The sequence below is a fragment of the Panthera uncia genome, assembly GCF_023721935.1.
Source record: "Panthera uncia isolate 11264 chromosome C1 unlocalized genomic scaffold, Puncia_PCG_1.0 HiC_scaffold_3, whole genome shotgun sequence".
Classification (NCBI taxonomy): Eukaryota; Metazoa; Chordata; class Mammalia; order Carnivora; family Felidae; genus Panthera; species Panthera uncia.
In genome coordinates, this window is record NW_026057584.1 from 89118006 (window position 1) to 89262184 (window position 144179).

The 144179-nt window shown below is 36.4% G+C and overlaps 1 protein-coding gene across 1 annotated transcript; it reads left to right on the forward strand.

The window, feature by feature from the left end:
- Window positions 1–38798: 38798 nt before the first annotated feature.
- Window positions 38799–81876, forward strand: LOC125911420 (thymocyte nuclear protein 1-like). Its single transcript, XM_049615272.1, has 4 exons — window positions 38799–38888; window positions 56116–56265; window positions 81142–81548; window positions 81780–81876. The coding sequence occupies exons 1-4, from the start codon at window positions 38799–38801 to the stop codon at window positions 81874–81876; spliced, it is 744 nt and encodes a 247-aa protein (XP_049471229.1).
- The last annotated feature ends 62303 nt before the right edge of the window (window positions 81877–144179 follow it).

Here is a 144179-nt window from a genome sequence, read left to right on the forward strand (position 1 = left end):
CATCAGCAGGAAACATGCATAGTGGTCACAAATCAAAGTAGACACAGGAATTGCTGAATGATAGGTCAGCTGACTTTTTTCCCCTTTAAGGTGTTAAAAATGAAGAGGTATATAAATGGAAACACAATATTTTTAAAAGTCATATAACAATTATCTACATTAGTTCAATTTGTATATGATTCAGGACTGTTCTGCTCTAGGCAAAACCATCGAGACCATGCAGCATCTTGGCTTGGGATCCAGATCTTAGGGCTGCCTTATAAATGAAGCTCCCTTATGATCACTCCCCCCCACCCAACCCCACTATTTAGACCGTGTAATCCCTGAAATGTAGAAAATGAACCTAACATGTCAAATTTCACTATGTCATCTAGTAACATATGCTCAGTTTAATAAAGAGTTGTTAATTTTTCATTAGCCCTCTAAGGCACATTGATTATTTTACCATGTTTCTGTGAATTATAATAAAACAAACATATTTTTAATACCCTTCCCACATTAGAGAAATTTAGCCTCTAAGAGCATTGAAAGAGTCCCGAAATTGTTCTTCAAATAACCTCTAGAATAATCTCTTTAAAAATACATATCTTATTCCATTCTCGCTAATAATATCTTCCAGTCTCATTTTCTTTGTTAGGATTAAAAGAACTAATGAATGTGAAAGTTTCAGTACAATGCTGTGCACAAGGCAGGGTCCAATAAATACTGATCCCTCTCGCTTTTTCTCCCTGTCTTGAATGATGATATAGAGACTAGATCAAATGGAAATCCTGCTCATCATAATACTCAGAAATGATGCATAAAATGTAACAAATTCCTTTTAAAAACAAGGCTGAATTCTTAAGAAAGTAAGAAAAAAAGAGGAAAATCATAAGAGGGAATCAAAACCACAAAGATAAATGTGAACTTGTACTGGGATTGTAGTGGAGTGGCAGTAAAGATTTTCTGTTGGGAAAATATATATATGGTTTGGGGTTTCACGGTCACCCAGGAACAGGAGATGAGGACTTTGGTTTAGAAGAGCTAGGGAAAAAACTCCAAACCATTGCATGAAGCATTGGTCCTCTCAAAGGATGACATCCTTAGAATAAATGTGGACCAAAAATAAAAACAAATCTTCTTATGACACGAGAAGACCACCAAAAAGCTGACTCCCTTTCCCTGGCTCTCAGATGAAAAAAAAAAAAAAAAATCTCTCAAGAAAACTAAAAACTAACACAATATTAGTTAAACATTCAATAGAGAGTAAACAGCAAAATAGACACAGAGAAAGAAAGAACTAGAAGAGCTAAAGATAGATTTGGGGAAATTATCCAGGATCCAGCAGAGAGAGGTAAAGCAATAAAACACGTAAATAGATTTTAAGAGACACAGAATATAGAATATATCTTTCTAACATTTGCCTTAGGGATTGCTAAAGGAACAAATAGAATTAATGGAGAGTAAGTGAATACTTCAGGTGAAAATGAATGAAAATTTTCCAGAATAGAAGAAATAGGGAAATCCATAGATCTAGAAATCACAATGAATATCAAATAGATTAGATATAATAAATCCACCTTCAAGCAAATCCAGAAATGATTGTAGAAATCATCGAAGAAAAGGCATAGAAGCAAAGAGAAAAGGCAAACTATCTGCAAAGAAATGAAAATTAGGCTACAATAAACTTCTTTTAAAAAGCAAAAGATAGAGGCGCCTGGGTGGCTCAGTTGAGTGTCCAACTCTTGATTTCAGCTCAGGTCATGACGCAAGGTCATGGGATTGAGCCACATGTTGAGTCCCGTGCTGAGTGTGGAGCCTGCTTAAGATTCTCTGTCTGTCTGCCTGTCTCTCTCTCTCTCTCTCCCTCTCCCTGTCACTCTCCCCCATTTGCATGCTCCTGTATCTAAAATGTAAAAAAAAGGCAGAAGGTAGAAAAATGATGTATTAAATTTTCTAAGAAAAAATTAGCCAGTAACCTAGAATTCAACATCCTAATAAATAACCATTTAAGATCAATCGTAGAATAAATTATTTCAAATACACAGTAACTGAACACCCTCTCTAATAGATTTCCAATAAAATGTCTTCTAAAAGAAATAACTTCCATGAGGAAAGAAAAAAAAAAGAAACCCAGAAAGAAATAAAGATATATTGACATGAATGATAAATAAATTATTAAATATATTTAGATGCATTAAAAATGTTAGCAGTAATAAGTAAAAATAATTGAATTTAAAAAGTAATGTAAGTAAAATACTGTGAAGTAAAGATGTTAAAACTAATATGAGCAATGAAAAATTTTGCATACTTAGAGCAGAGATTAAACAATTAGCATGAATATTATAATCATCTGAATGGCAATTCCTTTGCGTGAAAAAAGTAACTGATTAAAGAAAAAGGTGTAAGCCTGACTAGTTCTCTGACAAAGAATTGAAACAGTCAGTAGTAATGTCTATAAATTAGGCCTAAATACCACACAAAGGCCAAATTCAGACTTAAGTTCTATAAAATAATTAAAAAACAAGATTATTCAGTCATATTTAAACTTTCAGAAATTAGAAATTGAAGAAATTCTTCTCTATTTCATAATCAAAGTATAATCTGATACTAACATCAAAAGAATTATGAGAAAGAGAAATTATAGGCGCATCTTTTAAACCTAAATGAAAAATCACTAAATACAATTCAAACTGTTCAAAGAAAATTCAGTGATATATATAAAATGTCATCATAGATGGATTATGTCTCTCAAAGAATGCAAGTGTTTTAACATAAAACGTTAGGTATGTTATTTTCCTCATTAAGATATTAAATGTCAAAATTAGCATCTTAGTAGATACAGACACTAATATAATTCAAAACTGATTAATGAAAGATCTTAGCCATTTAAGAAAGAAATTTCCTTGACTTACACCCTACAATAAATATTATACTTAATGGTGAAATACTAGGATTTCACTTAAAATCATTTTTTAAATTTCATTTAAAATTCTATTTTATCAAACAACTCTTAGACGGTTGAAAAAAGAAAGAAAAATATTTTCTTGTTATGTAAAGCCGTAAGATTGTCTTCATAGAAAATACAAGAGTGGCTGATGGGGTTCAGGACAGGTTACCCCAATATATGGAATATTAAATATTTTAAGCTGAAGGAGTTTGAGAAAACAGCAGAAGCCGGAAGGTCACTCTGACCTCCCCACACATGGTTCTCTTCTCAAAGAGGCCGTAAAACTCTCAGGTGAAAGATGCCCTCCCAATACTCAGAGGAAAGGACCCTCCTTATCTCTGAAGACAAAGGGACCCCAAGAAGAATCTGTACACAGAGCCTTTGCTAAGTTTCCTCCAGTTTATTACACTCACCTTATTCTCTTTGATTTACCATATTTCTACATGACTGTCCATTCTTCTTCATCAAACTTAGCATAAATATGCTCAGGTTTAACTGTTTCTTCGGGTTTTCATTTCCTTATGAAGGCTCCTGTCCCACATAAAACTTATATTAAATAAATTTGTATGTTTTTTCCTGTTCCTTTTTTAATTTGATTTTCAGACTCAGCCAGAAACCTTAAGAGGGTCAAGAAAAACTTTTTCCTCTCCTACAGGCAATCAGAATTGGTAGAAGAATCCAGCAAAGTTGTTAGACAAAAGAACAAAATGAAAGTCAATTAGTTGCCTATGTATCCATAACAAATATTAGAAGTTATACTTGGTTTAAAAAAATGTGATTAAAATGGAAGCAAAAGAATAATACTTTTAGAATTAAATTTTAAGAAGATGTGTAAAACTTTTCAGAAACAATTTAGAAAATTTTAAGGCATTAAAAAGACCTGAAATACTTGGATAAATGTCAACTGAGAGGAACATTCACTGTCTTAAATATACAGTTTTTTCTAGACCAGATAAATCTGTATATTTAATACATTTTAATCAAAATTCCAATAAGTTTTATACAGATCTATACAAGCAGAACCCAATAATTAACATGGAAAGTAAAATGAATAGGAATAACTAGGGCATGCTAATGACTAATAAGGGACCCTTGTGCAATGAGATATTTGTTTACTGTCATTCCACAGTATATAAGACCGTATAGTACTGATAAAGAAATAAACCAATAGGGTAACAGGTACTAACAAATAAATAAACAAGAAGTTTCAGAGTATGAAACTGACCTTTTTATTAAAAAAATTTTTTTAATCTTTTTAACCTTTTTTTAATCAATTTATCTTTGAGAGAGAGGGAGAGACAGAGTGCCAGCAGAGGAGAGGCAGACAGGGATACACAGAATCCAAAGCAGGTTCCAGGCTCTGAGCTCTCAACACAGAGCCTGATGCCGGGCTCGAACTCATGAACCATGAGACCATGACCTGAGCCAGAAGTTGAATGCTTAACCAACTGAGCCACCCAGGCGCCCCTGACTTTTTCATTTATGAAAACTTGGTAGAAGACAGGACTGGCCTAGGAAATCAGTAAATACAGGGATGCCTGGGTGACTCAGTCAGTTGAGCATTGAACTCTGGCTCAGGTCATGATCTCACAGTTGGTGGGTTGGAGCCCCACGTCAGGCTCTGCTGACAGCTCAGAGCCTAGAGCCTGCTTCAGATTCTGTGTCTCCCTCTCTCTGTCTCTCTGTCCCCTCCCTTGCTCATGCTCTGTGTGTGTCTGTCCCTCTCAAAAATCAACACTCGGAAAAAAATTTTTTTTTAAAAAATCAGTAGATATAAATTTGAACCATTCAACTTATGGTCCTGTTAACATTGGTTTTCCACATGGAAAAAGGTAATATCATATTCATATCTCATTTCACATAGTTAAAAATCTATCAGATAGGCTAAAGATCTATACCTAAAAATCAAAAGGTTTGGAAGAAAATATATTAAGATATATTTATGACAGAAAGTAGGGAAGAATTTCTTAAAGAAGATGCAATAAGGTCAAATCACAAGCAAAATCAACATGATTGATCAGTGTGCCTGCACGGAGTAGTTTGTTTGTTTGTTTGTTTTCTATTTAATTTTTTTAATATGAAATTTAGTGTCAAAATGGTTTTCATACAACACCCAGTGCTCATCCCAACAGGTGCCCTCCTCAGTACCCATCACCCACTTTCCCCTCCCTTCCACCCCCCATCAGCCCTCAGTTTATTCTCAGTTTTTAAGAGTCTGCATGGAGTATTTTTTGAAAAAAAAAAAAGATAAACTTTAGAAACAAGCTACATATTTAGTAAAGTTTCATTTGTGCAACATACAGATTTAATGAAATACTAATTTTTGGCCTAGAAATTAATATAAGAGAGAGAGAGAGAAAAAAGTGAGTAAAGGATATCAATAGGCATTTCTCAGAAGAGGAGCGCCAGATGACCAATAAACATATGGAAAGGGTTTCAATCTCATTAGTAAGCAGATAAATGCATTTTAAAACAAAATAAGATATAATTTGTCACATTTCAGGTTGAAAACATGCTACAGGACAAAACACCAAAAGGTTTGAAGATGAGAAGCAATTGGCAGCTCTCATAGACTACTCAAAAGAGTGTAAATTGGTAAAACTACCTTATAGAAAAAACTTTTGTAGTATCCAGGAAGTAAAAGAGACATATTTTCTATATTCTAGAAATTCCTCTTTATGTATCTACCCTAGAGAAATTCTTATGTCTAAATATTCATGTATATTACATAGTTATAAGACATATCAAACCTTTGATGCCAACCAAACTAAATATGTTAATTTTTTCTTAAAGATGAAAAGTCTCTACTGAGGTTTCTTATAGGACTATTTTTATTTTGAATTATAACAACTGACTCTCTTTAAAGAAAGAAAGTTAGAGACAAAAAAGCCAACTAGCAATATGAGAAACTCCAATATTTGGCAGAATATTCCCCTAGCAAAGTGAAAATGTATCTACTTAAAAGGAAGAATCAAATGGGTTATTTGACATATTATAATCAATTCAACCAAATATGATATTTATACATCATATATATATATATATACACACTTCAGTATATATATGCATCATATATATGTTTACATATATATGATATATATATGTATATGTATACATATATATGTATATATCATATATATCATATATATATGATATATATATATATATATATACTTCAGTAATTCTTTGTCCTCATATAGAGACAACTTATTCAATTCATTAAGTATTTGTGGGATCAAGAAATTCAAGGTCAAGGTAGTGGGTTGAACATATATAACTACTTTTACTTGGATCCCAAATCTCACTAAAACAATTATAAAGAGATTCTTTTAAAAATGCATAAATACATAATGAGGGAGAAAAGGGAAAGAGCAGTAACAAAATTTTGAAAACTGGAAAAAATGTAGAGAAGTAATAACTAACTTGGCAGTCTCAAGGAAGCATAATCTTAAACCAGCAATGGATAAAGCTGAAAATCAACCGAATTTTCATGACAAAACCTTTGAAAAGTTCAGGAATTAAGTAAAAGCTAAAATAAGGATGGTAGGCTAAAAGATGTTTGTGAAAGAAACCGATTCCTGCACCCCATTTCATTTACTTTATGAATGTCCCCTGGCAGATGGCTCTGAAGAGCATAAAAGAGAAAAAATTTGATATGGGGCAAAGAGCTAGTTGTATGTCTGGTTACAATACCAAAACGAGAGGATTAAGTGGCTCTATGTATTGTGACTGTTGAATGTTGAGGCCCCCAGTTCCCTTCCTTGACTCAGACTCCGAGAATACTACAGAATTTTATACTACATTCAGAAAATTGGAGAAATATGACCAACCCTAAAAGATCTAAAATTCGTAACACTGTGATATCCAAAAAAATGTCACATGTGATTGCCATGTGCTAAAACTCAATGTGCTAAGATCTACCTACATACTTATAGCTTGCAATCAAGGTTTTAGTTCTCCACTCTGAACATAAGCATAACATCTAATATGAATATCAGAATCCCGTACAATAGATAAAATCAGGAGAAATAGAAATTATTCAAGGAGAAGAAAATATTAACATATATTTCATATATGTGTGTGTGATTATATGTACATGCATATGTAAAACCTCCATTAATTGCTCCAGAAAAATAAAAATAGATATTCTATCCATTAAACAAGAAAGTGGTGCTAAAAAATAGTACATTCAGGAAGCAAAATGGCACCTTAGAAATAAAAAAATCTGGCAGAAATAGTATTCATTATTACATTTGAAAAATATAATTGAACTGCTGTCCTATAAAATGAGTTAAAAAATAAAGAAATGGACAAGAGGAATGATGATAGATTAAAGATGGCTGCCAGTATTTTGGGTACTCTTCTTATCAAAATGCAGTCTTAATCCCCTCCTCTTAAATCGAGGCTGGATATAGTGAGTACTTTGAGATACAGAATATAACAGAAGTTACATTGGAAGAAAAGATCATCAGAGCTCACTTACGATCTATTAACTTCCTTTACCAGTGGTGTGTCCCTAAGAGGAGAAATGAATTCAATGTACCTGGTCTAAGGACCACTGGGTACATAAATTAGTAGTATTTATGAAAAGGAGGAGGTTTTACCTATTGGAAGCCCTTAGCAGGATGTTCTCTAACTAAAGGATTATTTAGAGGGGCGCCTGAGTCGCTCAGTCAGTTACGCGTCCAACTTTGGCTCAGGTCATGATCTCAAGGTCCCTGGGTTCGAGCCCCCAAGTGGAGCCTGCTTCAGATTCTGTGTCTCCCTCTCTCTCTCTCTCTGTCTCTGCCCCTCCATTGCTCGCTCTCTCTCTCTCAAAAATAAATAAATGTTAAAAAAAATTAAAGGATTATTTAGAGTATTAAAAAAAATAAAACAAAAGCTATGAGGTATAGATTCTTGGAGAATGCCCCATAAACCATACAACTCTCTGAAGCTTCATCAGGCTAAAATTGCCTAAAACAACAATGTTAGCATTCTTGAAATCATTCAAAGGTATATAACAAATAAGAATATTTTCATAGAAACTATTAAACTTCAAGTAAGAACAGAATGAATCTGTAGTGTTCTTGCCCAAAACTGTTCCCGTGTAGAGATCAAATATTTTATTCTGCATTTGAGGGGCATTTCTGATGCAGGAATGATTTGAAGAAGCACCCTTGATGTCCCAGATCTCTCGGTATATTATATGAGGCCTCTCAATGGCCTGTATTCTTGACACAATTACCCTCAATATCGGGTAAGATCTTTGATTTACGTGGGTATCATTTGACAACTTGATCTTATGTATTAGTTTAAGATACTGTGATGTGTCTCCAGGCCCAGGCCATGAGAAACTGATGGTTTCCCCTTCTCGTCTCTTGAAATGCTATCTCTGAGCAGTCACATAAGAGGTCTAGCTCTCCTCCCTGTGAATTTGAGCTCTGTGACTGCTCTACCAATGGAAGATGGTGAAAAATGATAATGTTCTAGTTTCTGGGCCTAGGCCTCTAGAGATTAATAGCTTTCTCTCCCTGCCTACCTAGGAGCCCTGAAGCACCATACCAGACGTCTGACTTTCCTTAGATTGCCCTTTAGAGAAGTCGAGTGTAGACATGTTGGTAGAGAATCCAAACTAAGCTCAGCCCCTCATCCTTGCCCATCAAGTTGTCAAGTTACATCATGGTGTCTTGGCTCATTCACTCCATCTATCAGATGGGTCCACCAAGGGACCTCAGTCAACTCCTCAGAAATAAGAATTATTCAGCTAAGCCCTGCTTGAATTTCTAGCCCTCCAAATCAAAGATGTGATCAAATTGTTGCTGTTTTTTGCCACTTAAGTTTTGGCAAAATTTGCTATGCAGCAATGGATAACCAACTCAGGGGGAAGATACAATTAAAGGACAAATCCAAGAAGTACACAGCATTTAAAAACATAAGAGTTCCAGAAGGAACTCCTATTGTCATAGGAAAAGAGATATAAGGTAATCAATGAAAAGTTTAATACAATTTCCCCTAAACTAAAGAATACAAATTTCTAGATTGAAGATGCCCACCAAGTGCCCAGCACGATGGCTAAAATTAGACCTACACTAAGGAGGTTTGAAAAATATGATTGAGCAGTGTGAAATTATTTCAGTACACTGGGGAATAAGAAGAAGATATCTGAATTTCTAAAAAAGGACAAATATGAGAAATAAAAATAAAGTCACACACAAAGGATGAGTATTAGCATGGCCCCTGACTTCTCAACAGTGAAGAAATGCTTTAAACTTTCTGATGGAAAATTATTTTCAACCCAGATTATATGCCAGCCAAGTGGCATATCAATCAGAAGTGAGAGCAGAATAAAGTCATTTTAACATGCAAGTTCTCGCAAACATTCACTTCAATTCATCTTTTGTCAGAAAGCCTTTATTGAGAAAACATTCAAAAGCCCTCAGATATTTATGAGAAGGGGAATGAGATGTTGAGATTTGTTATTATTATAGAATTTTTCTTGAAATTAAAAAAATGTATATTTTACAGTGTCTGTGTTCAAATGCCTGTTCTGCTACTAACCAGCTGTGTGATATTATAGAACGTGAATAGAACCCAATTAACATCTCTGTATTTCCATATTCTTATTTTATTAATAGGAATAGCTATTTCGGTTATTATAAACGTAAATGACAGTGTATGCAATGTATGGTTCAGTAACTTTCACTTAATAGGCATTTAATAGGTGCCAGATGTTTTTTTCTGTCCTTTATTCTTTTATTTATATATTCATCCTATCTTATTAAGTGGAAACATACATAACATTTATCAAAGACAGTTCAGAAGCTTTCAAATTGGGAAAATAAATAGAGAACTGAAGCCAGTCTTTGAAAAATGATGGCTAAGGGTACAATCTATTTAAGAATAAAACAAAGGATTCTTGAGAGAATTTCCTGCTGCAGCATGAGTAGCAGAACAGTATTAATGATGAACTTAACAACGATAGTATCACTGTATCTGCATATAAGCTGGAACATTCTTGTCGGTCACAAGTTGTAAAGGAAGCCTGAGGCATCTCATGAGTGAGAAGATAATAAGCCAATGTTTACACAAAAAAAGCTGGAAAAAGTTTAAGATGATAACACAGTAGTAATTCTAGCAATAATTCTAACTACTGAGCCTGTAGTCCTATAATCAAAAACGCCAATCACTTGGAAGCAACTACCACCCAAAGAAAAAGCAGACAGCTCAGTTTCTCTATGACTTGACCTGAAACATCCACCCTTTTTAAAGTTACAAGAAAAATATCATTAAGGGGAAAGAATTATCAAAGGAAACGTTGAAAAGTGTGTCTTCTAGAAGGTGGCCTGAGGACCTAGCTATTGAGAAATGCATTACTAAGAAATCCCTGAAAGAGATTACAAGGTTTTTTGTTTCAAAGTCTTCCTCATTTAACAGAATCACAAAGGCTGAGAGGAATCTTAGTGGGAAAGCAACATAGTCAATCTTCCTGACTCCTGGAAAGCCAAAAGCCAACAACATCAGCCCTAGAGTTCTAATGCAAACTCTTGAGGCAATTCTTCTCTTTGCTAAAACCTTCCCTGAGAAAAGTTACTGGAAGATTTGAGAGTCCTCTTGGGACTCTCTCTTCCTCCCCAGACACTATCCCCATTTCCCTCCAGAGATGTACTACCAGGATCAAATAGACACGAGCCAAAGTTGGAAAGCAAGTTTAGAGACCATAAAAAACACTGTATTTTCTCTAGTATCGCTAGATAGTAAACACACAAAATTCGCTCTCACCTCCAGATCTTCAAGTATGTCAGTTCTGCTATAGAATCCTTTTCTTTTTCACCTTGGTCTGAAAAAATCCTTTACAGAATTCTGGGTTCTGATCAAGCCTCCAGTTCATTATGAAGTACTGAATTACTAATTGTTATGTTTTCCTGTAATTTTCCTTAAAACACTTCAGTTGAGGATTGATTGAAATACACACACAAACACATACCCTACGTGAGGAGCAGAGTTATGATTTAAATGTGTAAGCAAATTTTATCCTGACCCAAACCAAGAAGTTTTGTCTTTTTTTCGTAAAGAATGCTAGGGCATTATTTTCCATTGGAGATTGTGTGTAAGTTGAATAGAAATATTGTTTCCCACACTCCTACCCTTTTATGGGCAATATATAAAAGTATAGGAGACTCAGTAGATATACCTTTGGGAATAGTGCCCTACATTTACAATATGAACAGGTCCCACATCAGTCCACCAGGGGAAGGATATTTTCACCTGAAATAGAATAGAATTTTGGTTACTTCAAATTCTACCTGCACAATTTCCTAACAGTTTGACCTTGGTCAAGTAACTTACAGTAACTGTAGTTATGTTCCATGTAAAATATACCCAATTTATTTGAGCTTTCTGAGAAATAAATGTGATGAAGTATGCATGCAAAGTGGCTAGTATAATGATCTACAAACAGCACACTCTAAAATTACTGATTACCTTCCCTTTTATGTAGTATAGCGCTAAGTACAAAGTAAGAGCTCAGTAAATACTTGCTGACTTATTGATAGATGCAAATGAGTCTTTGTTCAATGTAGGTTAAGTACTATTTTCCTTTTGGTTAAACATTTCATTATTACCTCCAATATCCTATCACAATTTTCACGTCAAGTGAAGAGCAAATGAGAGCAAATATGTATCAGTGATTATTTAATATCCAATTAATATTTTTAGAGAAAATATTGCCATCAATTCAAGCCAAGTAATCAAATAAGGAACAGATACAAATGACTGTTATCTTTTCAAGTAGTTCACACTTTTAACAATAATGTGTTCAGGGTCATGGTCACAAACAATGATCTATATATTTTTTCTTCAAAAGAGCATTCTTTCCTTGCTTATTCTACTAATGTCAAAAATGCAACAAAACTGCAGCTATGAAAATTAAACAACAAATCTGTCTAAATTATACTAAAAACAACTAAAAGAAAAGAATAAATCATTTGCTTAGAATCAAATAGTTTAAATCAACTACTATTTATGACAAGACAAAAGAAACAAAATGTGCATAGTTGTTTATGTTTAAATTAACCTAACTTTCAAATACATACCTACAAATCAAATGTCCAAAGAACAAAAAGCATATAAACACAGATAAAGTATGGCACATTTCCATTTCCCTGTCTTGTTTAGCAGACCACAAGCCATTAGATGCTCTCCTTTTTATCCCTAAAATGCCTTCCATAGATAGCATCTGGGCTAAGGTTGGTCTTCAGACCTAAGAAAGTCTTTGGCATTGACTACTTTATTATTCCGTATCTCACTTTTCTGTGTGTCATTCAGGCCCAAATAAAGTAATCAAGCAGGGAAATTGGAGCTGAGCATTATACAGGGTATAATGAGCTTGTGTCACTATGGTGTACTATTTCATCGGTTTGTCAGTATATCACTGGAACTGAAATCTTGGGGTAACAATGTTTATGCATGCATGTAGGATGGAAATACTCATATGGCTTCTTTCTTTTTTTCATGCCTGTCTCAGCCACTTTAATACTTTTTAATATTTGTATACATTCAATCCACATCAGAAAATTTTAAAGTTAGTGGTTTGTTCTTAAAAATGAACTATGTCTTTATTGATATCAATTAGAAAATGATATTCAAATTATCAAACACAAGATATATGGATTTTGGTCTGGGAATCTTCCCTGTAGCTGAAGTTTCTTTCAATGTTTGCATTCTAGGATATAGAATGCTATGACAATCAGCGTACTATAAAAATAAAAATGGAAGTGTAAGGCACTCAGCACACAAAAAGCTCCAAAACAAACTGACCAAGACCAAATGCACTGTTGGTGTGGAAAATGGCAATTTTACTTAGTGTTAAATCGTCAAAGAATAGACTGTGTGTGTGTGTGTGCGTGTGTGTGTGTGTGTGTGTGTGTGTGTGTGTGTATGATGGTTTTTAGGCTATGTATAAGAAAGGATACTTGTGTTTGTGTACTAAAATTTAAAGGAATTCTCTGATCTTTCTCAACGTGCTTCCTCACACATTAGTAAACATATCAATGAAGAAATAAACATATTTAAAGCACAGTAGATTGGGATTTGTCTCTTTGGCAGTGGATCAGTGGATCAAAACTCCCTGGGTTCAAATTCCAGCTCCTCCCTTATTAACTCTGTGATGCAGCAAAAACATTCTTTCTCACATATAAGATGGGCATAATAGGAGCATATACCTCATGGAGGTTTGGTGAAGATTTAATGAGTCAATACATGTGAAGTGCTTATAATAGAAAGTCCAACAGAGTAAATGCTCAATAATTATTGGCTACTGATTGTGGAGTTACTGTTTTTTCCAGTAATAGACATTTTTCTTAATGTTAATTTCTACCATTTTGTTTCCAGAGGAATTGCAGAACAACTTCTTTATAGACCGTAGAATGTGATGTTCCATATGGTCTTTTTTTCAATATAATTTATTATAGAAAAAAATACATGTTATTAAATATCCAATAGGTGCCAATCAAAATGGAAGCACTACTGGGGCACCTGGATGGCTCAGTCGGTTAAGATCGGTCTTCAACCCAGGTCATGATCTCGTGGTTTGTGGGTCCCACGTCAGGCTCTGTGCTGACAGCTTGGAGACTGGAGCCTGCTTCAGATTCTGTGCCTCCCTCTCCCTCTGCCCCTCCCCCACTTGGTCTCTCTGTCTCTCTCTTTCTCAAAAATAAATAAACATCAATTTTTTTTTAAAAAAGATGGAAGCACTATGTATATATACGTTTATTAGATATATACTCATTTAATCCATTAAACTAGGAGTGTGTTATATTTCCCACTTTATAGAGAGAACCAGGTACACAAAAACTTGTGATATTTTACCCAAATTCTTATGATAAGTACATTGAAGAGTTGAGATGTGAAGCAGATCTAAGACTAGCATTTATGCTGTTAACTATGGCCTATCAATGAAACGTATTCCAATAAAAAAAATACAGTGAACAGTTGACCTGCAAAAATTATCTTTCTAAATGCTAAAGCTGCTTGCACTGTGTATAACTCATTTTGTAAATTCTCTTACATGAGATATAATCATGAAGAGTGGAGAGAGCCACACTTGATACGTATTTGTAGAATTAAATTATTTATATTAAGTAACATAGTACCTTTGAATTTTTCTCCAGGTTCCTTATTTACAATTCTTTAATTACTTTTGTGACTTCTCTTGACCTTCTCTTATTTCTCTAATTCTCTTTTAAGGTGTGAAAACCAAAAGTAGATATAGGATTGCAGTAGAGGCATGAGTAATGCAAATCCTAATAGATGTTTCCATTTGAGAAAAATGTTTTCCCCATGATTACATCGCAACTCAGTTTTTCCCGCCATTTGAGAAAAGCTTAAATTTCCCTTAACATAGGATAAAATGATTTCCCACTTTCACCATCTTACCCATTTATCCAAATTTGCATGAAGCCAGTTTCTAAAATCTGAGAGAGAGCTTAATGTCTAGGCAAGCCTTTCACAGAGTGTGTTTGAGCCCAACTAGTCCGTCAAGTTATCGCTTAGAAATGGGTTCTATGCACAAAGAAATGAAACCTGTATGCACAAAGAAAATGACCTATATGTTCATCTTGTATATTCCTAACGGATTTTAAAACATGCACTCCTTACCTATGTTTGATTCACTATTTCCCAGTTTGGTAGTCACAGAGACTTTTTTTTCCCCTCACAGCACTATAAGCATCAACTACCTTCTTTAGTAGAGGGCACAGCTAACTACCAGTCTCCATCTTCCATTCTCTGATCGTTATTCTATTGGCACCGCCAACTCTACATTGCTAAATTGGGTCACTTAACAGAGAAATGGAAGAGTCCCCGGGAAAGAGAATGATATCTAGTTATGTGACATGAAATATAATTTAATTTGTGACCATACTTATAAAAACCAACATGGGATTAGGATTTGAGATCACAGAAGATGAGCTTATGGTAAATTGTAAAAGAAGTTTCTGAGTTGTGATTGTTCAATCTCCATTTGCTTATACAGGACTGGAATCAGAGCTAGACTTCGTTAGGGTTCATTCTTTTCCCATGTGGGATATAGTGTTAAATCAGAGTAAGGATATTTTATTAATTGTGAAGCACTGAATTAAGTTCTGGAAGATCAATAAAAATTATCACAAAAAATATATGCTTTTGTGTAATCTACATAGCGATCTACCTGCACACAAATAACAAAGGCACTTTTTAGGGGCACCTGGGTGGCTCAGTCAGTTGAGAGTCCAACTTCAGCTCACAGTTTGTGAGTTTGAGCCCTGCGTCAGGCTCCGAGCTAACAGCTCGGAGCCTGGAGCCTGCTTCAGATTCTGTGTCTCCCTCTCTCTCTCTGCCCCTTCCCCGCTTGCACTCTGTCTCTGTCTCAAAAATAAATAAACATTAAAAAAAATTTTTAAAGGCATTTAAAAAAGCATCAAGTACCATAAGAAGAGTGCAAATAACATGCTGAGAGAGTTTAAGAGGAAAAGTAATGCTTTCAGTATTTTGTGGAAGAGATGCCATTTACTGGGTTATAAAAGATGGGTAGAATTTAGACATATCAAAATAAAAACTACTTGGTTTAGCTAGTAGAGAAGCATTCCAGAGAGTTAGGGGGGAAAATATAAGCAAAGTATATGGGTGTTAATGGGGACTACTGAGGAATAATGCATTAATTAATTATTCATAGAATTGATATGAAGATTAAAGTAGATCATAAGAGAAACTTCCATTTTAAGTAATATCAGACTATACAGTTTGGATCAACCACTGAACTCGAAACAAACTGGAATTTTTTTTTTAATGTATGAATTATTACATTGGCTTCCTATTTCTGGTCTCACATGAACGAGCTTAGAAGTCATCAACAACAAGAAAAAAGCTGAACACACTGAAAATCAATAACTGTTTTTAGATCTATAAGAGAATTTTGATCACAGGGCAAACTTCTGCCCCCAAAGTTGAAGAGACCAGCAAATACAGACAATCACAGTACACATGAGCAGAAGTCCCCCCAATGAGCTGAAGTCTGCTGCTGGAACCCGTGGTGGGTAAAACAAACTAACTGAGGAATTGCTGGAGGCTCGATGTGGATAAACTTGAGAGTGAAACATCTTCTTAGATTTACCTCTAGGATACCCTCTAGGTTCTCAGAGAGAAGACAGAAGAAACATCCCCTTGCTTCTGGCAGGAAGAGTAGGGGATTGGAGGTGGTGAGTGGTAGTAGTCCATTTGAAATGTGTCAGAGCATTCTGTTACCTTAACAAAAGCCTGACCTCAAGGAAAGTTATTTTGCTTAAGTTTTTGGCACTCAGTTTTACCAGAGCCTAACCATCCTTAGGTAGGTAGTTAGGAAGGTAAATACCCAACTCCAACCCTCTTTAGCTTTCCACCTGGAAGAAAGGAAAGGCTTTCTGAAAGACAGAGGCATTTTGAAAAGGCAAATTTATGTGGAGACAGTAAAAAGATGTTTTTTTTGAGATATTCAGGGAAGAGGAAGGGAGGATGAATGGGTGCAGCATAGCAGATTTTCAGGATAATGAAATTATTTCTGTAAGATTCTGTAATGGCAGATACATGTCGTTCTACATTTGCTAACACTCGCAGAATGTACAACATATAAAGTGAATCTTGGGGCACCTGGGTGGCTTCCTCCGTTAAGCGTCTGACTTCAGCTCAGGTCATGATCTTGCGGTTTGTGAGTTTGAGCCCTGTGTCAGGCTTTGTGCTGACAGCTCAGAGCCTGGAGCCTGCTTCAGATTCTGTGTCTCCTCACCTCTTGGCCCCTCCCCTGCTCATGCTCTGTCTCTCTCTGTCTCTCAATAATAAATAAATGGTAAAAAAAATTTTTTAAAGTGAATCTTGATGTACAGCATGAACTTTAGTGAAAACTAATGTATCAATATTGATCCACCAATTGCAATAAATATACCACATTAATGCATAATGTTAGTAATAGGGGAAACTATATGTAAGGTGAAGGGGGGTGTATATGAGAACTCTCTGTACTATACGTTCAGTTTTTCCGTAAATATAAGCTTTCCTAAAATAAAATAATAAAAATAAAGTTTATTAATTAAAAAAATAGATAATTTACATGGCAAAAGCTCATCAAGCTGTACCTTTAAAATAGATGCAATTTGTTACATGTAATTTACACATCAATAATGTTGATTTTTAAAATAGCCTTATAAAATGTAAAATACTTAAAACTACATTTAACCAAATAAAAGATCTGTAACATGACACTGCAAACATGAAAGCATTGATGAAAATAATTTTAAATTTTTTTTAGTCTTTATTTTTGAGAGAGAGAGAGAGACAGAGTGCGAGTAGGGGAAGAACAGAGAGAGAGGGAGATGCAGAATCCAAAGCAGGCTCCAGGGTGTCAGCACAGAACCTGGCGCGGGGCTCGAACTCACAAACCGTGAGATCATGACCTGAGCCAAAGTCTGACACTCAACTGACTGAGCCACCCAGGCGCCTCAAAAAATAATTTTTTAAAATGTACATATATGGATGGGGCACCTGGGTGGCTCAGTCGGTTAAGCAGCCAACATGGGCTCAGGTCATGATCTCACGGTTTGTGAGTTCAAGCCTCACATGGGGCGCTGTGTTGAGGGCTCAGAGCCTAGAGCCTGCTTCGGATTCTGTGTCTCCCTCTGTTGCTGCCCCTCCCCCACTCATGTTCTGTCTCTTTCTGTCTCTCAAAAACTGAAAAAACACTTTAAAAAAGTAAAGTGTAGATATATGAAGAAATATATTATGTTCATAGATTGGATGACTAAATATTGTTACATGTAAATTTAACCTTAGCTTGATCTCTAGTCTCAATGCAGTTGTAACAATGCCAGAACATTTTTTTTTTAGAAATATACAGGCCAATTCAATAGTCTGTGTAGAAGTACAATTGCAAATGTTTGTGTTAGAATATCCCAACAATATTGAGTAAACACACACACACACACACACACACACACACACACACAAATTTCAAGACTTAGTATAAAGTTACAGTAATCAGGACAGATGATACTGACATAAAGATAGACAAGAAGATCAATAGAACAGAAGAGAGAACTCAGAAATAATCTCTCAATTGTATGTTCAATTAATTCTTGATAAAGTTGGTGAAGTGTTCCAATGGGAGAATGAAAATCTATTTAGTAAATCATGTTGAAATACTAAGAGCTGTAAATAAAACTAGATAAACTTCAACCCTACAATACACAAAAATTAATTTTAGTTGGATCATAGACCTTAGCATTAAAAATAAATCTTTAAGCTCCTAAAACACAAGAAGGCAACATCAGAACAACTTGGAAGTATGCAAAGGTTTTGTAAAGAAGACAAAACTAAGAAAATCAATAAGCATCCATACATGAGAGAAAATATTGGCAAGCATATATCTGATGTAGGATGAGAACCCAGAATAGATAGATGATTAGATATATAGATGATAGATAGATAGATAGATAATAGATACAGGGATACATCTCCTACAACTCAGTAATAAAAAGACAAACCCGGGGCGCCTGGGTGGCTCAGTCGGTTAAGCATCAGACTTCGGCTCAGGTCATGATCTCGCAGTCCATGAGTTCGAGCCCCGCGTCAGGCTCTGTGCTGACAGCTCAGAGCCTGGAGCCTGTTTCGGATTCTGTGTCTCCCTCTCTCTCCGACCCTCCCCCATTCATGCTCTGTCTCTGTCTCAAAAATAAATAAATGTTAAAAAAATTTAAAAAAAAAAAAAACCCAAATTTCAAAAATGCACCAAAGAATTGAATAGCACTTCACAAAAGAAGATAATCAATGGCCAAGAAGGTCATGAAATGGTTTAAATATCATTATTCATTATAGAAACCACAACATTCACCAGAATTTCAAAAACAAACAAAATCCTAACAACACTAAATGTTGACAAGGATGTATAATAACCAGACCTCTTCTTCATTGTTTAGGGAAGTATAAAACACTTTGGAAAAACTCTGTCCAGGGGTGCCTCGGTGGCTCAGTTAAGCATCCAACTTCGGCTCAGGTCATGATCTCACAGTTTGTGAGTTTGAGCCCCATGATGGGCTCTGTGCTGACAGCTCAGAGCCTGGAGCCTGCTTCGGATTCTGTGTCTCCCTGTCTTTCTGCCCCTCACCTGCTCATGCTCTCTCTCTCAAAAATAAATAAACATTAAAAAATTTTTAAAAAACTGTTATTGTTTCTTTTATAAACCTAAACATGTACCTACCATATGAAATAGCAGTTTTACTTACAGATATTTACCTAAAAGACAGAGAAGCATATGGCTATTAAAACTTTTACAAGAATGCTTGTAACAGCTTTGTATCTGAGTAGGTGAAAACTGGAAACAGCCCAGTATTTATCAGTAAGAGAATAGAACATGCACTGCTATACATTAATGCAATTGAATATTACTCAGCAAAAAAAAGAAAAAAACATAGATTCACATAAAAATATAGATGAATCTCAAAAATATTATACTACTGAAAGAAGCTTTAGTTAAACAAGTACATACTGTATGATTTTATTGTATGAATTTGGAGAACAGGCTGAAGCAACCTATTTATATATATGTCAAAAATTATTAATCAGTACACTTAAGATCTGTATATTTCACTAGATGTAAATTTACTCAAAATATAACAAAAAAAACCCCATAAGTATATAATGAATTCTTTTTGTGTTGTTTTATTTATTTTGGAGAGAGAGCGTGCAAGCAGGGTACAGGGACAGAAGAAGAGAGAAAGAATCTTAAGTAGGCTCCATGCTTAGCTCAGAACTCAACATGTAGCTCAATCCCACAACCCTGGGTTCATAAACTGAACAAAAATCAAGGCTCGGATGCTCAACACCCTGAGCCACCTGGTTACCTCAGACATAATGAATTCTAGTTAATGATATGGCTGTCGGAGAGCTTAGGGATAAAGTGCACTGATAGCTATAACGTTGAAATGTTTAAAAAAGATGAATTCATAGATGACTAGAGGGGTACACAGATGGATAAATATGTGAGAAAGCAACCATACAAAATGTCAATGGTAGAATTTAGGAGGTGGGTGTCTGGGTGTTTAATGAACTATACTTTCAACTTTTCAGTATGCTTGAAAATTTTCATAATGAACAATGGGAAAATATATAGGGGGCCAAGAAACTAACCTGGGCAAATATGGAGACTTGACCTAGAGCAATGCAGAGCAGAATCTTTTCAATAAATGGTAATAGGCCAACTGGATTTCATAAAATGAAATGACCCACAATTCATACTGTGCACAGAAGATCAATTCTATGCGTATTGTGGATATAAATATGAAATTTAAAACAAAGCTTCTAGAAGATAGCATAGAAGAATAACTTCATGATCTCAACATAGCTAAAGATTTCAGGGTGGGTACCTAATAAGCCAGATATCCGAATCACTAACCATCAAAAAAAAAAAAAAAAGTGCAGCCACATAGATGAATCTCACAAAATATTGAGCACAAGGAGCCCAGCACAGAAGAATGCACACTGTATGTGTGAATAGGTATAGGCACATATAGACAGATATAGATACAAATATGATTTCAGGGGCACCTGGGTGGCTCAGTTGGTTAGGCATCTGACTTTGACTCAGGTCATGATCTCATGGTTTGTGAGTTTGAGCCCTGCTTCGGGCTCTGCGCTGACAGCTCAGAGCCTGGAGCCTGCTTTGGATTCTGCCTCTGTCTCTCTCTCTCTCTCTCTCTGCCCCTCTCCCACTCATGCTGTGTCTCTCTGTGTCTCTCAAAAGATAAATAAAGGCTAAGAATGAAATATGGCCCTTTGTAGCAAAGTGGATGGAACTGGAGAGTGTGATGCTAAGTGAAATAAGCCATACAGAGAAAGACAGATACCATATGTTTTCACTCTTATGTGGATCCTGAGAAACTTAACAGAAACCCATGGGGGAAGGGAAGGAAAAAAAAAAGAGGTTAGAGTGGGAGAAAGCCAAAGCATAAGAGACTCTTAAAAACGGAGAACAAACTGAAGGTTGATGGGGGGTGGGAGGGAGGGAAGGGTGGGTGATGGGTATTGAGGAGGGCACCTCATTTTGGGATGAGCACTGGGTGTTGTATGGAAACCAATTTGACAATACATTTCATATATTGAAAAATAAATAAATAAATAAATAAATAAATAAAGGCTAAAAAATAAAAATAAATATATTTGATTTCAAAAAGCTTCAAAACTCTCTTACACTGATTACGATACATGTTGAACAGGTAAGGTCATAAATAAAACCTCAGAAATGTTTCCCATAAACCATGAAATTAAGAAAGTAGGTACGTTTGTGGACAGAAGCAGTAGCATTGGGAGGGCAGAGGGTAGCTCTGGGAGTTTTGGCAGTGTTCTACATTTGACCTAAATGATGTTTGGTTATGACTCCATGAACTCTGCATATCTGTTCACTTGTCTGACTGTTACTAATTTCTCATGATAGAAAAAACAAGGGTTGAAAGAATAGTGTTGAAAAAAAAAAAGCGTAGCTGGTATGTGTAGAGTACTTAGAACACTGCCTAATTGCACAACCTCTGAGGGACATTGTTTGGGTTCAAATCTTAGTTTCTCCACTTTCGCTGTGTGGTTTGGGGCATGTTACTTTAATTTCTTTTGGCTTTAATTTCCCATTTGAACTAAGGGACTGTAATTCTGCCTACGTTCTAGTTTGAGGTTTAAATGAGCCAATGCATGTAGAAGTGATTAAGATCATCCAGGCACATGGGTGTTATTAGATGTTAACGTTGCCGTCTTCTGATCACCACCGCAGCGTTGGAAGTACAGACGAAGGAGAACAGCTAAGCAATAAATTTGACTAAACAGGAAGTTTAAAAGCGTATAAGAGCAGGCTCAGAGCTTTGTGTTTTACTCTGTGACGATGCAGCACTTAAAAAATAATAATACTATTTTGAGATATTATTATGGTAATTTTACAGATAAGAAACTGAAACTTACAGGAATTCATTACCATGCCCCTAATCACACAACAAGTAAGTGAAGAACAGAAATTGAAATGCTTCAGAAAGCTTACTCTGGCAGGAAGATATCAAATGGATTCAAAGAGGAAAAATCAGCAGACGGAAGGGCAAATTTTCAATATTCCATCTAAACAAATAAGGATTGTGGGTGGTAGGAATAGAAAATTGGAAATGGATGAGAATCAGTCAGATTTGCAAAGAGAGTAAATGTGGCTGCAAGGGAGGAATCAAAGAAGGGCCCGTGCTACCTAGGGCTGGGAGCCTGGAAAAATGGTGGTACCATAAACAGAAATAGGGATCACAGGAGGGGTAGCAGGTTTGCACTGGGAAATGAAAAATTTAATTCAGACAAAGTAAATCATGGGGTCAGTTAGTGCACTCATCATAATGAGGAGAAAAGTTTGTTGAAGATTGCAGTACACGAGGCTATGCTTAACAAAGCGCACTGGATGGACCTGCCTCCAAACTCCCACCACAGGGGGGAGAGGAAGACAGTACTGCCGGCAAGACAGTACTGCCGGCCGCAGTGCCGCTGGATGACTGAGAACAAGTGAAACCAAAGGTTTGACCTGAGCATTTGGTGAAGGATATTGAACTATCCTTCAATAGTTTCGTTTTTTGGTTTTTGGTTTTTTTTAATCCATACAAAACCAAAGGAAAGCGGAGGTTCCTGGCAAGCTGGAAAGAAATTCATAGCAAATGTTGTCAGTGATGTATCCTGTCAGAAGTCCCTGTGCCTGGGCCAGACTTTCCAGAGCCTGGATTCTGGGTAGGGTGGTATGGACCTGGATTCCAACCCGTAAGACAGAAGCTAAAAGATTTGTCCAGGAACAAAGCTGGATTCAAGCTAGGCTGTGAGGCGAGACCAGGTGCAAGGCGATGAGGAAGCTAAATCACCTAGGCAAGAACAGGCAGTCTGGAAACAGAGACAGAAGTGAAAGAAGCAGCATGTAGAGGCATCCCATGATGGTCTAGGGTTTCAGACTGTCTTTTTATAGGGAGCCGCAGGGCTTGGCTATGGCTAATAAAGTAGTTTGTTACAGGAACTGAGCCTACTCAGACACAACAGAAATGGGCAGAGAATTCCAGAGTGACAGACACACAGATGAAGGTGAGGAACAAAAAGAAAACAAAACAAAACAAAAGCAAAACAAAAAGGAAAAAGGAGTGCAGCTTACACTGTTCTCGCATAAATAGGAGCCCAAAAAGCCCCTTTGTCGATCTTTTCCCCAGCTCGCAACTTGCTGTTTTCCTTCTAACCGCTTTATAAATCCCAATGCTTTTTAATTTTTTTTAAAAGAAAGCCTATCTCAAAATTCTATCTTTTACAAATGACATACTTTCTCACAGAGCGCTTTCTCCAACATTTGAAAGCTGGCATATGGCTGTGAAGAGGGAAGTTTGGGCTGCCTCTGCCCATGTCGTGTGTATCTCATAGATGAGAGAGGACTTTTGACTCCCTGGCTGCCAATCTTCCATCTTCATCTGTACCAAATTCACAATGATGAGGAAGAAAGGAAAGCAATTTACTTCTCAATGGTACTTCATGTAGCTGCTGTAGAACATCATTTCTGCTTTATACCAAGTAAGCTGTAATGACATAGGAACACTGCAAATTGTCAGTTGGATGGTGAAAATGGTGGAGGGAAAGCTTTGCAGAATAAATCTGGGTAATAAGGGAAAAAAAAAAAAAAAAAATATATATATATATATATATGCTACAGTGGGTTTTCATCAAGGATTCCAGAAACACCCACTTATCCTCTGCAAAGAACTTGTTACAGCTCATTTTCTATCTGTGTATGTAACTCCATCCTAAGATGAGCATCTGTCAAGCCTGGAAAGCATAACATTTATAATATTGTTTTCATTCTTGACTGAACACATAAAGAGCACAAAATCTAGTTAGAAGAATGGCATATGTGCATGTGGTTTGCTCGAAGCCTTTATCACAGGCTCCCACACACCCCCTTATTTACAGGCTACTGGTGGCTTTTGCTTACCAGGTGATGTCAGAAGTGAAACGAATCACTGGCATTTCTCTTCAGGTGGCTCCACAAAAGGCATGCAAATGAAAGGTGTCACCTAGTTCTGTATAATCTTCACATTTTCATTTATAAGGGTCTCATCATCTTCTTATCAGAAGCTGTAGTTTTAGTTTTTTCTCAATCTGGACATGGGAATCCCAAAGCTTGATGAGATAAATTCCCCAGCATCCCTGCCAAAGTTCTGCTCTGTGGTGGTGGCTGAAATGTGGGTTGGACTCTGCCAGCTAGGCAATTCACCTTCTCTGGCTCTAGTTGAGAAGTTCAATGCCATGACCCATCTCTGTTCCTTAACTCCATGCCAAGACCCCACATCCATTATGATCTCTGTGTTTGGCTTTGAGATAAATGTATTCCTCTTCTAAGGCAGGTGGTTCATCCTTGTGTTATAATCCTCAAGAAAGATATATTTCAAGACAATCTGTTGATTTAGTTGGAAACAGATGGAAAGAAAAGAGAAAGAACACTGGTAGCCTTCAGGAACATTTTCTCACACCAGAAATGTTACTTGAAATCTTTGTCAGTTACAATTTTCCCTCTATGAGTGTTCTTCCACAGCACCTGACGTAACATTTGACCTATCAGAGTTAGTAATATGGAGTACTGTTGTCAAAGGGCATGGATTTGTAGTCCAAAAAAACTTGACTCTGGATGTTCGCTCCATCACTTTTTAGTTGTGCAATTTTGAACACATTGTCTCCTTTTTTATCCACCTATTTCTTCATTTGAAAAATAGTGATTAAAAATACCTACTTAGGGGCGCCTGGGTGGCTCAGTCGGTTAAGTGTCCAACTTCTTTGGCTCAGGTCATGATCTCGCAGTTTGTGAGTTCAAGCCCCGCATTCGGCTCTGTGCCGTCCTGGAGCCTGCTTCGGATTCTGTGTCTCCCCCTCTCTCTGCCCCTCCCATGCTCATGCTCTGTCTCTCTCTGTCTCTCAATAATAAATAAACGTTAATTTTTTTTTTTTAAAAACACCTACTTGGAAGGATTTTATGAGAATAAAATGTGCTAATCTATGTGATGTATGTACTTCAGTGTTGCATTAAATAATGGTCCCTTAACACATTATATTTATTGTTTGATAGTTATTTAACAATGTTTTGCTGATATACTAAATAATTATTGCCTGAGATCAGAAATGTTGGAAGTATAGTAGAAGTCAGGTGCAGGAATGATTCTGTACCCCCACCTATTCAGCATACACTTAGAAAGTGTGGTATTTTTCTCACATGGATTGCCTACAGGGGCTCCTCCAGGGTTCCATTTTATTTTCCTTTGCCATAATTCAGGGCCATGAGGAAAGGATACCAGGAGAGAAAAGCATTATTCTCCTGCAGAAAAGCAGCTCAAAATCTCTCTCATCCTATTAGGGTATGTAAACCTGTTTCCTGATAGTGATACTCATATGCTTTCCTGTAATATGCCCCATACATTGTATATGCCATTCCGATTTTATCGAGGTAATTTAAAAAGAGTTGTATGTAATCCTCAAAGCACTTTTCAGAGCAGTGCTTTGTGTAAACAGTTGGTTATTGCTTTTCTTATTTTGTCACTTCATTTTGGGTGGGCTACTTTTTCCTACAGGGCTGTTTCTCAGTCTGAGTTACACATTAAAATCACTGGAGGAGAATTTTTAAACACCATCCCCTGGCTGCACTCTAAATGGAGCATACCACAACCTCTAGAGGTCAGGTGCAGGCATAGTTATATTATAAAATCCCCTCCCCTTGAGATTCGAATATGGAGGCAGGGTAGAAAATCACTATTCTAAAGGGAATCAACATATTTTTTCCTGGGCTAACAGCTAACCTAGCTAACCAGGTTAGCTTAACTGATCGCTTGAGGTGAACAACCTAAAGCTGGTGATAGCGGCTGATTGGATCCTTTACTTAATGACAGAGTAAACATAGCCAAAGCAAGTTCAGATTAGGAGATACTGGACAACTTATAATAATAAGCAATTGACTACTTTGGCACAGGGGGAAAAGCATGGATTCTGAAGATCCGGGTTCAAGTCCAGTCTTACATGTAAAAAAAAAAAAAAGATCAGACTATAGACACTATTCTATGCTGAGTACACAGTAGTGAATAAGGCTCTTAAGGTTTTGCGCTCTTGGAAATAGCTAGACCAAAAACAATAACACTGCTCTACCCAAAAGTAAAATATTTCCGATTATGATAAATGAAGTTAAAAAGTAATAATGAGACATTGGTAAGTGGAATAAACAGTGAAAGTAGTAGGGGATGTGGAGGTAGTTAGGGTGCTCAAAGAGCAGCTATTTGAGGATGTGATGTTTGGCTGAAATCCAAATGATGATATGAACACGGACAGGCAAACATCCGGTAAGATCTCCAAGCAAAGGGAGGACTAAGTACAAAGATGCCAGGGCAGGAATAAACTAGAAGTGTTATAGGTACAGACAAAAGGCTACTATATATCTGCAAGATATGGACAATGTATGGGTGATAAAGAATTTTAGCATGCCTCATTCCAGCCCGTCCCTGCCTGATCTCATTTAAGTATCTGCCAAATGTCATCCCATCAGAGACAGAGAGAGGCTTTTCCTGACCATCCTATTTTAAACAAATATTCAACTACACACACACACACACACACACACACACACACACACACACCATCTTCACCTTTAGTTGTTCCTTTCCAACCAGTATGTCAGTTCCACATGAGCAAATGTATGATGGATCCTTTGGAGCATATGATAGGTGAATAATAAATATTTTTGAGTGAATGGATTGGTAAAAGAGGGAGATAGAAATCAGATTGTACATGGATATACAACTTATGATGAGGAATTTGGAGCATACTGAGCAAGGGAGTGCTGTGGTCTAAAGCATAACTTTAAAAGATGTCTCTGGTTTCTGTGGAGAGAAATGGTCAACAGGGAGATGGGAGTCGAAGCAGAGAGTGTTAAGGTGTTCCTGTTGCAGTCCCGATGAGAACACTGATGTTCTGGGAAGTAGCATAGCAGGTCTGAGGATAAAGTCAGGTGGACTATTTAGGTATTGGTGAAGTTCAAAACGTGTAGTAGATATGAAAGAGGAAAAGTTGTGTAAATAGATGAGTCAGTGGAGACGTTGTGGCCTGAAATATAAATGTGGGCTTTATTATCTTATACATGGCATTTAAAATTATGTGACTCATGAAATCATGCAAGGAGAGAATTTAGATAGAATACTACAGAGGGTCTAGTACCAAGGCCTGGGGGACTCCATCATTTGGAGGCAGGGGCAGAGGAGGAAGAGCCAGCCACACTGAGAAGTGGTTGTAGGAACAGGAGAAAAACTGAAAGAATTTGGTACTATTAGGACAATTAAAATATATTTCAAGAAGAAGAGAGACCACATATGTGAAAGTTTCTCTCCCCAACCTAAATGTATATGGAAAATGTTTATTTTCACTACTGTTATTATTTTGTGGAGGAGGAATACTGTCATTTAGACTACATAATAAATCGAGTCAAACCAGAGTAAAACAGATGTTATACTTGACATTTTATTATTCTTTAAAAAAGTAGCTTTTAGTCACATTTTAAGGTAAGTAGCCAATGGTTTAGAGATTTCCTTCTTTCTTTAAATGTATCTTTTAAAATCCTCATTTGCCCAAATCATCTGAAGCATCTGAGATCATGCTAGTAGGATCCAATGAGTTGAGTTTCTCCATCTCTAACATGTCATCTGAAATGAAGTGCTTCTGGGTCACAACAAAGAAAATACCATCACCCAAAGCTCCCCCACTTCTCGGGTGAGCAATTTGACATGGTTACGGACGAGCAGAGTATTGGTTGTGTGAAATGGCCCTAATGTGTTTTCCCAGGGAGGTAGAAGAGATTTTCCAGAGCAGTGGCTCTCTACATTGACTACACATTGATATTACTTAAGGAGTTTTAAAAAATACTGAAGCCTGGGTCCCACTCCTAGAGATTCTGATTTAATTGGCCTGTGGTGCAGCCTGGACACTAGGATTTTTTAAAAGTTTCCAAATTGATCCTAATGTGCAGTCAAGGCCGAGAATCACTGGAGTAGAGGCAGAGGATTACAAGCACAAAGTAGCCCAAAGAGGACATCTCCTATGGAGGCAATGCAATAAATCCTCAGGTACAGCACAGGCTATTTTTGCCTCGACTTTGTTGCCCTACGTTGTGTCATTTCTTTTTTTCAGAGCACTAAATTCGGTTCCCCCTTAAAGGCAATAGTCACTGCAAAAAGAATGATTAAAGGGATGATCAATGCATAGCGTTTATAGGAAAAAAAAAAGGAAAGAAAAATCCAAAGTTGGCTTTTAATATAACTATTCCCTTCACTGGGCAAGTAATAACAGCTCAAGGGAGAATGGACAAAACTCTACACTGATAGCTTTAACTTATTAATGTGAAAGTTATTTCCTTAAATTCCCCAGTGGTGATTTTTAAAGCACCTTTTTCATTCACTTTACCAGAGGCTGCTCGTATTTAATCTGAGGTTACAGTGCTTTCAACATTTAATTCAAAAAAGAAGTACATTTAAAAATTTTTCTCTAATTATATTCCCTTCACTAAACATGTGAAGGTATGTCCAGCACACTAATTTCCACAAGTAATGGAACATTTTTCAACTCCAATAGGGTTAAGGTTTTATAGCTAAGCTTTTCACTGGTTGAATTTTACTTAATATAATGGATCAAAAAAGCCCAATGTGTTTTCAATTTATATTTACATGCATTGTTCAACTATTTGGTTTAAAATGTGAGTAGAGGAGACATTGAAAAGTATATAAAGCTCAATATTTTGAACCACTTGAGGATGTGATAGCCTGAATTCATAAAATGTCTCAACTACAGACTGTTATAAAGGAAATGTAGTCAGGCATTCAAACTCATCTAGTCACAGGCTAAAATGAAAAGCTATAGTACTCTTAGCTAAAATTTACATTGTGTTAAGTATCTTCTCTGCATATATAATGGTTATATTAGTACTAATACATAAAATCCTTGTGTGAGGTAGGTACCTGTGTATCCGTTTCACAAATGAGAAAATAGAGGGACAGGCAGGTGAACAGTATATCCAAATTCCCACAGCTGCTAAGATTCAGAGCTAGGGTTCCTACTTAGGCTGTCTGGCTACAAAGTGCACATCTTAACCACTCTTTTATTTTGGGTTAAAAAGTACACACTGCATAGAAGCAATCACATATCAACTTACCGACTAACGTTCTCTCTCTTCAAAATGCAGTCTTCTGTACTATGAAAGATGGAAATTATCTGAGCCGCAAATATTTTGATATCATTGTGTATTTGACAGAAGTTCACAGTAATAAAATGGATGTGTCATACAAGAAAACCAGCTGCCAATTTTAGACCATATATAATGGCCATATCTTGAAGTTGTCACCACATATACTCAGGTTCTTAATTTTACACATATTAAAGCTCAATTGTGTTAGTGCATTCATAGTTGACCAAGTTATTGGAGACTGATTTATTAAATAAAGTTCCAGAATGACAATGTATTCATTGTATATTAAGAGCTATGTTTACCTTTTGAAAGATTGCAATATTCATGTCTTCTGCTTAGGGAATTTTCAGTACTCCTTGGAAGCTAAATCCAACTTATGAGATTTCTTGTTGAACATGGACTCTGTGCAGAGGAAACTGAATGCTACTTTCCAAAATAAGACTATTTTTTAAATATAACACAAATAATTTTTACTATAGAGAAATGGAATATACAAAAATATACCTCACTAAAACCCTACTACTCAAAAGGGCTACTGTAAACATTTTAAAGTATTTTTTCTAGAGTAAAGACAAATAGTTGACACATGTTTTAAAAAAGGTTATAAGTTGATTTTTAACTGATAATATAATTAAACATGCTCAGTAGAAGTACTTAGAAGTAAATTATGTAATTTACATATATAATTATATAGCTACATATAATTACAGTTACAAATTATAATCACATAGCTTTGTCTATAAAGTAATGTAAAAAAGGAACACATGCTAATTATTAAAAAATAGAAATTTCAGAGAAATATAAAGAACATAAAAATTCCTTATAACTCTGAAACTTTGATTTGGTCCACAAATATTGATGGTGCACCTGCTAGGCTCTTAGCAGTGGGCAACCAGCAGTGCAGAAGGCTCTCAAAGAGATGTCAGTAAAATGAATGTTCAATTAGCATATAACATAATGTGCTATTATGATAATCACAGGATACATGGAAGCACAACGAAGGGAACCTAACTCAGAATGCTTTCTGATTCAGCCACATCCAAGCTTAGACCCAGAGGTAAAAACAGAAATTGATAGAGGAAACCTGAACTTCTTTAAACACGTGTAAGCAGGTACATTAAAAACAATTAAAACCAATCTGGCAGTTTCTCAAAAGGATAAAGATAGAGTTATTATAGGACCTAGCAATTCCACTCCTGGGTATATTCCCAAGAGAAAAAGAAAATGTCCATACAAAAACTTTCACATGAATGTTCATCAACAGTATTATTCACAGTAGCCAAAAAGTGGAACACCCAAGTGTTTATCAAATGGTGAATGGAAAAATAAAATGTGGTCTATCCATACAAGAAAATATTGTTTGCCTGTAGAAATTAGTGAAGTACTGATACATGCAACAATATGGATGCACATTGAAAACATTAAAATAAGTCAGTTACAAAAGACCACATATTATATGACACCATTTATATATTAAAGTGTCCAGAATCTATATGGGAATCTACAGAGACAGAGAGTAGATTGATTAGTCATTGCCTAGTGCTGGTTGGGTGGGGAAATAAGGGTATTGGAAAGTTCAGCTAAAATATGTGGGGTTTCTTTCTGGGGTAATGAAATAGTCTAAAGTTGATTGCTGTGGTTGTGGAACAACTCTGTTCATATACTAAAAACAACTGAATTGTACGCTTTAAATGGGTGAGTTGTCGGGTATGTGAGTTCTATCTCAAAAAGAAAACTGAAAGAAAACACACTTAGAAGGAGGTATTATGTTAAATGTACTTCACCTAATATAGGATTTCCATTTTCTGGATTTTGACAGTCCTCCGAGAAATCCTATGAGGCATGTTGAAGGAGCTTGGATAGGTAAACTATATTTCCATGATCCACCATTTATAATTATTAATGGGCAGTTGGGACTCATACTCAGAACTTTTGATTTCACAAATTTTTCTCTTGAGTTCTTTGCGGCTGACCTGACATCATTATTTAGTACAAGGAATAATAGAGTTATGTGGTGTTTTAATATAATTTATGATGTTTAAGTTACTTTAATATTTGTTTTAGAAAATGGAACTGAGAGAACGAGATTGTGATTGTATTAATACTAGGCACATACGGCGCCTGGGTGGCTCAGTAGATTAAGTATCTGACTTCTGCTCAGGTCATGATCTCATGGTTTCATGGGTTCAAGTCCCACATCAGGTGAGCTCGAGCCCCACTTCAGGTGAACATGAGCCCTGATTTGGCTGAGCCCCACTTCTCTCTCTCTCTCTCTCTCCCCCCACCCCCCCCGCCTCCTTCTCTCTGCCCCTCATAGGATTCATTCTCTCTCCCTCTCTCAGCCCTCCCTCACTTGTGCCCTCTCTCTCTCTCAAGAAAAAAAAATACTAGGCACGTAGAGGAGAGTGAAATACCATTGGCTAAGGTATCAGGCACTGTCCTGGCAGGTGGAGATAAAGAATGGGTGATGAGGCCTATTGCCAGGGCAGGGGTTTGTTTCACCCAGAGCCACCAAATTAGGCTATGCTTGTCATGAAAAAGAAGGGTCAGGTGGCAAAGGGAAGTTGATTTAGAGAATATTCCAAGTGGTATATTTGGGGCTCGTTTCTGTTTCTGTTACATATTCTTAGTCTTTCCTGAAAGGATACTATAGGGGAGGAAAAATAATTTTGCCTATACCCTTCCAGATTCTTGGCTGAAATCTCCCTTTAACAAAAGACAGATTACAGAAAAATAAATAACTTTGATTATGTGTATATCTACAGGAGCCCCAGAAAGATAGGACTGAAGGAAGTAATCAGGGCACAAAGCTTTTAGACTTGTTACACAAAGAAACAATAAACTTATGAAGAATTGACAAAGCAAGGGGGTGTGGACCAGGGTAGTAAAATGGTGAAAAAGAAACAAGGTTTGCTAAATTCCTTGTCTCTAGCAATAAGATGTCTTCTTCCCCTTGGTACAGGCAGGATACCTTTCACATAGAAGATTTATCTCCTATTTTCAGGGGGGAAAAAAGGTCAGAATGTCTTTCTTGCACCAGCCATTTCTCAAACACCTTTAATTCAAAATAATCAATATGTCAAAGTGGCACATTTTGGGGTGACTTATACTGAACCCCTACACTATAAACTTGAATATTCCCTATTTAAAAAAAAGCTATGCTTAAACCTACTTTCCCTATTTGTTGCCTTATCATTTCTTTCCATAGCATAATCCTCACAATAATTATTCACTCCTTCAACTCCCATGTGTAAAAATATATTAAGGAAACTTCGTTTAAAATGGAGCTGGGGAGCAATGAAGGGGGAGCTGTCATGCACGTACTGCTAGTTGTAACCTGCATGACCAGCGGGAAGAAGGCAGATCAGAATTATTTTCACAAAGAAGGGCTCTTTTCACATAATAATTTATCTCCGCTTTAAATTTTTTTTTTTTATGTTTATTTCTGAGAGAGACAGAGAGAGTCAGAGCGCTAGCAAGGGAGGGGCAGAGAGAGAGGGAGACACAGACTCTGAAGCAAGCCCCAGGCCCTGAGCTGTCAGCACAGAGCCTGATGCAGGGATTGAACTCATGAACTGGGAGACTGTGGCCTGAGCCAAAGTCAGATGCTTAACTGACTGAGCCACCCAGTTGCCCCCCCCCTTTTTATTTATTTTTTATCTCCTGCTTTCAAGAAAAGGAAGGAGCATCCCTCTCTGCTGCAGCAACAACACAGTAACCATTGTTTGCAGCCATTGAGAAACTGCCACAACCTCGAACTCTTATTATTTTCCAGTAAACTTTTGTTCAAATTAGCCTTCCCCAGTTTCCTCCTAAAACCTAATAAAAGTTGACCTTCCCTTTGTTTCTTCGGATTTCACTATGGTTCGCCATAGTTTGCTTGTCCCAAATTGCAATTCCTCTGCTCTTCCCGAAGAAACTCATTTTTTTACTTACATAAAATTGCTTTTTGCTCTGCTTAAAGTTAACACATGTATCAATACCACGAAGCCTCTGGCAGTTAGCACCACTCCACTGAATCGCAAAGAGCACGGCCAACAGCTGCCTAATTGTCAAATCCATTGTTGTTGCCTCAGTCCGCCTCTTAATTGAATTCTGGCAATAAACTGCTGACCACTCCATTCATCTCCCACCACTCTCTGCTTGATTCTCAAGAAACATCTCCTTGTCTTGTTCCACAGAGCTGGCAGGCCCACTTAGTCTTTTTCTCTGTCTTTACTTCTTAAATATTTACATTTCCTAGGCCACTATCTTCAGCCTTCATCTTATACCTTGAATAGGCTTGTATGTCTCAAACTTTACTCACTGAAGCATATAGAATATTAGAATTGCTGCTGGGGTTATGGGGTGAGCAGTGTGCAAACAGTGTGGCTTCTGGAGCCTCACTCCAAACCTACTCAATGGCAATTACCTGGTAAATACCAACTCTTTTTTAAAGACTTAGATCACGTCATGGTTTGCCTTTTCTATGAAGGCTTTTCAGACAACTCTTCTCTCTCTAGGACTGCACTGTCATTATGATATAGTAGCATCTAGCCACTTATATTTCTATTTTTTTTATTTTTTTTCAATATATGAAGTTTATTGTCAAATTGGTTTCCATACAACACCCAGGGCTCATCCCAAAAGGTGCCCTCCTCAATACCCATCACCCACTCTCCCCTCCCTCCCACCCCCCATCAACTAGCCACTTATATTTTAATTAATTAAAATTTAATTTAAAATTCAGTTTCTCGTTTCAAGCACACCAACCATATTTAAAATGATTAATAGGGGCGACTGGGTGGCTCATTTGGTGAAATGTCTAATTCTTGGTTTTGACTCGGGTCATGATCTCACGGTTTGTGGGTTTGAGCCCAGCAGTGGGTTCCGTGTTGTCAGCGAGGACCCTGCTTGGGATTCTTTCTCTCTTCCCATGCCCCCCCACCCCCAGCTCACACTCTCTTTCTAAATAAATTAAATGAATAAACTTTAAAATGATTAATAGCCATGAATGGCTAGTAGCTACCATATTGAATAGCATAGATACAGAACATTTTCTCATCATTGCAGAAATTCCCATGGAACAGTGGTTCTGCAGTGTTTGAATTGACCACTTCTTTTGAGCTTTTTGTCACCAGTACATACTCCCATTATATTGTGTACAACACTTTATGCCCTTTTTACGTATGAACTCATCAAAATATGTGTATCCTGATTCTACTCTATGCCAAGTACCCTGGTAATTGTTGGAAAAGAAAGACAAATAAGGCCTGTCCAAAAATATCAAGATATTTTTGTCAAGCATAACATGATTTAAAATAAGATAAATTCCTAATGAATATACCTTAATGAAATAGAAAAGATAAATAAGTATAAACATGAATTATGTCTTTCCATTTTTAATCTAAAATTTAGTCATTAAATTCATAGCTTTAAATTCAAAATGGAAGTGGACTTTAATGATTTGAAAGTTGTCTTATTAATTTTACCATTGAGAAATATGCTTTTAGTGTATTAGTGACTAAAATACTTGCCTCTGACATTCAAAACTAGATCCACTTATGGTATTATATCTGCTTATATAATAGTGTGAGTCTAATTAAACAATGTAATAACTTGACTGAGGTGCTACTGCTGTTACGTTGGAATTCCTAAATTTTAAATATCAATCAGAAATCAAAATTTGACCAAGGGTGCCTGAGTGGCTCAGTTGGTTGAGGTTCTGACTCTTGATTTCTGCTTGTGTCATGATCCCAGGGTCATGAGATGGAACCCCATATTGGGCTCCATGCTGAGCATGGAGCATGCTTAAATCTCTCTCTCTCTCTGTCTCTCTCTCTCTCTCTGCCCCTCTCCCTCACTCATGCCCTCCCTCTCTCTCTCTAAAAAAATTAAAAAATAAATGAAGAAAGAAATAAAGAAATCAAAACTTGACCAAATTCAGTAGGTTTCACTATTCTAAAACCAAATCCATCACGTGTCTTCATCATTCTTAGTATAAAGAACCATTTTCCCCCAACAGTCCTTGAATTATTTTAAATTATAATGTAACAATTTAAAGCTCTTCATATAATTAGATTCCAAAACTTATGTGAACCCACATAAAATATATAGAAATGTATATAAAATATGAAGAAAACCTGTATTTTTTCAAAAACTAAAATTTCTAGATTATGTTATTTTTTTTAAGAATTACATTAAGAGATAATGGTTTGTATAATCCCATAAATTAATGCTCCTTGAAGTGTGGTCCGTACCCCAGTACCATCAGCATCATCTAGGAACTTGTTTGAAATGCAGATTTGTACTCCCTTACCTCCAAACTGACTGAATGGGAAGTCTGGGATGAGGTCCAACCAAATGGATTTTGGTAGGCTCCCCAAGTGGTTGGTTGAATGCATCCTGAAGTTTGAAAAGCATTGCCTGAGAAAAAGCACAACAACTAACCTGATTGAAAAGTCACAAATAAAAACATAAAAACACAAGGAGATATAAGTAGGAATACAGAATAGTATAGCCCATATGCTATATGTACCAGACTGAACTTGAAATATTAAATCAGTTTCTTCATATTAAAGATCAAATTGAGAGCACAGTTATATCAAGAAGATTGGGCACATACCTCTACAAGGTGCAGAGAGAGAGAGGAAGAGAGAAAGGGAGAGAGAGTGCAGAGCCCAGAGCCGGGCTAAAACTCACCCAAAGTGGGGCTCAAGCGCACCAGTGCAGGGCTTCCAACTCACTAACCGTGAGATCACGACCTGAGCCAAAGTCAGATGCTTAACCGACTAAGCCACCCAGGTGCCCTACGTGACATGTTCTCTAATTTAGTCTTGATCCAAAACAAATTTCATCAGTTTCAATCTATGATTTTAATACTGTTTTAATATATTATTGATATTTTTTGAGAATTTTTATGGTTAGATGCATATATAAAGTACTTGGTATTTTGAACATTAAGCAAATACATTATTTTCTTATTAATAAGAATAGTACTAATTATTTTGCTGGATATTTTTCATTTGTCTTTAAGATCTATGCTTTAAACTTCTTCATCTTGCTCTCTGTCCATGGAGGCTGACCTGTATGGCGACAAGGCTCTCTTACTTCTGGGCTATGGCCCAAGGGACTCATCAGCAAGAAAACAGAGAGACAGAGGAGAGAATGCCAGAATGTCATTCCCTTCCCTCTTATGTGAGTGCCTAGGCCTGGTGGCTTCCTTAGACTAAAGGCTACAACTATTTCAAGATGGCACTCTCTACATAACTCTTTTCTACAAAGTTCCTCTAACCTCCTCCCCACTTACGTGTGTTAAGAATGCTACTTGCCCTCGAGAATTGCACTGTATTCTGTTTTTTTTTCTTCTAAATCCTGCCTATAGTTTTGTAAATAGTCTGTTTATTAAACTCTAATCAAATTATGCAATTTGCAACCAGAGTCTGGTTGATATAGTTACTCCTGATCACAGTAGTAATGGATTTACAGATAACGGTTATGAAAGCAGAAAAATACTATCTTTCTTTACTGGAGATGATAAAGGGAGAAAAGCTGGAAATGATTTCATGAGACATTTTCTGTTGGGTGTTGTAAGTTACAGAGGAAGATTTGAGACACTCTCACGAAGTTTCATTGGAAAAGGGCTTAAAAGGTGAAAGTGGCTGATTAGAGGGAAAATACAGAATAGCATGAAATTCTATCAGGAATTGATCAAAGAAGGTTTCATTATGTGCTTATTATGTGCCACACATGCTGTAGTTGTGGAGTTGTGGACATAGAGTGATGAAGTTAGACACGATCCCTGTCCTGAAGTTTGGAAAAGTATGGAGGAAATGTTTCTGACAGAAGAAATAGCATATACAAAATCTCAGAGTTGGTGGGGTGAGAAAGAAAATGAGAGCCCATTCCAGTAATTAAAATAAATTTGATGTGCTTGAGAAGTATGATAGAGTACAAAGTTACAAAATGTGAGATATAACCCTGGCTTGCATCAATATTTACATCATCACTCACAGTAGAAAGAGTACAATATGTCTTTGATCCAGGGAGAAAGACTTTGATAAGTGTGGGAAGAAAGGGATATTAGAATCTGTTCTCAACCATGCTAACCTTCCTTTCATCTTTAAAGTTTGAAAGTTAAATTTTGTTTAATGTTTATTTATTTTGAGAGAGAGGGGGCAAGAGCACAAGCGAGGGAGGGAGAGAGGGGGCGGGGAGAGAGAGAATCCCAAACAGGCTTTGTGCTGTTAGAGCAGAGCCTGACCTGGGCTCAAACTCACGAATCATGAGATCATGACCTGAGCTGATATCGAGAGTTGGATATTTAACCAACTGAGCCACCCTGGTTCCCCTTGAAAGTTAAATTTTAAGAAGTCTACAGCTCCAGGGGCGCCTGGGTGGCTCAGTCGGTTGAGCGTCCGACTTCGGTTCAGGTCATGATCTCACAGTTCGTGGGTTCAAGCCCCGCATCAAGCTCTGTGCTGACTGCTTGCTCAGAGCCTGGAGCCTGCTTCAGATTCTGTGTCTCCTTCTCTCTCTGCCCCTCCCCCACTCACACTTTGTCTCACTCTGTTTCTCAAAAATAAATAAATATAAAAAAAATTAAAAAAAAAGAAGTCTACAGCTCCAACATATAGAAAGAGATAATGATCTAACTTAGAACACCTCTTATTTTCCCTAGGTATTAAAAATTGCTTTAGGATCCAGAATTTTCTGGATATATTCAGATAGCAGATTTGATTGCCTAAGTAACAAATTTGAATGTTTAAGTAGTATGCCACTTAATTGTGTGTTTCATTTAGAAAAGGTATGGAAATACAATTTTATGTATTTGATAATATATGAATCACAAAACAAAAATTATTTTTTAATTGAGTTCATATTTTAGACTTAGAAAATATAGAGGAAATATATATGATTGATATTTTTAGACACCCATAACTTTAACAACCATAAATTCAAAATTATTTTTTTAATGTCTTTTTAATGTTTATTTATTTTTGAGAGAGAAAGAGGCAGTGTGAGCAGGGGAGGGGCAGACAGAGAGAGGGAGACACAGAATCTGAAGTAGGCTCCAGAATCTGAGCTGTCAGAAAAGAGCCTGACATGGGGCTCAAATCCAATTCGACTTATCAAGTCGAATGTGTACTGACTGAACCACCCAGGTGCCCCCAAAATTCATCTTTTAAAAAATATTTGCAATTGGTGCACCTGGGTGTCTCAGTCAGTTAAGTGTCCGACTTCAGCTCAGGTCATGATCTCACAGCTCGTGAGTTCAAGCCCTGCATCAGGCTCTGTGCTGACAGCTCAGAGACTAGAGTCTGCTTCGGATTCTGTGTCTCCCTCCCTCTCTGCCCCTCCCCCACTCATGTTCTGTCTCTCTCTCCCTCACGAATAAACATTAAAAAATATATATTTGCAACTTAACATAGAATTAAGATTATGCCTCAAGAATGGAGAAAATGTATTCATATATTTGTGTAGAGTATGCCTATGGCAGTTGTAAAACCTTAGTGAGTTTACACACACCCAGTGAAATGTTGGCACAAGATCCAACAAAATCTGTTTTATTTGGAGCCGAGGAACCTTCCAGAGAATAATGCAACTATGATTGTAGTTGGGGTTGACACGTGTGGCCTAAGCAGTCTCTCGGGAAGACTGTCTCTGCGTCTGATGCTAGAACTTGAAGTCTGCTGGGTAGGCAGTCAGGAAAGGAAGATAACATAGTCCAGCATGTCAGGAACATGGGCTGGAATCCCACAAAGATGGGCTAAAACTCGTATCTTTTCTATTGCCTCTGTCATCAGTGACCAGGCATCTATTGGCTATCCAACAGAGGCTAGGATTCTTAGTCATGGTAGTAAGCACACACTTAGCCCAGTAGTCAGAAAAACTGAAGAAAAAAAATCCAGGGAAGACAAAGCAACTGTAGGTTCGGCTGCTCCTCCCTGTGAATGAGCAGAGAATCTCTCCAGCAGCCTTTTCTAACAGGAAGCATACAAGGAACAGACTTTGGGGAAATGAAGCTCAGCCTGGCAAGTTGACACATTACAAAGCCATCACATGATCCCAAAGTTATATGAAGAGTACCATGGATTTACTTCACTTGAAATTGATTGGGGGGGGGGGGGCACCTGTGTGGCTCAGTCTGTTAAGCATCTGACTGACTTCGGCTCATATCATGATCTCATGGTTCATGAGTTTGAGTCCTGCATCAGGTGAGATTGAGCCCCCACTCCGGGTGATCCCTGCTTCTCTCTCTCTCTCTCTCTCTGCCCCTCATGGGATTCTCTCTCTCTCTCCTGCTCTCTCCCTCTACCCCTCCTGCGATTCTCTCTCTCTTCTACTCCCTCTCCCTCTCTCTCTCTCTCTCTGCCCTCACTCACTTGTGCCATCTCTCTCTCTCAAAAAAAAATTGATTTGTGTGTGTGTGTGTATACATACACATTATGAGGTAAAAATCCTATTTTTCCCATAAGTATAATCAGTTTTTCCAAACTCCTTTATCCGAATTTTTCCCTCAAATGAGCTCCAATATTGGAGCTCATTTGAGGGAAAAATTCATATATATATATATGATTCATTCTTTGGGTTTATTTCTTCCAATTCTCTTCCTCTGTGTCAATTGCACAATGTCTAATTACTCTGGATTTTAATAATCTGGTAAGATATACAAAGAAAAAGCTATATGGTAACGAAAATGCTTAAACTAGAGAAAAAGGTAAGGAAATTAACACTGAAAAATAAATATTGAACAAAATAATCATAATGTTGAAAGTGCAAAGGCAAAGACAGAAGTATATGTATTGTGATACCATTTATATATTTACATCATAAAATTATATATTAATGATATATATGCATATGAAAATATAAATGAATACATTTAAATGATATGGAGAAACAGTGGGATGTTATAGGGGTAGGTTATACAGGGGTCTTCAAATGTATTTAGTAATATGTTCTTTACCTGACTGGGTGATATACAGAGATTATAATGTATTTTCTACCGTTTTGCATATTTGGTCATATTAAAATAAAATGTCTCTAATTTCAAAAGGTCAATCAAAATAGGTGCTTCAGAGTGGTGTCTAGCAATGTTACATACTAAGGGCTTTGCCCAGGGAGAGCCCTTGGAGAGACAAGCTGAGGAAGGCAGCGCAGGAAGGCTGTACCTCATTAATGAGTCACAGCAGCCCTGAGTGCCACAGATCTGTGTCCTCAGGGAACAGGCTAAAGTTTTGGAGTATGTATGAGACTTTCCTAGAAAATCCCCAAAATAGTTGTAATGTACATGTGGGGATTTGCAGAAGACTGGACATTCTCTATGAGGAAATAGGTTTGCAACAAAGGGCAATTCAGGTTACATATAATTTCTTTCAGATTCATTTTGAGATGCTTAATAATAGCCATGGAGAAGCATGAAACTAGAATTTTAAGTTTTGCTAATTTTTAAATATAATAAAATACTGATTGATAACAGGTTAATGAATGGGACAGTAAATATTTCTTTGGTATTGAAATTTCTAGATTATTTTAATTTTATAATATAATTAATGATACCCAAGATTTCCACTTACTTTGAAATAGTCTGTCTTAGTGAAGATATGAAAAATAAATGTAATGAGACATTGACATTAAAATAGAATGTACTTATCTAGGCTGCATACAAAATAGCAGTCATTCTGTGTAGAAAATGGAATGTAGTGTTTATTAAAAAATCCACGGACAGTATTTTAAAAGTAGAAAGATAAAGGAATTTAAGGTCCTCTCATTTGAACATCAAAGGATTTACCCCTAAGGTTTATAGGACAGAATGCAGGCAATGTCTCCATGCTTTTATCTTCAAATATCATAGTTGCTTTCAGAACCCTTTTGAAGGATTGCCAGTTTTACTAAGGTGCAACAGCCCCCCATCCAGAAGCAAAGGTTTGCACCAGGGATAAAATAACTCTTTAGTTCTCATAACAAAGCGAAACCTTTCCTACCCCAAGTTGCTTATTAAAGATAAAATGCATAGACATATTGTACTTAATAGAAGATACCAGGGAAGATTTGAGAACATTTTATTAATCTGGGACAAATTAAAGTGTATGTCATTTTTTTTCTAAAGTCAAATGAATAAGAGAATTTATTTAATATTACTTCCTATTACATTTTATTGTGCTGACTTACACAGTTTAATAATATTCTCCTTCATTTCCTCAAAAGCCGCTAATTCTATGGGAATCACATACACACACACACATGCGCGCACACACACACACACATAAATACACACTCATTCTTCAGGAGAAAAGTTTTACATGGATCTAGTTCATTTTCTCTTGGTACTAGAAATAGATTGCTATCATTTTATTATATTTTTTTATTTTTATTTTTGCTATCATTTTATTAAGTACTATTATAGAAAAGGTGAAACTCTTTTCGATTCTGCCTTATGTATTTTTTTTAATTTTTTTATTTATTTTTGAGACAGAGAGAGACAGAGCATGAACGGGGGAGGGGCAGAGAGAGAGGGAGACACAGAATCGGAAGCAGGCTCCAGGCTCTGAGCCATCAGCCCAGAGCCTGACGCGGGGCTCGAACTCACGGACCCCGAGATCGTGACCTGAGCCGAAGTCGGACGCTTAACCGACTGAGCCACCCAGGCGCCCCTGCCTTATGTATTTTTAAATGATATGTACATTTTCTCTAAATTTTGTTACTATGAGCAGTAAGTTCTCTACAAAGACTTGTGTTTTCCTGAGTTGGCAGATGAAACAAGCATCATTTCTTAAACCCTACCTGGGAAGCTGGGAGATATTAAATGAGCTTGTCAAACACTATCTAAAAATCCAATAAATCAACGGCAGTAAGGTGTGTGTGTGTGTGTGTGTGTGTGTGTGTGTGCGCGCGCGCGCGCGTGTGTGATATTAACTTGACTGGATAAAAGTATATCTCTTTGGAAGTATTTTCAAATATGTGAACTATATAAACCTGACCCTTCATCTGTTATTTTTGTTTGAAAAACCTATTCTCAAAGTAAAGAAAGGTACTTAGCTACAAAAGAAGTAGAAATCACTCTTAATAGTCTGCCTCTGAGATTAATGGACAATTAGTTTTTGGACACCATCAGGGACTGGAAAACCATCCTCCTCTAAAGAAGAAACTATACAGAGAGACTAGGAAATGCTTTGATAATTTTATGCCGTGTTCCCAGTCATGGGGAGGTAAGCTTGAGGGTGGAATTTTATCTTACATTTCTCTTTTATATCCAATTTCCTGATTGTTATTCATCTAACAAACATATATTGAGTAGGTATTATGGATTTAACACTGGTGCTGTAGAGGTGAATGTCTCATGGGAAATAGCATGTTAAAGAAAGAGCACACAGTTAGAAGCATATAAACCTAAATTTATGGAACAGCCTCTCATCCACTGGGGCATGACCATACTGAACCTCAGTTTTCTCATTTGAATAATGAACATCGTAAATAGACATCTCAAGGGTGGTATGGTTGTGCTATCAGGTATAAGGTTGTAATTTTAAAAAATAAAGAGAAAAGGAAGTTGGAAACACAATAGGGAATGTGCTCTGCTAAAAAGTTTGGGTTTTGTTCTTTAGGCAATAGCAGGTGACTGAAAGATTTGAAAAGACACTGGCATCCATATTTACTTTGAAATTCATGGCAGGTTGGCAGGTTAGGAAGTAAATCAACATGCTCCCAAAGCACCACACGATGCATCACAAAAACAAGCATATGTATATAAGTTAGATTACCCAATATTGTTTTAAAAAAATCTTTGCCTCTGCTCCACTTCATTATGGGAATGGTGATTTTCAAACTAACTTTTTCCCACACAGAACCCTCTCTTTAGATGAAATCTTAGCCAGGAGCATAAACAAATAAAACAGATAAAAGCAGAGTGATTCTGTTGAAGATGAGTAAATCAAAGGGCTTTTCACCAGCAAAGTACTGAATATTCTCTTCATCCTGTGAATTTACATAGTACTCATTGTCTACATCTCTCATATCCTGCCAAATTACACACTCCCTTGAATTTTATCTTTATGTGACTCTATAGTATTCCTTTAAAGAAATTGTGAGCTCTCTGTTACAGAGATCAGAGATCACAACTCCTAAATCATTACACCTTCTTTGAAGCACCCTACAATATCTTTCACATAGTAGGTGTTTCCTACTAGCTACAGGTTTCCGAGTTAATTGAATATGATGATAAATGTGTAGGTTTACAAATGAAAATTCAATTCATTTTTCTCTAAATTTTTAGGATGTATTCCCTTAGGCTTCTTAAATCACACAGTTAAAAAAACAACAACAAAGTGATATGTGTCAGAAACATCAAAGTAATATATATCAGAAAAGTGAAAAGTATATAAATTTATCAAATGAAGTTCTCAGGAAATGAATGCCTAAAATCATTCTTGATAATGCTTTAGATATAATGAGGGTACCTAAAAAATATGATAGTTGTTCCTTTTGGATTGTGGCTCAGATAAAATTGTTTTTGCTTACTGAACCGGCTTACCTTTTATTGGAGGTAAAGCTGACTTACTGCCAAATCCAACCAATTTGTAGTTCTCTGTAGAGAGAAGAGGCTGCTACAACCAGCTTAGCACAAATAATCAGGGCTTGAACTAAGAGGATGGCACTGAGGGTAAAAAGGAAAAGGATGAAGTAAGTTGTTTTCTTCCTTGTTCTTGGCTCCATATTGAGGTAAGTTTGTATCACATACACAGGAAAAAAAATTGACAAATGTATTCAGATGGGAATTTGCCTGCAATTGTCATGGATTTTTCTATGCACTCAATTTTATTAAATATCATTTTTAAACCTTCAGCAAGAAAACAGTATCTTATGTTTATTTGAAGTAAAATAGATCTCATTGATAATGAATAGGAGGACTACTATAAGAGTCCATTCTGAATTTTAAACAATATCCCACAGACACACACACACACACACACACACACACACACTCCTAGCCTGCCTGTACAAAAGTGGGGGAAGCAATCAAATATATGCAATCTGTACTTCCCTTATTTTACATGCTTTTTGTAAGTAGTACTTTGCAACGCTTTCCAAATAATTGGACAATTTAAGTTGGCAAACCTCTTCAAGTATCTTTTGAAAAGGTTCACTGGAAAAGTGATAGCAATTAAAATTATTGTAGCCACATTTCACACTTTGTTTATACAAGTTAGCATCTTACAGGTACTCTATTCCATTAAGAAATGCTAATTGTAATCTTGAGCCATAACTACTTCGGATGTTTTCAGTATTTATATAAGCATTCAGAAATCTCTGTAGTGGCATTGTTAAGGCATGTTTTCAAGAAAGGATTACAGCGACTTGTGCTGCCCTCTTTAACGAGCTAGAGACCATAAACATGATTTGTATATCTTGACTTTAAAATATGCTTATTTCTTGGGTGATCTTTGGTCTTTAAGATGATGTATACTATTTAAATTCTTTTCCTAATTTTGCCTAAATATTTTCTGAAATAATGTTAAGTCAGCACCTTTATGGCAGTTTAGTAAGTACTCTAGAGGTCCCTTTGCTCAGAACACTTTAGGCTAAGCTCCCTAAAATATTTACAGATATGAGTAGCTCATAATTTTTTAGAAGTTCTTATGATCACTTAGAAATTTCAAGATCAAATAAACAAAATGTTAGCACCATCTTCATTAAAATATACATACATTTGGAAACTTTCTTTTAGAATCAAATGGTTCAAACAAAGATAAAACAGATTCTTAAGGAAAACAGCAAAGCCAAACAAAATGGTTTGGGTATTGACACAAATTGGACAAATTTGTTTTGGTTTTGCAAAGGAGATTATGAGTTTGTGAATTTTTAACAGTAACTACTGAACTCATGTAAAATGTAGTAGGGATGACGAAAACAAAAGCTTAAAGGACCAACAAATATGTGAGATGCTTTATGGGCCTCAAAGCATAAAAGTATAATGTCTTGAAAGTATAAATTGGTAAGATATATCAAAATGACATGCCTATTACAATTATGAAAATTTATTATATATATGTACACAGATGTACATGTATTGCACTGAGACATTGCTTGTAGTGATTTATAAAAATGGGTGTAGCTTTTTTTTTGTGAGAGAGAGAGTGTGTGTGCAAGAGTGGGGGAGGAGCAGAGAGAGAAAGAGAGAGAGAGAGAGAGAGAGAGAGAGAGAAACCCAAGAAACCCTGCACTGATAGTGCAGAGCCTGATGCAGGGCTCTAAATCACAAACCTCGAGATCATGACCTGAGCCAAAATCAAGAGTTGGACGCTTCACCAACTGAGCCACCCAGTGCCCTGGAAGCAGCTTAAGAATATAGCAACAGGTAATTTGTTAAATAAAACATAGTATATCCATGTGATAGAACATATATGGTCATGAAAAGCACAAGACAATGACAACAATAATAGTGTTACCAACAACATTAGTCATCATTAGTTGGGCCCATGCTATATGTGTCAAGGAAGTGGCATGAATGTAGTTCTGAGGATAGCATTCTGGAATATGGTTGCTTGGGATAAAAATCATATACTGTCATTTCTGAACTCTGTTGGCCTTAGGTTACTCATCAGTGGGTTTAACTGTAATCTCTATATTATAGGTTGGAAAGCAAGTAAAAGAGAGGTTAGCTCAGTGCATACTCAGTAAGTATTAACTATTATTATAATTAGTAAAATAATCTTTCATCTTTACATCTACCATATGTGCTAGGTAGCATTATTATCCACATTTTTATATATGAAGGACAAGTTGGTTATCATGAACTCATACCACTGATAATCACCAGTTATTGGTGAATGATAAATAATTGAGGCATTCGTCCTTTTAACAATATTATCAAGAACCTACTTTATATTAGGCCTTGGAGAATATGGTGGTAATAAAACCTACAAAGTCCTTATCCCCCTGGAGCTCACATTTCAGTAAGAAAGGTAGACAATAAACAGATAAATACAAAATGTCAAGGTGAGTCGTGATAAGTGCTATCAAGAAAAATGAAGTAGGGCCAGTCGCTACAGAGTGATGGGAAAAAAAGTGTGGCAGAGAAGAACAGGGAACTGCATTAAAAGGGGGGCTTGGTGATATTTGAGAAGATATATGTATCAAAGAATGATACAAATTATGTAGATGGAGAAAGGCCAAGGAAGCCACAAGTGTAAAGCCCAAACAAAGTGGGGGTGTTCTCAGTATGTTGAGAACCCAGGCTTTAAACTAAAGCTCTGTGAGTCTGGAGTCTGATTTGTAAAGGTATCTAAGATACATCCAAGAAGTGAAAGAGCTAGTTGTGCACAATACAGATTATGCCATTTGTGTTGCAGTAAGTAATTTTATGTCAAAATCTATACCTATGTTTATATGGCAACGCATGCAAACATTTCTGGATAGGCAGTTCAAATTATGTTATTGCTGTTGAAATTCTTGACATCACCAGCTTGAACTGCTGGTATTTTGTTATTGAATGCAGCTCAGATACTTGCTCCCCTCACTGCTCCTGGGCTGCTCCAGGTGATGGCTCAGAGCTCACTTCTAGTTCTTTTCATCGTGTGACTAATCTCCCTCAGTCTGCTGTTCTCACGAATGTCTCTCATTTCAGGCATTTGACAAATGCTTTCTAATGTTCTGGACAACCTGTGCATATTTTTCTAGCATTGGAAGAAAAATTTCTCTTATCACTTTATGATCCATTTTTTATAGGGTCACTACATCAGAATTATGTTGGGGACGAAGGGCAGGCTGCCTCAAGATGAGCGTCTTTGGCATTAAGATTATTTTGAGTTAAAAAGCAATCAAAACCCAGTAGATTCAGGAAAATCTCTTTACCTCCTCGTCAAACACTTTAAAAAAATAGATATTGGGCCTGCTCCAGAAAGAGACCATCACCATGAGAACTACATTTTGGTATAAGCTAGGTATGATAGACAGGGAGGAACCTAACAAGTCTTATTTGATCAAAGTCCTCTATGTGTCATTGTTTTTGAGTGGTCTAGCAAACATTTATTTACCAAACATTTAATATTTTTCATCTGTCTTTAAATTGCATTTCTTCCCTACCCTTTTCTCCTTAGTTCAGAATGACATGTATACCTTATTTTGCCTCAAAATAACACCTTTATCTTGGGAACTTCCATGTTTGTTTGGATTCCCCGTATGTTTGCTATTAACTTTTATTCTCTCCCATTAATCTCTCTCATGTCAATTTGATTCTTAGTCTGGCTAAAAGGACCTTGAAGGAGACAGGACATTTTAGCTCCCCAACAGTTACTAGGGTCCCAAAGCTTAAGGAAAACTACTATTTTTTTGTATGTTTGTTTTGTAAGTTTTTCTTGCCCGTGATGTGCACATGCTGCCAAATTGACTGAGTCAGGAATGTATCCAAATGATGTTGCCATAATATCCTCCTCTCTAAATTCACCCCTGTTGCTGAATCCTGATGTCCATACTTGTCTCCTTTCCTAATAGTGGATCATGCCTGAAGGGCCCTGGAGTCTTGCCTACTACTTAGTTTCCACTGCCCTCCCCGCAAGTTCACCAAACTTGTTTATGTCTCTCTGAACCCCTAGAACGCATACATTTTTTTTTTCCAGCAAGCTCATAAATACTCTGAAAACCAAAGAATACATACATATTATGATGGTGATTGAGGCATATTTTTGATCTCTTTACAGTCAACACCTGTTATAAAATTATGTCCCTTTTGCATCACCAACTGTATTCCCTAACCCTGGGCATAAATTCCAGAGCATTTTATGGCATGGGTTGAGAAATAGGAATAGATTTTATTGAGGAACTTGGCAACCAAAGTTCATCAAGAATAGAAGGCACAGGTCCTCTGATCCTCTTTAGCATCACATAGACTGGCATCATGCCAGGGCTCTCTATGGCTTGGGTAGCATGTGTCTGCATTCTAAGAAAGGCACTTCATCTGCCCATTGCTCTCTTCCCTTATGTGGTAACTGGCAAGTAATCAGACTACTAGCATGAAGGGAAGATGGGGTCAAGGTACCAAGACTTCTCAGGAGTTGTCTAGTAAGGGTCAATTTGGTGCCTCCTACTGGGAGAAGGAAGCCATCAGTCTTATGAGAAACTCAATTGTGTTGCACTCAGTTTTGATGAAATAAGGTGTAAGTGAGTGGGAAGATCAAGGTTCCCCCAAATAGCTCACTGTCCAGACAACCCAGTGTGAGCTCCCAGGGTGATTTTTAGATAAATCTGCTTGTCGTGCCAGCATGTTTGAGTGTCTGTGATAGTCCAGCTGCCTTTCCTCCTATAAATAGTCCAAACGATTGAATGAAATAATAGCGGGCAGACAAGTAGGTCAGAATAATTTTGTTCTGGAGAAGAAGTTCTTAACCTTTTTAGAAACTGTGGGGTCCCATTAAGAATCTGATGAAAGATTTAGATATTATCCCTGAAATATGCATTTAGACAAATATACCAAGTCTACCACATTCACATGATAGTTTACATATAAACTCAACTATGTATAGAATGACACCATAAATTACAAAACAAATTTGTTCTTATACTTGTAGAGTCCCATGCTTTATCATGTTAAGAAACCCTTAATTTAATTTATCCCTAAAATAACTCATTGTATTCTCTCATATTGCATTAAAAATTATTACAAAAGAAGACGAAACATCTACATAAATGCTCATGTGAAATGGGATATAAGGTTAAAGTTATCCTTGGTAAAGATTAATTGCAGTTACTTGTATTGTAGGGGCTGATGTCAGGCCATCCCAAGATGGTCTACTTTGATGTGAAGATTGTTCTGAGCTGAAGGCAATCACGACCTTACAGGCTCAAGAGACACTTTTGCCCCTCCCTTAAATATATAGAAGAGTCTAATTTTGGGATCTTTCTATTAGCAAAGATAAATTTTATATGAGTGACCCATCTGTATGGCAGGACAAATATCTAATTACCAAACATTTGTTCTTCTTATTGTCCTGTGAGGTCCTTTTCCCGCCCCCTGCCCCGAGAGTCCCATATCCCTACCCCTTTCTCCTTAATTCAGGATGATATGTGTACCTCATTTTGCCTGACTGCCTTTGGAATTTTCATGTCTGTGTGGATTCTCTGTATGTACTCTATTAAATTTGATTCTCTCCTGTTAATCTGTCTCATGTCAATTTGATTCTTAGTCCAGCTAGAAGGACTTTGAGAGGATAGGAATTCTTGCTCCCTAACATATAAACAGATAGCAAGTATTCAAATTTTGTAAATCAAGAAAAAATGTAAAAGACTTTCAAATGAGCAAAGCTGATTACTGGTGGCTTGTCCAGAACACTCAGATTATTTTAGCTTTTCATGGTCTTAAATGTATTTTATAATTCTGTAAGTTGTAGAAAACTGATAGTAATGTAAATAAATATTTTTGTTAGAAATGCAAATGAATTTGGCCAGTGGAGATGTAATTGTTCATTGCCCAATGGATAGTGACCAAATTTGTATGTATTTGCACATTCACTTCAGTATTTCTATTTGTCTTTACATGTGTGTTCCTCAAATTCTTTGAACTAGTTTTTAATACATTGTTGGTTCCCTCATTAATTATTGTGCTAAATAAAACCTGTGAAATGTATTCATTTTATATTTCTATGTCATAATTTGATAGGGAAAGATAGGATAAAATAGGCAGAGAGGGAAAGATTAAGACCTGAAGATCCTGGATGGGGAAAAACAGAGCTGGGAGCATCTGACCACAGCAAACCCCCTCTGGGCATAAGGTTCCTCTTAAGAACGTAACCAACAGCACCAACTCCCCTTCAGGTTGTCCTCAGGAATTTAACAAAAGACCTAACTAAAAATAAGTAGACCATAAAGGAAAGGTATGGCCGTAGACCACCCCTCATACAATGGAAATGAGCCGGTCAAAAAGGAATGAGTAGGCATTTAGGATTACCTAGCCAATAAAGGTAGAACCTGAGAAGGAACAAGGGGGAAAAGTAGGGAGTGCTGACTAGAACCTTATAAAACAAAGACCCTTGCTTATAGTCCGGCACATTCACTTTCCAGTGCCCTCTCTCTATAAAGAGAGCTTTCATGCTATTCTTACTTTCTAATCTTATACTCTAATATTTTGCCTGCTGCCCATTTTATTTTGTGTCTACCTCTTTATCCTTTGAAGGCGAGACAACAAATCCTGGGTGTTGAGGTAAAAAAAAAAGAAAAATCTTGCAACAATAATTTTACCTTTAAAGAATTCTTCACTAATTTTCTAAGTCCTCATCAGAAATAAAGATGAAAAAAATTATATTATTTCATGAACATGTGATTTTAAATTTTCGTGTATAAAGATCCTTCAATTTTGTGGCTTCTATTTAGTGTCATGAACAAAGAAGATAGAAAAGAAGATTGACAATTTCAGGGTTTTGTTTTTTTTTTTTTCAATTTAAAATGTGAAAGATTCCCTCTCTAAAATGGTATGATTTACCAAGACTACTGTCCTGAATTTTTTTACATTTAGCCTACTAAAATCTTCTTTTCTATTATAAGTTTTGTTTATATGTAAGAGTTTAATAGCACAATTCACATTCTTCCAAATTCAATGAGACAAGATTATTCTGGGCACACTTGTCTTTGAATATCGCCAGGTGGTATTACAGATTGAAAAAAGTAAAAGTAAAAATTATATTTACGGTATTTGCTTTTGTTGAATGAAATATACATTTATCACAAGATAGTATTTATTTACATTTTCAGTGCTTTCATTACAATATCATTAATATTTGTTAGATATTGTTCAACCTGATTATCTGGCTAAAAATCAAATGAGGTAACAGTTCTATTGTCTGATTTCTGTGGAGCAACTGCATCTTCTGGGAAATGAATTATGACAAAGTACAAATTCATTTCTGTTCTTTCAAAAAAAACAAGCTTCAATTAAATGTTAACACCCCAGGTGTTTTACATCTCTTCAATGAAAACATTATCACTTCAGCTTTGGAGACAGAGGTATGTCAAAAATCCAGATGCTTCATACATTTTTTTTTTTTGGAATTCAATGAGGAAAGTTAAGAAAACTATCTGCATGTGAATTACTTTCTACAATGGCAGGCATCCCGACACTGATTAATTGCTAAGCAAAACCCATATTCACTGGAATGGTAGTTATATGCAAATATCCGAGGCCAACTAAAGAAGGGCTGCAATGACATTCTCCTTCAAGAAATTTAATTTTCAAGAAATAAATGCAGCACGCTGAGATAGTAAGGCTTAGAGAAAAATAAACCAGTATAGCTTAGAGGTAGAATTTTATTTTTCTCTATTTGAATCATTTCTCACTTCATATATCCACGAAAGTGATTTACACATTTTTTCCCAATACAAAGCATATTTATTGATCCACAGAACTTTTCTAGAATAGGCTTTGGGAAGAGTTAATATCTACTATTTTCTCTTGGATTATGGAGAGAAAGTATAAACAAGTGTACTAAAGAGACAAAAGAAAGGTTTTGGAATCTAAAATATAACGGGTCCCTGTAGTTGTAATTTCTTTTGAAAGATGTGGAACATACACCAATCTAGTGCAAATACAACACCAGCGCAAGGTCAAATGCTAGAATGTTCAAAAAAAGGGAGATTTTTTTTTTTTTTTTTTTTTTTTTGGGACAGAGAGAGACAGAGCATGAACGGGGGAGGGGCAGAGAGAGAGGGAGACACAGAATCGGAAACAGGCTCCAGGCTCCGAGCCATCAGCCCAGAGCCTGATGCGGGGCTCGAACTCACGGACCGCGAGATCGTGACCTGGCTGAAGTCGGAGGCTTAACCGACTGCGCCATCCAGGCGCCCCAAAAAAAGGGAGATTTTAAATGGAAGTCAGAATAAGCTACTCCAAAATGTTGCTACTTTGGCATAAGAATTATTTTGCATGGAAGGCAACTGAGAAATAGTACGCATAAAAAGAACCCTCTGCCTTATTCATTTCTGCCTCAAAGTAGAGCATACGTTCCCCTTGTGTCAAGATCATGCCTTTTCCATGCCGATACGACTGAAGATGACCTAGAGATGTGTCTTCATAACAAACCTTACTAAGAAACCCTTATTTCCTAGTTACCTTACCACAATTTATATCTTTGTTAAGGTGGTATACAAGTCTTCTAGTCTAACCACTTCTTTGAGCTTTTCACTTCTTTTCTGTAAATCCTCTCTCTTTATAAAAAATACTAACATCAAAAAAAAAAATTAAAAAAAAATACTAACCTCATGGGGCGCCTGGGTGGCTCAGTCGGTTAAGCGGCCGACTTCGGCTCAGGTCATGATCTCACCGTCCGTGAGTTCGAGCCCCGCGTCGGGCTCTGTGCTGACACCTCAGAGCCTGGAGCCTGTTTCGGATTCTGTGTCTCCCTCTCTCTGACCCTCCCCTGTTCATGCTCTGTCTCTCCCTGTCTCAAAAATAAATAAAACGTTAAAAAAATTTTTTTAAATACTAACATCAGATATAATTTGTTAACCTGCTTTTTTTTTTTAATTCATTCACACACACCATTGGTAAAAAACAAACAAACAAGTAAACATAACAGGGTAGAGGAAAAGCTTTTCCTGCTCTACATTTACATGCAGCTCAACATTTATTAAGCAATAATTTTCTATTATATTGTTTTATCAGCTGTAGGAGTACATAAAAGAAAAAATCTTAACATAGATGGTTCATTTTGAGAATTATGTAACTGTCAAGGCTAATTTGGCCTGACTGAAATACAGTACATGGAATATCAGGGCTAATTATGGCAAATCCATGAGATGAATCATGGAAAACCTGAGATGATAGCGTTTGGTCTTAAGCAGATTTCCAGAAGTTCTCAACTGGAGCTTAATCATTCATTTGCTCAACAAATGTTTACTTGCTTCTGTGTATTTAGTATATATTTATTAAGCACATTGTATGTGCCTCTCACTCTTTTAGGTGCTAAAAATAAAACAAAGTATCACAGACAAATTCTCCGTCCTTAGGGAGCTTACAGTAAATCAGGAGAGCTATAAACATTTATAGAAAGTTGCTAGTATTGTTTACAACAGGAGGTGTTAAGGGAATATATAAGAGCTTGACATTTATGTTAACATCCTGGAAATAGAGATGTCAAGAAAAACTTACAGTAATTTACAACATATTTATTATTTGTCTTCTTATATGTATCTAAGACTTATTAGTGTGTGATATTAATACAAAGTGATATATTCTTTTTACCAGATCCTGGAGAAAGAATTTCCCTTAACTCTGGCCCAATACCTTGAATTATGGGAAGGCCAGCTCTATCACAAACCTAACCTGCAACTCTATTCAAAGGAGTAAAGAAGGAAAAGTGTAGAATGTGATGTCTGCAGGAATGTTGTCTCCTCCATGATCATGACCTGCCAGGCCCATTCATCATTGGGATGATGTTCTGATGCACTTCAGGGCACACTATCCCAAAATATGGCAACTGGAAATATTAAATATTTTAAGCTGAAGAAGTTTTAGAAAATAGCAGAAGCAGAAAGCTCATTCTGACCTTTTCTCCTCCCCCTTATTTCCTGAAACAAGTTATAAAACCCTCATGTGAGATGTTCCCTCAGGATACCCCAAGGAAAGGACAATCCTTATGTGTGAAGACAAAGAGATATCAAGAATCTGAGCAAACAAGTCTTGCTAAGTTTCCCAGTTTACTCCACTAACCTCACACTGTCTTACCTATCATATTTCTATAGGATAGCCCACTTTTCATCTCACTGCTCATAAAAAAACTCAGGTCTGTTTCTCCGGGTTTTAATTGCCTTATGAAGTCTCTTGTGTCACATTAAGCTGTATTAAGTGAATGTATATTCTCTTCACTTGTGAATCTGTTTTTGTCAGTTTAATTTTCAGACCCAATGAGGAATCCTAAGAGGGTTGAGGAAAACTTTTTCCTTACCCACAGTCAAATTACTCCTAAAACAGCTAAGTTTGTGTATGTTGTCCAGAAAGCCCATGAACTAAAATTTTCTCCACCTGGAATAGCTCCTCCAGTATTCCAAGGAATTGAAAGGCTTTCCTGTAAAGTATTTATAATTCTCCTATTTGAAGACTTATGTTGAGTACTTTGGGTACTTTTAATTTTTTTTAACCATAGCGGTTTTTGACTTATTTCATTTTCAAAATCCAAATTCTCATGAAATATGTGCTACTCTCCCTAAAACAAATCTCACATGCTGAATAGAATCCTTAATATGAGTAAATCAGATAATGAACAAAAACATTAGCCTATTTGATTTTGGTTCTTCAAGTTTGTGCAATTAATTGAGGACTTATTTTTTTCAGAATTCTTTTTTTTTATTATGTGATAATATAAGAATGAAACAACCACAGATACTAATAAGAAAAAGTATCATTCTCAAGATAAAACTGAAACAAAGTAGAATATAAAGTAGGATATCTGGGAGTATTTCACTGAAATTGTAATTTTGGCAAGGCTTTATTAGAAATTTATGATATTTCTGGTTCTCATGGAATAGAAACATCTTTATTTTATGTAAGTCTGTTTTTCATCCTACTGGCATTCTGAATACATACATATTTTCAAGAAAACATTGTATACAAAGGTGGGAACTGTCTCTATTATGAATAACACTACAGTGAACATCTTTACATATAAATTCTGGACTGCATCTCTGATTATTTCTACATGTCTAGTGTCATACTGTCTGCACTATGGATAACATTGCTGTGAATTTTTTATACATAACTGTTTGACAGCGCCTTTCTTTATGGTAAATTACTTCAGGTAAACTTACTGGATGAAATGAATAAATAACATGAAAATTTGGGTTATGCATATTGTAGTCTGTTCTACTGTCAGCAACAGATAAGAATGGATATTGGCAATCTTGAAGGAATTTTTAACCCTTAAAATTATTTTACAATTGATTGGAAGATAAAATACTTCCTTGTATTTGCATTTCTTTTTTTTTTTTTAATCAAGCATGACTACTATTTTACATATTAATGGGGTATTTGTGTATGTTTTCATATTTTTCCACTGTGGCATTTATCTTATTTTTATTAATCTGTATTTGTTACAAAAGAGGAAACTTTTTCATATTTATTACCAATATTTAACCCAATTATTTATTTTTTAACCAGTGCTGCTTGTATTTTGCTTTTATGTTTTTATTAATTATATATAAAATTCTATTTACATGGCATTCTCCAGATTTCTTCTGCCTTGGACCAACTAGAGGTTAAAATTATTAAAAAGTAGCTTCAAAAGGGAGAGTTCAAATTTCATTACCTAAACTTGGATTTTTGATTCTTCAAGATAGGCAGCAATATTTTGCAGCAAGAAAGGCAAGATTGTCAAGAGAGAATTTTAGAGAATTTATCATCTTCTATTTGACACTGGACTTTAAGGCTCTACATAAAGGACCATGGTGTCTAGAAAAAAAGCTAAAAACAAAGCCTGCCCAGGGCCACCTATGTAATTTTCATAAGGAAAAAGCAGGTCCCTTGATCAGATATCATGACAATATCAAGACAGTGACAACCGGGTATTAAACCAAGTATGTGACCCTGTACAACTGCACAGGTCACATGCCCATGAAGCCAGCCTTGATTCTGCCTTTTCTGACCTTGTTGGATTGCAGACAGAAGGAACATTAAATATACAGAGGCAGTTGGTCACAGGTGTGCCACCATCTCTTCTCTCTGCCTCAAAGTACAGTGCTTGTTTTGTAGGTGCAGGGAAATTCCTAGTCTCAGGGGATTATCTTCCCCCACATACATTCACATTTGGAATTAGGGATAGAAATGTTCCTCACCTGGCTCCTCAACAAAATGAAGGAAGGTCACATGAAGGGAAACTCAGCTCACAGCTCAGTCAGGCAGAGTAGCCTTTAGGAAAACTCCTAGCTTTTCTTTTGGTGTTAACAGGACCTCTTCATACCTCCACGGGGAGCAAAGAAATTAGCTGAGTTGAGAGTCAGCATGGTGGCCAAGGCATCAGCTATATCTGCATACTCCTGTGCAAAGGAGAGAGTGAAGGAAGAGAAAGCCAGGCAAAGCTGCCCTGTCTCCCAGCAGGTCAGTAGTGGGAGGAATCTAGCAGCTGTATTTTACAGGTGCTTGTGGAGTGACCGTCAGGAAAAATGACATAAAATGCTGACTACAATAATTTCTGACACAAATACTTCCCATAACCTCTTATCTAACAAAGAAGTGATAATGGAAAAATAAATAGATCAACATCCTAGCAAAAACTTTAAGATACATCTTCTGAATAATACAGTAGTTGCAACTCTTTTGGCCAAAAACCCTCTTTGCTATTAGTCATGTCAGCTGACAACTCCCCAAACAGACCACCAAATTAAAATGTTGATCAAAGAAAGCTCAGTTGATTAACTTATTAGAGTAAGGGAGAGCATCACCTTAAGAGACATTCAGTTTCTTAAAAGGGGAAGATGGAAAATAGTTATTTCTAGGGTTTAAGGCTTCGGTGGTTGAAGTTAGGTGTTTAGAGCTTGAATCTGATTTGGACTGGGTACAGTTTTTGATATCATGGTTTAGGTTCTGTGGACAAATGAAGGTAAGGATCTTAGATAAGTGTTCCTGAGTTACTAATATTGGGATGAGTGATCTCTTTGCCTATTTGAACCATCTATTGTCCTCAGAAGGCTGCCTACCTAAATAAAACTGTTGTTCTAGAAAAAGTCTGAGCGCATTCCTTTTAGATAATTGCATTTTGGGGAAGATCTTGAAGCAAACAATGAAGTTATTTACTGTTTTATATCTTTATCTTTCTGGGAAAGAATTTTCCAGAATAAATAATACTGGAATGTTGATGGAGACAGCCTTCATATTTAGTCCTGAGAGTTAGGTTTTGGGATTGCAGGTTATCTCAGTACTCACTAGACTCACAAAAGTAACGTCAAAAGAGTTAGATTTGCCTCTTATGATCCAGTAAGAGCAATAGACAGTTTAAAAGCGATTGTCAACTGTGATTAACATGGCCAGCCCTGGACAAACTTTTCAAGAAAGTATAAAGTTCTACCACTTCTTGAAGTAACTTTGTAGTCTTATGTTGTCCTCAACTTCTTGAATTTTCACCTCTGTTCCAGTTATACCATTTTCCTCATCCACCAAATTCTTAAAGACCCCTTCCCCAAGGCTTTCCTATAAGAAACTGAATACAAGTCAATAAGCCTCCTTTGAAATTAGAACTCCTTGCTCTCAGAATATCTATTTAGTAGCTGTTGTGCGGCTTTAATAAACATGTCAGAAAAATATGCACATACCTATCTACTTGCTACAGTTTGTGCTATTAAACGGAAAGTATGACATGTGGAATTCATGTCTTTGGGGAAGATGAATTACTCGGTAATATGTAGCATACTTTCTAGATGTATTTATTAACTGCATAACGGATTGAATAGTAATTGCCTTCAATATCTTTAAGTTTGGATTTGCTCCTTTCGGTTTCAGTTGGCTTAAATAAAATATTGAATTGGTGTTTTCAAACCAAGGTAGATTGAATTAAATAATCATAGTTCATCAATCACTTTTCTATTGTTGTTTAGTGTAATGTTGTGAGAAAGTACTGAATTGATAGTGAGAAAACCTTGGTGTTAGTCTTGATTCTGGCACTAACGGACTGCAGGACTCCATATATCACTTAATTACCCTAATTTTCAGTTTACTTATCCATTAATTGAAGAATTATACTAACGGGTTTTTAGAATTAATGCCAGCTCAGTCTTCTCTGATGGATGATTCTAAGTTGTACAGCATCTCCCATGTGAACTGCTTAGAAAAGTCTATTTTCTCACATGCATTTGCCAGTCATCTGTGCTAAGTCTGAAAGGTCATTCATCACACATTGCTGGTTTATCATAGTTATTTCTGTACACCTGCTTAAAGTGTCTACAATAAGCATTTTATAGCATGAGTTTTTAAAACACTCTAGACAACATAGGAAGACTCATTTGCCAAGAGCAAACTGCAGAATTTATTGAAATCATGATGATTATTTAGGAACCAGGGAGGGACTGTTGATTAACTCTTCAGATTAGTTACTCTCTCTCTTAGCTCCAACTCAGTGAACATAATCTATTACAGAAAGATACTTATTTTCAAAAGTGGTAATAATTGGGGATCGAGGGGAAGAGTTGATTAACTCCGAATATTATTCTGACTCTCAGGTATGGCTCAGATGAAAATGACATTGCATTGATATAAAATGCTCTTGTAAAATTTTAAGGTAAAGGACACTTACCTTCTTCATCACTATAAATGGTAATAGTAAACATAATGAAATACAAATTTCAAAACAGAAGCAAAATTAAACTTTAGATCCTCTTTATTTTACTACAGCCAAGCCTCAAACCAGGAGCAGTAAAAAGGGGAGAACTTTATTGCTACTCACTGTTCAACACTTCTGGGCCATGTTTTATTTTTTTCTTTTTTACACTTCATCTGTCTTTGCCCTATGTTAGGAGGGAAAGGTTTGAATAGAATTGAGCTTCCTATGCTATCTAATATAAATTCACTAGGTCATATAGATCTAAACTCTGCACATATAATGTATGATAAACTATTTTTTAAAAAGGAGTTGCACATGTGTATATCTAACTCAAACTCTGGCACTTTCTGTGTCTAGAGCCCCTCACAGCCTGGACAATCATGAGGTAGGAGTTAATGAGCAAGGAGAGAGACAGATGCTCCTGCAATGGCACAACCAACAAAGTAGTCCAGTGCTGGCCTTTGAGCCCTCCAGGCTCCTGGTAACCACAAACACTTCCAGATGTGGCCCATTCCCATTTTGCAGCAATAATCCTCAGGCATTCTCAGTAGCCATTCCCACTTAAATTCTCCTTGAACTATTTTGGGCTTCAAAGGATTCTCACAGTGTGTGGGCCAATGAGCCCCAAAAACACACCCTTATCTTTTTTGCTGTAATTTTGGATTTCTTGCCATTTCTTAAGCCATTTTTAGGGACCAGGAACATAAGAGAGACAAGCTGCAATGTGTTCAATCCATCATCTTGCAACCATGGTAATCAAATAGGTAGATATAAAATCAAAATGGCAAGCTGAGGAGCAAATAAGTATGCAGAGAAATTCTCTGTAGTAATAAACAGAAATCTTGAGTTAAGGCAAGAGACTTGGAGCACAGCAATGACAGGAAAAGGGGTGCTGTGGGACAGATGAGCGTATGGGTATGTGATGGGTATGGCACACTCACCATCCACCTCACAACACCCTAAATCATGTCACTCAAATGAGGAGATAAAGATATTAGTTAAACAGGCTTAAGATAAAATATTTTATACATAATGAACACATTCGTAAGTAATGTCAAGTATAAACCCCAAAATGTCCTCTTGCTCGCTGATCAACCATGGTTGAAATTAACATCCTAAACACTCTCTGTAGTTGGCGGCCTACCCAAGCATTTCACCCCTCACGTTTCCCTTCTCCTTTAAAGTTGTTTTGATTTTACAATGGCATCTAAATAAGTGTAAATACAAAGAATTTGGGAGGGCTGTATTGTAGGGGAAGAAGCTATGTATTCTCTATAAGACTCTGCCTTATTTTTACTCAATTAGTTCCAATTATCTTGAAAGTAACCTATTTACTGCACTGGGCAAAAATAACCCAAATAGATTATTGGAAATTTTCAAAACCAAAATATCCAGCTTGTATGTATGTATGTATGTATGTATAAATAAATAAATAAATAAATGGTAGATAAATGAATGTTTGATTTTGTTACAAGGTCAATATTATATCTACCTCTATATCTACATCTGTTTCTGCACTACATCTATCTATAGCTATATCTATATATTTACTCTTAACTTGATTTCCATACATAAACCTATCTCACATGACTATTCAATTATCTTTTTTTTGCCAGAATAATTTTTAAAAATCTATACAACTTTTGAGAAAAGGACTTTTTTTGGTTGAAGAATAAAACGTTTTTTACACCCCCTCCTCCAACATAGTACACAGATATTCTAAAGGAAATCATATATTGAGATGTTGGTTTCAAGCAGAGATGCACTCACCAATTTCTTCAACATGACTTCTAGCTAGAAAGTATCATAAAGGATAAAACAGAACTTGTACCTTATGTTTGGATGAACAAAAAAGGTTTTGCTTTGAATTTTATGCCAAACAAGAGTGATGGAAAAGTCAATATTTTTTAGGATTCTTTAGTACCATGGTGAATACGACCGATTTCCACATACTTCAAAGAAGTCTAGTGTTTAGCCTGTATGTTGCCCTAAAGATGTTTTTTTTTCTGTTCTGTAACATATTTCCAAGGGTAATTTGAGTGAAAGATAAACATGCACCCCCCAAAACTGTGAAGATACATCTTTAAAAGCCTCTTTCACTACTTCTACTTTTCAAAAGGTTATAAACAAAGAAGTGTCAAAAACTTTACTCAGTTCATTAATAAGGGAACCAGTAAGATGTTAAACCTAGTTCAAAGCAGACTTCAAGAAATGAAGATTTATATAGTCTGTCAGTCACAGTAACGCTGAAAATCATTTGCAACTAGATATAAAACTGATTAATGTCATGTATGGCAATAAACCCTAATATTTGCAGTTACTTTTTCTTTTAGATAGATATAATTTTTACATTACTGTTGAACAAGAATCCGCTGTAGTGATCCCAGTCAAGAAATGATTTCACAAATACCAGTGTCCTACAAGTTAACCTATATCCTTACAGAGCTGTAAAGTATGCTAATCAATAGTGAAAAGATAGTTTAATGAAGACAACCACTCCTAGAAAATTAGCTAATCCTCAGTCACGTTATGTGTCCTATTCAGTACTCAGCGTTACACTGGTAGGACGTCCATCAGTCTCTACATCCTATGTCCATGTCTTGGATAATTTTTCTTAAAAGTGTCTATGCTTGTGTGAGCATACAGGTTGGGGCAGTTGAAGGCAAGGCAGCATGAGGAATATTCCACCAAAAGACAGAAAGAGTTAATATTCAAGTTTTGACACCTAATATAGTATTTTTGAGATGGTAACATGACAAACAGTTTAAAAGCAAGGCTGTTTCCAGAGAAATTCTTTTATCTATCCATTTAACTTATCAAGGAGAGGTCTGCAGAATGTGATTGTTGAATGTCGCCCGAGGAACATTCCAACAAAGAGAAATGGAGTAATATCCACCACAACCTACAGCCCTGGTAGATTAATGGGGTGACAGGAGACAGAGCAGAAGAGGCAGATAGCCAGGTGTATGGAATGGGGGATGAATTGCTTTCATTGAGAGGAATACCAAGACCCCAGAAGTTTCTGCTAATTTCTCTTCAGGTGTCCTGATGGAGTCAGCATGGTGGGGTATCTCAAACGTCCCCAAGGGTGGCCATATAGAAAAGAACTTGGCTGTACTGTATACACAGGCACAGAGAGGGTCTGTATTCTTCTCATTCAGTGCTGCCTTACAATTGTTGTGGCCAGTAGTAGGATGTGGAAGTTCTCGCATGCAGGTAAGGAATTTCTGTAACTGTACCTGGGCCTGGGGCAGTTTGGGACTCAAACTCAGATCCCTGCAGGCTCCACAAACAAATCTTGAGAGACAAGATTTTCAAGGACAGCTGTCAGCACCCTAAGATGAGAAAGGGCCATTTTCTAGCCACAAATTCAGCAGAAGGTAGCAGCGGGTGGCTTAGAGGGGAGAGGCAAAGACCATGCACATGACAGCAGCTGATACTTCAGAGGGAAAGCCAGGGATGGAGGGGCAGGATGAAGGTAGGTAGGATACTGCACGGCTCAGAGACATTCTTTTCTTTCCCAAAGACCACGCCCTTGAAGCGTTAACACTCCTCCATGCACCCAGATACCATCCAGGAGAGAGCAGGCGAGTGGAGTAGATTTCTGAAATTTTATCCAATATTGTCTGACCGATCACTTAAAAAGATTTAAATATGATTCGAACTAATTTTACTGGATGAGAGGTTTTTGTTTTGTTCTTTGTTGCTATTCTTTCTCTCCTGGCTTATTTGGGTGGATACATGTGATAAAAATCAGATAGCTAGGGAAATTAATCTGTGTTTCTTCATGTAGTTGAACATACTGAAATACATATGCAATCCTACTACGAATCTATTGTTATTCTCTGGTGCCCTAAACTTTCCATTTTTCTTGCAAACGAAGAAAGGAAGGAAGGGAAGGGAGAGAAGGAAAGAAAGCACTCGGTGCTTTTATTTAGCTGGGGCTGGATGGGGTAGGGGGGCAGGGATCATCCCATTTGTTTGTGAGCCTTTGCAAGTGTCTCCTGCTCCTTCAAACTGAGTAATCTGCACCATCCTCTTCATCTGAGCACAATAAAAACTTGCAACCACACCAGAGTTCCCTCCGAAGTGTGAGGCGAAATCAGAGACACTCTGCCTGTGTTCTTGTCTGGGATTCCCAAGTGGGACACACATGCAGAAGCCCCAAAGACAGCGTGAGGGACCCCAGAGTCCCTGGCAGAGTGGGAGATGGCTCTCTGAATGCCACACCCTTGAGGAATGCTGAGGCGTTTAACTTACTCAATTGTGGCTCAACTAAGGCAAATATTTTGTCAAAAACTGTAGGCTGGGTCACAGGTAGGGGCTTAGTGACATGAAGCTGCTTCCCTGTGGGACCACCACCCTGCCCTCATCCAAGCCATCTAAAGGTACCACCTGTGCCAGGCAGAGATGAGAAGCCCACCGGTGGTGACAGCATGTGAGAAGGGGTGCAGAGACCACCAGAAATGCAGAACAACCCGGAAATAGGGGGGACAAACAGAGAATTTTAAACCAGAATAAGACCGAACCACAGACCTGAATTAAATGAGAAATTGATCACTGCATTGTATAGAAATTAAACCCAGAAAGGACCAGTTTAAATTAGCAATTTAACAGTAAGTGAGAAGATAGTTCTGAATCAGACTTTAAGAAGTAAAGAATAAGGGGCACCTGGGTGGCTCAGTCGGTTAAGCGTCCGACTTCGGCTCAGGTCATGATCTCCTGGTCCGTGGGTTCGTGCCCCGCGTCGGGCTCTGTGCTGACAGCTCAGAGCCTGGAGCCTGCTTCAGATTCTGTGTTTCCCTCTCTCTGACCCTCCCCCGTTCATGCTCTGTCTCTCTCTGTCTCAGAAATAAACATTTTTTAAAAATTAAAAAAAAAAGAAATAAAGAATAATTCTTTTTTCACACCGCAGTTTGCCACTGGGGTTATAACTATTAAATATCTCTCTGTTCATGTGTATTACACATTAAAGTAGATGAAATAAAACCTAAATTCTAGTTCAGCTGCTTACTTCATTATAGCCAACACTGTATGTGTGATGCTTTTCAAAAACATGAGAATGCCAAGAGGGAGCCAAAACCCATTATTGTATCACTATCTGCCAAATATTTTAATTTGGAGATTTTTTTTTTTTATTCTGATGCTCAACAGTGTGTGAGAAACACTGGCCACAAACGAAAACAAAAACCGCACTATAACTGAGAGATAATTGGTTTTGCACTAAACTGTAAGAAAGCCCAGCTTATACCTCATAACAGAGACGATGCTAATGAAAGAAAAGAGAAAGAAAAAAAGAGAAAGAGGGTAATTTAGCAGTTAGAACAAAGCAGCATGGAACTACAAGCAAAAATTTGATTGGCTGAAGATCATGCCTAAAACTTTGAAAATTAACACCCCAGAGTATTATTTTTTATTATGCCTTGAAATGCTGTCTCTTTAAATCACAAAACTATATAAACAAAAAAATTCCCTTTTCCACTGCTGCAAGTAGCTGATAAGAATGGAATTTCTCTTCCCACATACGGTAGGCCTTCTTGCTTTAGTGGAAATGTAAATTTCTACTTTGTGTAAATTGAGTCATAATTTGTTTTATTGTGTTAAAATACGCATAACATAAAAATTATCATTTTAAAGTATACAATTCAATGGCATCAAATAAATTTGCGATGTAGTACAACCATCATCTCTATCTGGTTCTGAACTTTTTCATTGTTGCAAAGGGGAACCTCACACCCTGTAAGCAATTATTCCCCAGTCCCCTGCCTCCAGCCCATGACAACTACTAATCTACTTTCTGTACTTATGGGTTTGTCTTTTCAGGATATTTCATATAAATGGAATCTTACAAAATATGTGCCTTTGTGCCCATCTTTTTTTACTTAGCATAATGTTTTTAAAGTTCACCTACGTTGTATTATAGATCGGTACTCCATTCCTTTTTTTGGCTGAATAGCATTGCATTGTGTGGATATACACATTTGTTTATCCATTCATCCATCGACAGACATTTGGATTATTTCCATCTTATGGCTATTGTGAATAGAGTGATTATGAATATTTGTGTACCAGTTTTTGTTTGAGTGCCTGTTTTGAATTCTCTTGAATAAAAAGCTAGGAGTAGAATTGCTAGCTAATGTGATAACTCTATGTTTAGTGTATTAAGAAACTACTAAGCTGTTTTCCACATTCCTACCTGCAATGCATGAGAGTTCTAATTTCTCCATATTTTCACCAAGACTTGTTATTTTTTTATTATGATCATCTAACTGGATGTGAAGTGTTATCTCAGTGTGGTTTTGGCTTGCATTATCCTAATAGCTAATGATGCTAAAAATCTTTTAACGTGCTTATTATCCATGTGGATATTGCCTTTAGACAAGTGTCTATTTAAGTCCTTTGCCTGTATTTTCAGTTGAATTTTTTGTATTTTTGTTGCTGTTCCATACAACTTTGAACAATGAAAGTAAATTTGAAGTCATCTTGACAAACTCTCCAGTGTTTTTAGTGGAAACTCCACACGCTGGCCAAGAACAGGTCACTCCAAACTCTGGGCTTTTAAGACAAGATGAACATGGGGTCAAGAAATGGGAGCTACTAAGACACCAAGACTTGATATTGACACACTAAATAGAAAAGCAGTACTTCCCAGTCCAAGCCCTTTACCAACGAAGACTGACACGTCCTGACTCTCCTCGCACAATCCCCTCAAGTCTAAGTGTGATCCGTATGTGATGAAAACATTCTGCCTTCAGCAGTGGGCGGCAGGAAGGAGCATGGCTCCTTTCACACAGGCCTTGCTCCTGCAGCAGCCATGGGAGCCCTAGTCTTGTAAATGATGAGACTAAGACAATGGGAAGCTGTAAGACATGACCTAGGTTCACCCAGTTATTATTGTACCTGGGGCTCAAAAATGGTGTCTTGTCCCCTATGTGTTCAAGCTGTCCTTAGCCATAATCTTCTGTATGCCACATCATAAAACCAACAAAGGTTTTTAAGATAGCTGACTGGAATTAGGAGGATCATTTGTCATATTAAAATAATGATGACCACCCGAGGCTATCTTAAAAACTTTAAAATTATGAGCATGTATTTTGACTTAAAAACAATGTTTCAGCTTTAATTAAGGAATTAAATGAATGCATATAAAACATCCAGATCCATCAAATATGTAAAATATGTAGTTTGAGACCATTTGGGGTAGAGATAATTACCAAAGAAAATGCAAATCATAAATGGATTTTAATGAGCCCAACCTAAATACAATTTAAAATATCTGACAACATAAGATAACAGGGGAGACCAATTTATGCTATAATGTATGTAATATGAAATGTTAGAAATTAGTTCACTCTTGGGGCGCCTGGGTGGTTCAGTCACTTAAGCATCCAACTCTTCATCTCAGCTCAGGTCTTAATTTCAGGATCGTGAATTCAAGCCCTGCATTGGACTTTGCACTGGGCATGAAACCTAATTTTTAAAAAAGGGCGGGGCACCTGGGTGACTCAGTCGGTTGAGTGTCCGACTTCGGTTCAGGTCATGATCTCATGGTTCGTGGGTTTGAGCCCCGCGTCGGGCTCTGTGTGCTGACAGCTCAGAGCCTGAAACCTGCTTCATGTTCTGTATCTTCTTCTCTCTCTGCCCCTCCCCTGCTAGTGCTCTGCCTCTCTCTCAAAAATAAATAAACATTGGAAAATAAATTAAAAACAAAAAAAGAAATTAGTTCACTCTCGTGACCTGTTTTTAAGTTTATTTATTTATTTTGATGGAGAGTGAATGGGGAATTGGCAGAGAGAGAGTCCCAAGCAGGCTCCATGCTGTCAGCACAGAGCATGAGACCGGGATCAATCCCATGAACCATCACGAGATCATGATCTGAGCTGAAATCAAGAGTTGGTCCTTTAGCCCATGGAGCTACTCAGGCACCCCTTCACTCTTATGACCTTTAAAATGCTCTCAAGCCTTTTTGTTTAGTTATTTTTTTTTTTTTATTTCAATTAGTGATAAAGCATGGATGAGAGACACAAAATAAGTGAAAAGCTTAAACTCACTATTTAAAAAAAGGTTGATCGGGGCGCCTGGGTGGCGCAGTCGGTTAAGCGTCCGACTTCAGCCAGGTCACGATCTCGCGGTCCGTGAGTTCGAGCCCCGCGTCAGGCTCTGGGCTGATGGCTCGGAGCCTGGAGCCTGTTTCCGATTCTGTGTCTCCCTCTCTCTCTGCCCCTCCCCCGTTCATGCTCTGTCTCTCTCTGTCCCAAAAATAAATAAAAAACGTTGAAAAAAAAAAAATTTAAAAAAAGGTTGATCATGCTCCAGAGACTAGACTTCTTTTGGCAAGGTATTAAGTAGACTTGGAGGAAGCCAGGTTTGTCCCACCCAGGGCTCTAAAGCCAGTTTTGCTGCTCTGTATCAATCTGAGTGCGTAGGGAACATCAGAAACGGGAGGCCGAAGGTCTAAAGCCACTGAGATGGGAGATAAAAGATGGAGCTAATCAGATGCTTAGATGGTCCTGGAACCAAAGCATGAATTTAGGATGAAAGCACACAGCTATTTCAGTCACAGCAAATAGAACAGAGCATGACCTTCAGGCTGGGGAGAGAATGCGCCAAGCCCCAAATTTCTCGGAGGTCAGGGATTATAGATGAAGCACCGTTGATAAAAATACGGACAGGAGTAAATTGCCTTAGTGCTTTGTGACCTGAGAAGTATATTTGCCCTGCTTTTCTTTCCTGTGTAAGAGAGAACATCCTTTATCTCAGCTACCAGAAAGCATTCTAACATTTTCTCCTGGAATCTCCATTCAATTTTTTTTCCATTCAATTTTTTTTTATAACTCGAACATAACCAACATCTATTGTTCCATTTATATTAGAAAGTCTTCAATAATTATCAAACCATTATTCTTCGTCTTAGACTTTGTAATAACATGAGTAGTTCAGTAGAATTTTGGGACTATTCCAGTATTCCTAGTTGGTATCTTCCCTTTGATGGAGAGGGGCATAGTGAAGCAGCAAGAGAAGCTATCGAGACTGCTACATGCAAACTGGAATGCCTTGGGAATCACATTTCTTCATGTTAGATAGTTAATTTGCCTTGAAGACAGGAAGTAAACTATGTAGGCATCAATTTTCCATTGGACTCTTATAAATTTCTCCCTATAGATAAAGCCGACCATTAGTTTTAAACAATAGGCTATACTTCCTAAATATAAAATACGTTTTCATTTGATATCTGGCAAAATGAAAGAAAAACCATGCAGAAATTAAAATATGGACACATTTATTTTGCTATGAAGAGTGGTATAATTCATTCATATATTTTTCTATGCTATCTTCTCAGACAGTTTTTTTTAATTTTTAGTTTTAAGTAGTTGTCTTATGTCCAATTTATTGAGCCAACTCTAATTGACAGATATTATTATGTAAATCTCCCTGCCACTTGTCCACGTGCCATCTAAAATATAGTGCAGGGGAGAGGTATACAGGATATGAAGTGCTGATAGTAAGGCTTGTGTGATGTGACAATGTGTTCCTCAAAAAATTATGTAGCAGATATAGCATGTCATATGCCCAAATACAATGTTTATTTATTCCTTGGTAGATAGAAACACAATTTGTTCAGATATCCAGCTTTCAGCAAAGTTGATCCTTGCTCTAGCTCAGAGGTGAATCCTGATTTATCTAAAGTTCCCACACTGTCCAATGGGAATTTCTGTGACGAGAGAAATATTCTATTTCTACGCTGCCCAATATAGTAGCCATTAGCCTCATGGGGCTATTGAGTATTTGCAATGTGGCAAGTAAGACCGCAAAACTAAACTTTAAATTAAATTTAATTTAATTACTGTCAATTCATTTATCCATTCATTCATTTTAAAAATTACTATGAATTTCACTTTAATAGACACATGTGGCTACCAGCTATTGCATTGGACACCCTAGCATAACCAGTTATGATAATCCCATTGCCATTGCCACTGACTGGATTGACATAAGACCTTTGACAAAATGTTGGCCAACAGATGGGAAGAGAGTGTTGTTGGCAAATGATATTGTTACTGCCCCCATTAGACAATGCCTTTCCCAGCATTGTTGCATGGAACCGGGACACTAACCTTTTCATACCACGAATAATAATACCACGGCAGAGCAAGGATGCTCCTGCATGACCTTGAGACTTCCAGTAAATGAGATAATGAATTTTTCATATAGCTTAAGCCATTTTGATTTGTGTGCCATGTTATTTGCAGAGGAAGCGTCATCACTCATAGAAAGCATCTTCTTCGTTACTTCATGAAATTGTCAGAGAAAGTATTATTTTTAATCTTCGAAATTAGAATAAGCTATTGTTGGAATTTTAATAAAGACAACTTGTATTTAGCGTATACATTTGATTTGGTGAAGTAGAGTACTTATGTAGTAACAACAATAATAGTAAAGATCAGAGTTGTGAATGTTTCCTATTGTCTAAACTGAAATTCACCTTAAAATCTTATGAAAGGGTAACACAAGTGAAACATATATGCTATTTTGAGGATAAATAAATTGAAATTAGAAGATGTTAATGAGGTCAGACCGCTCATTAATTATGGGGATATGTCTCAATCTTGGGTCTTTTTTTTCCCAACAAAATACTTCTTTTTTAATTTAGATTGGTTGTCTCTGTAATTATCCCTTTTGTTAGTGGCTTACAAGAAGAAAATAAAACTGAGCATTTAAGTATTTGTGTTTGTAATGGTCTAGTTGATTTTGTTTCCAACATATCGCTAGCTCTGTTAAAAGCAGTCCATTTTTGAGTCAAGTGTGGCAGGAAAATGTCACAATGAGGAGAAGAACAATATCTACTTTAATTATATTAAACATAAATCAGAAAAAAAGGGATAATTGAAGAAGTTGGGTTTCAGAAAATCTATAAAAATAAAGGATATAAATGTGTGAAGTTGCATGCAGTGAGTGACTCACAAAATTTCACAGCTGAGAAATTGAAGAGACCTAACATTTACTACTATTAAAGGTAATTATTCAAATCATAGGTCTTACAATATCTGCTATTAGTTGCAAATGTTTAGGTAGAATTTAGAAAGTGTGCTTAACAATGGAAGCAACAATTTTGTTTTCATATCTTCTTGCATTCAGAGTAGGAACTGTTTCCCCTGGCCTTTGCGGGGGTGGGGTGGGGGGCATAAAACAGCCTTTGAACAGCAGCAGAGGCTCCTTAGTTTAGGCATTTTGTTTTTAGACCCTAGAATGGCTTGATGAGGCAGACTTTTTATCTCCTTTTCTAAAGGCATTTAAATATTTGATCATCTTTTGTCTGCAAAGTGTTTTCACTTCATTATGCCCTACATGAAGATAATGCAATAGACTTAAAAAAAAAAAAAAGAAAAGAAAAAAAAAACCACAACTATTCAAAGTTCTTCTAAGCTTTATGATTTTTTTTAACTGATCTCTGTGCCCAATGTGGGGCTCGAACTCACAACCCTGAGATCAAGAATCACATGTTCTACCAACTGAGCCAGCCAGATGCCCCCCAACTTTTATGATTTTATCATTTAATTGTATCATTAAAAATTTAATGATCAATGTATTCAGATGATATTGGAATTTAAATCTTTTAACCCTTCTGTTTTACCCCTGAAAAGATTTACTAATTTAGCTCACAAAAAACAATTCCAAAATGCAAATGTGAGAATGACCCAAGTGAGACTGGATGGAAAAGGAACTGTTACTGTTAAGAAACTTATCTCTAGATATCACTAAGGTACAGCAACACTGAACAAACATCTATTAAAAAATTGTAATAATTATGAAATTTTTATTCCAAAATATTAAACATTTTTTTGTAATGTTTATTTATTTATTTTGAGAGAGAGAACACAAGTGGGAGGTGGGGCAGAGAGAGAGGGAGACACAGAATCTGAGCTGTCAGCACAGAGCCCTACGCGGGGCTTGAACTCATGAGCTGTGCGATCATGACCCGAGCTGAAGTCAGACACTCAACCGACTGAGCCACCCAGGGACCCCCCAAAATATTATATATTTATATAAATATAGTTTCTATTTTTATACTAGAATAGTGAAAATGATATAACACATGGCATCCATTATCTGTTATTTTGTGCTAGGCACCAAACTAAGTTTTTTATGTGCTAGGTACAAAGCTTAGGTTTTTAGTTATCTCATTAAAGTCTTATGCAATCTGATGCAGTAGATACTAATCTTATCCTTATTTTACAAGTAAATAAACTGAAGATTAGAGCTAAACAATTCATTTACAATCATGAATAATAGTGGAAAAATTGGAGTGATTTGGGTTGGCCTTATTTGTTTCCCTTCTTGTAGGGATCACCATCCTGTTTCTGCCATTGTCTCGTATTAGAAAACAGGGATTTCCCTTTTTTCTCTCATTTTTCTTATGCATACTGGAAAAGTGGGGCACCTGGGTGGCTCAGTCGGTTAAGCAGCCGACTTAGGCTCAGGTCATGATTTCGCGGTCTGTGAGTTCGAGCCCTGTGTCAGGCTCTGTGCTGACAGCTCAGAGCCTGGAGCCTGTTTCAGATTCTGTGTCTCCCTCTCTCTGACTCTCCCCTGTTCATGCTCTGTCTCTCTCTGTCTCAAAATAAATAAACGTTAATGCATACTGGAAAAGCAAGTCAGGATCCTGTGTGGAAAAGAAGGGAAGATTCTAGGGGGGGGGGGGTGCAGGTGTGGAAGATGTAGGTAGAAATCTCAAAATAGATTTAGAGATTTGGAAATCAGTGGGAAATTTTGTTCCCCTTCCCATTTAGAGTCAAGAGAAAATAGCAGTGTAGGGACATATGGGTGATAGGACCAAAGATAACCTCCCAAAGATTTCTGTGCTCTAGAATGGCATGCAAGCTAATAAATGGCACATAACTCAGGAAATAGTGGCTGAAGTTGAACAAATGAAGGGGTATTTTAGCCAACATCCTATGCCTCAGTTGACTTCTCTTCTAATCAATGTTTTGGTACCACGTAAGATTCCATCATTCAGAATTTAGGTAAGCTCCTGGGGCAGGGGTGGCAAAAAGATCCAAAATTGCCTGTGTTTAAGATTCTGGGTTTTTTTAAACATTATTAATTTGTATAAAAACAAAATTTTATTTTTGTATTCCAGGGTTGTGGATTTACTAATATTTCGTTCATTCACTTAGTGTAATATCTGAAACTTATGAGTTAATTTGTAATTTTTACAACACAATGATGATATATGGCTTGATACCTGGATATTGCTAGTCAATTTATGTATCACTTCTGGGTTTGAAAGTTAACTTAACATATGATATTTAATGTAAATATACACTTTTAAATGACTGAGTCAGAATTGTGATATTCTGGTTATGACATACAATAATGTGTGATTACATCCTTTACCACCCAATTGTAAACTCCATGACAGTAGTGAGAATGACTGCATCCTTAGCACCTAAGAAGGTTTCTGGGTGTCAAATAGGATTGGGTGAATAAATACAAAAGTATATATATATCAAAGATGTGATCCAATAAGAAAAAAATATATGAATGGTATAAGCCAAGTTTTCCTTTACTTCTTGTTTTACTTTCCTTTTGAAAGGTCAGGAAACTCACCTTGGGTATTTGTTTAGGTAAAAGAGTGTGCCTGACTCTTGGGTCATATGCCCTCAGAATCGTGCTGGATGAAACAGACTAATAAATTAGTTTCAATGTGGTTAATAAGTAGGTTTACATGTTACAATCCTCTAGTGACTTCTGAAGATTGTTTCTAACTGAAAGTAATGTCTCTAGTATATGAAAAGTGTGACTTGGGGTGCCTGGGTGTCTCAATCCATTAAGTATCCAACCATTGATTTTTGGATCAGGTCACAATCTCAGTTTGTGAGATGGAAACTTGCACAGGGCTCTATGCTGACAGCACGGAACCTGCTTGGGATTCTCTTTCTCCTTCTCTCTTCCCCCTTCCCCACTCATGTTCTCTCTCTCAAATAAATTGACAGTAAATAAAAAGATGTCTTCACTTTTATGTTATCTAGAAGTTGTACAATTATATATCATGCTTTCTTTTAAACATTTTTATTTATTTTTAAATTTTTTTAAATGTTTATTTATTTTTGAGAGACAGAAAGACAGAGCATGATCAGAGGAGAGGCAGAGAGAGAGGGAGACAAGGAATCCAAAGCAGGCTCCAGGCTCTGAGCTGTCAGCACAGAGCCCATCATGGGACTTGAGGTCATGTGAAATCATGACTTGAGCTGAAGTCGTACGCTTAACCTACCGAGCCACCCAGGCGCCCCTAAACATTTTTTTTTAATGCTTATTTATTTTTGAGGGAGAGAGAGTGTATCAGAGCGCGAGCAGGTCAGAGAGAGAAGTTAACAGAGGATCCGAAGTGGGCTCTGTGCTGACTGCTAGGAGTTCAATGCAGGGATCCAACTCACAAACCACGAGATCATGACTGGAACCAAAGATGGGTCTCAGTCGATTAAGCATCTGACTCCGGCTTTGGTCACGAACTCAGGGCTCATGGATTCAAGCCCCACGTGCGGCTCTATGCTAACAGAGCAGAGCCTGGAGCCTGCTTCGGATTCTGTGTCTTCCCCTCTCTCCCCACCCCTCTCTCTTTCAAAAATAAATGAAGACATTAAGGGGCCCCTCAGTGGCTCAGTTGGTTAAGCATCCGACTTCAGCTCAGGTCATGATCTCATGGTTCGTGAGTTCAGGCCCTGCATCAGGCTCTGCCACTGACAGCTGGGAGCCTGGAGCCTGCTTCGGATTCTGTGTCTCCCTTTCCTTCTGCTCTTCCCCCACTCGAACTCTCTCTCTCTCTCTCAAAAATAAATAAAACACTTAAAATTTTTTTTTAATTTAAGATGTAAGCATTTAATCCAATGAGTATGCATGTTCTGGTATAAATTAAGTCTATATTGAAAGGTATAAAGAAGTGGCAAAGGAGAAATAAATGAAGACAAAGAAAAACACTTTAACTTTCTCACTATAACAAAAGATTTCCACTGTGATCCAGAACAAAAGGATAGCTTTTTCAAGTGCCAACTAGAGAAAAAGTCAAAAGAGTAAGTGTAATTATTTAATACAGTTCCATCAGTGACATTGATTAAATCTGTCTCCCCAATAAAGTCATTGTGACATCTCATAACTATAAAAGATGGCCCTCCTGTTTTAAGCAGCTATACTTACAACAGGTAAATGACTTTTTAAGCTGTTTTCACATTTGCTTCCAAATCCAGTGAGGACAAAACAGAAGGAAATAGGGCTATAATACCATCTGAGTGATTTACACTAGGCATAAGGAAAGGCACTATTCCCTGAAAGTTTATACACTCACAGAGAAAGGGGTTGCATGACCAGGGTGATATACATCTGGCCCTGCCCAGAAGCTGAGTGGTGTAATAAATCATTATTATGGGTGTCACTAAATGAATGAATTGGCAACTAGAATTAACATCATGTACTCTGGGAAGAGATTTGTGGCAGGAGGGGGAGGAGAAGAACAAATATACTGGCCCTATTCTTACCAAATTGATACATAAATGCTACATCTGGGTTTCTTAACTTAGCATCCTAAAGCAACAATGTATGAGCTTTAGGAAATCTATAAATGCTTTGAAATTGAGTATAAACAATTTTAATGATTTTCTTTTTTTTTTAATTTTTATTTATTTTTGAGAGAGAGACATAGAGAATGAGCCAGGGAGGGCAGAGAGAGAGAGAGAGAGAGAGAGAGAAGAGAGAGAGAGAGAGGGAGAGAGAGAGAATCCCAAGCAGGCTCTGTACTATCAGCACACCGCCAGATGGGGGGCTGAAATTCAGAAACAGTGAGATCATGACCTGAACTGAAATCAAGAGTCAACGCTCAACCCACTGAGCCATCCAGGTGCCCCAAGCATACACAGTTTTATATGCATACATATGTGGCATTTTTATAGGGTAAGAATATCTGTATCTTGCACTGGATTCCCTGTATAGGCAACAGTCACAAATGCAAGAAAAAGACTATCACTTTTTGTGAATCTCTTGAGAATTTGGGAAAGGAGGATGTGTATGCTTTAAATATGTTGTAAATTACTAATAAAGGAAAAAAATCTACAATTTCTGATTGTCATGTTCCAACTCATTTTTCCTTCCAAAAATGCTCCCTATTCTGCTAAAGAAATGCTGAGTTTGAAAACCAATTGTGTATGATTGCATTTCTTCCCGCCTGTGGCTCCAGCCTCCCTCCCACCACAGCTTGCCTTCCTCAGGCTCTCTGTCCCAGGGCTACGGATCCGTGTAAGTTCCAGTGTGCTGTGTATCCTTTGTGACCTCCTAACCTTTACAGAGACAGCTTTTTCTGTCTGAAATATTACTTCCACCTCTAGTCTCCAACTGATTAACCCTACTTGTCCTCCAGGATTCCTCTCTGGTGACCTTTGACCAGGACCCTGGGCAAATCTCTGTCGATGCACATATCAAGCTGCATTGAAATAATGTGCCTTTACCTTCTCTTTTTTTCCATTACTAAGTTGCAGAGTTCCTTGAAATCATTTAGAAATTCATTCACCTCCGTAAGCTCACAACCTCACACAGCATCTAGTACATAAAGGGTCAATAGTCTTATTGAATGTTGACAGTTTTGATAAAAAATGAATTGTAGTGACCAAAAGGGTTTAATGAGTTTTCCTTTGTAGAGTGCATATATTTTTAAACAAAAGAAAAATATAAGCTGAAGGAACGAATGACTACTTTTGGAACTGATTTCATGCAGAAAGGAACAAAGTAGAAAGATATCTGGTAATAAAGGAACCTTCCTGAAGCCACTAAATGATTAAATTCCTATCACATAGTTGACACCTTCAGACTTACTCTCTCTTGAATCATTAATCATATGCCCATTTGAAAGTACCTTACAATTCACAGTTTTTGTAAACAGTACAGTTGAAGTTCATAGGAAGAGATGGAATTTATATTTTGTCAGCTAACCTAGCAATATTCTCTACTAAAATTTCAACTTGGCCCAATTCCACTTGCTTCCTCTCCCAATTGTTTTCTTAAGACCAGTGATTTTCAACGGATCGTAGGGTAGATACGGTGATGCTCCAACCACATGTCCCTTCAGAACTGGAGGACTCATTCTGCACTTGCTGTTTGTGCTGCTGCCTGATAGCTTCCAACTATGACACTTTCCTCTGCCTGCCCTCAGCTGGAGGGGGCCCGTTCACCCAAGTCTCACTCTGCTCTGAGGGCAGCCTACATTCATTACTGGTTAATGGGGAGCTAAATGCTCTGCCACTTCTCATCCACCTTGAGACCACTCAGAAGGGCCACTCAAGATTCAGAGGTTCTTGTGGGACTGAGTGACCTTTCCTGAGACTGTATCACAGTGCAACGTTTCCCTTTGCCTAAAGATGGTCTCACCATCCCTTGCCCCTAAAGGTGCCAATTCTAAGAGTGTTTCCCAAAAAATTCTGGCGCTTGTGTTGATAATAGACTCTAATGGACAAAAGTGCAGAAATTAGTTGGGAGACTGTTGTAATCCGGGGAATCAATTGTGATCACAGGTGATGAGAAATATTTGGATTTTGAATATATTTTGAAGTTAAAGACAACAAATGTTCTGATATATTGGGTGTAGTTTGTAAGAGAAAATGGGGATTCAAGGATGTTTCCACTTATGTTGGCATAAGTGCTGGAAAATAGTGGGCATGACCTGTATTTGGGGCTGATATGGGGAGGGGTAATTGAGACTGGATTCATTCTGAAGTATGTTCAGTTTGAGATGTCAACTAGACATCCAGTAGAGATGTCAAGTAGACAACTAGATTTATAGGTCTGCAGTCTGTTGGAGCACTGTGGATAAGAGGTGTAACTTTAGAAGTCTTCTGCATATACTAATTTTTAAAGCCATGAAAATAGGTGAGATATCCATCAGAATGAGCATAAAGAAAAGAAGAAGACCAAAGACTGAGACTGGAAATGTTCTAATTTAGAGACTGGGGAGAAAAAGAAGAACCAGCAAGGGGGGGCTGAGATGGAATGACCACTGAGGCAGGGTAAATCCCTGGAGAGTAAAGTCTTGGAAGAAATGTGGGAAAGTAGATAAAGAAGAAGGGTATGGTAATCTATTTCAAATCCTACCTACAGGTCAAGTAAATTGACTTTAGTTACTTTGATAGTGATCTTCATGACACCATTTTTAATAGGTGATGAGGAAAAACATAATGAAGTGAGAACATGTGAGAAGGGGGAAAACAACACATATTTTCAGTGTTTTACTACAAAGGGGAGCAGAATAATAGGAAAGTCTTTCACAGAGAAAGTGGAGTCTGAAAACCATTTTTTTAAAAGAGATAACAGTCTATGTACATGTTGATGGGAATGATCCAGTAGAGTGGGAAAGTGATGATGTAAGGTAAAGAAGGGATTATTTCTGGAGCAATGAGCTTGGGCTGAGCAAGAGACAGGGTTTACTATACAAATGAAGATAGCGACATCAAGTGTGAGTATAACAGTATAGTAAAACTAGTAAATATTTTTCATGTGTTGGAAATAAAGCCAATGTACACAATTAAAGTGTTACTTATGGTGCTGTGCTTACAAGTTACAGGCTGAAATAGTCTCTATGATTTTGTTAGCTATAAAAAATGTACAACATATTCAGATAAGCCATCTGATTTTTTAAAGTATAAAGTGAAAGAATGTTAAAGATGGAATATTTTAAATTTTTTGGCAGTATTATAATTTTAACATAGCTAAATTATAACCTATCTTCTTAATATGTAATAGGTACAAAGCCAAACGTTGTATGTGTTGTTAGAAATGTAATTGTGAATAAAGTGTGTCTTTTCCTATATACTAGTATAAGGCAAACACTGTAAAGCTCATACTAATGGAGAAAATGTTGGAAAATATACCTAGGAAAAATAAATATTGCTAATATTTTTTTCAGCAATATTAAAAAATGGGACAATAGAATGTTATGTTTAAAGCTAGACGTTTGTGACATATATCTCACAAAAAGTACTTAAATGACTGTTTAGAAGATAATATATTTCCAAGAATGGAAATTTAATATGAAAACAAATTATAAAAAGTAGTTAGTGTCTCTCATATATCCTGATTTGACTAATTAGTTTTATGTAATCCATTAAAACATCAGTCAGATTACAGTAGCAAATTTGGTAGCATTGGATCATACTACTTACAAATAGGAGCATCTGGCAACAATTAACCTAAGAGGCAATTTCCTTTTCCATAGTTATTATCCACATAAGTTTAAACTCAATTTATGTTATTATTTATATTTATTCAGAGGCAGACTACATGTAAACATGCCCTTCTCTTCTAACTCTCCCTCATCTGTAAAAAATTTCTACTTCAGTTATGATCTTTGCCCATTTCTCATTTGGATTAAATTTTCTCCATTATCGGTTTGCTGGAAAAAAAAAAAATCTCAGCTACTGTCACTTGCACCAGAGGTGAATGACTACCATTATTAAGTGAAGGGATATTTGTTGCAGCATAAATGCCCCATTTGTTAGACAAAGCAATCTGGTCATCCCAAGATCTACCTCTTCTGTCACCATAGAAAAGCTGGGGCTCTGAGAAAGGGAAACAGGAGCTAATGCTTTACAGGTGACATAAAATTTGGTCTTGACCCATGCAATGTCAACCCATATCCTTATGTAGCTCAACTCCAATCAATTTGTTTGTGTGAGTTTCTGTAAGAGCAAGTGCCCCTTAAGTAACCAAATTCTTGGTTATTTATTCTTTGTCTTGCATGTGGTACAATTGTTTCTGCAATTGCTAGTAAGCAAGGAAGAGTGGTTAACATTATGGTAAACTGAGATGTCTGAACTCTGAGAATTTTTGTTTCCTAAGAGGTCTTGGTGAGTAGAAGTTACACTTATCATTGCAGAAACAGAGATCTATCTATCTATCTGTCTATCATCTCTCCTCACATATATGATTCCCCTGCAGAGGCACTTCCCCAATCTTTTATTTTTAAGAATCCATGATTACAAAGGTCCACCATTACTAAGCACAAAGAGAAATGGATGCTTGCATTCTAGGCTGAGCACTTATAAATAAATAAATAAATAAATAAATATTAAAAATCTATTTTTTGAGGATTTGTGTGATGAGTACTCAAAATGCATCATTTCAGATTATTGGGTGAATTTTGTATTAAGTCTTTAAGACATTGATTTTTGTTTAATCCTTTAGTCATGTTTCTGTTAATTGAAAAGGTTCGTTACAATTGAAAAGTCCTTTTAAAATAACACCATACTTTTCTTACCACTGCTGCATGGTCAAACACTGTCAGGCTTCTGGTCTCAGGGCATGTCAACAAGAAAAGAAACACAGAAAATGCTACTCTGTTGGTAAGGTGAAGCATTTATCTATAGGCCCTGAGCAAGCAATCCCAAGTCTCTTCTTTGTTTTACCATTTTTGTAGACTTCCCACTCAAACTAGAGCTTCTTACTCACTGGATAATCTAAATGAGTCATTAATTATATTTGCTTCTTCAATATATAGAAAGCAAGAAGAAGATGATGAAGTTGGGTATATAGCTTGGGTATATAGCTGTTTTTTAAGCAACAAGGCAAAGTTTAAATTACTTATTGCCATTAACATTGAAGACAATGTTGAGTTGGAATTGTATCCGTTATAAATAAAATAGCCTACAAAAAATAATTCTATACTTTGCTAAAACATATCTCCAACATCTATTTAGACTGATAGCTAGGGCTATTTTGTTGGTCTCAAAGGCTCATGATAAGCTCTAAAGCTTGTGTAAATTTGTGGGCATAGGCATGTGTGTGTGTGTGTGTGTGTGTGTGTACATGAATACATCCACTAGCATTTGAAATAAAAACTTCTATCACTCAACCATATAACTCAAATAGTATGTATAATAGGAAGCCACCATATGGAAGATTCACACACTGTGGGGTATAAACATCAAACCCAATGTCTTGAAATATTTAAAGCCATATGTGGTAACAAATGTTTGCATCAGTAACCTGGATGTAAACTGATTTTTTGGTGCAGTATTCATATCCCCTGGCTTAATTAACCTGTATTATATTTCTCTAAATTTGACAATATGAAAATTTATGAGTGCATTTTAATGATTTCTCATGTACTTTCCTATAAGTTTCCTATATTTCAGTAACAATATGAACTCAAATTCTTTGGCAGATCACATTTGTTCCAACTGGAAATAAAAATGTGTTCTGGGTTGGGAAAGGCAAGTTGGGTTTGGGACTGAAATGTAATCAGATGATTTTTGACCATGGTTCATGAAACCACCATTCCCTCTGGTGAAAACCCAGCATGATAAATTGAATCTTGGGACATGGAAAGTCCCATCACATTATGAATTCTGTTGATAGAATGCTGATGACAAAGAGGTTACAGATTATTTAATTAGCACAATGAGAGCTTTTCAGATTATAAATTTATGGAAATATTTTAAACTAAGCCTTATTTTTTATGAAATTTGTTGTTCCTTCACAAATATAAAAAAAATAGGACAAAGAACTGCAAAAGACCAATGCAACTCTAAAAAAGCTGTAGACAGCCCAGCAGAGAGCTGTAGGGCAAAAATTGCCTATAGAAAAGTATTGTATAGAGAAATCAACACGAGGCCCTAATATGCTGATCATGCTCAGTCATTGGCTGGGGGCTGCCTAGGGAGAGTGTGTATCTGAATCAAATACTGTAATGGATCCCAGAGGTAGACAACTTAGGCTGTTATCTGACTGAACACTATGTAACAGGTTCATTCTTTTTTTATTTAAAAACATATTTTTAATGTTTATTTTCGAGAGAGAGACAGAGTGTGGGCAGGGGGAGGGGCAGAAAGAGAGGGAGACACAGAATCCGAAGCAGGCTTCAGGCTCTGAGCTGTCAGCACAGAGCCTGATGTGGGGGCTCAAACCCAGGAGTGGTGATATGATGACCTGAGCCGAAGTCAGACACTCAACCGGCTGAGCCACCCAGGCATCCCCAACAGGTTTGTTCTTAAAGGTATTTCTGAGTGGTACACATTTATTGATTCCACATTAGTAAATATCAGATTTTTAAAAATGCCATTCATAATAACAACGAACTTTATATGTAATAATGACAATAAAGTCCTGCAAGAATTTAAGAAAAAAAACATAAAACTATGGAAATAATAATAGAATAACTAAATTCAGAAGTATACAATGATTATGGATGACAATAGTCCATATAAATAATTATTCTACAACGTCAATGAAATTCTAGTTGATAGCTTAGAAAGATTTTTTTAAATATTTACGAAATATAAGATCTTAAGATATCCAAGACATTCATGAGAAAGATTAACAAAATGAGGAGGCTTATCCTACCAAATATCAAGGCTTATTATAAAGCTGTAATAAATAAAAAAGATAAAAGTCATAGGTCTGTCGGGTGGTAGGGTCAGTGCTTCGAGAGAACATCCCCACAGGGAGACCCGGAAGAGGCTGGCCCCGGAAGAGGCTGGCTGGGCTGCTGAGCCTACTGGGCCAGACAGTAAGAGGCCAACAGGAAAAACAAGATTCCAGCAGAGACATCAGCTAAAGTGGGTAACTCTAGCCCTGGGAAGACCAGCCCTTAAAAACTGTGGGAGGAATCAGTTCCTGGCTAATGCAAGTCAGAGTCAGAAAGCCAATCAGACAAAGGCCTAGATGTAAAGTTCAGTACTGAGGATCTTAAAGCACAGTCCAAGCAGACTGGGATGCTGGGATGGTGTTTGAAACTACCAAGACAGGCCTGGAACTTCCTTCCAGCCATGAAGCTGGAGGGAGAAGACTTCTCCTACCATAGCAACTGCAAAAAGCCAGGTATCACAGAACTTGTGAAGCTTATGAAGGAGGCTTACCCAGACCACACACATTTTGAGAAAAACAATCCCCATTATGACCCATACAGCAAAGAAGACAATCCCAAATGGTCCTTGGTAGACGTACAGTTTGTTCCAATGATGAAGCATTTCATTACCCTGGCTGAGCTCAAAACTCATCACCAAGCCCTTAAAAAATATGGCTCTCTTAGAGAGGCAAACCATAAAAGAGACTCTTAACTACAGAGAACAAACTGAGAGTTGCTGGAGGGGAGGTGGGTGTGGGATGGGCTAAATGGGTGATGGGGATTAAGGAGTGCACTTGTGATGAGCACTGGATGTCGTATGTATGTGATGAATCACTAAATTCTACTCCTGAAACTAATATTACACTATATGTTAACTAACTGGAATTTAAATAAAAACCCTAAACATTAAAAAAATATATGTATGGCTCTCTTTACTCGCCAGAGACTCTCAATTCATCCCCTGACTCTAGAGGAGTTTGATTTTATTTTGAACCTGGAGAAAAAGGAACCAAGTTAACTGGGATACTATTGCTGAAATGTGCAAAACATTACTCCAAAGAAGTTAAGCTTTTAGAAGACAAAAGAAGGTGTAAGGAGGCTTGCTTATTATGTTCACCTGGGATTGTATACATGGGTGGTTTTCATGTACCTTTTTCAATAAAACATTAATATCAAAAAAAAAGAAAGTAATACACTGAAGAACTTAAAAATAAACCTATCAATCTATCATATCTTAATAAATAAATGTGTAAAGGATGGTTTCATCATTTAGTGTTCCCAGATAAGTGATTTCATTGCATATAGTTTTAGGAAGGAAATGGAGCCATATTCTATGCCATACTTAAAAATCAAATACAAGTGACATCACCAAGATGGCTACATCTTGGCTGTTCCTGACTTTGATCTCTCTCACAAGAAGAAGAGTTAATATATACTGAGGAACAAGACACTGCCGAAACAATCCTAAATCACAGGGGTGAGGCTGAAGCATCCCCCACACCTCAGAGACAAGACGGATTGCACTAGAAGGGAAGGAGAAGAGGCTACACTTTGACCACATTGCCCTTTCCCCAGCCTATGCAGACCATGCAGTGAACTCAAAGGAGTCTTTAGTTCCTCTGGTGGGAAATGACAACCCAGGGGGAACAGCTAGCCTTCCCAAGCATGTGGGTCACTTTGTGGGAGTTTCTACTTGATCTTGCACCACAGACATTGCAGGGGAATCTGTGGTAAGTTTATATCAGACAAAATATACTAAAATTTTTTTTTAACATTTATTCATTTTTGAGAGACAGAGAGACAGAGTGTGAGCCGGGGAGGGGCAGAGAGTGAGACACAGAATCCGAAGCAGGCTCCAGGCTCTGAGCTGTCAACACAGAGCCTGATGCGAGGCTTGAACTCATGAACTGTGAGATCATGACCTGAGCCAAAGTCAGATGTTTAACCGACTGAGCCACCCAGGCACCCCAAGACAAAATATACTTTAAACTAAAATGGAAAAAAGAGGCAAAGAAAACCAAGGTATAATGATAGGAGGGTCAATAACAAGAAGCTATAATAATTGTCAATATCTATGTTCCCAACACTGGAGCACCTAAATATTTAAAGCAAAGTTAACAAAGTTAAAAGGAGAAATAAAAAAAATACAATGAGAATTGGGAACTTTAGTACCTCAGTCTCAACAATGGATAGACCATAACCAGTCAGTTAAACAATAAGGAAACTGTGGATTTGAACAACACTGTAGACCAAAGGACCTAACAGACATATCCAGAGCATTCAAGCCAGCAACATCAGAATATGTGTTCTTCTCAAGTGCCCATGGAACATTTTCTACGATAGATCATATGTTAGGCCATAAGACATGTCATAGCAAATTCAAAATTGAAATTATACCAAGCATCTTCTCTGACAACAATGGCATAAGTCTAGAAATCAATAAAAGAAGAAAACTAAAAAATTCATGAACACATGGAAGATAAACATTTCCCTGAATAACCAATAGATCAAAGAAGAAATTACAGGGGAAATTAAGAAAAAATTGGAACAAACAAAAATGGAAACACAACATACCAGACCTTATGGGCTACAGTGAAAGCAGTTTTAAGAGAGAAATTCATAGCAATGAATATCTACATCAAGAAGCAAGAAAGATCCCAAATAAGCAACCTCACTTTATGTCTTAAGGAACTAGAGAAAGAATAACAAACTGAACCCCAAGTTAGCAGAAGGCAATGGGGTGATGGGAGGGAGAACTTGAAAAAGGTGATCAAAGGCAACAATCTTCCAGTTATATGACAAATAAGCATAGGGATGAATGTACAAGATGATGACTATAGATAACACTGCTGTATGATACATAGAGAAGTTGTAAGAGAGTAAAGCCTAAGATCACAAGGGCATTTTTTCCTTTCTTCATTGTAACTAGATGAGATGAACGTTAACTGAACTGTTATAATCATTTCACAATAATGTAATTCAAACCATAATGATTAAACCTATACAGTGATGCGTGTCAGTTATTTTTCAATAAAATGAAAAAAATCAAATACAGGAGGATGAAAATCTAATATGGAAAATATCAGCTTGAAGTTTTTGAAGAAAATACAAAATAATATCTTATGATTGGAAGGAAGAACTATTTTTTTTTACATGAGAAAAACAACATAGCCCTAAAAAAGTAGATAAATTTGACTACACTGAAATTACAAACTTCTGTTGAACTAAACATACAATAAAACTAAAAGCAAATAACAGAGAAACCATTTATAAATTTGACAAGCTAAAAACTATTTATAGTGTATTTTTAAAGCCCCACAATTTCGAAAGTTTAAGAAAAAGTAATAGGAGAGGTGCCTGGCTGGCCCACTCAGAAGAGCATATGATTCTTGATCTTGAGGTTGTGAGTTTGAGCCCCACATTGGGTGTACAGATTACTAAAAAAAACAAATAAATAGAAAAAGAAATAGGAACATGTGCAAATGAAGAGACCAAAGAATTCTTAGAAGCATAAATATGAATTATCAATAAACATAAGAAGAATGGCTGAAACATACTAGTATTTAAAGGAATAACTATTTGCAAAGCCAGATATCCCTTTAAATTTATCTGATTTGGTGAAAAATATTTAAGTCTACAAATACCAAATATATTTTCTTATACATACATAGAGAAATTTTCACAGTAGCATAAGAAGACCAGCTCCAACATGTTTATTATAGCATTGTCTATACTAGCAAATATCATAATCAACCAAAATTCCGACTAAAAGCAGAACAAATATTTAAATTGTGCTTAAGCCAGGCAGTTTTGGCATAGTGATTTAGAATGATTTTTTTTTTTTTTTTTTTTGAGTCACACTGCCAGTGTGTGAAGTCCAGCTCTATCAACTTTGGGCAAAATGTAGCTCTATGCTTCAGTTTCTTCATTTGTAAAATGGAGGTAAAAATTGTGCCAGCTTCTTATTTTTTGTAGGATGTTTTATATAAATAGACTTCAGAGTAGAGTAAGAGACATAGCATATAGTAATTTTGATCTTTTATTATTAATATTAGTCATATGACAATAGACCGCACAACAGATAAAATGAATAAACTGTATCTATCAATGTGAATGGATTTCATCAAATTGCATTTAAGACATTAAAGGATACATAAAGCATAATACCATTTACATAAAACTAAAACTTGAAAACAATACTGTACATAATTAGCAAATATGTTCATGTATTGTGAAAGTAAAAAATCATACATGGGAATTCATCTGTAATTGGAATATTTTATTTTATTAAAAAATAGACCTAAAGAAAATGATGTACAAGTGTATATAAGCATTGCTGGACTATTCTCTATCTTTTTATTAATGCTTGAGATACTTGGTAATTAAATATATTATAGTGTTAATTTACTTCTTCACAAAGAACTCTGCATTTCCCAGGCTCTTATTTTTAATTCCCTTCATTATTCAATTTTTAGCAAAAGCTTCTATAGCTCTTAAAACTACAGTTTCACTTAATTATGCAAGTCTTTTTTTGGTAATAGTTAGACCTAGTCCATATATGTTATGAATTGATTTTACAAGATAAATATGCAATAATCCCATTACTAAAATATTTACACATGTTAATTAACATAAATATTTTGATAAGTACAGAGCATTGGCTGTAGAAAGATCATTGTTCCATCAAAAAGAAAAACAAAAAACAAGTAGCATAGGACATTCAAAACAAGAACTGAAGGGTGCCTGGGTGGTTCAGTCAGTTAAGCATCTGGCTCTTGAGTTTGGCTCAGGTCATGATCTCACAATTTGCAAGCCCTGTATCGGGCTCTGTGTGGGCAGTGTGGAGCCTGCTTGGGATTCTCTCTCACTCTCTCTCTGTCCCTCTCCTGCTCTGTCTCAAAATAAGCAAATATTAAAGAAACAAACAAACACAAATTGAAAACCTATGGTTTTCAACCTATGGTGAAAAAAATATTTCCTTCACAGCTTCCCATGGTGCCTGAACTGTGCATAAACTCCATCTCTTCTATATATTCTCATTTTGGTAGCCTTTCTGATAGACAAAATAGTCTCTATGGATCCTTCTCAGAACTTGTAATGAGGGGTTTGCTTCATTCAGACAAGGAGTTGGCAAACATTTCTATGATGAGCAAGATAGTAAATATTTTAGACTATGTGATACATATGACCTTGGTCACTATACTCAACTTTGTAATTGTAGGGCAAAAGACAAAGGCATAAACAATATGCACATGAAAGTGTGTTAGAACAAATAGGTGATTGGCTTCAATTTCGAGCTCTGAGTCTAAGTTTCTACAGTGACATAGTCAGACTTTCATACCTTACCAGAGACCAAGGAGAGGTCATTACTTTCCTTTTAAAAGATACAGCGGAATAGATTGTGGCAGTGCTTTATTCCAGAAAACCAACACTATGTTGAGTTGTTCCACTTTGGGAAGTGCCCAAATAAATCCATATTAGCTATGGACCTTATTAACTAATGAATAAGGACCAAGAAGAAAGGTTAACTATCCTTAAACCTTCTGGTCACTGAATAATCTCTGCATCAAGTTTCTGACAGATTCTATTTTTTATTGCTACTGGTGAGAATATACCAAAATATGATCCTTTCCAAGTAGTCGAGGTAGTCATTTTTTATTACACCTATTGCTTGGTGGAATGGCCTAAGATTATCTCTGACCTTGGAAATGAATCCAAATAACCCCATTCACTGATATCTAAGGACTTCAATGTTGATTGTCCCAACAATGATTTTATTTAAGCTAGTGGTCCACGAGTTCATCTACAGCCCTTTACATGATTACACAAGCTGAAAGCCTATGCTTTCCACTCGTTCCATTCTCAGCCATGCTCACTCATCCTGCCATCAGTGTAAGGCATCAGTTGTGGCACTGTTGGCAATTTTAGATACCTATCTCTGTGAAATTGCTATGGCAAAATGTAGGGAAATTCACACACTTGTTTGTTTTCTTTTTAAATGTTTATTTATTTATTTTTTGATCTCAGAAACTATAAGATCATGACCACAGCCAAAATCAAGAGTTGGAAACTTAACTGACTATGCCACCTGGGCACCGCAAACACACACTTGTATAGGATAAAAGACAAACTGCTAACCATTCCAGTAAAAACAAATTGCCTCAAAGGGTCTAAGTATATAAGAACCAAGATAATTGATTAACAGAGTTTATCGCTGCATGTTGTAAAAGAGATAATGTGCTTTAATGCAGTTATTACATAAGGATTACAGCAATGGTTGAGATACTGGTAGTCTATATTACTCTTTAGAGTGTATCTGTTCTTTGGTTTGGTAATGAGGGAAGTAAAGTGGTGATAACAAGTCACTTTTCTCCTCGATTTCTTTATTTAATATGATGACCTCCCTAGTTTCACCAACACAGGTGGATTTACAGTTTAGAAGTTGACTGAAGATCTGTGGGCTTCATTTGACTACCAGTTGGTGAGGTTCTCCTGTTCTATGTAAAAGGAAAAAAAACTGAGTAAAGGTTATCATATTCTTCCCGTATCTGAACATTACCCAGTAAAAATGTGATGCCCATAAAATAGCACTATTATTTATTCTGCATTTACTATGAGTCAAATAGGTGCATATCTAAACAATTTATCTGTACTCTCTAACAATTCTTATAACTATCTTTTGAGATATAGCCTTTTCTTGTTACTGTTTTATAACTGATAAATCTGGGAATTAAAGATATTCAGAGAGGGGTGCCTGGGTGGCTCAGTCAGTTAAGTATCCAAATTCAGCTCAGGTCATGATCTCACGGTTTGTGAATTTGAGCACCACGTTGGGCTCTGTGATGACAGCTCAGAGCCTGGAGCCTGCTTTGAATTCTGTGTCTCCAGCTCTCTGCCCCTCCCCCACTTGCTCTCATACGTGCTCTCTCTCTCTCTCAAAAATAAATAAAAATTTTAAAAAAAGATATTCAGAGAAATATTTAGAACTAGTTCTTCTGACAAGCCCAAGATCTTTACCATTTTTTTCATACCATCCCTATTAATCTTTTAGATGAAATAAAATCTGTTTTCTGTATTATTCAGGCATGCGAAGAATATTGACTATAAAATAAATGTGTTAATGAGAAACAAAATATGCCTCTGAAAGAACTAAGCCTTTGTCAATCCCCCCTTCAGCTCTTGGGACAGTGAGTTCTCAGACATTTAGTTCACATTATACCAGTTGAAATGTCAGTTGTGGGCTTATGAATAGAAAAACAGATAGGACAGAAAAAAGGGTCAATTAAAACTAGTAAGACCTGATGTAGCAGCCAGATGGCTGACCTTTCTCTCAATATCATCTCAGGGTACCCAGATTCTAATGTCCTGGTTTATTGTCCCAATGGCAAGGCATTAGCATGGTTGGATCAGCCCACAGCAAGCTGATGCACTTACAAACTTTAAGCCAGCTGGAAAGAGACACTTATACTTCTGGACCCAAACTCTGTGCTCTGAGTCAAGCTGTGAAGTCAAGCTGTGAAGCCAAGAAACTTCCTGCATTATGACCTCTCAGTCACAAAGGGAATACATTTCTTCTTGCAGCATTAGTAAGCTGTTTTCTCATCCACAGGTATGTGTAATGTTGTTGGGCATGGACAGGACGTCTATTCATTGAACATGTCATCAGACAGAAAGAAATGGTTACCAGCTTGGATTCAACTTGTGGGTTATCTAGGTTTCCTGTTTCTTTTGTTTCTGCTCTTTTTTGAATGATGTTTTTGACAAGTCTTCAGTGTTTCTCTATCACTATTAGAATAAGAAATTTTAACTTACACAGGTCCAGCATCCATTAGAAAGAAAGAAAGAAAGAAAGAAAGAAAGAAAGAAAGAAAGAAAGAAAAAAAACAGAAAGAAAAGACAGACGGAAGGAAGGAAGGAAGGAAGGAAGGAAGGGAGAGAAAGAAAGAAAAGAATTTTTAGGCAGATATGTAGTGAAGAAAGAACTTTACCCAGAGAGGTTTAGCCTTAGTTCTGGCTCCTGGGAGGTAATTTCTAAACCCATGGAATTCCCCAGAGAATGGAATGTCTTTGTTATTCATAGTGGACCTCTGGGGCCACAGCTGATAGTTTATGCTAACAAGATAATAGGTAGTAGGCTAAGCTCCTCAGACCCCAACTGATTATTTTGCTAAAGAGATGACCCCACTGTAGGGGCTGACCAAGATCCAGAAATACCAACCCTGTGATCAGAGTTAGGCTATGTGAAGTCAGTCAGATTTCCAGGGCTGGGACTAGAGACTGAATTCAACATGCAGGCAGTATATCATTCTTGTCAACCTAATGAAGCCTCCATAAAATCTTGGGACAGCAAAGCTGGAGTGAGCATCCTAGTTTGGCAGAATTTCATGCACATATTGTTACACTTCAGTGCCAGGAGGGTAACATACCCTTGGGACACAGAAACTTTGTATTTGAAACCCTCTTCCCAGTCTTACACTGTGCCTCATGGGTGTTTCTACATCATGTTTTTTTCCTATAATAAAACTAAGAGTAAGATAGTGCTTTCCCGAGTACTGAGAGGGAAATTATTAAATGTGAGGATGGTCATAGGAACCCCCACATTTTTAGCCAGCTGATCTGAATTCATGCTTGAAACCCCTAAACTTGTGAATGATGTGTAAATTCTTGGGTAGACTTGGCAGTCTGGAGGACTGTACCCTTAATCTTGAGTCTGGTCTAACTCTGTGTAGCAAATCTTATCAAAATAATATTCCTCTAATAAAAATGCACAAAAAATATACATAACCTTTTATACAGTAATGTTAATGTTAAAAATTTGTCCTAGGGTAGTGGTATATAACCATAGTTATAAAATAAAATACAATAATAAAATAATGACAAAAATAACTGAATAGTTCAACTCTTTCTCTCATCAACATTTTATATGGTATTTATTATGGCCTGGTCACTGGGTTAGATACCAAACATAAAATATTGAAAAAGATAGACATACTACTCTATTGTGTAGCAATAATATATGGAATAGTAGTTTATTCATTTAGATGGATAGAAAATTTTAATATTCTATGATAACTTCCTTGATAAGAGATGTTCTATGATGGGGCACCTGGGTGGCTCTGTTGGTTAAGTGTCTGACTCTTGGTTTTGGCTCAGGACATGATCTCACAGTTTGTGAGTTTGAGCCCCGAATCAGGCTCTGTGCTGACAGTGCAGAGCCTGCTTGGGATTTTGTCTCTCTCACTCTGTCTGCCCCGCCACTGCTCACTCTCTCGGTCTCTCCAAACAAATAAAAAAGCTTATAAAAATTTTAAAAAATTGAAAAAAGAGATGCTCTATGATAACTTCCTTGATCAGGGATGTTCTATGATAAGTTCCTTGATAAGGGATGAACACTTTGCCATTGAGTCACATAGTAGTGGCACTGAGCCCAGACCTGAGTCCAGAGTAGTTTATACAAAGGAAGAGATCAAACTAGAGTTGACTATAAATAACTAAATATCTTATTAGCAGTGGTTTACAAATAAAAATAGTTATTAGATCAACAATAATTTAATCACAAAGTAAGAGCTAAGCAATACTAGATTTGGAACAAAAGCTCAACTTTATCATCAAGGACCCAGTGATATCATCACATGTGTCATTCTCTTTCTCCTGCTCTGCCATCTTCAACATGCTGGCCTTTCAATCCTGGGTAAGGATGTTTCCTGCAGGTCGATGCCATCACATTCAAGGAAAAAGCAATGGAGTAGACCCATAGGTTTCCTCCTCAAGAAGTTCTGCCTTTTCATCAGGAGTATAGACTAGAGAATTTGCCAAAATGATGTCATAGGCCTCATTAGTGAGAAGGTCATAAAGTGAGGCTCTGATGTAAGAGAATGGGGCTTCCATAATTAATTTCATAATGATTCATAGTCTGGTACTGGTGGAGGAGCCATATCCGTTCTGAGACCAGGGAACGTCCACCCTTGACTAAGATCAAGTAGGATTTGGCGAGTGGGTAATTGACAGTATCTACCATAAGAAATAACCTATAACCTAAGCCATGGTGGCTGATTAGGATTAGATAGAAAAATATGGGTATCAAAGGGACAAAATGAGGAAAAAATTTTCAGACCGAGTAACACGTAATATTTCAGAGACAGAAATCTTGATAATTGTACTGAAATACCAACAATTTATCACAGCGTAAAAGGTGATTATTGAGAAATGAGATGATAAAAACTAAGAAAGAACAAAATAAAAAAATACCAAAATTACCTAAAATGAAATGTTATCAATTAATCAAATGGATAATTAAGAAGTTTATATGAAATAGACATACAGACATACCTGGCAGTTATTACAGGTTTTGTTCCAGACCACTGCAATAAAGTGAATATTACAATAAAGTGAGTCAAATTAATGTTTTAGTTTTCCAGAGCATATAAAAGTTATGTTTACACTAACCTGTAGTCCATTAAGTGCTCAATAGCATATGTCTAAAATATGTACATAATTAAAAAAACATTTTATGCTGAAAATGCTAATCATCCTCTGAGCTTTAAGTGACTCATAATCACTGATCACAGATTACCATTACAAATATAATAATGAAGAAGTCTGAAATATTGTAGAAAATACCAAAATGTGACATATAGACATGAAGTGAGCAAATGTTGGAAAAATGGTGCTGATAGACTTGCTTAAGGTAGGCTTGACACAAAAGTTCAATTTGTAAAAAATATAATATCTGAAAACTACAAGAAAGCAAACCACAATATAATGAAGTGTGCACATATTTATGGATAATGTTAAGGAAAATAAAACAAATATATGTACTTGGTAGAAAGTATAAATAAGTATGATAAATATTTAATGTATAAAACAGTTATAATTATGAAAAGATGCTAGCTAGGATTATGGATACTAGATGTTCAATTAATTTATATATGAATAATTTAATTGATTAAATTAAAATGCTGATTAGTTTCCTACCAGCACAATGTTTGACCTTACTGTCAAATTACAAAATAGAACTGTCAAGTGAAATTTTATTTTCTTCAAAGTTCAAGATGCCGCATGTGGTTGCATAGATTGTGCACTGCACAAGGTCACCCGAGAGTCAAGTGTTAATTCTGTTTGCTCTGCCATTTGTCTTAGTGCAGGGCTATACCTGGAGAGGTTCCATTTTTAATTCCCAAAAAGTTATCAAATGAACTAGCTGCAGCACTTGCTCATGGTGGAAGAAGACTTCAGTATCTGCAATGAGATTTGAAGATACTCATTTTCCATATTCTCTTCTCTCTCAACTAGCATGGCTATTCAAAGTTAACTGTAAAACTCATGAACTCACAAAAGGAATGTACTTGAAGTTACATAAAGACAGAACAGTAGCAAAGTTCATGGAATAATGAATACCAATATTCTTATTGGGAAATGAGAAATCTTCTAAAGAAAAAATATATGTCAGGCAACTGTGGTCCCTTGAGTGACCTCTGGGGATTCCTATAGATGCTCTGTGCAGAGAGCACTTTTTCTGTTCGTTATTAAATTATTTCCTAAACTTCCTTCTATTCTTTATGGTGCCGTTTGACCTACAAAAAAGGTATTGAAATAGAAGTTTCTTTTCCCTTCTGACCAAATGAGAAGGGCAAGATTTGTGGAAGTTTTTCAAGAAACGAATGAGCTTCTTATTACAGTGAATTATGTGAGGGAAAGGGCCAAAATATAATTTGGTTTCTGCTCTCCCTATTTAATCCTATTAGTTTCAGTCTTTGTGACATGTCTTCTGTGCTTTCCTGAGCAGTCAGAATCCCCCTTTGGTTTGAGCTGGTGGCATGACCAGCTGAGCACAGTTATAACACAGGGAAAATTCTTTCTTTAGGGTTCATGTAACAAAATAAGAACAAAAAGCTTTTGTCAAGTAGAATGAAAAATACCTTAGAGGGTGTGGACGTCATTGTTCCTGAAGCAGATGCTTTTTCTCCCAAGGTGGTCCTTACCTTATAAACCTGCCTGTACTATTCCTAGAGGGAAGTTTTAACCAAGATGTCCTAATAAGATCAACTTCTTAGGCGATCTGAATTAGAAATTTTCAGAGACTGGCATTTTTCTTAAAGCAATTTAGATTCATCTCAAAAGTCAGCAATCTGTCTAATGGCCTGAGCCAATTCTGTCCCCATATGGAAGAACTAAAAACAATAATTACTACATTTACTAAACACTTACTATGTGCTATGACATATTTGAGTGCTTTACATGTATTTACTTACTGAATACTCACAAGACACCATATGAAGTAACTAATATTGTCATCTACAATTTACGTATGGGAAAACTGAGGTATTGAGAGACTAAATAATTTATCCGCAGTTAATGAAATCCTAAGTGATGAAGTTAGATACAAGCCTGGGAGCCCAGCCCAGAGTCCTGACCTGTAACTTCTCTGTGGCGATGGCTCTGTTTGATCACTGAATATGATAATCAGGATGAAGAATCATAGAAATGTATAAATCATCAATGTCCATATGCTAACTAGTGCTTGAATTATGTCTGCATTAATCCCACTAAGCATACAGCATCTCCAGAGATGACATATCCATTGTCTTGTAAATCTGGACATTTTAGACTTGGAAAAAAATTTTAAGTGGACTTAAATTTTAAGTGGAAAAAAATTTTACCAGTGGACTGGTAGCTGGTGTCTGTTCTTTTAAATGAAGTGAAAAATTCCAGCAACGTGCTATCCAATTAAATGGCTGCATTCATGCAGCACTTCTCATCCAGATGAAAGGTTTTGTTTCATTATTTGCTGAAAACTTTATTCTCCAAGGCTGCACAATGCTCCCATGTGCTTCAAGTGGTATTTGTGCCATGGGAACAATACCTTGGTTAAAAGACTAGGTGAAAACTCTGATTTTCGTAGGGAAAGAATAAATGATAAGGTTTCAAAACCTATCTGAAATATGAGGTAACTTATGAATTAACGGGAATGTGGTGCTATCTGTAGAGAAGCATGTGCCAGTAACGCTTTTTCTTAATCCTAGAAAAGGGCCTTGATGCCAAGCAGATGGCAGCTATGTTATTCATACTGAATGGAGAATGTGTCTTTTCTTAAATCTCTTCTTCAGAAAGCGAATACAGTTACCTAGCAGCAGTAAGTATGCAGTTTTATCACAGGTATTAGAGTGAGTGGGCAAAATGAAACCCCACATAAGGAAATACTCCTTCCAAAACACACACATGGACTTAAAAGTTAATTTAACAATTTCCCGATTGTCAGTTTCTGTTTTCAATCATCATCTTCCTTCCTTTTACATGGGCTAGTATAACAGCCATCCAATTGAATGTTCTACCTGTGATTTCTGTCATTAAATCCAGCTTCCACACATCTGAGTTGTTTCTGAGTCATGTATCTTATCTGATCGTTTCAGTGCTAAACACTTCCTGTGGAAGCTTGATTGCCTGATACGATCCCATGTTTTTTTATACGAAAATCAAGAACCCTTATTTTTAGCTCCAGCCTTCTCCAGTCTTCAGTATCTAAAGATTCTGAAGGTAATTTTCTTCACTTCATGATTCCTCCAACAATATAAAGGTAGTAGGTAAAGGTTAAGTGTACCAATACTCCTGAGGACCACCACCCAAGGCTGGATGATCACTCTGAGGTAAAAGTGGTTAAGGGGACTTTTTATAGGTAGTGAGTCACAGCAGGATTATCAAAAATTAAGAATTATTGAAAAAAAGTTGAAGGGCCATGAAATTCAAATATAGAAACATGTCACCAGAGCATTTCATAATCAAACATACTTTGAAAATTAGAAATTCTCTATGAATTAACTGACAACTACATGAAACAGGTGATATCTTTAGGTGATGTCAAAGAGTTCTGCAAAGCTGTCATTTACAATCCAGGCTGGAAGACGTCCAAATAATGAGTTTTACGATACTTTAAAAATCTTTATCTGCATGAAACTGTAATGACTTTTGAAGAACTAAAATGAGGATTGTTTCATTGCCTGCAGATGCTTGATGCACTAATCAGTGTAAAGACTTTTAAGGCTTCATTAGATTTTTATTCAATAAATGTTAAACTTCAATCAAAACAAACTTTAAAATATCAATGGAAAAGTCAACCTTTCATTATTTTGAAACCTTGTCATGTACAATTAAGTACAACATTGATTGCCCTCCATAGAAAATAGATTGATATCCATCAACTCCAGCAATGTTTCAGTGGTCCTATTTCTACACATCCCCCTGAACATAATGTTTTATCAAATGTCTTGATCTTTGCCAATCATACACCTGAAAAATGGTAACTCTTGACCATTTTAACTTCAAACTTTCTTAATATGAATGATACTGAGCACATGAGGTATACGTTTACGATTCATTTATATTTATATTCTGTGTGTGCTGTTTCCTCATCTTTTGCCTTTTTTGTTTTTAGAGGAAGAATTTTTATATAGTAAGATATTAGTCTATTGTCTGACATGAGTTGCAAATATGTTTTTCTATGGTCCATTACTTGTCATCTTTTTTCGGGTTTTGCCATGTTTATTGTTTTTCTTTAATTTTATGTGGTCAAGTTTATTATTCTTTTTAAATTCTGGGTTTGGGATAATATTGAAAAATACATTTTGACATCCAGATTAGAAGATTTTTCTGTCTAGTTTACTTTTCAATAATTTTATGGTTTTATTACTTTACATTTAAATCTTTGATATTTCTTGAAATTTTTATGGTCCAAGGAAGGGGTTAGAAAACTGTACCCCATGAGCCAAACATGGTTCACCGTGAGCCAAATCCAGCCAAATCAATTATTCATGCTGTCTACAGCTGCTTTCACACTGTAACAGCAGAATTGAATAGTGATAGAAACCTGCACAACCAAAAATATTTACTATTTGGCCCTTCACAGAGAAAAACAATAAAAACCACCACAACAAAACATTTGCTGACTCTTAAGTCATGTAATGCCAAATACTGCATATATTTTCTAGGGAGTTAAACACTATTTACATCACTTTTATCCACTGCTCTGAGAGTTACTTTTATAATATACTAAATTGTAAAAGATCTTTAGGAATGAAAGACAAACACAATAAATACAGGCACCTAAATTTTAGAAAGTCAGGTTACATGGATCTCTTGTATTCTCTTATATGAATGAGTTTTGTATGTTTCCTTCCAGGAAGGAACCCTGGCCTGACTAGCAAGAAAATGTCATAAAATTCATGTTTTATTGATTCTTCTTCTCATATTAGGAAGATCCCAAATGTTTGTCATGAAGTCTTATTTTCCTTCTTCCTGTAATTTATCAGTAGGGGAGTGTTTAATGTATGTATAGCACAGATACAAATGGAAGATTGTATCTCATATATAATGTATCCATCTCATTGAACACACATTATTAGTGTCATTTGCTTTGAATTGAGAGGATTATATTTTATTCTTGCATGTAAAAATGAAGGAGGAGTCATTGTTCTCTAAGAAATTTTGTCAGTAATCTTACTGGATTGACAAAGACTTATAATTATTTTGCCAGTGGCCTGATTGGATTGACAAAGATTTTTTTTTTTTAATTTTTAAAGTTTATTTTGAGAGAGAATGAGAGAGAGTGCATGTGTGACCTCATGTGAGTGGCATGGGCAGGCAGAGACAGAGAGAGAGAGAGAGAGAGAGAGAGAATCCCAAACAGGCTCTATACTGTCAGCATAGAGCCCAATGTGGGACTTGATCTCATGAACCATGAGATAGTGACCTAAGCTGATATCAAGAGCCTGCCACCTAATTGGCCGAACCATCTATGTGCCCTTGGATTGACAAAGACATATTAATCAGCCTTCCTCTTGCTCCTCTTGAGATCCATGACATCTATTGGTGATTGTGATTTGAATACCTGGATTTGAAGATAGAGTTGGTCTGTGATGGGGGGAGCATTTTTCTCAGTGCAGCGATGTTTCTCATGAGACACTTCAGAAAGATGAGAAAAAGGCATATGCACATATGGTGAATCTTATATACACAAATCTGCATGATAACCAAGTGAAGATGTCACTTGCCAATCAATATTTGGCCCACTTTTTATTTTTTATTCCCTACAGTATTTAAATAAAATACACTTTAGTGCCCCTGTGACTTATGGTTTTGACAAACTCACAAACAACTCATTCATAGGCACAGCAAACCTCACCTCTAGAGGCACTAAATGATTGAATGATGCCCAAGCACCTACTAAATGTCCAACATAGACAGAAAACGGAAGACTGGTAAGTGGACTGACACTGTAAGGCAAAGAAAGAAGACTCTATGTCAAGTGAAATTTAGTTCTTTAAAGGAACGGTTAAATCTGTAGTTTTCAGGTAGCCTAGGAAGTTTTAAATGGCGGCTCATTGTGAGAAACTCATTTCGAGTACATTTGAAAGGCAGAACATCTAAACGTGCGGTGGCCTTTCCACCTCTCAGGAACTTTGATTGGGCCCTGACTGCGAAGGAGAATGCAGAGAACTGAGTCACCAGCACAGCTTCTATAGCACCCTGGGGTCCTTTGGAAACAACTCCTCATCCAACCTCAGTCTAGGATGGGTTAGAACAGTGACTCCTCCAGGCAGGGGTCTGAGATAAACGACCTCCGGAGTCCTCGCTCTGCCTCGCAAGTCTTTGATTTTGAACTGACGAAGTGCAAGCCGACTTTAAGTAGGTCATCCAAAGAGCTCACATCCTGGCATGTAGTTGGCATTCACTAAATAATATGGCAGAGAGAGAGAGCGAGAGCGAGCAATGGACGTTTTTTAAAAGCAAATCTTTCTACATAATTTTATTTTTCCTAAGGATTCTATAGCCCTCTTCCTTCTCTGGGAAGGTGTATCTGTGAGTAGTAGCACCAATTAGCATAGGCATGAAGATGAAATTGTATGTGATTGTTCATGGCACCTGTATTCACAAAACTACTATGGAAAAATTAAAATAACAATGCTTCTGCCTGGTCGTGTAATTGGTTGGTGAAGCAGGTGGCATTTGGGTGATTGTTACGTTTCAAGCCCAATACGTTTGAACCGATGCAATACATTGCAACCTGTAATTATATAACTGATTTTTTTCTTAATGCATGGGTTTAATTAACCCTAGGACCTTAGCGACTGGTAACCTCTCCATCACTTAATTCCTTGACCTACCAGCTTTTCAGCTCTTCCTCTCTTTCATCTTCCCCACAAACCTTCATATTTACTACGATCTACATTATATACCATAATATAATGTAGAAGAAAAGTCAGATACAGCTGTAGGTTATTGATATCTATGTAACTTCTGTGACCTATATAATTATGCTTCTTTAGTAACTTATATAACCCATGGAATCTTAAAGTTACAAGAGACCTTTGGGACCATCTAATTCAATGCATTCATTGGTAAAAATGGGGAATTTGAGATAATTGTCCGTTTTTCCATCCCATGTCCCAAAGTCAATGTCGTTCACTTAATAATAAAATGTAATAATAAAATGTACTTCTCACCTTTATTTCTGATAAATCATTTTGCCAACACAATTTCTTTTCAAAGCAGAAGATTAGGACAATTTCTTTCATAAATGTTCTTCATGATAAAAGAATAAAGGATAAACATGTTCACCACAAATCAACACAGTTATTTGAGATGATTATTTTTACTATAAAAAATAATTTCAAAATGATGCACCTATTCTGTATTTTCCTTTCCTTTTTGTTATACGTTAGCGAGAGTTGACTTGAGTTGAGCTACTCTCTGAGGTTCTTTCTGAAAGAGAGCAAAGCTCACTGCTAGCTCTGAGTCAGTATGAAACTCATTTCTCTGGTCTCATTATCTCATTCATTTAAAGAGTCATAGAATCTGGAAATCTGGATCTTCATCTTTTTTTTTTTTTTTTTTATCTCTCACTGACCAGCTGTACTTTGATGACTTTTCCAGGCACTTGACTAATAATGAATATTGTGGCTGACTTCTGGCTGGCTTTCTTCTTATTTGAGCTCCCGTACTATTTGCCTCAATGTGCATGTATATTGTGTGGGATGGGAGAGGCCCCGTCTGCATAGCTGATGTAAACAATAAGCAACATTAAACCAAATTCACACAAACCAATAAATAGGAGAAAGGATTTATTTACAGAGTAGAAAATATCCCTTTATTTTTATTGTAAGATGTTTTTAAAGAGAAGGAAATACAGTGGTTTGGTTCATTTGCTTTTGTTTTCTAGATGTACACAAACAATTTAAGAAAGTTCAGAATTTTGTAATTTGATAGTCTGAGTGGCAATGCATAAGCAAAAATAACATTTAGATTGTTAATAAAACAGAGTGGGATTTAATATGTTTCTTACTTGAAAAAGATTCCATCTATTTAACTGTAGTGACTCTGATGAGGCTTTATGTTTTTCATTTTCTCATTATAACATGTACTTAGAAGTAACAAAATTGTTCCTGAATCTACGTGTGAAATATGTTATCAATTCAGTTAAGTTATTCAGTTAAGTCAAATGTTGTGAAGTAGAGGTGATTTTTGGTAGATCACCTGTCTGCTGCTCATATCCTAAACATAATTTCTTAGAATTCTAAATCCTATTAGTTAATGACGGTGAGAAATAACAAAGTTGAAGAGAGTTGCCCTTCAAAGATAGCCAGCTGTCAACCTACTCATAACATTAGAAAAAAGTAGCTTAAGTCTTTTTCGCTTGAAATTACTAAATTCTATTTAAATGATTTTGACTATTTTTAAGCATTTTTTTTGTTTTGACTAAATTTATTGCTGTTGGTAAACTTTAACTAAAAGTTATATAACCCCCATGAAGACTATCTTGAACAATATAAAGAGCCAAGCTTTCTCCTGAATGAAATAACAGAAAATGTGTACCCAACTAACACATGTTTTGTCTTGTTTTATTGGGTTTTTTTTTGGTTTGTTTTGGTTCAGAAGTGCCAAAGACATGCTGTTTCATGTTTTGTATCTGTGTCGTAACCAGTAGACACATGCTCGCAGAGAAGGTCATTGCCTCCCCCTTACTCATAGTATAAAGATCCCTTGAGAAATACCACAGGGGGTTAGTGAAACTGCCAACAGATACCAAAATCACTTTGTTACTATTTTAATTATAAAATGCCATCAAAAGCCCAAGCATTTGAATATTCAAACCGAATCATTACCATGTGTATAGGCAGCACATTTGGCAAATGCTGAAAAATTGAACACTGAGGATTTGTGATAAACTAGGGTTACAACAAAGCTGTTGGAATTAACGTTTTAATTCATGCTTGCGGGTATAAAGTCATAGCTTATCATGCCGGCCAGGCAGACTTGCTGAGTATTTCTGTTTCTGAACTCTTTTCATTGACATTTAAAAGCTCTTCCAACATGACGATACAGTTTCTCCTTCTGCTATCTATTACATGCTTAAGCAGTGAGAAGAACCCTTTAGGATGGATGATTGATACACATCAATTCACATCAAACAATTTGAGAAGGAAAGAAACCAAACGAAGTATTCTAAACAAGAGAGTAAAAGAAACTTGCACAAATAAAATAGAAATGAATTTTTAAAATGGCTGATTGTTGCCCCAAAACATATTAAAATTCTGAAAGAGAAGGCAAATATCTAAATTCTTTGAATACTTTAGTTTATCCTTCTCAGGTGTGATAACACCTGCAGAAAGAATCTTTAATTCCACAGAGGACATTTGTTGAACGAATTTACGTTAAAACTTACCTATGTGTCAGGTTTTTACTGGGCACTGGGGAGAAAATAGTGAAAAAACACAGTCCTCAAGGAGCTTACACTTTAACTAAAATGAAAAACAATGAGGTTGACCTCAATGAAAAATAGTGTAGTACATACTGTCAAACTACCAATCAGTGGCTTTCCCTGGTGAATAAAATTTAAGAGAGCCGTCAAAATGAGTAGAATTAAGAAGAAGAAATGGGACTATGCTTTGTCTTTGAATCCTGCCTGCCTAGCAGAGGTTTTAGGGGATGTTTGCTGAATTGAAGTAAACTGAAACCATAATGATGAACAAGATAGATAAAATGTGGGTTTTTTTAATTCCCATATCAGATGAGTCTTTAAAGAAAAAAAATTTATACTTATTTATACTTATTTGACTTCCTAGAGCCCAGCATTATTTTTATAAAGTCAGAGGTAAAAGTATTGAACCAAATTGGAGAGGCATGTGAGACAGACTCAGAGAAAAGTCACAGTTCAATCGTGGGTCATTAAAAAATGGATTTCCCTAGTACTTTGGTTTCACTTATTCCGTAAATCTGGGAAAACTAGTTTGCATGTGATTTTTTTGCCCAAGTCTCCAACGTGGTGGCAGTTCTTGCTTTTTAGAACCAGCAGCAATGCAAAAGAATCCTTTCAAATAGCTTGTAAATATTGCTAGAATTCACTGTTCTTGGATAAAGTCTGAATACATTTGACTCATGCTCATTAATTAAATCATGTAAGAGTAACTGCACTGGAGACACACATTCTCTGTAGGAGAAACAATAGAAGTCAATTTACATCAGAATGGAGCCCTTTGGGCTCAAGAATCAAAGCACCTTAGTTCATTTTGCTCTTGCTCTAGGAAAACACTTGAAGATGTATGTTTAGCTGAGATTACAGGTAAGAAAGAATCTTTTGTCATTTCCTCTCCCTTTTTCATTCTTAGAGGAGCAAAATAAGATAATCAATAGTTATAATTACAATTTTCTTTTCATCAACCTTGCAAATGCCTCTTATATGTCATCCTTACCTTTAAAGATTACAACCTCTGCAAATCCGTGAAACATTTTCCTTATTCTCTGACAAAGTATTTATTATTAATTCCGGTACTCAAATGCTACACAAAATAGCAAAATGGTGACAGTAGTTATAAATAAGGTTTTAACAGTCATTGAAAGAAAATCATTTTACGCAAGGTGAGGATAATTGTTTCAATGCAGTAATTAAAGGTAAAATAATTTGGAATAAAAATGATTTTTTTTATTGTTGCTTTATTAAAAACAAGATGTTGGATTCTGATTGTTAATTAAGCAATTCATTTTATGCTTCCCAAGTCCTAGTTCTTTTCTTTTTTTCTTTTTTTCTTTTTTTACATTTATTTATTTTTGAGAGAGAGCACAAATGGGGGAGGGGCAGAGGGAGAATGAGACACAGATTCCGAAGCAGGTTCTAGTCTCTGAGCTGTTAGCACAGAGCCCAATGCGGGGCTTGAACTCACAAACCTTGAGATCATGACCTGAGTTGAAGTTGGATGCTTAACCTACTGATCCACCCACGTGCCCCCCTAAGTCCTAGTTTTTAAACACCTGCTGAGAATAGATGAGCTGGACAATGTAAAGCATGACATAGGACACCACATGAGTGGACACTGAGAAATTACTACTTTTTAAATATTTATTTCTCTTCAATATATTCTACCTAACGTGAACACTTACTCATTTATCCATTTCGCTAATATTTATCAATATTGCCTATATTTCAAGTATTGGGCTATGTACTTGAGATTCAACAGTTAGAAAAAATGAATTTGTCATAGTATTTACTAGCCAAGTTGACATCCACATTGTGAGAAGAAGCTGAACATATTGAACCTTAATGGACTCTGATAACTGTTTTGTAATTGTAATATTTATCAATGCTGACACAAAATGCCAAAATTATTGTTGGGATTATATTAATGAAAACCATCCATTTGATGTAACTCAAATAAAATATGTAATTACTTGAGTCAGCTTTTTACTTAATTCCTGACCGTTTGGGAACAATACGTAGCGAGGTGTATTGTTGTTATGAATAGCTCTGTAGGTTAATTATTCTAGGTACAGATATCCTCTTTGGGAGGAAGAAGACTTATTAGATAATAGAATGTTATAGATGAAAGAGGTCACAGATAATACTTGTCCAAGATGTAGATAAAGGCCTCAAATATTTGAGGTGAATATCCCTTGTGATCAAGCCAGTTGTTACCACATGCAAACAAAACTCCTGGCTGTCCTGTACGGCTTATTCTTTTGTGTATTATTTAGTTGCTAATTCTGAAAGACTATTATTGTCTGTATTTGCATCTATCTTTTCCAGATTCTCCATAGATAAATTCATTATGCACTCCTGCCAAATTAAATGTGGACCAGAATATCTATATGAGTGTGTTACCTATTAATCAGTATTTTGTGGACTTCCTTATCAGAGCGGTTTCTTTTTTATGTTGGGAAATATTTTTAAAAGCACAGCTCTTAAATGACTTTTTAAATGTTTGGTATTTGAAAATGTCAGGTTTTTAAGCAAATTTTCCTCAGGAATGAAGTGCTAGGAATCCCTGTTAAAACGGAATATTTTTACTGGGCCAGTCACGGAACTACCACTGTTCCCATAGTAACTCGTTCTTAGATGAACAATGAAGCAGAGAGACTAGTATGTGTATTGATAAATCTGACCCAATCGTATTTGATAAATCCTCACTCATATCTAGGATGAGACAGTGTTTTTATCAGGGACTATAAACATATTGATCAATTGTACAGACAGGGAAAATTAGCAATTGTGAGGTATGCTTTTACCTTGTGTCTGAATTTTCACTAGATGACTTCTCTATGATCAGGAGAATTTACAATTTTGATGTAAGGAAGAAAAAAATCCCGTGGAGTATTTTTGCAGAAATCTTCAGGATTTTGGTAATGTCTGGAGTAATTTTCCTTATTGACACAATTTTACAAATACTGATCAAAAGTCTTGAATGATAGCAAATGATTTGATGGATCTACACCAACATTTGGCTCTTTCAGCAAGACTGGAATCCTTAGAGAAATGAGCCAGTTAAAGGTCAGATGCTTATTAATCTGTTGAAAAATGAGATGGGTAATTGTCATCCATCATTTAAAAAGATGTATAAAAACAAAATAATAAATAAATAAATAAATAAATAAATAAAATCTATTGCTTCTGAAGTTTGTCTTGCAAACACCTTAAAGATACTCTGATGTCTGAATAGGCCTAGAAACCCATGCCTCCATCTCTTGCAATCTTTTTTGCATTTTTTTAATGTTTATTTATTTTTAAGAAAGAGAGAGAGATACAGAGTGTGAGTATGGGAGGGGCAGAGAGAGAGGGAGACACAGAATCTGAAGCACGTTCCAGGCTCCAGGCTCTGAGCTATCAGCACAGATCCTGGTGCGGGGCTACAACCTAGGAACCATGAGATCGTGACCTGAGCCGAAGTTGGATGTTTAACCGACTGAACCACCCAGGCCCTCCCATCTTGTAATCTTTTTTGTTCACAGAACGTTTTTTTTCTTAGAACTAGCATCAGGAAATGCAATATTTAAAAATATTCATTGTCTTGCATCAACCTCTAACTCCCCAATAGGCTTTATTTATTTTGTGCCCCTATTAGACATAGCATCAGGTTTCTATTATCAAATAGGATACTTTTCAACTATATCAGTTTAATTATATAATTGTCAATTATTCTGGCCCTAATTCTTTGTTTATACATTCAGAATGACCTTCCTGTACTTATTGGTGTGAAGGCTTGCCTCTCCAGTAGATTTGGAACCCCAAGTGGTCATGAACTTTACTTTCAAACCCCTGGTCATAACACCTAGAACTCAGTACATGCTCAATATGATTCTTGGTGGGGGAGTTGGACTGGGAATGGGTTCTTGCTGCTTCATAGCTAGCAAGTAGCATGGTTCTCACTGAAGGTTTATGAATGTCAGCTAATGAATGACCACAGATTTTACCATTTTATATAAAAATATGTATGTATTTTGCAAAACAATACATTTTAAACAAACAATTCATTTTGATACTTGTATTTTCTTTCCCAAAACATCATTTAGAATTTGTCATATTTCTTAAGTGCAGTGGAAAGTTTACATCACTGTACTCAAAGAAAAGGAGATAGACTCTATCAGTGAATTCAGGTGTTTGGATTTCATCAAGTAAATAAAAAAAAACTTTAAGGAAATTGCTGTGTGTGTGTTTGTATATGTATTTATTTACACATTAAAAGGAAAAAAAACCATTTTAACACCAAAAAATTTTGGAAGGATCTAGCTTAGTGCTTTAAGTTTGATACTTCGGATTTCATGTAAAATCTCATCACATTTTCCTTATTTTTCTTATGCTTCTCTGAATTGATGAAAATGTTTAAGAATAATGCAAACCAAAATATAAGTACCACAAATTCTGGCTTTCTATTAAGAAAATTTCCATAGAGGCACCAGATGGCTCAGTCGGTTAAGTGTCTGACTTTGGCTTAGATCATCATCTCACAGTTCCTGAGTTCGAGCCCTGCGTTGGTCTCTTTGCTGACAGCTTGGAACCTGGAGCCTGGAACCTGCTTTGGATTCTGTGTCTCCCTCTCTCTCTGCCCCTCCCCCGTTCATGCTCTGTCTCTCTCTGTCTCAAAAATAAATAAAACGTTAAAAAAAAATTTAAAAAAAAGAAAATATTAATGTTCAAAATTGATGTTGAACTGTGTATCTTTTTCTTTTTTTAAAGATATAAATTTCACATAAATTGTCCCTTGCTTTAACTATCATTCTTTTCACAATATCTGTAAGAGTTAGTAATATGTTAAGGATATTAATTAACTGCAAGATTTGATACCATTATTCTTTATTTATCAAAACCTCTTCAATCAAGACTGCCATGGAAACGGCCTTAAATTGATGATCAGGTAGATTGACTGGCACACAGAGATTTGAGGGTATCTTTCGCAGGTAGGTCCATGGGAAAATAGTGCATGTCTAGCCTAGTCCAAAATTTAAATATATGACTAACTTAGTCCAAAAGTTAAATAAGCAGTAGGATCTGCCTATTAGTTTTAGACACCGGCACTGACATTTGTACCATCATCTGCAAAATGAGAATAATATTACTAGCAGAATTGAATGAGTGAATATAGGAAGAATTTTTAGAATACTGATTGATATAAAATAAGTGTTTAATAACTCTTTGATAGACTTAATACTACTAGTGATGGTAATCTTGTACTTTAGGCAAAGTACTTTTACTTCTGTTTCTTTTACATGTTTCTTTTTCTGTAAAATAGAGATATTGCTATTACTTATTTACAAGTTTGTTATGAGCATTAAGTGAAACAATGCATGTAAAGTGTTTAGCACATTGCCTGACATATATAATCAATAAATGTTAGCTTTATTGCTATTTTAATCAGTACATAAATTCTTCTCTACCATACTGCCGCACTTACTCAAGTTATGAACAGCTTGTTTGAGGCTCTGTCCTGTGTGTGTGTGTGTGTGTGTGTGTGTGTGTGTGTATTCTTTTGAGGGAGAATGTTGGTCTGTTCAATCCCAGTTCAGCTCTGTAAAAATGATGGGGGAGGGAATCCATTGTGTGATTCATTTGTCCTGGTCTCCAGATCCCTGGGGCGGGAGGGGGGGGGGGGGGAAGGAGGGGGGGGGGGAGGGGGAAGCCCAGTGCATGGACAATAGCATTTTCTCACAAAAAGCATTTGTCCCTCCTTCCCCAGTCTCCTTTTTCATGCACAGTCCTCTCCCAACTGTTGCTACTGTTTGGCTCAGGTTCAAGATAAACAAACATTGTTATCGATTCAGAAGCCTCCTTCTGATATTTGCAAAGACAGAAAAAAAGTGTCTAGATCTTGGTGTGTCAGTTTATTACTTTTAAAACAAAATTGCTTTGCACCATGGTACTTCCCCATCTATTTATTTGAAATTTTCAATTTCTTTCTTTCTTAGACAGTAATTACTCACCACTCATATATGCAGTCATTGACAGGATACTGATTTATTCTCCATTACACCTAGGGGTCTGCTGCTTTATTTTTCTTTCTTTATTTTATCTATAAAAGAAAGTCTATGCTTTAATCTTCCTTGAACTGTGTCCTATGCTTAGTTCTTCCTGCGGGAAGTAATTCATTCCCTATGTGCCCTTACTCTCTGGGGTTTTTCCATTCTAACTTTTTTGTTTTGTTTTGTTCCTTTTTTTCTTGTTTTTTTTCCTTTTGTTTTTGTTTTTGTTTTTGTAATGGGCCCATTTTAACCCTTTCATAGTTTAGATAATCTTGCTTTGATTCTTTGATTACATAATTCAGGCATAAATCCTATGTCTACTATATTATTTCAAATTCATGAACATAGTCCTTTATTATTCCCCCCTCTTTTGCTCCTAAACCACAGAAGAATATTTCAGTTCTTCCCAGACCCACCCTACCTCCCTGATGATGCCAACCTGAAACAGAGTTCTGCCTCTTTCTTTTGCTTCTGAAAGAATCCAATGCAGCTTGACCATGATTTACTAAAGATACGGCTTTAATTGGGCAGGGGCATCACACTGCAATGCCTGTGTCTCTCAGCCATCTCACATACCCACACTTCATGCAGTGCTCCAAACCACTCTTTTTTCCACTTGTCAAAAGCCATCATTCCCCAATAACTCTCATCAAGTATACACAGCCTCCTACAAAGTCTAATAAATTCTATGCCATCCCTCAATTTGCTCTACTATAATCCAAGAAGGTCAAATAATCCTCTAGCCAGACACAGATAAAGTTGTACCTTCTCCAGTTAAAGGTGGTGTTAACCAGCAAGCAAGATGACCCACAAACCTTGAGTTGCACAATATTCACATGACTAGTGGTCTTCTATTATTTGAATATGAGCACAGACACGTGTCCCTTTCTAATTGTACTTTCACAGGAGCACAACCAGCAACAGAACTGGTTCATCATTCATCTTTTTACAGACACGTTTTACGACCATTCGAGAGATCCAACATAAAGCCAGTCAGTACTGCTTTACCACCTCTCTCGAATCACCAGCTCTCACAATCCACAGCTAGTCTGCCTCTCTTTCCTCATCCGCTCTGTCCATTCACTAAGCATTTTATACTAACACCCAGCTGGGGCTATTCTTTTGCTTCCCCTGGTTTTTCTAATAATAGAATCATTAAAGGTCTTCCTTTCCTGATTTTTTCCTGTATATTCATCCTCACCTTCCCAATCTCAAGGTGGCAGGGCCAGTTCACTCCAACCAGGGCAAATTCTCCCAGAATCTACAAGCCTGAGAATATGGTTCAACTTTACCCATGTGCTGAATAGAAGCAAATCTTTTCCTCTTCTAGTCTGAGTCAGACCTAATTTCCTGCTTGAGAATGACAGAAAGAATTTTCATTCAAATGAAATCTCATCCTCACCACAACAGTATGTCATGGCCCCGTGATGGGGACAATTGTGTGCTTAGGAAGTCTAGATTATTCACTTTTAAATAGCACCTGGACAGAGATGCTTGTACTATAGCCCAGGTGACAACACAAGCCAGAGATTTCATTTACTTTTTTACATTCTTTTCTTTAGCTGGAAATAGAAACCAGGACTGCACCTTCATAAACTATCACTGGCTCTGGAACGTCTTGCAACGAATGCCTACATAAGAAGATAAAGATATATATCTTGTGAAAAAATAACCTTTGGGCAGAAAAAGAATAAATCTAGATCTAGAAAAAAACTTATTTAACTTGCATGAGTAAAATTCCACTAAAATTAGTCCATTTTTTCTATTTCTATGTAGAATATTATATCACAATTAAAACTATTTTAGATGTCTTCATTGCTCTAAGGCAAAAAACAAACACACAAACAAAAAACAGTAAATACGTGCCTTCATTTTCACATCTACAGATCCTGTTAAAGTGATACCCTAAAAGAACAACAAAAATGTCAAGATTATGTCAATTGATCAGGATTCCTCATGCCTTGAATATTCAGATGATGCTGTGAATTTCATTAGACATCAGTGCTTTATTGACCCCTTCACCCAAACAATCTCATAGCAGTCAAGGTATGATTTCCTTCTATCTAGTTGATTTTATAGTTATATGTATTAACTATATTTTATTTATATATTTACACTTACAGTTCCATTATATATACTTATGCATTTGAACAGTTGTGTTTATATGGTTATTATGAGTATGTATACATGTATACACATATTTAAATGTGTATTATGTGTTTATATATACATGTTTGTGTGTATATACACATTTATATGCATACTCGTACATACATATGCATATTTGTATATTTACTTTTACACAGTTACATTAAAGTGTCATCTTTTTTAGGACATATTATAAAGCCCTCAGTTATGCTTCAATTATCTCTCACATCTTATCACTCACAAAGAAATACCTCTTAGGTTAAATTCCATTTCTTATTAAAATGATTTCTACTGAGGAAAATTAGATGACTTTTGTGTTCACTATAAACAATTTCCATTTTGATGGGTACTCTACTCCCTAATGCTGCCTCCAGATTCTAGGGCTGAACCTTCTTTGGTATCTACAGTGACACCATGAAAGAGACAGCATTTCTGCCTCCTATTCTCCTTACCCAACAATCAGCCAGAAAGCCAAATGTCTTCCCACCCTCTTAATCACAGATCCATGGACGAGGCAGACGTCCAAACTGCCTGATTCTTTTGTCTAGAATTCTGGGTGCTGGTCCAGCCCTTCCCTTTGGCCCAAGGCTGTCTTTTGTTTTTCTCCATCTGCAGGATTCCTGGCTTATGGCTATCCAGATGCCCACAGTGACACCACAGTCCAGGCTGAGCTCTTACTATCTTTGATGTGTTGTAATCATAATTGAACACTCAGTGTGTTTCCTCCCTTAAAGGGGCCTTTAAAGAAACAGTCATGGCTCAGGAAGGCATGCCATCAGATTTTGACAGTATCCCAACCTCCGTGTTTCTAGGAAGCCAGCAGGACACCCCCTGGGTGTTCGAAGAGACTTCATCATATTTCCTTTGATCAAATTTCTAGCAAGGATTCAATTTTATAAAGTCATAACAAGAGCAATAAGAGAATATGGCTGTCAGTGGGTTGTCTTAATTGAGCTAGGTCAGTTACTTATGCAGTTTTGGCTTAACATGGTCCTGTTTCTTTGCATTTACTGGTGTTTTTGAAACCTAAGGCAAATCTCTGGACTGGTTATCAATTCCCTGACATATGGCATATTTTAAGTAGTAGTTGTTGGAAAATAAGGAATTATGTGTGGGTGGAATTAATCCTTATTTCACCAATAGCATCCTCTTCACTGTCTGTAAAAGTCATCCAGTAGCCAACAGGCTTTCCTGTGCCTTTTGAATAAAACAGAAGCCCACACTAGCAAAATGGAAACGTTCTTACAGTCTACCATCCCTTTCTCCCAGAGTCTCATTTTCCCATAGCTGAGTTAAAATTCTAGACCAAGACAAAATTTTTCTATAAGGGAGTCTAGTAAGATATAAAGTGTCCCCTTGGGAAAAAAAAAAGGTCTTTGTAGATGTCATTAAGGTCAGAGTCTTAAGATGAGATCATTCTGGGTTATTCTCCAAATCCAATAACAAGTGCATGTTTTACAGGTGGAGAATACCCAGGGCACAGGCCACGTGAAAACCAAGGCAGATAATGGAGTGATGCATCCACAAGCCAAGGAATACCTGGAACCACCAGAAGTTGAAAGAGGCAGAGAATGGAATCTTAGAGCCTCTGGAAGTAGCATAGCTCTGATGAAACCTTGAGTTTGGACTTTTAGCCTCTAGGACAGGGAGAAGATAGATTTCTGTTGTTCAGGCCACCAAGTTTGTGATAATTTGTTACAGCAGTGCTAGGAACCTAGTAGAAAGTCTAAATTGTACATATTTTAGATTTTATGAGCCTTGCAGTCTCTGTAGCACTTTGCCTCATAGTGTGAAAATAGCCACAGACAATATGCAAACAAATGACCATGGCTGTGATTCAATAAAACTTCATCTATAGAAACTGAATTTTCCTATGTCAAAAAAATATATTCCTTCTTTGAGCTTTTTTTTTAACATTAAAAAAGCAAAGATTGTTTTTGGCCTGTTGACCATGCAAAAAAAAGCAGTAGGCCAAATTAGGCTTGCAGATGGTAGTTTGTTAATCCTTGTCCTAGAGTATAGTAGAATAATGACAAGTGTAGGTGGGACAGCATTGGGAATGCAGATTCTACTCAGTCTGGAAACTGGTTTCAATGTCTGACCCTTTTCTTCTTTGGAGATGCCTTGTACCTCCAAACCCAATTTCTCAATGGATCATCCCAAGCAACAATATGTGGATCCCTGCTAAGAGTCCTAATGGTGCCTGATAGTAGACAAAAAATCTTTAGTTGATAAACCTTGGGCTCAGCTCCCAGTCTCCTTCATCTCCTATCACACTGATACCCTTGGAAGCCTGGGTGGCTCAGTCAGTTGAGCTTCTGACTCTTGGTTTCGGCTCAGGTCATGATCTCACAACCTGTGAGTTTGAGACCCACTTCCAGGTCTGCGCTGACAGCGCAGAGGCTGCTTTGATTCTCTCTCTCTCTCCCTCTCTTCCTCCTTATGCCCCGCCCCTGCTTACAATCTCTCTTTTTTTTTCAAAAATAAATAAATAAACATTAAAAAACCTGATATCCTCTTCTCTTTAATGTCCTGGAATAATTGTTTTAAACCTTGCTTATATATTAAAACCATATATGATTTTATATATTAAGATCAAATATTTTATAAATACATCTGTGTGTGTGTGCATGCATGCATGTGCATACCTAGGTCTTATCTCAGAGATTCGTATTTTACTATTCTAAGGTGGACCCTCAAGTATGGGGATTTGTAAGTTTTTTCTACTTAAGAATGGTTACATCAATCTGACACTGACACTTATTTGTTCCCAAAGATCCTAAACCTGGGATCCTAAGCTTTAACCATCAGCCCCATATGTGTAGCTGCAGAGAAATTTGGTCTCTTGCCTTTCAGAATTCTTATAAGGCCCATTAATTTATCAAAATAATATTCTAACACAGTGTCTTTCCAGTGTTCTGGAAGAGAAAAGCTACAGCTGTCAGAAGTTTGACAGACTGTTGAAATCAGCTATGGAAATTGGGAATTACAAAATGCCATGGGGGATTTTCCTGTGACACTACAGAAATTGCAAACTTTTTATCATGGCTGAAAATTCAAATAGAGAAGAAGTCTAAGTGGTAAATGATGTAGAGGTCTACGATACCTCATTCAAGAATCTGTCCCCTCCCTGAAACATTTAGTCACAGTTTGCTCATGCTCCCTCATGAACCTCCCCCCCACCCAACTTGCTCATATCTCATACAAGGAAAGCCTAACAAGAATCAGATGGGAGATTTGAGTCCTCGAGAAAGGAGGCACACCTTCTGAGGCTGTCTTGTTTGTTCATTTTTAATTCCCATTTCTTCCTGCTCTCTTTGTTCTGGTTCTCTCTACCTTTCTTCCAACATATACTGCCAATTTCTGTTAACCTTCTCTTGGGAGTTTTTTTGACAAGTATGGTCCTGGAGAATGGCTTTGAATAAAATATTTATTCGATATCTGATATTGTCTTAGACCTTAGGCCTAAGGCCTTTAATTCCCCTATTTCCCATACATCTATAGGAAGAAAATTAATAAAATTTATAAAGAACTTAGGTAAGCCACTGTTAATTTTTGCAAAGATATACATGTATGAAAAATAATCATAATCATTTTTTATTATCAGAAATATTTTTTGAAGCCATACTCTTTGTGCTAAACATATATTCTGTGGCCTTTAATTTGTCCTTTCTTCAAATTTATCTAAGATATTTTTGATAAAAAGACACCCCAAACCTATATCTACTGAATGGACTGTGTGTCTAGGAGTGATTTAAAAGGATTTACCTAATAGTCACTAATTCTGTAGCTGTCATAAACCAAAATAATAATAGTGATAGTAATAGTAATAATAATCAACATATCAGTAAAATCAATGACCTTGAGACACCTGGTCCCCCCTCTCTGTGACTAATTTATAATCACTAGCTTCACTAATGACATGAAATAGCACATATCTAGAAAGGATTCTAGACATATCAATAATATATTTTATCAAATATATCAAACGTATTTGTTTATTGATTTCTTTATAACATATGTCAGCTTTAGTAACAATGATTTATACTTTCAAATAAGCTTTGTAAATGTATTCACAATTTACTGATTTTTTTTCACCAAATTTTTTGCCTTTAGAGTAGCCATAAAGATTAAAACAATTTAATAGGTAGGTAAGTAACAATATTTTTCACAATATAAAATATGTCATTTGTTGTATATTATGCTAAAAGACAGGAATCATTTTACTTTTTTTCCTCCTCAGTATTCAGAGCTCAGGACAGTAGAAGTTGAATCATCTCAAGAAACAAAGAAGGGTTGAAAGAGGATACTTTTGAGGTCTGAAAGGTATGGATTCAGAATCTTGCCTTGTTACTCTTTTTCCTTTATAATTTAGGAAATATCATTTGATTATGCATTGATAATATTATCTGAGTATGAGTTTTCTCTGTAAAATAAGCTTAATCTCCAATTTAGGTAGTTGTTGGAATTTAAAAGAAAGGACATAACAACCCATTTGTTGTTTTGGGTACAGAGTAGACTGATCTATAACCTGGGAGCTAACAGTATTCTCATTTTTATACAGTGCATACTTGGGTTTGATAACAATAATAAGGTTCCTTCCCATTTATTGTTCACAATGTTCACTAACAAAGGCAAAATCAATACTCTTCCACAACATGTATGACTGTCCTTTCTCTCAAGAATGGAGAAAAGTACATAACTGTGCTTAAAAAAAAAAAAGCCAGAAGATAAAATGAGCATCTAACCAAGAAAGAAAAATAAGACAAATTATCATAGCAGAAGAGGATTCACCATTACTTATCTTAGATAAGATAATAAAAGGATATTATGAAAAACACTATGCCTTTAAATTTGCTAAGCTAGACAAAATGGACCAATTTCATGAAAAATACAATATATCAAAACTCACACAAAGAGAAATAGACAATTTGAATAGGACCACATTAATCAATAACTAATGAGCTTCAAAAACAGAAAGTACTAGGCCCAGACTGGTTCACTGGTGAATTCTTTAAAACATTTAGGGGAAAAAATGCAACCAATTCTCCATAATCTCCTGCAGAGAGTAGAAGCAGAAGGAATACTTCCTAACCCATTCTATGAGGCCCATATTACCCTAAAATCTATGGATAGAAAATCTAATATCTCTCATGAATGTAGGTGCAAAAATACCTAATGAAAGTATAGCATATCAAATACAATGTATAAAAATAATTACACACCATGGCCAAGTGAGATTTGTCTCAAGTATACAAGTCTTGTTCAACATATGGAAATCAATGAATTCAATCCATTATATCAATAGATTACAGAAAAAAAAATCATAGGATTATATTGTTAAATGCAGAAAAAACATTTGACAAAATCAAACACCAATTCATAATAAGAACTCTTAGCAAACTAGACATAGAGGGGAACTTCTTTAAATTTATAAAGCACACTTACAAAAAAATCTACAACTAAGAACATACCTAGTGGTGAGAAACTAGATACTTTCACCTTAGATTGGGAATAAGGCAATGATGTACCCTCTCGCACTCTTTTTCAACATTGTACTAGATATCCTAGCTAAAGCAATATGACAAGAGAGAGAGAGAGAGAGAGAGAGAGACAGAGACAGAGAGAAAAGAAAGAAAGAAAGAAAGAAAGAGAAAAGAAGAGCATACAATTTGAAAAGGAATAAATAAAATGATCCGCTTTCACATATGACATGGTTGTCTATGTAGAAAATCTGAAAAAAAAAAAAAAAAGACAAAAAAACTCCAGGAACTACTTTGCAATTATAGTAATGTTGCAGGATACAAAGTTAATGTATAAAAGTCCATCAATGTCCCATATTCCAGCAATAAACAAATGGGATCTGAAATTAAAAGCACTTTACCACTTACATTAACATCCCTGCCTCAAACTGAAATACTCAAGTATAAATATAACAAAATATGTACAAGATCTATATAAGGAAAAGTACAAAACTCTGATGAAAGAAATCAAGAACTAAATAAATGGAGAGATATTCCATGTTCATAGATAAGAAAACTCACAATTTTCAAGCTGTCAGCTTTTTCCAAATCTATAAATACAGTGCAATTCTACTCAAAATTCCACCAAATAATTTGTCACTATTGTCAGACTAATTCTAAAGTTCATGTGAAAAGACAAAAGACCTCAAATTGTTAATGTAACATGGAAGAAGAGTTAGAGAATTGACTCTACCTGATTTTAAGGTTTACTATAAATCTATAGTAATCAAGATAATGTGAAAAATTTTAAAAAAATAGAAAAAAAATAGAACAATGAAACAGAATAGAGAGCCCAGAAATAAACCCACAAATACAGTCAACCAATCTTTGCCAAAGAAGCAAAGACAATTCAATGGAGGAAGTATGGTCTGTTTAAGAAACAGTGCTAGAACCACTTTTCATCCTCATGCAAAGAAAATGAATCTAGATACAGACCTTACACCCTTCACAAAAATTAACTCAAAATGGATCATAGAGCTAAGTGTAAAACAAAAAAAAACCATTATTTTTAGGAAAAAAATCTAGGTAACCTTAGGTTTGGCAGTGACCTTTTAGATATAACACCTAAAACATAATCAATGAATAAAATAATTGATAAGTTACACTTCAATAAAATTAGAACTTCTAAATTGCAAAAAAAACACATGGTTTAGAGAGTGAAAGACAAGCCAGAGAGTGAGAGAAAATATTGGCAAAACATATATGTGATAACAAACTTGTATCTGAAATACACAAAGAAATCTTAAAATTGAGCAATAAGAAAACAATTCAATTTTTAAAAAAATGAGCATAGGATCTGAACAGGCATGTCACCAAAGAATGTATACAGATGGCAAATAAGAATATTAAAAGAAGTTCAACATCATATGTCACTAGGGAATTGCAAATTAAAAAAAAAAAAAACAAGGAGATACCATTATAAACTATTTTAAATGGCTAAATCAAAAAAAAAATCTGATAATGCAAAATGCTGACAAGGATGTAGAGTAGCAAAAACTCTCACCCCCTGATGTTGGGGATACAAAATGGAAAAAGCATTTGGATGATAGTTTGGCAGTCACTTATAGAGTGAAAGATAGGCTTACAGTATAATCCATCAATTATGCTCCTAGGTTTTTCTCTAAATGAGTTGAAAATTTTATCCACACAAATACCTGCCCATGAGTCTTTACAGCAGTTTTATTCACAGTTTCCAAAAACTGTAAGAAATCAAGATGTCCTTCAAAAGGGGAAATGGATAAACAAACTGTGTTGCATTCCTATAATAGAATATTATTTAGCAATAAAAATAAATCTATTAAAGCTATAAAAAACAGGGAAGAAACTTAAATGCATACTGCTTAATAACAAATAGTAAAAATGATACATATTTTGTCATTCCAACTACATAACATTCAGGAAGAGGTAAAACTAGAGACAGTAAAGAGATCCGTAGTTATAAAAGGTTTTAAGGAGAATAGAAATGAACAGTTGGCACACAGAGAATTTTTAGATCAGTGAAACTATTTTGTATACTACTGTACTGGTAGATATTATGCATTTGTCAAACCCATAGAACTGGACAACACAGAAAAATGAATCCTATGGACATTCTGGACTTCAGCTAATAGTGTATCATGATTGGTTCACCATTTGTAACAAATGTACTTCAATAATGCAAGATATTAATAAGGCAAAGCCTGAGAGGGGAGAGAAGGAGTATATGGGAATTCTTTGCACTGTTTGTTCAATTTTCTGTAAATACAAAAACTGCTTTAAAAATAAAGACTGCTAACTTTTAAAATAAAATAAAACAAAAGCATGGGGGTCCAACCAAAGGCCCAAGTTGTTAGTATATCATAGTCTCATTTCTTCAAAAGAACATGGTTTCTTCATCATGACACTCAGTTACCACGGTTAATCAATACTCTAATGCTACACTCATCAGAAGAGCATCATTTACTGGGAGACCAATACTTTTTTTTTTTTTAATTTTTTTTAATGTTTTATTTATTTTTGACAGAGAGAGAGAGACAGAGCATGAGCGGGGGAGGGGCAGAGAGAGAGGGAGACACAGAATCCGAAGCAGGCTCCAGGCTTTGAGCTGACAGCACAGAGCCTGACGCGGGGCTCGAACTCACAGACCGCAAGATCATGACCTGAGCCAAAGTCGGACACTCAACCGACTGAGCCACCCAGGCGCCCCATGGGAGACCAATACTTTGAAGTGAGTAGAATATACAAGGACTCTGACAAAAAAAAAAAATTATAACATTCTATTCTTTGTGAGATTCCTACCATGAAATAATTTTCATTTTTAAAGTTCATTTGTTTTGAGACAGTGAGAGAGATAGGGAGGGTCAGAGAGAGAGAGAGAGAGAGAGAGAGAGAGACAGAATCCCAAGAAGTCTCCATGCTGTCAGCAGAGAGCCTGATGTGGGGCTTGACCCCACAAATCGTGAGATCATGACCTGAACTGAGATCAACAGTTAACACACTTAACCAAATGAGCCACGCAGGCATCCCGGAAATAATTTTAACTTTTAAAATATTTAAAATATAACCAGGCAAGGAAATAACTTCAAGTCCAATGTAGCTTGAGGTCAGTGCAAAATTACTAGTGGCAAGACTGATTCCAATATAAATTTCAGCTCAGGTCATGATCTCACAATTTGTGGGCTCAAGCCCATATCGGGTTCTCTGCTGTCAGCACGGAGCCTGCTTTGGATCCTCTGTCCCCCAATCTCTCTGCATCTCCACCACCATGCTTTCTTTCTCAAAAATAAATAAACATAAAAAAAAACATTTTGTAGACATAAAGTGAATCACAACATTGTGCTGGAATTCTCAGAAACCTCAAGTGAGACAGATGCGGTATACATTGTTAGGTTTTGTTTTTTTTTTTTTATCTTCATGAGGACATCTCTATTACCCTGATACAAAATTTAATTAGATGAGCAGTGTTATAAGATTAAAAGCAGATATGCGTGCACATAAAAATGCACATTCCTAGAGACCAGCTACTTGCTTTTCAAAGTGACTCAGCCTAGGATATATGTCTCTGGAAAATAGCAGCAATTTGATATGCACCTCATGCACTGCCTTTTATTTTTCCCTATGGCATAAGGACAGTTGTCAGGTTGGAGACCTTGCCATAATGCACAGAGCGACATTAGTATCTGACTTATGTCCATCAGTGATAACAAGTGAGGTTCCTTTTTTATTTCATTCAAGAAGAGTCTATGTTATTTAGTAGGAAAGTTTTATAGCCTGAGAGAAGAGCTTTCTTAGGTATGGCTCTATATATGCTATCAAGTCTCACAAATATTGCTATCATCTGTACCAAAGGGTTGAGGGCTAAAAAGAAGTCAATTAATTATTTGGACTTTTCCCTGACCCCTAATTCATAAATTATGATTTTCCTAATGCTGTCCTAGTTTTTAGAGAGGCAGCGTTAGTTAAAAACACCATATAAATCTAACTTAGTTTTATAGAAACAGTCTGCAGTAGAGTTGACATCTGACCTCTTTAGTCTGTAAACTTCTGTAGTCAGTAAGACCAACTACACTTTCCCCAAAGGAATATAAAATGTACTTAGAGAATTGGTAAAGCATACAAGAAGAGATGGCAAATACTTTGGATGCCTGTAGTATGTACACTAAAAAGAGAAACTACAGCCAAAAATTATCCCCTGCTTTTTTTAAAGAAAAATAAGACAAGTTATAACACTTAATGTGCTCCTACAAAGTATTAGGCACTGTCACATAATTTGCCTCAATTAGAGCCTCAGTATTCCTGTGGAGAAATATCATCACTATTTTACTGTTGAGGAAGCTCAAGCCCAGAGAGATTAAAGAAAAAGAAGAAGAAGGAATAGGAGAAGGAGGAGATTAAAAACAAGATGAAGAAGGAAGAAGAAGAAGAAGAAGAAGAAGAAGAAGAAGAAGAAGAAAAAGAAGAAAAAGAAGGCAGCAATGGAGTAGGAGAAGAAGGAGAAGGAGAAGACAGGTGAGGTGGAGGAGGGGAGGAGGAGGAAGAAGAGGAGGAAGGGAAGGAGATGAAGGAAGAGGAGAAGAAAAGGGAGAAGAAAAAGAAGGAAAAAAAGAAGAACAAGAACGATCATTATTACCACCTAAGTGTGAAGTCTAGATGTCATCTCTTGTGAATAAACCACACTGCCTCTGAATGGCATTGAATTCCCAGTCTTTTGTCTTTAATATCTCTTCAAGATCTAGTCCTCATTTCCTATTAGCCATTTCCTTTGAATTTACTTCCCAGACCCCATTTTTACATCTTTTACTCACTAGGAGAATGGGGTTAGGCCAGTTAATCTTGATCTATTCATTGTCTTAGAGAGGTGACAGGTAAGGGGGACAAATAGAAGGCAGGTGACCAAGTCTAATCTCCTTGTCATCTGGACCTTCAGGTAAATTGACCAATGATATTATCTAGGAAGAAGAGACTTATGTGGGAAATGCCCTTAATAGGATCTCTCTGGATACATATTATCTTTATTAAATAGGATGAAGGAACTATGAGGCATGGCGCTGAAGAGAATGTTGTATAAGCCTACACTTCTCTTTAAATGCCTCCTGCTGTCTGAGGAACTCCATGAACCTGACTTAGAAATCTCATCTTTTCTGGGCCTGAAGCACATTTCCAATACAGGAAGGAACTACGTGGGGATCTGCCTTTGAAGTTAAAGATTTCTTTCTGCTTTGTGTGAGCCTCTTGGTAGCAAATATTATGGAAATTTTAAGTAAAACTTAATATACATTTCTAATTCGTGTCTGGGTTGATATTCTAAACCCATGTATTATCTTACTCACCAAATTGACTATTATTTACATATACCCATAGTTGGTAGAGTATAATGGGGAATAACTAGTAGATTGGGAATTCTAGAGTAGTTGTACAAATTCTATAATTATGGATGACTGGTGTGTCTGCATCTCTGTTTCCATGTCATCCCTCGACACCAAGGCTGGGTCTCTCTCTGAAAATTCAATTTATGTGATTCTATACAGTAGCAACCATTGGATTGTAGGCTGGTAGACTAAGTAAGTGGTGGCATATCCCTATCAGCGGATGGCAGAAGAAAGTCAACATTGTGGAATTAAGCTCCAAGAAAATTTCAGTCAGGCACCTTAGAGCTATTCAATTTTATTGTAGTGGGAATTGGATTCTGGCAAATATGATGTGAGTAGACTGCTCACTACATTGCTCATTGCTTTGGGTCAGTCTCAGCCTATCAATAACCAATGCTGTGGTTGGACCAGCTTTCATGGTTCTTATTTTGATTGCAAGATGTCCTTCAGCACCAACCATCATAAAACTTTGAAAAAAATAAAAATATATTAGTTACAGAACTTGAAAATTGCATAGAACCCCTGGGGCCACACAATGAAGTTGCAGGTAGAGAGAGAGAGAGAGAACGGGCCAGTGGTTGTGATTTTATTGGGGTGGAGGGTGGGGGCCTAGGGTTTCAAGAGTTCATTCTTCATTGGTGAATTTAGAACGTAAGAGTGGTAATTTAAGCTTCAGAAGAGAGAGAGAGAGAAACAAAACAAGTGATCCAAATGTTCAGTTTTCAAGATTAACCAAGATCCCTACAACAAAGGAAACTCAGTGAGGACTTGGGTGTTTTTTGTTATTGTTATTGTTGTTGTTTTTGGGTTTTTTTAGTTGTGTGGCTGGCAAGTGTTTATTTGAGATAGTAGTTTTTGAAATGGATACCTCTTAAAAGAAAAAGAACAACTGTCAGGCAGAAAGAGCAGACCTAGGCCAGCCAACTAGTAACTATGTCCCCGACATGGCCTCAGAAAGAAGTTCCCACTCAAACCTCAGACCACGCCTCCTCGCCTTGAGTAACACGTTTTCTAAGAAAGCAGACTACCGATTGATGCATTCTTCCGAAGTCTAAGGTGGGAGGAAGGGGAGTGTGAGAGGCATGGAAAGTGTGACTAGAAGAGGGAGGGCTTCTCTCAGGTAGGGGCCAGAGGCAGGAGCCCTCAACCCTGTCCAGGCTTAGAATGACCTGGGAGCATTTTACCCCTCCCCAAACCAATTAAATCAGAGTCTCTGGGGATGGTGTTTGGTGCTAGGTATTTATATAGCACAGCAAGGCTGACAGCCAATGGCTAATAGGTGACCAGTGAGAAACGTTCTGTATACACTGAGCCCAAACATGTTAGAGACCCTCAGACACAGTGGTTCTTAAACTTCAGGTGCATCAGAATCTCCTGGAAGACTTGTTCAAACACAGATTGCTGAGCCCCACCCCCAGAGTTTGATTCAGTGGGTCTGTGACCACCAGGCCCAACATTTGCATTTTAATAAGTTCTAGGTGAGCTGATAATTGCTGATCTGGGACCACACCTTGGCAGCCATTGTTCTATCCTTCCCCAGCCAATCGGCTGAGGCCACGACCCTTCCCCAGCCAATCGGCTAAGGCCATGATCCCTATAAAACCTTTGTGCTCTTGAAACCCGCGCTCTCTCTCTCCGCATCTCACTGCTGCGTCATTGCAGGTAGGGGATTGAGCTCGAGGTAGCTTGAATAAAGGCTCTCTGCCCTTGCATCGGACACGGCTCCCTGGTGGTCTTTGGGGATCACAGATTCTGGGCATAACAAGGCCTTACACTACACTCACCTTCAACAACTCATTTGTGAAGATTTGGTCCTCACATTTACTGCTTAAGAAGTTCAGATTTCTGAGCCTTGAAGGGAAGTAATGGCTTTGAAAATCAGAAATAGATAAGGCTACCAGCAGCTTAGCGGTCTTTAAAAAAAAAAAAAAACAGATTTACTTATGATTTGACATTTTCTAAAACTAATATTAAAATTAGCTCTGCATTCCTGGCCCCTTTATACTGGCCTCCAAATTAAGCATAGTGATAGTTTATTTAGATGTTTATTGCACTATCTATGTCCTTTGGATCCTCTGAGAAACAGATGCCAGGATGGAATCCGATGTGCAAGGTTTTTGTTGGGGGAGACACTTGTGGAAGAAGCAGAAGTAAACAGGGAATGGTTTAAGACGGCAGTAAGACTCTAACTCTCCTGAAGGGAGATGGGGAAAGAAGGGTTACTGCTGAAAAATTCATATGTTGAAGCCCTATCTCTCAATGTAGTAGTATTTGGAGGTGTGTCCTTTGGGAGGTAATTAGGTTTAGAAGGGGTCATGAGCATGTGGTCTCTGTGATAGGATTAATGTCCTTATAAGAAGAAGACACCAGAGCTTCCTTCATCATGTGACGATACATGGAGAAAGCATCCATCTGTAAGACAGGAAAAGGGCCTCCTCTGGGCACCAAATTGGCTGGCACCTTGATCTTCAACTTCTCAGATTCCAGAACTATGATAAGTAAATTTCTGTGGGTGTCTGGGTGGCTCAGTCAGTTGAGCATCCAACTCTTTATTTCTGCTCAGATCATGATCCCAGGGTTGTGAAATCAAGCCCTGTGTCAGGCTCCATGCTCAGCATGGAGCCTGGTTAATATTCTCTATCTCTCTCTCTCCCTCCCTCCACCCTTGTGTTCTCTCTCTCTCTCAAAAAAAAAAAAAAAAAAAAAAAGAAGAAAGAGAGAGAGGGAGGGAGGGGGGAAAGCGGGAAGGAAAGAAGGAAGGAAGCAAAGATAGAAATTCCTGCTGTTAAAGCCCCCTAGTCTATGGTATCCCTGTATAGAAGACTGAGCAAAGTGATACGATTTAAGTAGGAAGAGCCTCAGGCTGCAGCAAAGTTCTGAGAAAGTTTCAGTCATGGTGATGGTAAATCAGCAAGCAAAACTTGTTCAGTAGAACCTCTCATTGGGCAGTAATGGGTCAGAGGTGTAACCCTGCTGGGCCCAGTTTGGCTGCAAGAGCCTTGGAGAACTGTGGTAATTATTTCTATTGTTTACTTATAATCTTCATTTATAAGTTCCACCACATTTTATCTAATTTTTAATTATATGTCAGATACGTGTATAAGAGAATTGTAGAACCTGCAGTAATATTATTTTCCACGGGAAAGTGATTTCTTTGCCACTGCTAGCAAATAAGGTGATATGATGGTAACCTTAGCCACTTAGGAGTTGAGCTTAGGTTGGGTTGTAGTTTTAGTAAGATTCTGTTCACTTAGGTTTTTCCCTATTCCTCATCCATGGCCTTTCTGGGTTTTTGATTGTTGAGTTCAATGGTTTTTATGTCCTTAGCCATGAATATTTCCAGATTGGGTTCTGTCTTTTGGATTTAGAGTTTAGCTCCTTAGCCTCCACCCACAGGCCTTTGAGTCTGGTGCATATCTTAAGGAGGCATTTTGTACTTGAAGCAGGTCCCCTTGTCTAATGGGGCTTTGATTCCTAAGCACCAAAGGCTGAAAGGGATTTTACTTTACCCTTTTAAATGTTTCAGACCTAGCCTTCCAGCATTCTGCTCTACCCCAAATCTTAAGAAATCTCTCATGGAGAATGCCAGGTGTGCATCTGGGGCTCCTCTAGTTAGCAGTCTGTTATGCCAGCTTTCACAACCATGGATCCCATTGTTTCTCTGTTCCCTAGTAGACGCCCACTACTTCGGTCATGTCTGATCCTTAGTCCATGCCCAGAACTGACAGATGCCTCCAGTGCAGAAAGCGGTTGGTTATTGTCATTGCCCTGATCAAGTGGAATTTTAATTTATTTAGTCCTTTCCCTAGGTGTGTTTTTAAACGGGTTTAAAATGTGATTTTGGTAACATACCAGTTTTCTAATTGTTACAATGAATCATGGTCTCAGTTGATTAATCAATTTATTATATTATGCTTTTTGGATTCTGAGACATAGAAATACATTTCTCTCTCTCTCTGAGATCATAAAGGAATTTCCCCATGTTTTATTCTCATATGTAAAAAGGTTTATTATTTTTACATTTAAATTTTTAGTCTAGTTGGAATTTGTTCTTCTGTGCAGTGTGAGGCATAGATCAAAATTAGTTTCAAATGCAATTCCAGTTTTGTCAATACTCTTTATTGGATAATTCCAGCATTTTCTTACCTAAGTTGAGATGCTGCTTTTATATTGTAGTAAATACCCGTATATATTTTGGTCTATTTTTGGAATTCTATGTGTTTACATTGGCTTTTCTGTTTGCTAATGAAAGTGTACACTGAGCCTTAATAGGCATGTCAGTCCCTGGAAGATACAGTCTTTCCCTCATTTTGCTTCTACTTCAGAATTTCCCAAGTTTTTCTTATTAGTCTATTTTTCCATATGAACTATAGAGTTAAAAGAACAAAAATAGCATTTTATTGTGGTCTCATAAAATAACTTAAGGAAAATTGATACCTTTATGATGGTGAATCTTCTTAGCTAAAAATATTATATTTATTTCCATATGTTCAAGAATTCTTTTGTGTCCTTTAGTAGTGCTTTAAAACATTCCATGCATATATCTTTCACTTTTCTTATTTACTGTATTTCTAGGAGTTTGATTTTTGTTGTTGTTGGGGTAAATGGTGAATTGTCTTTCATTTTTCCTTCTAAATGGTACACAGAAAAGCTGTTGATGTCTATGCTAATTTAATAGTTGAGTCTAACTTGTTAGATTTAGGTGCTTCACTTGGATGTCACACCTACAGAATTAGAAATAATTATATTATTATACAAATAATAAGAGTTTTAATTTTTTTCTGCATTTATTTTTAATTTTTAACTTCATTCTCCTATCTGAATGCATTGTATAATACCACTGATAAAAAGTGATAAAATAACAGTGTTAGGATCCTACTTTTCTTAGGAAATGTTCCATTGTTTTCTCATTAAGCATTCTGGTTTGGCAAGTGAGATAAATATGTTTTACAGGTTTAGAAGGATTTATCTACTTCTATTTCTTGAAAATTTTATCTTTTTTATTATTGAGTATTACAAATATATAAGAAGGTACAAAAACATAAATACATGGGCTGGTAAATGAATTGCCACAAAACAAAACCTATATAACTATCAACAGGGTCAAAGGAAAAATAATTGCCAACTTTTAAAAGCACTGTTCACATACTCTCTCAATCACTACCCCTCTTTTATTACTAAAGTTGAATACTATTCTCACTTCTAACTGTGTGGTTTAGTATTGCTTATAAGTAATTTTCAGGGTTTACTTCTTTTCTTGACATTAAATTTGTAGGATTCATGCATGTGGTTGAGTTCATTTTTACTGCTCTATAATATTGATTTTATAAATTTACTACAGTTGATATACCTCATTTACTGTTGATGGATATTTGGGACGTTTTCAATTTGAGGATATTATAAAAATGCCACTATGAATATGCTTATATACATTGTCTAGGTAGTCATGTGTGTGAGTGCATGTCTGGGAGTAGAATTGCTGGATCTTAAGGAATACATACACTCAGTTTTAGTTGGTTCATTCAAATATATAGTTTCCTTAGGTGGTTATAAAATATTCACTCCCATCAGCAATTTATGAGAATTCCAACTGCTCATGTCCATTGCAAAACTTGCACTTGTAGAGTTAAGTACATTAAAAAAAAAACTTTTTCAATGTTTATTTATTTTTGAGAGAGAGAGAGAGAGAGAGAGAGACAGACAGAGTGAGCTGAGGAGAGGTAGAGAGAGAGGAAGACACAGAATCCAAAGCAGGCTCCAGGCTCCGAGCTGTCAACACAGAGCTCTGTAATGATAAAAAGAACACCTGGTCAAAAATATATATTTATCCTATATATGCAGTACCCAACAATACAGTCTTAATCACATGAAGTAAAAATTGACAGAATTAATAGAATTGATAAATTGACATGATAAGGTGATATTTTAACATACTCCTCCTAAACTAATAAGTCATAGAGTCTAAAAAGATGAGTAGGAGTAGAAAAAATTTCAGTAACATGATTAACAAGTTTGATCCAATAGACATAAAATCCTGTTACTGAAATATTGACATACACATTTTTCTTAAGAACATTTGGAATATTTACAAGTGGATTTGAGGTATCATATACACATACTTCCAATGTAAACATTAATTAATAGTAATAATGAAGAAAAACAGTTTTCAAGTATAAATATTTCTTATATGATTACAATAGAAAATGATGTACAGAAGAGTGAAATGTCAGCAGTAAATATTTTCTGATTCTCAAATTCTCCTTGTTGCCACTCTCAGTGGTAAATAATATGAGTAGTTCCCGCTGTATTTTTTCAGAAATGTATAATTTTGTATGCTAAGAACTAATATAACACACTGTAAGTTTTTATTGACTTCCTTTATTTTTATAAAAACAGGTCACTTTATACAAATGATATCTCTATATTTTTTTTACCTAAGATATAGTATATCTATTATAATTATATATGTATGCCTTATATATATATATATATACTTTATGTACATATGTTGATATTTCAATATATGTTGGATCTTAGATGAAAAAAAGCAATTTGCACAATATGTTTTGTGTATACACACATATTATTGTTTTTATAGCTGAATAGGGATTCATTACATATTTTTTTAATGTTTATTAATTTATTTTGAGAGAGAGAGATTGGGAATGAGCACAAATGGGGGAGGGGCAGAGAAAGAGGGAGAGAATGCTTGTAGGGCAGATCCCAATGTGGAGCTCTATCCCACAGAGAGATCATAACCTGAGACGAAATCAAGAGTGGGATGCTTAACCAACTGAGTCGCCCAGGTGTCCCATAGATTTTCATTACATATTATGTCATAATCATAATCATCTACTATAGAGTAAGGGGTAGGGAGCATCTAAATCAAGCCATTTAGAGAGCAGTTCATCCACTTTGTCACTTAAAATGTTTCTCTCAAAATTCAGGAAATAAATATATTAAGGCAGAAAATCAAGGGGACTGTACAAATGAATTCAGTCTAAAAGCTTAGATGAACTACTTATCTATGAATATATGTGATGTAGTACTTGTATGACACATGAAACAGGACAAATCCACAATTTGCTTATTAATTCCCTGCTTAAACATTGACTTTCTGACACAACTTGATAAAACACAAGCTCCTAATAGATTTTTCAAAATTGAATCTGCATAACTTTCCATCTGAGTCTGTTATTCCAGAACCACAGCCCTACTAAATGAATGGTATTTCCCTGGATGCATCATTCTCTATGGCTCCATGATTCCACATGTTCCCCCCCGCCCCCGCCACCCCCGCTACGCCAACTGCGTGGAATGCTTCTCAGAAAAGTTTCCTCTTGACAGACTCCTATAAACCTTTCAATTGACCCCTGTAATATCACCTGCATTGACTCTTTGATGTCCCTTCACAAAGATTTTTATGGTTTTTATTTGCTCCACCTGACCTCCATTGTTATTTTTCTATTATTTACATTATTAAATATTATTATTATTATTATATAAACCTGGTAAGTAATTCATTATCCTTCCCCTTTATTCTGAATCCTTACAGCATGGGAATTGGCTCTTATTAATCTTTGTATCTATATTGCCCAGCACAGTGCCTTACTAAAAAATTGACAAGACATATGGAATCTGAATGAATAATTGAACACATTTACAGTTCTGGTGTAATATTTCACGTTCCCTGATGTTCTGCTCTTTCCTCAACCAGTATCGATTGGGTGGTCTCATTAACCAATCCTGTGAAAAAAAATCCAATTTCTTAAAAATGCTTCTTAAACTTCTTACTTCAATCATATTAGAAACTCTAAACACTTCTGCAATATCCTCATTTAATCTTAAGAACAATCTTCAGTAATTTCCTTCCTTAAGATGCTAATTGTTTTTCACATCCTATGAATCAGAGTTGCTTTTCTCACCTTACCATCAAAGTTACTCACAGTTGCTTCCATAAGGAATATATTACCAGCCTAAAAGCCTTTGCATTGTCCCTGCTCTACTTACCATGCTGTGTCTTCAGTGACTTCTGATGTAAGAAGTACCTTGAGTTTCTCCATTCAGTGAGATTCTCCTTCCTTCATAAAGTATTCTTTATAAATCCAAGCTTTAATTTTTCTATGAGCAATGTGTATATTTCATTAATGTAAAAGAACGAAAACATCACTTTGTTTTATAGATTGCCACTGCTACTTGGCAATTCTTAGTAAGAATCAAAAACTACCTTGGACCAACAATCAGCTCAGTAAACAGGATATATGGATAAAGGCATGTATTTAGATGTTCATTATAATAGTAAAAAATTTAGAGATAGCTCAAACATGCAACGTAGGAACTGTTTTAATACCATTGCAGATGTAGTTTCCTGTTTTTCCTGTTTTTCTTTATTTTCCAAATATTCTGTAGTAAACATGTACTTTTTTATAACGAAAAGAAAATCCAACTTCAATTTAAAAATAATAGGAAAGGGGCAGCTCAGTCAGTTAAGCGTTCAACTCTTGATTTCCGCTCAGGTCATGATCTCACAGTTCATGAGTTTGATCCCTGTGTCAGGCTCTGCGCTGACAGTGTGGAACCTGCTTGGGATTCTCTCTCACTCTCTCTCTCTCCGTCCCTCCCCCTGCTTGCTCTCTCTGTCTCTCTCTCTCTCTCTCAAAAATAAATAAATAAATAAATAATTAAAAATAATATGAGAAAAAATTTGTCATTAGTAAAAACACACAAATACAATCTCACTCATAATTTTTTCGGCTTTCAGCAATGCACAGTGTTTGTTTATTCATACCACAGAGTATATTTTTATAGACACATGTATATTATCTGGACTATTTTCTGCAATTATGCAGAAATTGCTTCATCTCTCACTTTCATTGTGACCTCTTTGTCTGTGTAATGCCAATGGCAAAACATCTTTGTAGTGAATTCACTTTGCATTAAAAATCCAAACAATCCAAACTATCACTAAAGAGACCAAACATTTGTCAGTTTTCTTTATTTTCTTTCTTTACCTTCCAATATTGTTCAGTTATTTTGTGACAATCTTTGTCGAATCTGTTTTATTGTAGAAGACTCCAAATGTTTAGAGGCGATCAATTTGCGGGTTCTCTTTATTGCAAAGATACAAAAGCAGCAAAGGAAAGTGCAGTTTGGTGTCTAGACATCATTGTTCGAGGCGGAAGTCCCAAAATCTTTGAGATTTCTGAAATCTATTCCTGTGACTTTAAGAAATCTATTTTTAAAAATGTTAAGTGCCCATACAGAGCTTACAAGCAAGGTATTTCTCTAGCAACTAAAACTCTTATCCTTAGAAATACTATCACTTAGTGATAGCTGAGAGTTAATGGAGGTTAATGAATTATTAAGAGTTATTATTTACTAAAATAAAAACAAATCCCATGATGCACCATTATAAAAGCCATTGATACTTTTTGCATACTTATTAGAAGGAGGATGATATGTTTCTTATCATTAAACATAAGCTCGTTTATATTTGTGTACTCTTCGGGTTCTAAAATAGGTTAACTTCTGCTGATATTATGTTCCAGCTATGAATTTCTTTGTTAGGGTTTTATTGTTTGCTGTAAAATTCCTAAGTTACAGAATTGCTAGGCTGGGATTTGGCCTCCTTGAAACAGTAGAATCCAGATGGCATATAGAGGAATTGATACTCAATTACTGAGGAGAAATAGAAATCCGGTACTCACTGAAGGTCGTTAACAACTAGATTGGAGCCATGTTATTACTCCTGGCCAATGAACTGTGAGCAGAACTAACACGTCACTTCTTGGCAGGTGTGGTTAAGAACCTCTTACATCTCTCTTTTGTCCCTGCTGTCATAAACGTGGAGACGGCAAACTTCAGATAGCCAAGTTAAAAGATGGGGAAAGCCGATCTATATGAAATTTTAGAGGTTTATTTGACTCCACAGCAGACCAAACCTGACCCAATATATCCGTGCTTTAGAATTAATATGAGCCCTGCAATTAACTTACTAGAAGTTGCACATATTAAGGTAGTGACACAGTCATTAAATTTAATCAAGGCTCTGCCAAGAGATTTGACTAGAAAAACACATATTAAGGTAAGATGGAGTCATTTCTCAAAATCTGATGCAAATATAAGTATCCCACCCAAAATTATTAAACCAGTTTTCTTCATTTTCAGTACCCTACGTCATTGAGAGTCCTGAATGAAGGAAATGGAATATAAGAAAGCAATACAGTACACAGATTTGGGTACCAATGTAAATAGAGGAAAACAATAATGTGTCATTAATCTGAAGTATAACTAAAGGAGAATACCAGGAAAGGACACGGTTACAACCGAAAGGGAAGGGAAAGCTTTTGCAAAGTAAATAAACATGAATCGTGCAAAGCAGAGACTACCGTTTCCTTTTCACAGACGAAGGCCTTTAGGATCAGAGGACTCTAGACATCGGCAAGGATCATACAATTATAAATATATCAGCTGGTCCTACGTATTTAAGCTAATTATACTCAGTGCAGATAAGGATCCAGTTGAATCAGAGCAACCAAGCTCCCTTGAAATAGCAGGTAAAACCTCTGGCAAAGTGATAGTATAAAACTCAGAGGGAGAACAGATGTGCTGCGGGAGAACATGCTGTTTTTATAGGCACTAAAGTTTTTCTTAAAATAAATACAGTCATTTAAAGTGTTTGAGTCATGGCTGGAGAAGTACCACATGGAAGTGCTAGAACAATTAAAGAGTCCTGTGGGAAAAGGAGACAACTGGGAGAGATTATCTGTGGCGCAAATCTTGAATATACAAATTAAATTGTCTGTGAATAGTGGATTGAAACCTCTCTGAAACTGGTTCCGTAATAACACAGGGTTTTATAATACACAAATCCTCGTCTATGAGGAAGACTGATCAAAGGGAGTTGGAAAAATAAAAGTCACATTTCAGCTCCCATTCAATACCATCAGTCTTTGTCAATGCAGTATGAGTGGTTGGTTTATTTCTAACTCTGCATGGCTAGTGTCCTCACTCTATGGGCAACCAAATGGGAAAGGTTTTAGTAGGATGGTTTCAAAAATTATAAGGGCCCTTGGGTTTGAACCTGCACTCTATTTGTTATTTGGGTATCTTTGCATAAGTGTCTTAGTGAGTGAAACGTTGTTTCCTTATTCAAACAGAAATAATAATTTCTTACTCATAGAGTTCTTGTGAAAATTAAAAGCAATTGGGTTTATAAACTATTAGCCTCACAGTAGAAGCTCAATATTAGTTGTCTTTCTTCTTTTATGCAAAAAGGAAGCTCATACGGTCAAGGTAAAAGGCCTCAGGAGTTAAGTCCTGAAGTAATTTTACAAATTTAATATTTTGGTCCTATAGATTTACATATTGGATGACTTGTAGAGTCCCTAGTAAGAGATCCTTTAGAGATTACAGTTCTCTTAAGATATTTTAATATTTTATTGAAAATTTAAAACAGTATTTAATGTCATTCATGCTGTTTTTAGAGACTATAGCAATATTTATTTCTAAAATGGACATATAACCTTTTCAGGATAAATTCAATGCACTGTTGTACTTGTAGGTTCACTTGATGTCTAATATCATAAATCTGAAATGTTTCTACTACTCAAATAAAAACATTCCCCCGCCAGTCTCTGTAAATGTGAACTTCACCCTACCAGTTACTAAGAACAAAATTTACTTTTCTTTTTATTTCATATTCCAAAACCAAATGAAAAGCTTAGTCCTTTCAATACCTTCAAAATAGTGGAGTCTTACTAATTTTCATCAAATCTTCTGTTGGCTCTAAAGTATAAGTCATCACTGAATTTCATGTGGATTTTTTGCAATTGTCCTGAGTGGTTTTGCTTTCACGTAGACTCCCTCTACAGTCTATTCTCAAATGACAAATCAGGGAAATAGTTTAGAAACAAACCGGATTACATCAGGCCACACGGCATGGAAGACTTCTTAGCCTTCCATCATGTTCTAAATAACAGCTCTTGTCACTGCAATGGCCAGGGAGACCCCTACTGATCTGGCTTCTCATTACCTCCAGTCCCCATCTGCCAGACTCTTTTCCTCACCCAGTCCAGGCATTCTGGCCTTCCTGATGAACCTCAAAAAGAACAGTCTGTTCATCTATAAATTCCAGAACGTTCTTTCCCAGCTTTTTCTACAGTTCGCCCTCTTGCACTTCTACTCACATACTGTCTTCTGAGTGAAACTTTCCCTTCTACACTTTATAAAATAAAATAGCAACAAAAGCAACCCCATCTCAGGAATCCCTATCCTCCTGATCCTACTTTATTTTCTCCATTGCATTTATTACCGTTTGAAATTCTAATTACTTATTTACTTCCTGACTCCCCATTTATTTTGTGTCTTTCTATATCCTCACTGACTAGAACAGTATTGAGTACATACGTTTTCAAAAAATGTTGGTTGAAAGAGGAAAGAAGAAATTAAAAAAAAAAGTTTTATTTCCTTTTCTGTGTCTTTGGATTTCAGAAGAGAAACATGCTTCGGAGGTCATGATCTCTTTCTAGCATAGTCTTTCTAAGATTTCTTGTGTTTTTGCAGAAAGAATACATCTACTGTTCTAATAAAGCCTCAAGACTTTTCTCCCCAAAACATTTAGAGCAAACTGAGCCTTGAAGGAATAATGTAATCTTAGCAGTTTGCCAAGATATTTTGCTGATTCTGCAAAGTATAACCCCTCCCATGAAGGGACCACTGACGGTTCTAAGTCTGGATTACCTCATTGGACATTAAATAACATGTCAAGTACACTAGGAGTCTTGTGTCCCTACAAACATGAGGACCAATAGTTATTTTCTGTCCTGTGGAAATTTTACAGAGTCCTAGGGGACTTATTTATCTTGTCAACAGTAATCAATATTTGTAACAAATTAGCAGGCACAAATATAAATGTGATATTCAGCAAAACAATATTGGACGAAGGAACATTGAAAAGTAGCTATCTGTCTTCCATGTCCTAAGAGGAGAACTAGCATTGTTATAAAGAATTTGCAAATATTAATTTTACAACAACCTTACGAGGTAAGTATTAGCTTTTCTATTTAACAGGTAAAGAAAGACTCTGGATAAAGCAAAACATTTGATCTGTGAATGTACACAAAGAATATATTAGAGTTGGGAATCAATCCAGCATCAATCTGAGTTCACAGCCCATGAATGCTCTTAAATATGCCATCTTGTTTTGGAAGTCTTGCCTGCAGTATCCCTTTAAACCCAATGAAATAATTGGCCTGACTGTAAGAGACACTCTGAAAGTATATTAGAAAATACATTGTTTTGCTGTTAAAATGAGACATGGGTAACACTGGTGTAAAGCAAAATAATCCAGAATAAGGTTTCCCTATGTGGTAATTTAGGTTCAAAAGAATTCAATCTTCTATCAAGGTGATCACTCCCATAACTCCTGAAATGTAACATGATGTAAATAAGCTAGGAATTACTTCTCATCATTTTATAGAACGAGGTTCCGCAGAGTTCATGCTGAATCAGAGAATGAACTCTATGTAGCACTCATTAATTTTAAGGATTATTACAATCATTAGTTTCTGTCAATTCACAAGTGCTTTAAGTGAGTCTAAGGTATCTGAATTTTTCAGGTGGTGTTACATTTACATTTGTCTTAAAAATGTAGTGCTTTATCATCCTACCTGACATGTGTTTGGCTTTGCCCACACACAGCCTTTGGCAGTATGCATAGGATTAGAAAGTTTTTTTGTTTTTTTGTTTTTTCAAAACAGTAGATTATCTCCTGATCTTTTCAGTAGGATACTGTTTTTGCCTATGGAAACTTAATAAACCTTTTTTAACTAACAAGGTTAAAAATTGTAACATAATAGATGGTGCTTTACTCAGAATTGCTTTGCAAACTGGCAGAACTAGTATCCAAATCCAAGCTTGAATGCTCTAAACTTGCATTCACTGCCCTTCACGCAGTTCTTTCTGTGACTCGGTTTTATTTTTTATCCACCAAAATAAAAATAATGTCCATTTCATTTAATAGACAAGACTGTGGTGAGGCTCCGATAAAATGAAACACATCTCTACACGTTTTTTGTTTGTGTTTTACAAATAAAAGATGCTTTGGGTCACAAGGAAACTACCAGTAGATTAAAAGAGGAAGTACCTGGGATGCCTGGGTGGCTCAGTCGGTTGGGCGTCCGACTTCGGCTCAGGACACGATCTCGGGGTCCGTGAGTTCGAGCCCCGTGTCGGGCTCTGTGCTGACAGCTCAGAGCCTGGAACCTGTTTCAGATTTTATGTCTCCCTCTTCCTATGACCCTCCCCTGTTCATGCTCTTGCTCTCTCTCTCTCTCTGTCTCAAAAATAAATGTTTAAAAAAAAAAAAAAAGAGGAAGTACCAAATTGTTTAGGCTGCTTACGGAACTGCCTCTGCAACACCTTTCATCATCCCCAAAACTATGATTGCATTGCAACGTCTTAACCAAGCATTCCAGTGGGAGTCCATATTTGGCAAATGAAACTCCTAGTTAAAAGGCCTTACTTTTGGAGAACAAACTCTCATTACATAATAATTCTCCCACAGCAGGCCCTTCCTCAAAACTTACTAAATTCTGCCTTTTTTAAATTACCATTTTATGGCTTTCACATACATAGCAGAGGGAAGGTGATGGAATTCAGTCCTATCCGTGTGGCTCTGAATGGTAATTGCACATAGTCAATGAATATCCATTACTAGCATATTGCTTTCATTTCCCCACTAAAGTGGGAAAGCTAAACCCAGGCAGTGTCACATATTGGAAGCTACAGAAATACATTTCTTAATATAGTAGAAGTTTGGAGGGAAAATAACTTGACTACTGCACATTCAAGCTTTTAACCTGGGTTAGTACATAATTCGAGACCAGATGTGAGAAAGTTCTTTGCATAATTTATTGTGTCTTTCTAGTGCCAAGACAGGGTAAAAGCATGGAAAGACAAGTAAAAGTGCAAGAGATAGAAACCCTCTATAAAAAAGTAGCACGAAAAACTAAATTTTGAATGAACTTCAACAAGGTATGATTCCTGTACAATGTACTCCATTCATTTAAAGTGCACAGTTTGGGGGCACCTGGGTGGCTCAGTTGGTTAGGTGTCCAACTTAGGCTCAGTCATCATCTCACGGTCTGTGAGTTCCAGCCCAATGGTGGACCCTGTGCCGACAGCTCAGAGCCTGAAGCCTGCTTTGGATTCTGTGTCTCCCTCTCTCTCTGTCCCTCACCCACTCTCTCTCTCTCTCTCTCTCTCTCTCTCTCTCTCTCTCAGTAAATAGACATAAAAAAAATTAAAGTGCACAGTTTAATGAGTTCTAAAACATGTATTTACTCACAGAAAAGTCAAGATATATAATAGTTTATATTATCCCAAAAGCCTCCTTATACTCTTTTACAGTACATCCTTCTGTCTGCTCTCAGACACATACACACACAACACACACACATGCACATGCAACCTGTCAATCTGCTTCTGTCAGTATAGATTACATTATGTTTTTTTATGATTTTATATAAGTGGAGTATTCATTCTCTTGTGTCTGGCCTCTTTCCTTTAGCATAATAAATTCTAAATTTATTCACATTGTTGTTATCAGTGGTGGTTTGTTGCTTTTTTATTGTTGAGTAGAATTCAATCATGTAGATATTATGTATTTTTCCATTTAATTCTTAATAGACATTCACCATTTGATAAATTATTTCTACTTCTTAGCTATCATGAACAAAGCTTTGAGGAACATTTATATACAAATCTTCACGTGAATATATGTTTTAATTTATTGGGGGAAATGCCTACATATTAAATAGATTTCAATTTTAAGAAACTTCCAGTTAATTTTCTAAAGCTTTTGACAGTTTTAAATTGGTTCCAGTATTGAATGAGAATTACAATTGTTCTATAGATACATCAATGCTTGGTATACTCAGTTTTTATCATTTTAACCCTTCTAATGAGTATATGGTGGTAACTCACTGTGTTTTTCTTTTATTTTTTAAAACATTTTATCACTGTATAACATACATATTGAAAATGTAAAAGTGTTAAGTACACAGTGGGATTAATTTTCATAAGGTGAACATATAATATAACCATTGACCAGCCAGGTCAAAAAAGTGGATTATGTTAGGGTACATATAAGAGAATTTGTTGAAGTGGGGCGCCTGGGTGGCTCAGTTGGTTGAGAGACCGACTTTGGCTCAGGTCATGATCTCACGGTTTGTGAGTTCAAGCCCCGTGTTGGGCTCTGTGCTGACAGCTCAGAGCCTGGAGCCTGCTTCTGATTCTGTGTCTCCCTCTCTCTGCCCCTGCCCCACTCATGCTGTGTCTCTCTCTGTCTCAGAAATAAATAAACATAAAAAAAATTAAAAATAAATAAATAAAAGATAATTTGTTGAAGTGATAAGTGATGTCAGTAAAAAAGAGTAAGGATTTGACAATGATGGGGGTGCTATTTTCATTCAGATAGGGAAAGTCTCTCTAAGGAAATGATGATGGAACAAAGGATACCTGCAATTCATTCTTAAATCTGGAGTAAGACAGTCTCAAGCAGGGGGAATGGCAAGGACAAAGGCCTAGAGGCTGGCGTGCTCTGGGCATATTCCATAAGCAGCAACTTACACTCTTCCTTCCTTTATGTATATCCATAGTTCCATGTAATAACATTTCTCTTCTGCCCGAAGGACTTCCTTTAATAGTTTTTGTTGTATGGGTCTGTTGTTGATGAGTGAGTCCTTCCTTCCAGCTTTTATGTCTGGAAATGTCATTTTTCTTTTCTTTTTAAAGATATTTTTGCTGGGTTAGGAATTATAGGTTGACAGTTTTCATTTGTTTGTGCTAAAATCTTGCTCATTGCTTTCTCACTTGCATTGTTTTCCACAAGAAATCTGATGTCATATTTGATTTTCTGGGTATCTTTTATCTGGCTGTTCTAAAATAATTTCTCTTTATGGGTGTCTGGGTGGCTCAGTCATTTAGGCATATGACTCTTAATTTCAGCTCAGCTCATGATCTTTCAGGTTTGTGAGTTTGAACCCCATGCCAGGCTCCTTGCTGACAGAGCGGAGCCTGCTGGGGATTCTCTCTCTCCCTCTCTCTTTATCCCTCCCGGACTTGCTTGCACTTTCTCTCTCTCTCCCTCTCTCTCTTTTTTTCTCTCTCTCTGTCTCTCAAAATAAATGGATAAGCATTTAAAAGTAAATAAAAATAAAACCATTTCTCTTTATCAATGGTTTTGAAAAATCTGATTATGATATGCCTTATTGGAATTTTCCTTGTATTTCTTGTGTTTGGAGTTTCTTGAGTTTATGGGTATGTGGACTTACAGTTTTATTCAAATTTCTTCAAATAGGAAACTATTTCTTCACATAATTTTTGTCTCCCTCCAAACTTTGAGGGCATTCCTTACATGTCTGTTAGGTCACTTATATCACTATTCACTGATGCTCTATATGTTATTATTATTATTATTATTATTATTTTCTTAATTTTACTTTTGTACTGTGTTTGGTTTTAGACAGTTTCTCTTGCTATGTCTTCAAGTTCAATAATCTTTTCTTTTTTAATATTGAATCTACTGTTAATCCCATTCAAGTTATTTTCATCTCACAGTTTTTGGTTTTCATTTGCAGAAGTTGGATTTTTTAAAAAATATTTTCTATGTATTATTTAATTTTATGAGTGCATAGAATCAATCATAATTGTTTTAATGTTCTCTGTAGCATTAATTCTACCATCTGTAGCAGTTATGGGTTAGTTTCAATTGTTTGATTTTTCTCCTCATTATGAGTCATATTTTCCTGCCTCTGTGTATGTCTGGTAACCTTTGATGTTGTGATTTTACCTTGCGAGGTACTGAGTATTTGTGTATTCCCATAAATATTTTAAGTTTTGTTCTGATGCACAGTTAATGTACTTGGAAACAGTTTAATCCTGTTAGATTTTGCTTTTAAGGTTTGTTAGGTAGGACTGGAGCATTGTTCCCACTAGAATCAATTATTCTTTATTCCGGAGGCAAATCTCTCCTGCTTCCTCTCCTTAGTGCCCCATAAGTCAGGAGGATAGCCAGTTTGGATGATGGAAACAAGTACTATTCCCAGCTCCCTTATTGAGCTCTGAGCACTATTATCTCTATTGCTGGTTCTTTCCCTGAACTTGATTAAATTTTCTCAAACACAGGCTAATCTGTACTCAGCTGAATGCTCAAGGTTAGCTGAATGCTAACCTAGAATGAGGTATTATGGAAAATAAGGTCACTTAACCCTCTCTTTTTAAATACTCATCTCAACTCACAACATGTAACACACAAACATCCATATATTACGTTAAATAAAATTTCTAAATAATTACATGGAGTGAAATTTATTTTCTAATATACTTTAAAATAACTCATTAAACATTTATTAATTTTTAATATGCAAATTTTCTTTTGGTAGGTTGGAGACAATTTTTTCCCAACTCAGTATTTGTAAGCCTTTGGAAGAATTTAGGTCCTACCTATATGATTAATGGATAGAATACACTTTTTGTGTGATACAAGAGTTTAGGTCACTATCCTGATCTTTAAGAAGTAAAAAGACACATCAAGAAAGTACAAGACATCATAAAACATGGTAGCTACGTGATAGAGAATATAAACCAGATATAAGGGTTGGTTTTCAGCCTGATGAGGTCATTGTAGGTTGAAGTGGTTTCAAAAGAAACGAAAAACATTGAGTGGACTTTCTATAGAAAAGTATGAATGGGAAACTAAAAAAGACAGTTAGAAGGAGGGAGTTCTGTGTGGGTTGTGATGAGTAAAATTGGGGACAGGGTGAGGAGGTAGATTGGGCATCATAATAGGAAAATGCTGGCCTCATCTGAGTGAATAAAATGAGTGGCTTGCCAATCCTATTTTAGCATATTATATAATATAAAAATACTTCTAAAAATAAATACTGCTCTTGGTAGTGTAGTCCAAAATAATGTAACGGTCTAAGAGGACAAGATAGTACAGAAAACAGACACAAAAATACATAGAAATTTGGAGTTTCTTGGAGTCATTTGGTTCAACTTCACATTCAGTGCAAAAAATCCCCACCACAACGCACCAGAAAATGGGTCCTCCTTATTCTTTGTCTGACAGTAGGGGGTTTGCTACCTCACAAGGTAGACTATTCGTGTCTTTGCGATGTCCCATTATTTACAAAGCACTTTTTTTTGTTTTTGTTTTTGTTTTGTTTTTTAGAGAGAGAGAGAGAGAAAACAAAAAGAACAAGTGGGTGAGGGGCAGAGAGAGGGGGAAAGAGAATTGTAAGCAGCCTCCATAGAGTGCAGAGCCTGATGCGGGGTCAATCTCACAACCCCTAGATCATGACCTGAGCTGAAATCAAGAGTCAGATGCTTAACTGACAGAGCCACCCAGGTGCCCCTACAAAACATTTTTACGTAGTGGCCTTCCTTGTAAGCCCCTGTTGGGTCTACATCTGACCACTTAGTATGGGATGTTTCTTCTGTCTCATAGTCCCTCTATTTTTGTTTGTTTGTTTTTAAACAACTATCATAATTTTAAATGTCTTCCACTCATTAGACTAGTCGTAACTGGTTTTCAAACCTTGATTGTTCTTTTAACAGTCTACATTTTTTATCTGTCTCTCTTAACATGTATCATAGACCTCACACATAACCTGAGGTATAGCCAGATCACTGCAGAGCACAGTAGAATAGTTGCCTCCATTAATCTGGTCACTAAATGCCTATTAATGTAGCAGAAGCCAGCAATAGTTTTTATGATGATCACATTCTGCAATTGATCTTTATTTTGAGATAGCATAATACAGTGGTAAGGCCATAAACTTTGGAATTATGCAAACCTATCTTGTCATTCTGCTATGCACAAACTGTAGGGCAAGTACTTTAACTGAATTTAATTTCCTTTCCAGTAAAATGGGGCTAATACCCCATAGCTTATAGAGCTGTTCTAAAAATAAATTTAGATAAGATATTTATTATGACAATCATATGCTGAATAAATGTTAGTAAATTTTTCTTCTGCTTCAATGTGCTTACAAACAGCTGCAGTGAGACCTCAAGCAGATCTTGATAAATAGGTTGAACAAAACAAGGCCAATCACAGAGCATTGGAACATGGCACTAGATGGTTTCCACCTGCCCGACACTGATCTATAAATCACCACCCTGGGTATAGACACATAAGTAGGCTCACGTCCATCCAGTGCACTATCAGCTGGCCCACATTGCTCTGGCTCGTCCTCAAAGACAGCTGAGAAAGTTGTCAAATGGCTTTCTAAAATCCAGATGCATTATGCCTAGGGCATTTTTCTCATCTAGCAGTCTGGTAGCTGTATCAAAAAAGAAAATAAATTTAGTTTGTCATGTTTCATTTACTGAGATCACGCTGAGCCCAAATGTTATGTGCTTCCTTTTGCAAGTGTTCACAGACCATCTGTTTTGTAATCTGGACTAGACATTTTCGGGAGTTTACATTAGGTGCCATAATTTTGGCCATCCTTAGTGTTTACCTTTTTAGAAACCAAGGAGTTTCTAAAAAGTTTCCATCTGTAGTTTCCTGGTTTCTTTTCCTGGTTTCTTTCTAGAGACTTCAGACATTCTACTTCATAACTTCTGCAGTTAGTAAGAACTTTCAGATTAAAGGTTATTCTCCTTCCAAAGGAAAATGAAAGCAAAATAGAAGCTCGGTCCCTCCGCTTGATATCTATTGGCTATTAACCTTAACTTCAATCTCTAGATTTATTCCTTTCTTGTTCATTTTAATCTGAACACAGCCTCCTAAATCTTTCTATTTTTCTTAGTGTTTTGTCTTAGCCCATTCTTGGATTTGGAACCCTCTTTGCCTAGTGTTATAGTTCTACAACATGATTTTGTATTTTTTACTACCTGCTTGATATCCCTTCTTTTTGAACTCAAAGCTCACTGGAAAGCTTTCTTCTTCTTCTTTTTTTAATGGGTAAAATGATGCGTGTAGCTTTAACTTTTCATACTCTGATCGCTAGTGATTACATCACCTGCTTTTTTTTTTTTCCTTAGAATGCAATACATTTCCCCTGAGTCTTAGTCCCTTATAAAGTCTCTACCTAAGGGATTACACCTTTTTTTTTCTCCAAGAAATGACATTTGTTTTTCTAAACCCACAGATACTGCCCCTGAATAGGAGTAGTATTCCCTTCCTTGGATATTAAGAATTCTCAAATGACATTGTTTTTTTTAAACCAACATTCCCTTGACTTTAACTGTATCAATGAGTTCATTTGTTCAAAGTATCCATGTATACACTTTATACTTGAAACTAATATAACACTGTATGTTAATTATACTTCAACAAGAAAAATAGTCAAGTATCCATATATAAATGTATTCCTTCATTAACATACTGTAAGATAAGGGTAATAATAATAATAATAGTTATAGGAATAATAGTTATAGGAATGTTTCCTTTGTGCCATAGATATTTTAAGCATTTAACATACATTTCTGCACATCTTCTCCCCAAAAAACCCTACCTCTCTGAACTGTACCTCAGTTAGTTATCTTTCAGTCTGAGACTTAGCAAGTTTAAATTATATACCTAAAGTCATAATCAAATAAATGGTGCTGCTAAGACCAAGGTGACTTAGCCTGACTTCAGAGTCCACAGGCTTATGTCTCTATTAAAGAGTTGATCACTTTTTTAGACCTCTAATTTTTAATAGAATAAGATTATAGATATTTGAAGCTCTCATATAACTTTTTTTCTCCTCTCCAGTTTGTAAGGTTGGAAAATTTTGCCCATATTATTTTCCCACATTACTCTGTGTGTGTGTGTGTGTGTATGTGTTAGTGTGTGTAACACTATTTTCTAAATTTTAACATACACAAATAAAGTACATTAGATTTCCATCCATGTATCACTTTGGTTCTAATTGTCTGATATAAGTTGTCTTATGTTTTCCAAACTTTGTTCTAGATCTCTCCTGTCTGACTTGTAGCCCATTGAGTTTTATGGTGCTTAATGTAGCAGAAGAAAATGTATTTAACTATGACTTTTGAAAATTAAAAAAAATGTTTTCATACTTTTCCCATATCTTCTTTCAGATAGCCATACATGGATGACATCTTATTAAATTTTTAAATCATCTTGGTCAGTTACATTTATATTACTATGTAGTGACCACATTATCTCTAGTATTGCTTCTGTTTTAATGTCTCTTTTGTCCGATAGTAATATAGCTAAATTAACTTTATTTTGGTACATATTTTCCTATTTATGTTTTATTTTATATTTACATATAATAATACATATATTATTATATGTATGCTTCTTAAACACAGTATACAGGAGAATTTTGCAAAGTTTACCTTCAGTTCACCACAATTTTCCAAAATTTACTCTCAGTTCACCACAATTTTGCAAAATCATCCTGTATACTGTATATCTTTGCTATATTGATATCAGACATTAAAACATTTTAAGGTAATTTTAGACTTACAAAAGGCTTGCAAAATATTCTAGAGATGTCCTATATGACTTTCATCAAGAATCCCCTAACTGAAATCTTATATAAGCATAGCATAATTACCAAAACTGTGAAATTAACATTAAAATAATGAAATAATTAAATCAATCTGACAACTTCTCAATCTCCCCTTGTATTTCCTATTTCATACTTTTGAAGAGTACTGGTCAGCCATTTTGTACAATGTACCTCAATATGGGTTTGTCTGATGTCTTCTCATGATGAAATTCAAATTTTGTGTTTCTGGGATGCATACCACCAAGGTGAATACCATGCTTTCTCAGTGTCATACCTGTAGGTACATGATTGCATTATGTCTTATTACTGATGACATTCACCTGATCACATAGAGTAGTATCTGCCTGTTTTCTGCACTGCGACTTTATTCATGTTACCGTTCCATTGCCACTAACATTCCTGCATGCTTCCCTTTTCTAGTCAAATCCTACTCCCACCTCTACTCAAATTCCTCACAATCACAGATGATTTTTCTTTCCCTCTGGTTATACCTTTTCCAGAATGTTGCATAAAAATAATTATACAATTTTGGAAAATTCTTGGCCATTGTGTCTTCAAATAGTTTTTCTTTTCTTTTACTCTTCTTCTCAGATTCTAAATATGCATATATTAAACTCTGAATATTGTTTAACAGGTCTTACTTTGTTCTCCACCCCCCTGCCTTATCTTTTTTCTTGGTATTTAGCTTGGGTAATGTCTAGTGACCTATATTCAAGTATACTGTTTCTATTCTCAGTTGTATTGAGTTTACTGATGAATGCATCAAAAACCTTCTTCACTTCAAACACTGTTTGTTTGTTTTTTTAATTTTTAAAGCTTATTTATTTATTTTGAAAGAGGGAGCAGTAGCCAGGAAAGAGCAGAAAGAGGGAATCCCAAGCAGGCTCCGCACTGTGAGTGTGGAGTCTCACAAAGGCTCAAAAGCACAAACCGTGAGATCATGACCTGAGCCAAAACCAAGTCAGATGCATAACCAACTGAGCCACTCAGGTGCCCCTATAACACTGTTCTTAATTTCTAGCATTTTCATCTGATTCTTTCTTATAGTTTCCATCTCTCTGTTGAAATTACCTGTTTGATCTTATAGATTTTCCACTAGAGCTTTTAATACATTATTTATAGTTACTTTAAGTTCCATGTTAGAAATGTCCAATATATATGTCATATCTAAATCTTGTTAAATCTTGTTCTAATGATTACTTTGTCACTAGGGAGTAGTTTTTGGGTTTGGTTTGTGTATGTATGTGTGTGTGTGTGTGTGTGTGTGTGTGTGTATACTTATGTAAGTCTGTGTATACACTTATATAATGTATATATAATTTCTAAAAGCCAAACATCTTCTGCAGAACAGAAGAGACTGAGGTAAACAATTTTTATTCCTGAACATAGGCATGATCTTCTTTCTTCTAAGCCTTAAGTATAGTCTGTGGAATTAGTTAGGAGTTGTGCTCTGTTTGAGATTTATTGTTGCTTGTTTATCCTCAATTCACCAGAAACTTCAAGTTTTTCTGACGTTACCTAGTATTTAGACTGATGGCTAGTTTGTTAGAGTTCTTTCTTAACATCTGCTTCACCTTCAGCCTTAGGGACTATAATTCAGAGTGGGTCCCTTCCCATGCTCCTGTCCTCCTTGCCCTTTCTCAGCGCTATCCCATAGTCATTTGTTACTTTCATGCTTATTAACCTGAAGTGGTGTGTGTGTGGTTGAGTAGGTAGGCACTACCTCCATAGGTCATGGGTGTGGCCTGGTCACTTCTCCTGCCTCTCTGCATGTGATTTCTCTGGGCTCACACCTATTTCTTTCCCACTCAGAGGGGGTAAACTCCTCCTCCCTCCTCCTGTTTTTCCCTCTTCCCAGCTGCAGTGGGTTTCTAGGATGAATGTTTGTTACCTGTCCTCCTCCCCCCACCCACAGAGATGTAAAATTTGCCCCATAAAAGAGACAGAGGAGAAGGGTCTTGGGACACCTGGGTGGCTTAGTTGGTTAAG

What these genes read in the sequence shown, in the direction of transcription:
- LOC125911420 (XM_049615272.1), top strand. Translation starts at nt 38,799, where the DNA reads ATGATTGTAGTTGGGGTTGACACGTGTGGCCTAAGCAGTCTCTCGGGA. An exon ending in TAGAACTTGAAGTCTGCTGG is followed by an intron (nt 38,889 to 56,115) that starts GTAGGCAGTCAG and finishes TGGTGTTAACAG; the next exon opens with GACCTCTTCATACCTCCACG. An exon ending in TATGGCTCTCTTAGAGAGGC is followed by an intron (nt 81,549 to 81,779) that starts AAACCATAAAAG and finishes AAAAAATATATG; the next exon opens with TATGGCTCTCTTTACTCGCC.